Genomic DNA, 144,179 nt, shown 5'->3' on the forward strand with positions numbered 1-144,179 from the left:
TATGTCAAGACATATATTCCAAAAGAGAATATACCAAGACATATTTTACTACATAAAAAATGTCAAGACATATTTTACTACATAAAAAATGTCAAGACATATTTTAGTAAAGAAAATATGTCAAAACATATTCTAGTAAAGGAAATATGTCTTGACATATTTTAGTAAAGAAAATATGTCAAGACATATTTTAGTAAAGAAAATATTTCAAGACATTTTTTACTAAAGAAAATATGTCAAGACATTTTTTACTAAAGAAAATATGTCAAGACATATTTAACTAACTAAAATATGTCAAGATATATTTTACTAAAAAAAACATGTCAAGACATATTTTATTAAAAAATATATGTCAAGACATATTTTACTAAAGAAAATATGTCAAAACATATTAATATGTCAAGACATATTTTTCTAAAGAAAATATGTCAAGACATATTTTACTTATGAAAATATGTCAAGACATAGTTTACTATAGAAAAAATGTCAAGAGATATTTTAGTAAAGAAAATATGTCAAGACATATTTTACTAAAGAAAATATGTCAAGACATATTTTAGTAAAGAGAACATGTCAAGACATAGTTTACTATAGTAAAGAAAATATGTCAAGACATATTTTACTAAAGAAAATATGTCAAGACATATTTTATTAAAGAAAATATGTCAAAACATATTCTAGTAAAGGAAATATGTCTTGACATATTTTAGTAAAGAAAATATGTCTTGACATATTTTAGTAAAGAAAATATGTCTTGACATATTTTAGTAAAGAAAATATGTCTTGACATATTTTAGTAAAGAAAATATGTCTTGACATATTTTATTAAAGAAAATATGTCAAGACATATTTTACTAAAGAAAATATGTCTTGACATATTTTAGTAAAGAAAATATGTCTTGACATATTTTAGTAAAGAAAATATGTCTTGACATATTTTAGTAAAGAAAATATGTCAAGACATATTTTACTAAAGAAAATATGTCAAGACATATTTTACTAAAGAAAATATGTCAAGACATATTTTACTAAAGAAAATATGTCAAGACATATTTTACTAAAGAAAATATGTCAAGACATATTTTACTAAAGAAAATATGTCAAGACATATTTTACTAAAGAAAATATGTCAAGACATATTTTACTAAAGAAAATATGTCAAGACATATTTTACTAAAGAAAATATGTCAAGACATATTTTACTAAAGAAAATATGTCAAGACATATTTTACTAAAGAAAATATGTCAAGACATATTTTACTAAAGAAAATATGTCAAGACATATTTTACTAAAGAAAATATGTCAAGACATATTTTACTAAAGAAAATATGTCAAGACATATTTTACTAAAGAAAATATGTCAAGACATATTTTACTAAAGAAAATATGTCAAGACATATTTTACTAAAGAAAATATATCAAGACATATTTTACTAAAGAAAATATGTCTAGACACATTTAACTAAACAAAACTATATCAAGACACATTTTACTAAACAAAACTATATCATGACACACTTTACTAAACAAAAATATGTCAAGACATTTTTTACTAAACAAAAATATGTCAAGACATATTTTACTAAAGAAAATATGTCAAGACATATTTTACTAAAGAAAATATGTCAAGACAGATTTTACTAAAGAAAATATGTCAAGACATATTTCACTAAAGAAAATATATCAAGACATATGTCAGGACATATTTTATCCAAAGAGATTTTCACCAAAAAGTATTTCCTGACATTTTTTCCCACAAAAATTAATCTTAACATTTTTTAATTAGAATGTATGGCAATATAGCAGCTTAAAATATTTAATGCTAAAAATATTTGTTAAGACAAATTCTACTAATGAAATAAATCTTGACATAATTATACACTTTACCTTCGTGAGAAGGGTATATATAAGTTTGTCATTTCCACATTATAATTTGCCGACCCTATAAAGTATATATATTCTGGATCCTTATCGATAGCGGAGTCGATTAAGCCATGTCCGTCTGTCTGTTGAAATCAATTTTCTGAAGACCCCAGATATCTTCGGGATCCAAATCTTCAATAATTCTGTCAGACATGCTTTCGAGAAATTTCCTATTTAAAATCAGCAAAATCGGTCCACAAATGGCTGAGAATGAGGAAAAAACCAGGACAAGCTCGATTTTTGACCAATTTTTTACCTATATCTGGATTACTAAGTCATTAGTATAGACAATATGGATATTTAATGATAGATATTTCAAATACCTTTGCAACGACGTATATAAGACCATAGTAAGTTGGACCTACAATGAGTCAAAATCGAAAAAAATATTTTTTAACCCGAATTTTTTTTCACCAAAAATTAAAAAAATAATTTTAAATTTAAAAAAAAAATTAAAATTTTAAAAAATAATTGAAAAAAAATTTTCTTTTCCAACAAAATTAAAAAAAAAATGTTTCCATGAAAATATTTTTATAGAAATTTTTTTTTACTCATTCCATTGCTTTTTAAAATTCTAACTAATTTCCCCTTTTTTTCAATAATTTCAGCCTCCCTCTTTTCACAATCAATTCCGCAGACAATTAAATACCCAGCAACAAATCTACAGTGATGTCCATCAACAGCAGCAACAACAACAACCACATCATCAGCAACAACGACCACAACAGGGACTCTTCCTGCAGCAGTCGCCTAGCGGAGAAGTGCCCCATGCGCAGACACAGCAACAAAGGCAACAACAGCATCGTTTCAACTCTCCACAAACTCTGCAACATCAACAGCAACATTTCCAAAATAACAACAACAATCAACAATTCCAAAGGAATCCAAACACAAATCAAGTACCACATTATCAACCCCAGCAGCCACAACATTTCCAACATCCACAACAACAACAGCAGCAACAACAACATGCACCTCAACAGCAACAACAACATGCACCTCAACAGCAACAACAGCATGCACCTCAACAGCAGCAACATCCTTCAGCTGCAGCACCTTTGGACTTGCATCAACAAAATTTCCTGGCTTTGCGTAATTTTGCCAGCCAGCAAGTGGGACCCCAGCAGTCTTTGCCCCAAAGATCCTACAACAACAAACCCTTCCAAAATGCACCACCACCCTATTCCACTTTACCTAATGAAGCATATCAACCGCAAACTCAGCCTCAGACCTTCCCCTCGGCACCACAAATTCTGCCTCAAACCCAACAGAAATTGCCCCTACAAGCTCCTGTACCCACCTTCCAAACACATGCAGCACCACAAAAACCTTTCTCCACACAACCACAATTCTTTGGACAACCACAACAGCAGCAGCAACAACCCCAACATGCTCAACAACAACAAATCCATCATCAACAGCCGCAGACAACCCAGCAAACCTTTTTGCCACAAACCCAACAGAAATTGCCGCAACAACAGCAGCAGCAACAATATTTGTTGACCCCCAATTTGGGTTTACCCGTGCCTCAACTGCCATTTGCTAATGTAGCCTCCACAGCATTTCCTGCTGTGCAACAGCAGCATCAGCAACAACAGCAACAGAACTTTGGGGCTCCACAATTCCAAAACTTAGGCCAGGCTCAATCCCCTGATCAGGAGTACAAACAGAAACTCATACAGAAACATGAGCAATTTGTACAAAAACAATATGAAAAGTCCTCGAATAAAGTCAAGCAACAACATGCTGAATTTTTAGCCAAACAACAAACCATCAAGCAGCAGGTAATACCCACTATTGTGCAAAATCCCCAGCCCCAACAAGTCTATCAACAAACTCCACAACAGCAGCAACAATTCAATTATATACCCAATCGCAGCCGACCTGTGGGACCTTCTGAATTGCCCTCATTTGCCTCTGCTGTGCAGCAATACTATCAGGAACATCCAACCACAACGACAACCACTACAACAACTACCACCACCACACCCTCAACCACCACCCACAAAATTCACTCCAAACCAGTTTACAATCAGATCAAAGCAGATCCCGGTAAATTTGGCCAGAAAACAGTGGCCAAGAAACCTGTGAAAACTTTCGGACGTGATGAACTTTTGAAACAACTTAAGGCCGCCTTGGCTGAACAGCCACAAAAGGATTTGGGCAATAAGACCTATGAGGAAATGGATTTGGTATTGCCCAATGGAGAGCGTGTGCAAGTGATTAGAACCACAGATCCCAATTTGGTTAAAGGTCAACAATCCTATACTCAGGATCAATTGCAAAGTTTGTTTGGTGACCAGGGTCTGCAAGCAGTCACAGGGGGACAAGGAAAACTCAGTATAGCTGATGTGGCTCCGGAAAAGAAGAAGGATTTGGTATTGCCCGGAGGCGGCAAAGTGCAAATATTACGTTCTCCCAATCCCGAAGAAATCGTAGATCCTCAAAATTTGCCAGGCGGTGTTGATCTATCCAATTTGGCTTCTTTGTATGGTGGCAGTGTGGAAGGTGTATCCAATGGTGCCAATAGTATAGCCAGTACTGCGGTGATACAATCTGATTCCGATGAGCCTCCTACTTTGGAAGAATTGGCTAAACAGGGCTTGATACCCGATGGCTATGAAATTGAGGGTTTGAGTTCAAAACCCAAGGCCCAACCTAAGCCCGCTCCTACTTTGCCACCCAAAAAGAAGGCCACTTATGTTTATCTAGAAGAGCAAGCAGATGGTAGTTTCAAAATCCAGGGTGTTAAGGCCAATGGTGAGAAGGAAACCAAGCAGACGGGATCCGAGGTAGAAAGTATTTTGGATCGCATACGTAATGGTGATATAAAATTGCCTCCCTCTGTGACACGTCTTACTTTGCCCAACGATGAAATTGTAGAAATACAATCGGGCAATATTGTTAAGACCACGCAAAGACCCAGCACCACTACCTCGACCACTACAACGACTACCACCACAACCACACCAGCTCCTCCACCACCACCACCATCTACTAGAGCTTCAACCCATAGATATTACACCTCTAGAAACACCACACCCTATCATCATACGACTACCCCAGCTCCTTACATACATCGGTCTTCCACCAGACACTATGATCACTCCGCCTATCGCTCTACCGCTTCACCACGCTACACCACAGTACCCACTTCGTCACCTGTCTACATACCTTCAACCTATCAGGCCATTACCGAACGTCTTACCGAAACCACAGTTGAACAGTCTGCTCCACCACCACAATATACTGATGCTGTGGTAGAAGAATCCGAACATCAAGACAAGGCCTCCGTGGTGAATGTACAGTCCTCAATTTCCACTTCGGACTCTTCATCAGCCACAATTTCTGCAGCTGGTACGATCTCCTCGGATGCTTCTGCTTCCGCTAATCCCAGTGATGATTTAATACAGATACTTAAATCCAATGGACTCTTTGCCATGTCCAAGTATCTTAGACAATCGGGTTTGGATAGTATTTTGAATGAAACTGGTCCCTATACCATATTCGTGCCTACCGATAAGGCTTTTAAGAATTTGCTGGTACAATTGGGCGGACCCGAGAGAGCTGAGGAGAAATTTAAGGCCAATCCTAGATTGTTAAGTGGGGTAAGTTTCTGATTCAATTTTTTTGTATAGCCTTCATGATTACTAGATCTTTATACATATGAAGGTTGATATAAGGATGTCCGTCTGTTAGTTGAAATTAACTTTCCGAAGTCTCCAGATGGCTTTGGGACCTACAGTCTCCATAAGTTCAATCATTTTGGTATTGAAAATCAACATAGTTGATTCATAATTGGCTTCGATATGTTCAAGAAACAAATGTTTTTGTCAAATAAGAGGTATTCCAAAGTCCTCTTTAAAGAGATTGCCTCCTTTATTTAAACTTATTTGAAGGATATAAGATTCGGATCATCCGAATATACTTGTGTTTTTATTAAAAAATATAATTATTGTTTTTCTTAAAGCTTTTATTGCATCATGTTATTCCCGGAGCTTTTGAGATTGCCACTTTACAGGATGAGATGACTGGCGTTTCCTTGGCTGGTACCCAATTGAGAGTAAATCAGTATAATATGCACGATCAGGAATGGAATGATGTAACAGTAAGTTGGAGTGAATAGAAATAACACTGTTATACTGTTAATTTGCATAGAAAAAGTGTTATACAGATATTTTAACATAGAAAAATTTAACTGTTATACAGACATTTTTCTATAGAAAAAAACTTTTATGCAGACATTTCCCAACAGAAATAACTGTTATATTTTTTCTATAGAAAAAAATATTTACAGACATTTTTCGATAGAAAGAACTGTTATACAGTAATTTGTACAGAGATAAAACTGTTATACAGACATTTTTATACAGAAAAAACTATTATATATAAATATTTTCTATAAAAATACTTTGATACAGACATTTTTCTGTAGAAAAAACTGTTATACAAACATTTTTATGTAGAAAAAACTGTTATACTGGCATTTTTCTATAAAAAAACTGTTTCTGTAGAAAAAACTGTTATACTGAATTTTTTCTGTAGAAAAAACTGTTATACTGAATTTTTTCTGTAGAAAAAACTGTTATACTGAATTTTTTCTATAGAAAAAACTGTTATACTGAATTTTTTCTATAGAAAAAACTGTTATACTGAATTTTTTCTATAGAAAAAACTGTTATACTGAATTTTTTCTATAGAAAAAACTGTTATACTGAATTTTTTCTATAGAAAAAACTGTTATACTGAATTTTTTCTATAGAAAAAACTGTTATACTGAATTTTTTCTATAGAAAAAACTGTTATACTGAATTTTTTCTATAGAAAAAACTGTTATACTGAATTTTTTCTATAGAAAAAACTGTTATACTGAATTTTTTCTATAGAAAAAACTGTTATACTGAATTTTTTCTATAGAAAAAACTGTTATACAGAATTTTTTCTTCAGAAAAAACTGTTATACAGTATTTTTTCTTCAGAAAAAACTGTTATACAGTATTTTTTCTATAGAAAAAACTGTTATACAGAATTTTTTCTATAGAAAAAACTGTTATACAGAATTTTTTCTATAGAAAAAACTGTTATACAGAATTTTTTCTATAGAAAAAACTGTTATACAGAATTTTTTCTATAGAAAAAACTGTTATACAGAATTTTTTCTATAGAAAAAACTGTTATACAGAATTTTTTCTATAGAAAAAACTGTTATACAGAATTTTTTCTATAGAAAAAACTGTTATACAGAATTTTTTCTATAGAAAAAACTGTTATACAGAATTTTTTCTATAGAAAAAACTGTTATACAGAATTTTTTCTATAGAAAAAACTGTTATACAGAATTTTTTCTATAGAAAAAACTGTTATACAGAATTTTTTCTATAGAAAAAACTGTTATACAGAATTTTTTCTATAGAAAAAACTGTTATACAGAATTTTTTCTATAGAAAAAACTGTTATACAGAATGTTTTCTATAGAAAAAACTGTTATACAGAATGTTTTCTATAGAAAAAACTGTTATACAGAATGTTTTCTATAGAAAAAACTGTTATACAGAATGTTTTCTATAGAAAAAACTGTTATAAAGAATTTTTTCTATAGAAAAAACTGTTATAAAGAATTTTTTCTATAGAAAAAACTGGTATACAGAATTTTTTCTATAGAAAAAACTTTTATACAGAATGTTTTCTATAGAAAAAACTGTTATACAGAATGTTTTCTATAGAAAAAACTGTTATACTGAATTTTTTCTATTGAAAAAACTGTTATACTGAATTTTTTCTATTGAAAAAACTGTTATACAGAATTTTTTCTATAGAAAAAACTGTTATACAGAATTTTTTCTATAGAAAAAACTGTTATACAGAATTTTTTCTATAGAAAAAACTGTTATACAGAATGTTTTCTATAGAAAAAACTGTTATACAGAATGTTTTCTATAGAAAAAACTGTTATACAGAATGTTTTCTATAGAAAAAACTGTTATACAGAATGTTTTCTATAGAAAAAACTGTTATAAAGAATTTTTTCTATAGAAAAAACTGGTATACAGAATTTTTTCTATAGAAAAAACTGTTATACAGAATGTTTTCTATAGAAAAAACTGTTATACAGAATGTTTTCTATAGAAAAAACTGTTATACTGAATTTTTTCTATTGAAAAAACTGTTATACTGAATTTTTTCTATTGAAAAAACTGTTATACTGAATTTTTTCTATAGAAAAAACTGTTATACTGAATTTTTTCTATAGAAACTGTTATACAGAATTTTTTCTATAGAAAAAACTGTTATACAGAATTTTTTCTATAGAAAAAACTGTTATACAGAATTTTTTCTGTAGAAAAAACTGTTATACAGAATTTTTTCTGTAGAAAAAACTGTTATACAGAATTTTTTCTATAGAAAAAACTGTTATACAGAATTTTTTCTATAGAAAAAACTGTTATACAGAATTTTTTCTATAGAAAAAACTGTTATACAGAATTTTTTCTATAGAAAAAACTGTTATACAGAATTTTTTCTATAGAAAAAACTGTTATACAGAATTTTTTCTATAGAAAAAACTGTTATACAGAATTTTTTCTATAGAAAAAACTGTTATACAGAATTTTTTCTATAGAAAAAACTGTTATACAGAATTTTTTCTATAGAAAAAACTGTTATACAGAATTTTTTCTATAGAAAAAACTGTTATACAGAATTTTTTCTATAGAAAAAACTGTTATACAGAATTTTTTCTATAGAAAAAACTGTTATACAGAATTTTTTCTATAGAAAAAACTGTTATACAGAATGTTTTCTATAGAAAAAACTGTTATACAGAATGTTTTCTATAGAAAAAACTGTTATACAGAATGTTTTCTATAGAAAAAACTGTTATACAGAATGTTTTCTATAGAAAAAACTGTTATAAAGAATTTTTTCTATAGAAAAAACTGTTATAAAGAATTTTTTCTATAGAAAAAACTGGTATACAGAATTTTTTCTATAGAAAAAACTTTTATACAGAATGTTTTCTATAGAAAAAACTGTTATACAGAATGTTTTCTATAGAAAAAACTGTTATACTGAATTTTTTCTATTGAAAAAACTGTTATACTGAATTTTTTCTATTGAAAAAACTGTTATACAGAATTTTTTCTATAGAAAAAACTGTTATACAGAATTTTTTCTATAGAAAAAACTGTTATACAGAATTTTTTCTATAGAAAAAACTGTTATACAGAATGTTTTCTATAGAAAAAACTGTTATACAGAATGTTTTCTATAGAAAAAACTGTTATACAGAATGTTTTCTATAGAAAAAACTGTTATACAGAATGTTTTCTATAGAAAAAACTGTTATACAGAATGTTTTCTATAGAAAAAACTGTTATACTGAATTTTTTCTATTGAAAAAACTGTTATACTGAATTTTTTCTATTGAAAAAACTGTTATACTGAATTTTTTCTATAGAAAAAACTGTTATACTGAATTTTTTCTATAGAAACTGTTATACAGAATTTTTTCTATAGAAAAAACTGTTATACAGAATTTTTTCTATAGAAAAAACTGTTATACAGAATTTTTTCTGTAGAAAAAACTGTTATACAGAATTTTTTCTGTATAACACTGTTATTCACACATTTTTCTAAAAAAAAACTGTTATACACACATTTTTCTATAGAAAAAACAGTTATACAGAATGTTTTCTATAGAAAAATCTGCTATACAGAAATTTTTCTATAGAAAAAAACTGTTATACAGAAATTTTTCTGTAGAAAAAGCTCTTATGCAGACATTTTCTACAGAGTTATAAAGAAAAACTGTTATACTGATATTTATGGAATTCATTTCCTTTCTAGCTCACCACCATTAACGGCGCCATGGTTGTTTTGAACAAGAAGGACATAAAGATCCCTCAAGGCATAGCTCATGCTGTCGATCGTGTCATGTTCCCTCTGCCCGTGGGAGATCTTCTGCAAACCTTGCAATCGGATAGAGAAAATCGTTTCTCCACCTTCTTAAAGATTTTATACACCTCAGGACTCTCGGAGAAATTACAAAGTAAAGGTAACTCACAAAGAAAATTGTTAATAAATAACTTACAATAAACATTATTTTCCTTTTCATAACAGGCATCAAAACCTACACCGTCTTTGCACCCGTTGACAAAAGTTTCACCGAAATTGAATCCGATACTTTGGAAAAACTCACCAACAACAAAGAAGCAGCCGAAGAATTTGCCATGAAACATATTGTATCGGGTACCCTGTTCTCCGCCGGCATGAGATTCTATCAAGTTAAGGACTCTTTGCTGACCGGTAAAACTGTTATATTGCAAAAGACCTCAGCGGGCAAGATCAAGGTGAACGACACGCAAATGGTAGCCTCCAATATACCGGCCACAAATGGTGTTATACATGCCCTGGATGGTGTGCTGGCGTGAGCTTAAAAGCTTTTCCATTTACATCCACTAGATAAGTTGTGTTATTATTAAGCCGTGTTATATTTTTTGTTTGTTTAAATAGAAAAAAAATGGGTTATTAACTTAAATAACTAATCGTTATTGTAAACATAAATGATGCAACATGAAAATCTTGCCAGTTTTCTTTGTAATGGGTCAAGGTGCTCTTGAAAGCTTTTTTTGTAAGTTTTTTTTTTATAAAAGAAAAGCTTTTGGGAAACATTATTAAAACAAAACAACAAAATCCTTAGGTGCTTCCTTTAAGTAAAATGAAAATGAATTGAATTGTTTTTTAATAAAAAAAAGCTTAGAAGTCATGTAAATTAGTAAGCTGCAGAAAGTAAAGCTTTTATTTTTGCAAACATTACAAATGGAATTTAAATTTATTGAGTGTTTTTTTATATATAAATAATAACATTTACTTTTAATTAATTTATTGGCCTTCAAAATTATATGTTTTTTTTATATATTGTAATTACCTACTAAGGAATTTTTTACAAAAATTCTTTAAACTAAATTTATTTGTAAAATTAATCTTATGAAACTTTTCTATAAACGAGAAATTTTTAAAAAAAAAATTGTTTTAGTTCTAAGTTAACAATTTTATTAATTAAAATCGATTATTGTATATTTTATAAAAATAAAATTAAATAAAAACAAAGTTCTGAATATAGGGAATTTCAAATAATGACAAGATATTGTTATGAAATTGCACTATTAATTTGAATTCAACAGTCTGTAAAGTAGAGTTGGACATAATCGTTCTTTTTACTGATTGGTAATTTTTTGTACAGAACAAATAAATGAACAAGTTTGTTCTTTTCGTTCATTTCTATTCAGTGGTGTTTGACTGAACTAAGTGATCAACAATTGCATTGCTAATGTTTTTGCAGTGCACTAAACGAACAGGTCACATATTGTCATGATTTTAACAATAAAGAAAAGAAGATGGTAATTATATAAAATTTTAGCAACATAAATCCCATTTAAAAACGTTTTCTAAAGATAAGTTTCAAACATCTACAGTAATACCAAAGGACCAAAATGAATAAAGTGAATAAAAAGAACAATAAAGATCAATATGATTGAACAAGTTCACGCTGTTCATATGACTGAATTATTCATACCCAACTTTTCTCGACATAGACATTTAAAATTCGAATGATGTTAAAATTATCAAAATTAAATTCCGACTCAGAAAGTGATCCTGAGCAGATTGGTCTACTTTAAGGTCGGTGTTGGGACAATATTTCAGCACTAACCCAATATATCCTACCCACCATTGTGGTGTAGGGTATACAAATTGTTTTGTTCATCTGAACAGTATGATGAACCAAATTGTAAAAGAAAATATAATAGTTACGAAAGCTGTGTTCATTATAATAATATTAACTTGCATTAAGGTTAATGGCTTAGCTAAGTTATGTTTATAACTAACATCTAGATGGTACTGTAAACATTAATGGATTAAAGGTGAAACAGCTTGAGGAGTAGTTTGTATAATATGAGTTTAACTGGCCGTAAGGTTGCTGACTTAGCCAAGTTACCAACCTTTATTTTTGACATGTAGATGGTAGTACATACACAAACCAAAGGCACAAAAGAAACCAGGCAGAGCTATTAAAAAAGACAGGCCGGAAATCAATGGGCCTTAATTTAATAATATTTAGCAGAATAATTTCATTCTGCGTATGCTTTCCATAACAAAGAATAGTTTTCATAATAAAACTGTTATAAACAATATTTACGATACAGATATGAGTGATGCTACATGTTTTCTGTAGACCAATGTGTTATGAACATAGTTTTCTATGGAAAAAAAACTGTTATACATCAAGTTTTCGTTAACAAAATTTTATACACAAACTTTACCATAGAAAAACTGTTATACATTAATGTTTTTATAGAAAAAAAACTGTTATACAAGATGGTTTCTGTAGAAACAACTGTTATACACAATAATTTCTAAAGAAAAAACTGTTATACACCAACATTTTTAAAGGAAAACTGTTGCACACAAAATGTTCTATATAAAAAACTGTTATAAACATTTTTTTCTGTAGAAAATACTATAATACACACATTTTTCTATAGAAAAAAAGTTATAGAAAAATCTTTCTTTATAAAAAACTGTTATACACAGTACTTTCTTTAAAAAATACTCTCCATAATAAAACAATATTTTCGATAAAGATAACAGTTCTCTGTAGGCCAAAGTGTTATAAACATAGTATTCTTTAGAAAAAATAATGTTATACACCAGGTTTTCTTTAAAACAATTTGATATACCAAGTTTTCTTTAGATAAAATACCAAATTTGTTATAAAATAAACTTTTTTCTATAAATAAAACTGTTATATACGAAGTTTTCTCTAGAAAAATCTGTTATATTCAAATTTGTCTATAGAGAAACTGTTATACACAAATTTTCCTATTCAACTATTATATATTAATGTTTTGACAGAATAAACTTTTAATCACAAAGTTTTCTATAGAAAAAAAACTGTTATGCGGAACTTTTTACATAGAATCAAGTAAGAGTGCTATATTCGGCTATGCCGAATCTTATATACCCTTCACCAAATTATACTTAAAAGTTTTAAATATATTTAGCTAAACAAAATTTAATTTTTTTTCATTTTTTGGAAAAACAGTTTTTTCGATTGTTATTTTAATTTTTTTTTTTTAAATTTAAAATTTTTTTTTTTAAATTAAAAATTTTTTTTTTGTTTTTTCAATTTTTTTTTTTTTTTAAAAATCGGGTTAAAATTAGTTTTTTCCGATTTTGACCCATTGTAGGCCCAACTTACTATGGTCTTATATACGTCGTTGCAAATGTCTTTGAAATATCTATCATTAGATATCCATATTGTCTTAGAAATCCAGATATACGTCAAAAATAGGTCAAAAATCGAGGTTGTCTTGGTTTTTTCCTCATATCTCAGCCATTTGCGGACCGATTTTGCAGATTTTAAATAGCAAAATTCTCGAAAGCATATCTGACAGAATTATTGAAGATTTGGATCCCGAAGATATCTGGGGTCTTCAGAAAATTGATTTCAACAGACAGACAGACGGACAGACAGACAGACAGACAGACGGACATGGCTTAATCGACTCCGCTATCTATAAGGATCCAGAATATATATACTTTATAGGGCCGGAAATGAAAAATGTAGAAATTACAAACGGAATGACAAACTTATATATACCCTTCTCACGAAGGTGAAGGGTATAAAAACAGTTTTAAGGAAATTTATTTAAAGAAACATTGTTATACAAACATTTTTCTTTACAAAATACAGCTTTCTGTAGAAAAAAATGTTATACGAACATTTTGCTATATAATAAAGGATTACGCTGAATGGAAAGGAAACATTTATAAAGAAAAAACTGTTATACAAAAATTTTTCTACAAAAAATGTTGTTATACGGAAATTTATCTTTATACAAAATTGTTATACGGAAATATTTCTATAAAAAACTGTTATATACAAATTTTTCTACAGAAATATTTCTATGGAAATAATACAGAAATATTTCTATAGAAATAACTGTTATACGGAAATGTTTCTATAGAAAAACCGTACTTTATTAAAAAGTATTTTTTCCAAAAGGTACTTTTTTTAAAAGGTACTTCATTAAAAGGTACTTTTTTTAAAAGGTACTGCATTAAAAAGTACTTTTTCCAAAAGGTAATTTATTAAAAAACATTTTTATCAAAAGGTACTTTATTGAAAAGTACTTTTTTAAAAGGTACATCATTAAAAACTACTTTTTCCAAAAGGTACTTTATTAAAAAGTACTTTTTCCAAAAGGTACTTTATTAAAAAGTACTTTTTCCAAAAGGTACTTTTTTTAAAAGGTACTTCATTAAAAGGTACTTTTTTTAAAAGGTACTGCATTAAAAAGTACTTTTTCCAAAAGGTAATTTATTAAAAAACATTTTTATCAAAAGGTACTTTATTGAAAAGTACTTTTTTAAAAGGTACATCATTAAAAACTACTTTTTCCAAAAGGTACTTTATTAAAAAGTACTTTTTCCAAAAGGTACTTTATTAAAAAGTACTTTTTCCAAAAGGTACTTTATTAAAAAGTACTTTTTCCAAAAGGTACTTTATTAAAAAGTACTTTTTCCAAAAGGTACTTTATTAAAAAGTACTTTTTCCCAAAAGGTACTTTATTAAAAAGTACTTTTTCCAAAAGGTACTTTATTAAAAAGGACTTTTTGAAAAGGTACTTCATTAAAAAGTACTTTTTCCAAAAGGTAATTTATTAAAAAACATTTTTTTCAAAAGGTACTTTACTGAAAAGTACTTTTTTAAAAGGTACATCATTAAAAAGTAGTTTTTTAAAAGGTACATCATTAAAAAGTACTTTTTTAAAAGGTACATCATTAAAAAGTACTTTTTCTAAAAGGTATTTTCTTAAAAAGTACTTTTTTCAAAAGGTACTTTATTAAAAAAGGTACTTTATTAAAAAGTACTTTCTCCAAAAGGTAATTTATTAAAAAGCATTTTTTCAGAAGTTTCTTTATTAAAAAGTACTTTTTTTAAAAGGTACATCATTAAAAAGAACTTCTTTTAAAAGGTACTTTATTAAAAAATTCTTTTTCCAAAAGGTACTTTATTGAAAAGTACTTTTTTCAAAAGGAACTTTATTGAAAAGTACTTTTTTCAAAAGGTACTTTATTGAAAAATTCTTTTTCCAAAAGGGACTTTATTGAAAAGTACTTTTTCCAAAAGGTACTTTATTGAAAAGTACTTTTTTCAAAATGTACTTTTTCCAAAAGTACTTTTTTCAAAATGTACTTTTTCCAAAAGTACTTTATACGGAAATTTTTTTATAGGAAAAAACTACATATTACACTAAAAGTTTTCTTCAGAAAATACTGTTATATGTAAATTTTTCTGTCGAAAAAACTGTTATAAACAAATATTTCGAGAAAAAAACTGTTATACACAGATTTTCCTATAGCGGAAAACAGTTTCTATAAAAAAATACTCAAATTTTTCTACAGAAAAAATATTGTAATACGGAAACTTTTCATTATTTTTCTATAAAAAAAAACTGTTATACTTCAAGTTTTCTATAGAAAAATTAGAAACCCCTTTTTAACAAATAACATTTTTTATCTTTTTAAAATTTTTTAAAATTGTTGACCTTTTTGACTTCTCCCCCCCCCCCCTTAATTAAAATAAAACTCCGTTCATTTTATACATTTAATTCATAAATTCATTATTTTTTTTTTATTAAATCGACTTTCATTTTTTTTTTTTCATTAATTATTCTTCTTTTTGTTTAATACTAATTAATATTTGACAAATATCGAGTTTGTGTTTATGTGTTAGTGTGTCTTATAATTTTTTTTTTCAATTTTAATGCTGTTTAAACAGCACTTTTTGTTCAGTTTTCATTTTTGTTTTAAAGATTTTACAATTAAAAATTTTGTGTAATTAGAGTTTTTTTTTTGTTTGTTTTAGACAAATTTTTAAGTTTTTTTTTTTTTTTAATTTACGAATTTAAAAATACAATAACTTGTGTTGTGTGTATGTGGCATATTTTCAATATTATTTTGATTATTTCATAAATATTTATGGTTTTTTTTACTGGTTTTTGTTTAATTTATTTAGTTAATTTATTTTAGGACTATTTTAAAAATTAAGTAAATTCTAAAAAGTTGTTTAGTTTTTTTTTTGGTTTTTTTTTATATTAATTAGAGAACATTTTTTTTATTATTATTGTTAGTAATGCTAATAATTTTTGGTTTTTAAAAGGAAATTAAAAAAGAAATGGAAGATTAAAAATGTTTATTTGAAATGATATATTTGTAATATTTATAAAATTATATATAAATAAGCAACATAATTTTGTATAAAATTTTATCTTGCTCAAAATTCTGAAATTTTTAATAAATTTGTGTAAAATTTAACCCATTTTGGAAAAAGTGTATAACGAGTTTTGAAATATAAACATTTCACTGAAAAAAAAAAAAATTTTGGAAACCGTGCCTTTAGTTTCTTTTTGGAATATTTACAGTAATTTGAAAAAATGTTTGTGGAAAAATATTACCTCATGAAAATTTTTAATATTTAGGGGACTTTTTATTGTACTTAACGAAGTATAATTTAAAAAAAAAACTTTTATTAGAAAAAGTTATTTTTGGGTACTTTTTGAAAATGTTTAATATTGACAATATTTTTTACTTTAAGAATATTTAAAGGAGTTTTTGAATAATAAAAGTACTTCTCTCAAATAGTACTTTATATAACTTTTAGAATTTTATATACTTTTCTCAGAAATAGTACGTTTTTATATAGCACTTTATGAAAAGTACTAGGGAAAGGTACTTTTCAAATGTATCGGACATACATTTGTCCGATACAGTAGGCTTTTCTAAAATACTTTTTTGAGCATTTGGTACTTTTAAAAAAGTACTTTTTTAATAATAAGTAGCAGTGCATATTATATTGAATTAAAATTAACAAAATGTTGGTACTTTTTATACTTTTTTTGAAAGTTTTATTATGAAAATTGAAAAAGTACTAATTTGGTACCTTTTTTACATTTCTGATTTTCAGAGATATTTCATAAAAACAAGAATTTTTAATAAATTTCTTTTGAAAATTAAAAAAATAGTATTTCATAAAATTTTGAAAGTTTTATTAAGAAAATAGAAATAGTACTAATTTGGTACCTTTTTTATATTTCTGATATTAACATATATTTTATAAAAACAACTGTTTTTGGACAATTTCTATTGAAAAAAAAAATTGTATTTCATATTATTTTTAAAACTTTGGTACTTAATAAAAAAAGTACTTTTCCAGAAAATTTATTATATTAAGAACAATTATATGAAAATGTTCAATTATATATTTGATACATTTTTGATACAAATTTGTTTTTTTTTTCAAAATTTTGTAATAAGTTTTATTAAGAAAATTGAAATGGTACTCTTGGGGTACTTTTTAACATTTTTGATTTTATAAAAAAGCATTATTGGACAATTTGTCTAGAAATTAAAAAAAATAAAATTTCATAAATTTTTGAAAATTTTGGTACTTTTTAAAAAAGTACTTTTTCAGAAAAGTACTATATAAAAACAAATTTCTCAATCATTAGCAATTTAATTTCAAAAATTACATTAATATATATATTTCGTAATTTTTTTAATTTTTAGTACTTTTTAATAAAAAGTACTTTTTTCCAAAAAAATTAATTTTCCATAAAAATAGTTTTTCTTGACAGCTATATTATATTTATAAGTCTGGAAAGTTTATTGAAAAACTGGGGTTTTCAATAAACTTTGTTTACAAAAGTTTTTTTTCAAACTTTTGTAATAAGTCTTATAAGAAAATTTAAGTAGTACTATTTGGGTACTTTTTAACATTTTTGATTTTATAAAAAAAAGCATTATTGGACAATTTGTCTTGAAATTAAAAATAAATTTCATAAATTTTTGAAAATTTTGGTACTTTTTAAAAAAGTACTTTTTCAGAAAAGTACTATATAAAAACAAATTTCTCAATTATTAGTAATTTCATTTCAAAAATTACATTAATATATGTATATCATAATTTTTTTAATATTTAGTACTTTTTAATAAAAAGTACTTTTTTCCAAAAAAATAAATTTTCCATAAAATTAGTTTTTCTTGACAGCTATATTATAATTATAAGAAGTCTGGAAAGTTTATTGAAAAACTGGGGTTCAGTGAAATAGTACTATTTTGGTACATTTTTAATTTTTTTAATTTTCTGATTTTAATTGATAAAATGTTGGTACTTTTTAAAAAAATACTTTTTCAGCAAAAGTACCACTGTATATTAAAGAAATTTTATAAAAATTTCTCAAATATTTTAATCATATTATTTAAAAAATTACATTTTTTAATATTTAGTACTTTTTACTAAATATGTAGTATTTTTTCAAAAAAAATAAATTTTTTGCAGAATTGGTTTTTCTGGACAGTTTTGTTATATTTATAAGAATTCTTATATAAAAACAAGAAGAATTTTTCTTGAAAATAAAAAAATTGGTACTAAAAAAGTACTTTTTTTTCTGATTTTAAGAGATATTTTATAAAAACAAGTATGTATTTTTGGACCATTTCTCTTGAAAATTAAAAAATAGTACTTCTTAAGTATTTTAAAATTTTGGTACTTTATAAAAAAGTATATTTTCAGAAAAAGAACTACAAATATATATATTTCATAAATTTTTCAATTTTAGTACTTTTTAAAAAAAGTACTTTTTTAAAAAATTTCAATTTTCTCTAAAATTTGTTTTTCTTCACATTTTTGTAATATTTATAAGAATTTTCAAAGTTTTATTAAGAAATTTTAAAAAAGTACTATTTTGCTACTTTTTTTACTTTTCTGATTTTAGGGAGTAATTCATAAAAACAAATATTTTTAGACAATTTCTCTTGAAAATGGAATAAAAATAAATAGTATTTTATAAATTTTTTAAAACTTTGGTACTTTATGAAAAAGTACTTTTTCAGAAAAAGTACTAAATTAAGAAAAATTTTATTTCTTTTCAAAAATTATAAATATATATAGATATTTCATATACTTTTTAATATTTAGTACTTTTTATTAAAAAGTACTTTTTCAAAAATAATAAATTTTCATTAAAATTAGTTTTTTTTCACACTTTTGTAATATTTATACGAATTTTAAAAGATTTATTAAGAAATTTTAAAAAAGTACTATTTTGGTACTTTTTTTATTTTTCTGATTTTAGGGGGTATTTCATAAAAACAAGTATTTTTGGACTATTTCTTTTGAAAATGTAGTAAAAATAAATAGTATTTTATAAAATTTTTAAGACATTTGGTACTTTATGAAAAAGTACTTTTTCCAAAAAAGTACTATATTAAGAAAAATTTTATTTCTTTTCAAAAATTATAAATATATATAGATATTTCATATATTTTTTAATATTTAGTACTTTTTGAAAAATAATAAATTTTCACTAAAACTAGTTTTTCTTGACAGCTTGGTTTATATTTATAATAATTTTGGAAGGTTTGTTGAAAAACTGGGGTTTACTGAAATATTTTATAAAAACAAGTGTTTTTGAAAAATTTGTGTTGAAAATAAAAAATTTGGTACTTTTTAAAAAAAGTACTTTTTTAGAAAAATTATTAGCAATTTCTTTTTAAAAATTACAAAAATATCTATATTTCATAAAATTTTTTAATATTTAGTACTTTTAATTAAAAAGTACTTTTTTAAAAAACAATTAATTTTCCCAAAAATTTGTTTTTTTGTCAGCTTTGTTATATTCATAACAATTTTGGAAAGTTTATTGAAAAACACGGGGTTTTAGTGAAATAGTACTTTTTGGGTACTTTTTTTCTTTTCAGTTATTAAGGAAAATTTTTGAAAAATTAGTTATTTTTTATCAAATATGCTTCATAATTTGTTAGTTTTTAAGATATATTTTATTTTTGGTTTAAATTTTACACAAATTATATTAAAAAATTATAAATTCAAACTAAAATATTGAAATTTTTTTATGTAAAATCATATTTCTGCCTCAAAAAACCATAAATTTTGTTCATAACTATATTTTTGTCTCATAATTTATTTTTTTATAAATTTTTGTTTATATCACCCTGTGTTGTAGTATTTTTTTATTTTAAATTTATTTTAAATTATTTTTTGTCTTTTTTTTTTGTAATTTTTTAATAAAAATTATAAATTTTTTTGTTTCACGCTTAAACATTTACAACAGTACATTTGCTTTTTTTGTATTCTTTTTAATAATAATAATAAAAAGGACTTAACACTTAATTTATAGAAACACAAAACAAATAAAATTTAAAAAAAAACTTAAAATTTTGTTTTAAAATTAGAAACAAAATTTATTATAAATTAGTTTTAATTATTGGTTTTTCTAATTGTGTGGATTATGCTTGATTATTAACACTATTGTTTTTGTAATTGGGTTTTGTTTTGTTGTTGTTGTGGTTGCTGTTTTTTTTTTTGTTGGTATTATTGTTGTTATATTTTTTCTGATTGATAAATATGTAAGAATAAAATTGTAGTGGATTATTTTAAATATTTTTTCTTTTGGTTTTTTTCTTTACTTTCTTTTTGCTTAAATATTTGGTAGTTTTTACTATTTCTTATGGGTTTTGTAGTTGTTGTTGTTGTTATTGTGGTTGTACGAGTAAATAAATTAATAGTTGATCAAATAATTATAAAAAGGATTTAAAACGATTTTTTTGGAAATCGAAAAAATCCCTTAAAAAAATGTTTATTTTTTAATAATTTTAAATATTGACTATTATTTTGTTGTATTTAAGTTAGTTCTTTATTTGCTTAAATAAAGTTGATTTTTATTATTTAAAAATTAAAGTTTATTTCAACTCGTATTTGACTATTTCATTTGTAATTCGTTAAGTTTTCTCAGCTTGTTTGTTTATTTTGTTATAGTTTAATAGGAACCACCCTAATGTTTAATAAACAAAAGGGTTCTTTTTGTTTTTGTTTTTTTTAAATTAAAATGTTTTCTAAAACAACTATTTCAACATATAAAATATAAAAAGAATAAATATAAACATTAAAAAAATGAAATAAATTTTAAAAATCATTTTGTCTATTCATGAGCCAGACCTCCTCCATCCACTTGGATAAAACCCACACTTACTGTTGCTGCACCAGCAGTTGCTCTACTTGGTCTGCAGTGCGCAGCAGGAAAGCAGCACTTTCTCGATAGGCCGAGATCACTTGGCGCGCAGCCGTTATTTCATTGGGACTCAATTTGTGGGGCAACAAGGGTGGTGCTCGCACAGCATTCATGTCCATGTTGTTGTTACTTAAATTGGCTAAAATGGGCTGTTGCAGTTGCTGTTGTTGTTGCTGCTGCTGTTGTTGCTGTTGCTGCTGTTGTTGTTGTTGCTGCTGTTGCTGTTGTTGCTGCTGTTGTTGTTGTTGCTGCTGCTGCTGCTGTTGGGCCTGCTGCTGCAATTGTTGTAGCTGTTGGGTGGCTGTGGCCAGTACATTATTATTGTTCACATTGCCATTGTTTAGATTTGTATTGACTTGCAGTTGATTTAGGGCTGCCAGGGTGTTAATATTGTTGCCATTGTTGTTGTTGGTATTCAAATTGCTGACGGTGGTTGAGGTGATGGGTGTGTTGATGGTGGAGGAGGAAGGCTTCATGGAAAGGTCGGTAGGTGTAACTGTAAAGAAAAAAGAAAAAACAAAAAATTTGTTGTTTTATTTAATATTCAATAAAAAAGTACCTTTTTTTTGGTACTTTTAAGGAAAAATTTTATATTTGTTTAATAATATTTGTTTTAAAAGCATTTTTAGGAATATTCATAGAATCTACAAAATTTTGATTGAAAAATAGATTTTTTCAAAAAGTACTTTTTTACTACTTTTTTTAAAAGTTGAAAATATATTTGAAAAAGTCAAGAATTTCTTAAATCTTTGTATGTACAGTTTTTAAGTACAAAATATATATAAAAAAATTGATTTTTAAAAAAGTACTTTTTTGCTACTTTTTTTAATAAGTGGAAAATGTGTTAAAAAAGGAAAGACTTTGTTAAATTTTTGTATAATCAATTTTTAAATACAAAATATATATAAAAAAATTGATTTTTAAAAAAGTACTTTTTTGCTACTTTTTTTTTAAAAAATTTTAAAATGTATTTAAAAATTTGAAGAGTTTTTAAAATGTTTGTATATACAGGTTTTAATTACAAAATATATATAAAACAGTGATTTTTAAAAAAAGTACTTTTTTACTACTTTTTTTTATTGAGTTAAAAAAAGTATTTGAAAAAGTAAAGAATTTCTTAAAACTTTTTAAATGCGAAATTTATAAAAAATGGATTTTTTAAAAAAGTACTTTTTTGCTACTTTTTTAATAAGTAGAAAATATATTTAAAAATGTTAAGAATTTTTATATGTATATAAAGTTTTTAAATAAAAATAAATTTTTTAAAAAAGTACTTTTTTGATACTTTTTTAATAAGTTGAAAATGTATTTGAAAAAATAAAAAATTTCTTTAAATTTTGTACATAAAGTTTTAAATGCAAAATATATAGAAAAAAATTGATTTTTAAAAAAGTACTTTTTTGGTACTTTTTTAATAAATTGAAAATATATATAAAAATTTAAAGAATTTCTTAAATTTGTTTATATAAAGTTTTTAATACAAAATATATATAAAAAATTGATTTTTAAAAAAGTACTTTTTTTGCTGCTTTTTATAATAAATTTAAAATATATTTATAAAACTAAAGAATTTCTTAAATTTTTGTATATAATGTTTTTAAATACAAAATATATAAAAAAAAATGATTTTTAAAAAAGTACTTTTTTGCTACTTTTTATAATAAATTTAAAATATATTTATAAAACTAAAGAATTTCTTAAATTTTTGAATGTACAGTTTTTAATTAAAAAAAAATTTTATAAAAAAATTTATTTTTAAAAAAGTACTTTTTTGGTACTTTTTTAATAAATTGAAAATATATTTAAAAATTTAAAGAAATTCTTAAATTTGTTTATATAACGTTTTTAAATACAAAATATATATAAAAAAATGATTTTTAAAAAAGTACTTTTTTGCTACTTTTTATAATAAATTTAAAATATATTTATAAAACTAAAGAATTTCTTAAATTTTTGAATGTACAGTTTTTAAATAAAAAAAATGTATATAAAAAAATTTATTTTTAAAAAAGTACTATTTTGGTACTTTTTTAATAAATTGAAAATTTATTTAAAAATTTAAAGAATTTCTTAAATTTATTTATATAATGTTTTTAAATACAAAATATATATAAAAAATTGATTTTTAAAAAAGTACTTTTTAATAAGTTGACAATGTATTTGAAAAAGTAAAGAATTTCTTTAATTTTTGTATGTACAGTTCTTAAATACAAAATATATATATAAAAAATTGATTTTTTAAAAAGTGCTTTTATGGTACTTTTTCAACTCTATGATTATGAGATATTTAAGGGAAATTTTAAGCATTTTCATAACAGATAAAAAAAATTACATAAAATTGGCTTAGAAGCTGATTTTTTTAAAAAAGTACTTTTTTGGTACTTTTTTCAACATTAAAATTATTGATTCATGGAAAATGAAATCTACAAAAATTGACTTAATTTCACTCAAAATATTGTTGAATGAGTAAAAATAGTACCTTTTTGGTACTTTTTAAAAAAACGAACAAAATATTGAAAAGGTACTTTTTTTGGTACATTTTTAAAAAACTTAGAAATTAATAAAAACTTTTAATTTACTTTTAAGAAAATTATGAAATTTAATATTTAAATTTAACAAAAAAAAATAATCATTGTACTCACCATTTCCTAAAGTGCCAACACCCGGAAAATAGGTTGGATATGTTGGCGTACGACCCGCCACAGCAGCCGCCGCCGCTGCCACAAATGGTGAGGCGGCACTGGGCGATGTAAAATCGGTTGGTCTATAGAGAGGACTTGTGGCCGGCATACCAGTTAAACCCGCAGCCGTGCCATTGGCGCCACTATTGCCATTGGCCAACACCGTGGCCAACGGTTTAATTTCCATACCCGAAGCACTGGCATTCGAACTTAAAGCTAAGGGAGAACTGCGATTCGAATTGATGCCACCACTGCCGGCACTAGAGGAGGCGGCCACCGCAGCGGCGGCAGCAGCAGCAACTGCAGCGGCCGGTGTCAAAGACAACGGTTCGGCAGTCTCTGAATTGGGTGTGGAACGGGCAAAAGCCGTGCCGGTGGCAAAAGGTAAAGCAGCAGAAGTGGCGGCGTTAGAGCCATCATTGGCAGAGGCTGAAGTAACGGTGGACGAAGTGCTGGCGCCTCCAATAGAGGCGGCCGAACTAGTTGTGGCCGCTACGGCGGCGGCTGCTGCAGCAGCAGCGGCGGCAGCAGCTGCTACCGCTGAACCAGGAGCGGGTATGGCATGGGTGATGGGTTCTAAGCCAATGCGCATGCGTTTGGCATTAAGGGATTCGTTCTCGCAAGCAATGGCCAGGATTTGTTCGGCTTGTACAGATGTCAGATGGGCTGGTGTGGGGCGGGTCTGCAGATAAACACAAACATAAAGTTATTTTTATAATTAAGAAATAAATATTTTTCAAACTTACCGTATTTTCCCAGCCATCTCTGGTTTTCTTATTGCGTCGGCAAGACTTTAAATATGTGCGTATACGTTTGCGAGAGCGATCACTAAATTCGGGAAATTGACGGGCACACGAGTCTATAATGGCTTGGATTTTCTCCTTGGGCTGTTTGGAAATGGGTACTATGCGATCTAAATTTTCGTCCACAAATAAACGCACAAACATCTAGGAAATTAAAATAAATGTAATTAGTACAATAATATCAATATTAAGTTTGTTGGAAATTTACATTAAAAGCCTTTAATCTTTCCGGGTCATGGGTATTCGATAATTTCTCATCGATTTTATCATCCGAATCATCCTCTGAACCCTCATCCTCTTCTTTCTGGCCCGATGAATTTGTCTCGTCCTGAGTTTCCATGGGCGAGGGATTTGTGTCTCTGGGCACGGGTGACAGCGACGCATCTAATTTATTACTGGAGGCTGCTGCACTTTGTGCCAAAGCATTTTGATATTGGGCCCATAGGCCACCTACAACTCCCAAATCGGGTCCCTCGGTTCCATTGCGTACCGCATTGGAATTTTGATAGTTCCAGGCCAACAGCATGAGTTTCAGTTTGTCGGCATCTTTCATGAGACCAGCATAGGCATCCGGTTCCGTATTGGTATCGGATGAGTTGGTGGTTTCGCTGGGCGTGGGTATGGTTGGCGGTATGATTTCCTAAAATGGGACAAGAAGCGGGTGATTAGTTAAGAGTTTGAAAAGTTGACTTAAAATAACAGTTAATTCCAAAAAATAACCATGAAATATTGAAGAATATAAGGTTTTATAAAAGTACCTTTTGTGGTACTTTATTTATCTAAAACTGGGTAAATAATTATTTGTTTAAAATGTAATTTATCTATATTTTACTAAAAGGTACTATTACAAAAAGGTACTTTTGTTAAAAATACTTTTACCAAAAGGTACTTTTCCTAAAATGCACTTTTCCTAAAATGAACTTTTCCTAAAAGGCACTTTTCGTAAAAGGCACTTTTCGTAAAAGGTACTTTTACTAAAAGGTACTTTTACTAAAAGGTACTTTTACTAAAAGGTACTTTTACTAAAAGGTACTTTTACTAAAAGGTACTTTTGTTAAAAATACTATTACCAAAAGGTACTTTTACTGAAAGGTACTTTTACTGAAAGGTACTTTTACCAAAAGGTACTTTTACTAAAGGGTACTTTTGTTAAAAATACTTTTACTAAAAGGTACTTTTGTTAAAAATACTTTTACCAAAAGGTACTTTTATTAAAAGGTACTTTTCCTAAAAGGCACTTTTCGTAAAAGGCACTTTTCGTAAAAGGTACTTTTACTAAAAGGTACTCATACTAAAAGGAACTTTTACAAAAAGGTACTTTTTCTAAAAGGTACTTCACTAAAAGGTACTTTTGCTAAAATGTACTTCACTAAAAGGTACTTTTACTAAAAGGTACTTTTCCTAAAAGGTACTTTTACTAAAAGGTATTTTTACTAAAAGGTAATTTTACTAAAAGGTACTTCACTAAATGGTACTTCACTAAAAGGTACTTTTACTAAAAGGTACTTTTCCTAAAAGGTACTTTTACTAAAAGGTACTTTTACTAAAAGGTACTTTTACTAAAAGGTACTTTTACTAAAAGGTACTTTTACTAAAAGGTACTTTTACTAAAAGGTACTTTTACTAAAAGGTACTTTTACTAGAAGTTACATTTACTAAAAGATAGTTTTACTAAAAGGTACTTTTCTAAAAGGTACTTTTCTAAAAGGTACTTTTCTAAAAGGTACTTTTCTAAAAGGTACTTTTCTAAAGGGTACTTTTACTAAAAGGTACTTTATCTAAAAGGTACTTTAAATAAAAGGTACTTTTACTAAAAGATACTTTTACTAAAACTTACTTTTACTAAAAGGTACTTTTACTAAAAGGAACTTTTACTAAAAGGTACTTTTACTAAAAGGTACTTTTACTGAAAGGAACTTTTACTAAAAGGTACTTTTAGTAAAAGGTACTTTTACTGAAAGGTACTTTTTGGTTTTACCAAAAGTACTTTTATTCCTTTTTGTGAAATTTGTAAAATATTCATTAAAATAGTGCAAATTTTATTCGAGACCTTAATTTGCCTTCATTCATTAGACTTATAGAAACCCAAAAGTATAACATGTTATATATCGTTGGATAAGAAATTATGTCTTCTTTCCGAAACTTTATAAACAACCAAAGAATTTGAAGATTGATTTAAGACTTTTTGATGAAATAAAAAAAAATATTAAAATTAATAAAATAGTGCAATTTTATATCGAGATGTTACTTTTACCGAAATTAATTTGACATATGGAAACCCAGAATTATGACATATTATATATCGTTAGATAGGAATTTATGTCTTCTTTCCGAAACTTTATAAACAACCAAAGAATTATAAGATTGATTTAAGACTTTTTGATGAAATAAAAAAAATATTAAAATTAATAAAATAGTGCAATTTTATATCGAGATGTTACTTTAGCCGCCATTAATTTGACATATGGAAACCCAAAAGTATAACATATTATATATCGTTGGATAGAAAATTATGCATTCTTTTCTCAACTTTATAATCTATATAAGAATTTGAAGATTGATTATAGACATTTTGTTGAAATATAAAAATATGAAAATTAATTAAAAAAAAAACAATTTTACATCGAGATGTTGCCGCCATAAAATTGACATATGGAAAACCTAAAGTATAACAATTTATACATGTTTTATTTGCTAAATTATATAAACAAACTAAGAATTTTAAAATTTATTAAAGACTTTTCGATGAAATAAAAAAAATATGAAATTTAATAAAAAAGTGTAATTTTACATTTGACGCCATTAATTTAACATTTTGAAAACCAAAAGTTTAACATGTTATACATGGTTGGATGGGAAATTGTGTCTTATTTCTAAAACTGTATAAATATTATTAAAATTTAAAAATTTATTTAAGACTTCTTTAAAAGATTCGAAAATTATGAAAATTCTTTGTGCTAAACATTTTGCTTAAACTTCACTGCGTATATCATTGCATTAAAAACTGTTATGAAAATGGTTTTAATATATAATACAGTTCATGTTATACCGATTCCAGAAATATGAACTTAAATAAAATTTTCCTAAATTTTTTTAAATTTTATTTAAATTTTTCCTTCATTTTACTTAGATTTTTTCTAATTTTCTTGTATTTCTTTAGCCACCAATCTAACCACTTGTCTTAAGTAAAAATATGTCCTCTAACTTTGATTTATAATTGAAAGTATTTGCCAATGAAACGTTACAAAACCAATGACCACCAGCTTTGTAGAAGTTTTATACAAATGACGGGGGTTTTCAAACACTATTTTTGGAGTTTGTCAAAGCAACATTAAGAAATCCCTTTTTTTGGTTTTTAAACTAAAAGCTTAGCATATGCGTTTTTTGTTTTCTTTTGAAAGACACCAAAACCTCAAAACAAAACTTTTGCTAGAATATTGTTGCCAAACACATTGATTTTCTAACTCAAAAAAAAGAAAAAAATTGATTAGAGTGTTTTAGCCGGCAAAAAGTATGCTTTGATTTTTTCAAGCCACCAAGTCCTTTTTGTTATAGATTTTTGTAAGCAGACTTTTGCTTCTTGTTTTACTATTTGCCAAAAACTTTCTTTTGATGTTAGATTTAAGACAATTTTCTTTTAGTGCAAAAAAAAATGTTTACTGGAATTGGTAATAGATTTTATGGTAATAAACCCTTTACATTGGTTAAACCCTCCCTTTAGAGAGAAAAACCAAAAACATTATCCCCAAAAATATGCAACAAATTTTGTTAGAAAACTACTGCTAAAAGTATACTACTTGATTTTATTAAATAAATTTACACATTTATATTTTATTTAGATTTTTTTTGCATGCATACTCCTTATGTAGTTTATAAATTGTAATATTCTTCTACTCTTTCCCAAACTGCTAAGCCTACCTTCAACTCACCACATAACTGTTGACTGCCTGCCTTCTTAGAACCCCTAAGATATGCTTTCTTAAAATTTGTTTTAAACATGCATATGTGAGAATTTCTTATAGTTTTTGGCGTTGACATTTTATACTCTCTACCTCCCCTTAGCCCTTTTGAAGAGGAAAGCAGCTAGAATGAAAAATTCTTTTAAATCCAAAGTTTTTGGGCCTTTTACCCACCACAAAGTACTAGAGCATGAGCGAACTAGTGTAGAGAAGAAAATTTTCTTTTTATTATTGTTATTTTCACAAGTCTAAGGAGTATGTAGTCAATTCATAATGTATAAAGACAATTTAGATCTTATACATACTCATAGTTTTACATAAACAGACACACACAACTGTTGCATACAAGGAAATCTACAAAATTTTAAATTCTTCTATTTCCACACGCACACAAGGCCTCCTCAACTACTGATACTATTACATGTTATTAAACGCATGAGTTTTGAGGTTGTTTGTCTAACTTCTGTATGTATAGATATATATGTAAATGAGTGTGTCTAAGTATGTTGCATGTATATAAATTAAAATGCCTAAACAAGATCCTTTACGCAAATATAACTTTAATTTTGCCTTACAAGGAGTCTGCTTCCTCATTTTTCCTTGAGACTACTGCTACTGCCATTTTGGGTATGAAATTGAAATCTTATTTTTAAGCAAATGTTTAGGTCTGGGTTCCCCCCCTGTTACTTCCTTTTTTTGTTGTCTTGCAATTGTAAGAAAATATTTGGTAATAGTTTTAAGACTTTTTACTTTGATGATTTAGACAATTTGTGTAACAGACTGTGGCAGGGTAATGTCGTGCAGTTTGAACGGCAAATATATAAATATGTTTGAAATAAGGGGTTTCTTTACATAAATTTAACGCCTAAAAGTATACGCATTTTATATGATTTTGCTATTTTAGAGACAAGAAGTAATTCATCTAAACTCCAAATGTTTTTTGAAGGTAATTTAATAAAGAGCAAATAAATATAACTGTTTTGCAAAAACAACATTAATTACTTATGATGTCAAAAGTGTGCCTTAAAAAGAAAGTTTTCAAAAAGGTCAATTAAATCAAGTACTTACTTATATATTATGCCTGGAAATAAGCTATACTTTTGAACGTTTTAGTTGCAAATAGTCTCAGAAAAAGCAGAGTGAGAAAAACAACAAGATGAGCATATCTTTAAGGCAATCATTTTAAGAAAATTGTCCAAGCAGTATTTGCTACACTAAAATAAATGTATTTTCAAGTACTTAGACATAAAATGCCTGTAAATATGCTGTACATTTTAACGTTTTAGTAAAGAAAAGTCTCAGAAAAGAGAGAGTGAGTAAAACGGCAATGATTTCTTAAAGGAAATAATTTAAAACAAATTTTACATGTAGTATTTTTTAAAAGTTAAAGAAAAAAAAATGTCCAAAAAATTTTCTCTAGAACTTGAACTAGAACCTGAACTAAAACCTGAACGAGAACTTGAACTAGAACCTGAACTAGAACTGAACTAGAACCTGAACTAGAACTGAACTAGAACTGAACTAGAACTGAACTAGAACTGAACTAGAACTGAACTAGAACTGAACTAGAACTGAACTAGAACTGAACTAGAACTGAACTAGAACTGAACTAGAACTGAACTAGAACTGAACTAGAACTGAACTAGAACTGAACTAGAACTGAACTAGAACTGAACTAGAACTGAACTAGAACTGAACTAGAACTGAACTAGAACTGAACTAGAACTGAACTAGAACTGAACTAGAACTGAACTAGAACTGAACTAGAACTGAACTAGAACTGAACTAGAACTGAACTAGAACTGAACTAGAACTGAACTAGAACTGAACTAGAACTGAACTAGAACTGAACTAGAACTGAACTAGAACTGAACTAGAACTGAACTAGAACTGAACTAGAACTGAACTAGAACTGAACTAGAACTGAACTAGAACTGAACTAGAACTGAACTAGAACTGAACTAGAACTAGAACTGAACTAGAACTGAACTAGAACTGAACTAGAACTGAACTAGAACTGAACTAGAACTGAACTAGAACTGAACTAGAACTGAACTAGAACTGAACTAGAACTGAACTAGAACTGAACTAGAACTGAACTAGAACTGAACTAGAACTGAACTAGAACTGAACTAGAACTGAACTAGAACTGAACTAGAACTGAACTAGAACTGAACTAGAACTGAACTAGAACTGAACTAGAACTGAACTAGAACTGAACTAGAACTGAACTAGAACTGAACTAGAACTGAACTAGAACTGAACTAGAACTGAACTAGAACTGAACTAGAACTGAACTAGAACTGAACTAGAACTGAACTAGAACTGAACTAGAACTGAACTAGAACTGAACTAGAACTGAACTAGAACTGAACTAGAACTGAACTAGAACTGAACTAGAACTGAACTAGAACTGAACTAGAACTGAACTAGAACTGAACTAGAACTGAACTAGAACTGAACTAGAACTGAACTAGAACTGAACTAGAACTGAACTAGAACTGAACTAGAACTGAACTAGAACTGAACTAGAACTGAACTAGAACTGAACTAGAACTGAACTAGAACTGAACTAGAACTGAACTAGAACTGAACTAGAACTGAACTAGAACTGAACTAGAACTGAACTAGAACTGAACTAGAACTGAACTAGAACTGAACTAGAACTGAACTAGAACTGAACTAGAACTGAACTAGAACTGAACTAGAACTGAACTAGAACTGAACTAGAACTGAACTAGAACTGAACTAGAACTGAACTAGAACTGAACTAGAACTGAACTAGAACTGAACTAGAACTGAACTAGAACTGAACTAGAACTGAACTAGAACTGAACTAGAACTGAACTAGAACTGAACTAGAACTGAACTAGAACTGAACTAGAACTGAACTAGAACTGAACTAGAACTGAACTAGAACTGAACTAGAACTGAACTAGAACTGAACTAGAACTGAACTAGAACTGAACTAGAACTGAACTAGAACTGAACTAGAACTGAACTAGAACTGAACTAGAACTGAACTAGAACTGAACTAGAACTGAACTAGAACTGAACTAGAACTAGAACTGAACTAGAACTGAACTAGAACTGAACTAGAACTGAACTAGAACTGAACTAGAACTGAACTAGAACTGAACTAGAACTGAACTAGAACTGAACTAGAACTGAACTAGAACTGAACTAGAACTGAACTAGAACTGAACTAGAACTGAACTAGAACTGAACTAGAACTGAACTAGAACTGAACTAGAACTGAACTAGAACTGAACTAGAACTGAACTAGAACTGAACTAGAACTGAACTAGAACTGAACTAGAACTGAACTAGAACTGAACTAGAACTGAACTAGAACTGAACTAGAACTGAACTAGAACTGAACTAGAACTGAACTAGAACTGAACTAGAACTGAACTAGAACTGAACTAGAACTGAACTAGAACTGAACTAGAACTGAACTAGAACTGAACTAGAACTGAACTAGAACTGAACTAGAACTGAACTAGAACTAGAACTGAACTAGAACTGAACTAGAACTGAACTAGAACTGAACTAGAACTGAACTAGAACTGAACTAGAACTGAACTAGAACTGAACTAGAACTGAACTAGAACTGAACTAGAACTGAACTAGAACTGAACTAGAACCTGAACTACAATCTGAACTAAATTCTTAGTGCTAAAAAGTTATTATGAAAAAAATTGTGGTGAACATTTTTTTTAAATTGTCTTGTTGATTTGATTAGATTTTTTGTGAATGAAACTGTTCGCTGTATACCTTTTGGTCTTTTCTAACCTGCCAAATTAACCCTACATTCGACTAATACTACTTTTTGAAATGCTGGTCATTTATTGGTAATTTTTGTTGACTTTATTTCTTATTTGCCTTGCATATTATTAAAATCACAACAAAATTCATAGTATACTTTAAGGCCCAACAGCTATGTTGGCTCATAAAAGAGTATGAGTTTAAATAACAAACAGCAACTAGAAAAAATAAAAATAAAATAAAATCACGTTATGGCAAAAACAAAAAAAAATAAAATATATAAAACGTAACGCCTTTTTAGAGGAAAGAGTAATTTTTATGAAACAAAATAAAGTTGTTTTCGCAATATTTTCTATACATTTCTGTACTTTTTTTTGCTGCAAACATTTTTACCAACAGCTTCCGTTATGGGTCTCATACTAGTCCAAACAAAACAGGGTTTTAGTGTAAAATTTACTATAAAAAATAGTTTAAGCGCACTCTGTGTGGGTATGTGGAGAAGAGTTTGATGTTTGCTGGTTTGATATTTTTATATAAAATAAAATTTTATTTTATTTAAAAACTGGCAAACTGATGGTAAACACACGAGCACCAAAAAAAAATAAAAAAAAAACCAAATTGGAATTTTAGCGTGAATAAAAACAAAAAACCCAGTTGCACAGCCAAGCACATATTGATAAAAATTTAAATACTATGTGCAAGTTTTGTATTACAAAAACTAACTGACAGTGCCCATCACCATTATAGTGACCATCAATGCTTTGATGAGGCAGCTGCTTTTATTGTTGTTGTTGTAGATTTTGAACTATCTAACGCCTAAACTCCTGCTGTTGTATGTTCCTTTATGCCTTACATACAGACACCCACTTGTATTATCTATGTAGAAATGCTTGCCTAGACCTCTACGCAATTTTTATATTGTAATATCTTTCCAGTTTGTGTTTAAAACTAAAACAAAAAAAATTGTTTTCAAAACCAACTAGAAAAAAAGAAGAAGGGTCACTTTGTTATTGTATATTGTTTAAAATTTTGTGGTACATCATTTATATAAAGTCTCCAGGCTAACACCAACCAAAAACACTCCACCATACATTTATACCTTTAAAACTAATACCACTAGCAGCTAGAGGAACACAAAAAATTGTTGGAGTATATTTATGTACAGCTAAAACAGTATATGGCAAAATATTGCATACTTTTAGGCAGCCCTCAATCATTGAATGCAACGCGAAAAAACTGCATAAAAATAATATGCATTTTGGGTGTAGTAGTGAGTGAGTGTGTGTGTGTAAGTGTGTGTTTCAAATGAAAAATGAAACAACAACAAAATAGAAAAAAGCAAAACAAAATAGAAAAAATTGTAAAGCATACCAACAGGCAGCCAAACTTTAACACGTTAACTAATGTGGTATGAAATGCACATTTTTTGTTTTTAGACTTTCTCTACCAACCCCCACAACCCCTTACAAAAACACTAATTTACTGGTTAACTTTCAAAAATGGGTGCACACTATATGCAAGCAAATATGGTTTCCACCTTTTAGCCCCTAAAAGCAGACATTATATTATACTGGGGTTTTCACTGTCCACAAAGTTAGAAAATTTTATGCTGCATATATTTTTCTATCTATCATTTCGTTTTTTTTATGATTATTTGTCATGTCAACGCTTTATTGTTGGGCTTTTGTTGTTTGGCTGTGTGTGTGTGTTTGCGTGTGTGTGGGTTTTTTTTTGTTTTAAATTAATACCAAATACTAACTACAGCATACTTTGTGGCGCTCAATTTATTTAAAAATTGGGGTTTGTGTGTGTATACAATATACATATAAATTGGGTGAATAGGAACAATAAAAAAAATCATGTTTGCGTGCCCCATAATGTTCACACACACAAACTCTCCCTAAAAAAATACATTTTTATTTAAACACTCAAATAGTTGTAGTTAAATACATATGTATGTATATATCCATTGTTATATGTAGGTACAAATGTCTGTAAGTTTGGTATAGTTAGCATTTTATTTCTGTAGAGTGTCTATATATATTATTTTATTTCAAATAAAACCTCCAACTTTTTGTGAGATTTTATTTAGTTTCTATGTTTTATTGGTTTGTGTTGGGTTTCAGTTTTTTTGTTTTAAAACAATGTTCAGTTCTATGCCTATATTAGGGTTTGAGCATTTCATTCCACTTTATTGGAGTTTTTTAATACTGCATACTTCTAGGGGCAGCTACTGAGGTGTGCGTATCATAAATAAATACAATAGTACATACATATACGAATTATTTTATATAAGTATCAATGTGTATATAATTTAAATACATATGTGTGTTTGTAATTGTAACTATGTGTCAATCAAATAGTAGTTTTTAATTTAAAAAGGATATTACCAATTAAAAAATAGCCAAATTGTTTTTTCTGCGCTGGTAAAAAATTTCATAGTTTTTATATTAGCTTTTTACACAACAATTTTACAAATTTAAACACCTAAATATATTAAAAATCTATTGTAAAAAATTATATGCAAATGAATTGGTAAAATATTTGTTTTATATTTTTTAAAGTTCTCTAGTTTCAAAAGAAATTAATTTTAAAGAATATTTTATTTAACACAAATTTATACTTGTTTAGTTCTAGTTCAGGTTCTAGTTCAGGTTCTAGGTCAGGTTCTAGTTCAGTTTCTAAATCAGGTTCTAGTTTAAGGTCTAGTACAGTTCTAGTTTAGGTTCTAGTACAGGTTCTAATTCAGATTCTAGTTCTGGTTATAGTTCAGGTTCTAGTTCAGGTTCTAGTTCAGGTTCTGGTTCCATTTCAGGCTATAATTAAGATTCTAGTTCAGGTTCTAGATCAGGTTCTAGTTTAGGTTCTATTTCAGGTCCTAGTTCAGGTTCTAGTTCGGGTTCAGGTTCTAGTTCAGGTTCTAGTTCAGGATCTAGTTCAGGTTCTATTTCAGTTCTAGTTCAGGTTCTAGTTCTAGTTCAGGATCTAGTTCAGGTTCTATTTCAGTTATAGTTCAGGTTCTAGTTCGGGTTCAGGTTCTATTTCATGTTCTAGTTCAGGTTCTAGTTCAGGATCTAGTTCAGGTTCTATTTCAGTTCTAGTTCAGGCTCTAATTCAGGTTCTAGTTCAGGTTCTTGATCAGGTTCTAGTTCAGGTTCTAGTTCGGGTTCAGGTTCAGGTTCTAGTTCGGGTTCAGGTTCAGGTTCTAGTTCATGTTCTAGTTCAGGTTCTAGTTCAGGATCTAGTTCAGGTTCTATTTCAGTTCCAGTTCAGGTTCTAGTTCAGGTTCTAGTTCAGTTTCTAATTCAGGTTCTAGTTTAAGGTCTAATTCAGGTTCTAGTTTAGGTTCTAGTGCAGGTTCTAATTCAGATTCTAGTTCTGGTTATAGTTCAGGTTCTAGTTCAGTTCTAGTTCAGTTTCAAGAGTAGGTTCTAGTTCAACGTCTAGTTCAGCTTCTAGTTCTGTTTTAGTGCAGGTTCTGGTTCCATTTCAGGTTCAAATTAAGATTCTAGTTCAGGTTCTAATTCAGGTTCTAGTTCAGGTTCTAGTTCGGGTTCAGGTTCAGGTTCTAGTTCATGATCTAGTTCAGGTTCTAGTTTAGGTTCTAGTTCTAGTTCAGGATCTAGTTCAGGTTCTATTTCAGTTCTAGTTCAGATTCTAGTCCAGGTTCTGGTTCCATTTCAGGTTATAATTAAGATACTAGTTCAGGTTTTATTTCAGGTTCTAGTTCAGGTTCTAGTTTAAGGTCTAGTACAGTTCTAGTTTAGGTTCTAGTGCAGGTTCTAATTCAGATTCTAGTTCTGGTTATAATTCAGTTTCTAGTTCAGTTTCTAGTTCATGTTCTAGTTCAGGTTCTAGTTCAGTTTCTAGCTCAGGTTCAGTTTAAGGTCTAGTACAGTTCTAGTTTAGGTTCTAGTGCAGGTTCTAATTCAGATTCTAGTTCAGGTTCTAGTTCAGGTTCTAGTTCAGTACTAGTTCAGTTTCAAGAGTAGGTTCTAGTTCAATTTCTAGAGTAGGTTGTTGTTCAGCTTCTAGTTCAGTTCTGGTTCAAATTCTAGTTCAGGTTCTGGTTCCATTTCAGGCTCTAATTAAGATTCTAGTTCAGGTTCTAATTCAGGTTCTAGTTTAGGTTCTATTTCAGGTCCTAGTTCAGGTTTTAATTCAGTTTCTAGTTCAGGTTGTAGTTCAGGTTCTAACTCAGGTTCTAGTTCTAGTTTAGGATCTAGTTCAGGTTCTATTTCAGTTCTAGTTCAGATTCTAGTTCAGGTTCAGGTTCCATTTCAGGTTCTAATTAAGATTCTAGTTCAGGTTCAAGTTCAGGTTCTAGTTCTAGTTCAGGTTCTAGTTCAGGTTCAGGTTCAGGTTCTAGTTCAGGTTCTATTTCAGGTTCTAATTCAGTTCTAGTTCAGGTTCTAGTTCAGGTTCTAGTTCTAGTTCAGGTTCTATTTCAGGTTTTAGTTCAGTTCAAGTTCAGGTTCTAGTTCAGGTTCTAGTTCAGGTTCTAGTTCAGGTTGTAGTTCAGTTTACAGTTGAGGTTCTAGTTGAGGTTTTAGTTCAGGTTCTAGTTAAGGTTCTAGTTCAGATTCTAGTTCAGGTTCTAGTTCTAGTTCAGGTTCTAATTCATGTCCTAGTTCTGTTCTAGTTCAGGTTCTAGTTCAGGTTCTCGTTCAGATTCTACTTCAGTTCAGTTGTATTTAGTTAAATATGGAAGTTTATTATTTTTAAACATAAAAATTTTCACTTAAGTGAAGGTTTTTTTAAAATTTTTAATTTATTATTATTATCGAGGAGCATATGGCTTTAAAATAAAACTTTTTGGACATTTTTAAAATTTCCTTACTTCTAAGAAAATGTTGAAAATAATTTTTTATACATCTGAATTACTTGAAAAATGTTTCCTATATTTAGAAAATGTCGCTTTCATTATTTTTTATAGTTTTCAGAAAATTTTGACGTCCTAGAAGTTTTCCAACATTTTCCCGAAGTTAGACTTAGCACACTCATATTTATGAAATGCAATAAAGCAAGGATTTAAAGTTATAAAAATGGCTTGTTTCAGCTTGTTTTGCAAACTAATATGCCCTATTTGAGAACATTATTTTATTTTTGTGCTGCCTAAAAGCATGCAATATATATTTGTGAAATATTATAAAGCATAACTTTAAGATTAGGTTGCAAAAAGTTAAAGAATTTTGTTGTTTTCTTTTTTAAGAGAAGAATTTTAGATATAGATCATTATCTATTTTTAAAAAAATTTTGCCTACTTTTAGGTTATATTTAAATTTTATTAACTTTGTGATAATTTTATAAATTTTTTATTAATGTATATTATATTTTTGTTGTAATTTATTAAAATACAAATTGTGAAGCATACATTTGGTCATCAAGTTACGCACACGCATTTTTTACAGCTGTTGTGAGAATGCCTCCACATAAATCATACTTCCAAACATAAAAGAGTCAGGAGTTAGGCTGGGGTGGGGAGTGAAGGAGATGGAAAGGATTGCATGACTATTGCAGTTTATGTTTTGAGGCTGTTTAACAGTTTTAATATAAATATGTGGATAGAATGTATGAAGGTTTATACAAAAGCCTTTTTTCACTAAATATCCAGCAGAGGCTTTAAACAACAACAAAAAACAAATTTACAAATAAAACATACGCATTTTTTAAAATTGAAAAAATAAAAACACAGGGAAATACAAAAAGTGGGAGAACGGAAGTGTGGTGGTAATGGAGAGAGAGAGGCTAGAGGTGTTATTAAAGAGAAGAGGGTGATGCTCATTATGGTTAAATGCAGGGACAAAGGAACTTATACAAATATACACTTACATTTACAATATACAGATATATAGGTAGGATATTCTGTTTTGTTTTTTTTATATTTAAGCTCATTTATCTATGTATGTATTTCGTTTGTGTATGAATGTACTGAGGAACTGTAGATTATATTGTGATAACTTCTTTTTTTTTGTATAGAGAGTTATGCCTGCAACATATGCTACATAAAAGTAAGTGCATTTAAATGTTTGGTAAATTTCGTTGAAGGAAATAAATAAATAAAATAAAAAATTGTTACTCGAACTCTAGGTCTTTGGTCTGTTTAATCACATACAAAATTTCTACCCATCACGGTAATGATGATGTTAATGATAATAATGATGATAACCCATTTTTATATAGGCAACTGAAAATGCTGCCTCATATTTATTTTTTTCTTGTACACATGCATAAAATTACTCATTTCATGTTTATATGGCGCCAATTGTTAATATTGTATTTGTTGCTGCAATTCAGGATGGGGTTTTTTTTTTTGTTGCATATACAACAACAAAAAATGGGAAAAAAATAAATGAGTTCGCATGTTACGCACACACCGAAAAAAAGATCAAAAAAAGCTCCGCCTTTTAATATATATTAAAAATAAGGCAACTGCAACAACAACAACAACTTTATGCTGCATGTTGTATGTTGTAGGGGGGTTTTTTTGCATTTTTTTAATATTATTTTTGTCTTTTTTCTTCAATTCATCTGGCCGTGCTTGTTTTTCTCGTAACAAACAAAATAGTGCGTAAACGGCTGATATAAAAATATGCACCTACAAATACATGCACATATACTCTTACACACACACACACACTTGTAAACAAATGACTGACTGCCTGCTACAGGAATGTTGCAAGTAAAAAACGACAGCATTAAAAAAAGAAAAAAAAAACCTTTTATGAATGTCGTTTGGTTGTTGTTTTTTCGCATATAAAACTCCGTAGAGATGCATGTTGTTGTCATTGTTCCTTTGGTGTTGTTGTTGCCACAAAAAGGGTGTCATTTCGTTGTTTTTTGTTGTATATAATTTTTTGTACTTTTTTCTATATACCCGACTCACACAGATGATCAAAAGGAGAAAAAAACTTTATATACTTTTTATTTTATTGTATATTTTTGCAATACTTATTGAAAATAAGTACAACAAAAAGACCAAGCCTTTTTTTCCCGAGCACACACTCACACGTGCGGGCAAAGAGTGTTTCCTCATTACCGCTGAAACGAATGTATGAGTGCGTGCATGTAAGCCAACAAACAAAGTGACAGTCAGACAAACAAACAGTTGTACTTAAGTTGGTAAGGTTTTATACTTTGTAGGCGTCATTGTTCTCTTAAGGGAAATGGTAACAACAACTTTATGTCTGTCCGTCCGTCCATCCATCCGTCCTTCCCTACTTCCTTTCTTCGTTGGTTTTTTTTTTTGTTAGCTACTCCCTAAAGTTTAAATGTAAAAGGGTATTAAGGGGTTTTCTTAATTTAAAATAAATTAAAAAGGATATAAAACAAATATTTAAAACTGCTAATTCAAAAACATCACTTCCACAACCAAGAAATTTTAACACTTATTAAATTAACTAAATAGAAAAAAATATACCATAAAGTCTTAATATGATAGGTTTTATTTTATGGAAATTTCCTGAAACAGGCTAAATTTTTTTAAATTGAACAGAAATAAATATTTAAGAACTTACTTAAAACTAAAGACAATTTATAATTATTGAACGCAAGGAAATTTTGAAAATATAGCAAAATTTACTATTTCAAAATGTTAAAAACCAGAAATATCCCTTAAAGGGAAATTTTAAAAAATAGGGAAATTTTGAAATTATTGCAAAATTTAGATTATTTATTGCAATACGTATAAAAGGCGATAAAAACTATTACAAAATTTTAAAAACCAGAAATTTCCCTTAAAGGGAAATTTTAAAAAAGTACGGACATTTTAAATATTTTACAAAATTTAGTTTATTTATTGCAGTACGAATAAAAATCAATAAAAATTATTTCAAAATTTTAAAAATAAAAAATTTCCCTTAAAGGGAAATTTTCTAAACGCTGGAAAATTTTAAAAATATAGCAAAATTAAGCTTATTTATTGCAATATGAATAAAAAGCACTAAAAACAATTTCAAAATTTTAAAAACCGGAAATTTCCCTTAAAGGGAAATTTTAAAAAAGTAGAGAAATTTTAAAATTATATCGAAATTTTGCTCAGTTATAGCAATACGAATAAAAGGCACTAATAACAATTTCAAAATGTTAAAAACCAAAAATTTCCCTTGAAGGGAAATTTTAAAATTACATAAAAATTTAGATTGCTGTTTTCAGTATGAATAAAAAGCGCTAAAAACAATTTCAAAATGTTAAACACCAGAAATTTCCTTTAAATGGAAATTTTAAAAAAGTAGGGAAATTTTAAAATTATAGCAAAATTTAGCTTAGTTATTGCAATACGAATAAAAAGCACTAAAAACAATTTCAAAATTTTAAAAACCGGAAATTTCCCTTAAAAGGAAATTATAAAAAAGTACGGAAATTTTAAATATATAACAAAATTAGTTCATTTATTGCAGTACGAATAAAAAGCTCTAAAAATTATTTCAAATTTTTAAAAATAAAAAATTTCCCTTAAAGGGAAATTTTCTAAACCTTAGAAAATTTTAAAAATATAGAAAAATTTAGCTTATTTATTGCAATACGAATAAAAAGCACTAAAAACAATTTCAAAATTTTAATAACCGGAAATTTCCCTTAAAGGGAAATTTTAAAAAAGTAGGGAAATTTTAAAATTATATCGAAATTTTGCTCACTTATAGCAATACGAATAAAAGGCACTAATAACAATTTCAAAATGTTAAAAACCAGAAATTTCCCTTGAAGGGAAATTTAAAAAAATTAGGGAAATTTTAAAAATATAACAAAATTTATATTACGTATTGCAGTACGAATAAAAAGCGCTAAAAACAATTTCAAAATATTAAAAAACCAGAAATTTCCCTTAAAGGGAAATTTTAAAAAAGTAGGGAAATTTTAAAAATACAGCAAAATTTAGCTTATTATTTGCAGTACGAATAAAAAGCGCTAAAAACAATTTCAAAATGTTAAAAACCAGAAATTTCCCTTAAAGGGAAATTTTAAAAAAGTAAGGAAATAATAAAAAAATAAGAAAATAATTTTTGCACTGAATCATTACTTGCGATGAAAAATGAATAAAAAATATAAAAATTTTTTTTTTTTTTAATTTCATTATTTTTAAATTTTTTGATAGCCCAAAGACAAGCAAAATTAATTATACATTTTAGAGTTTTAAATAAACTTGTCTATAAATTAGAAATGTTTAAATTGTCATCCAGTAGCCGCCTAAACAACTATTTCTAATGGCCTGTTGTCACCCATCTAAATCATCAATAATTTTTATTCTTTTTTTGTTATTATTTTAGGTGCTTTTGACCATTTACATTTCATGTAAAAACAGAAAAATAATGCTTTTAAATTACAAAACCCAAATAAAAGACAAAGTACAGTGTATATTAAATAAATATTTGTTAAATTTTTTGTGCCCAGTGTTTCATAGCAGCCTAAAAATTGGCCAAAAATGAGAAATAAAAGTGACAGGGACAAACGAAAATAAAAATGGAAATATTTTTATTTAAAAAAAAATAAAAAAAAAAATTTAGTATTGAAGTGTGCATACAACTGCATATCAAAATTGCCGTCATTGGCGCATAATACATAAGCCAAAGGCAATGCAGTCACAAACGGGCACAACTAAAACACAAACGGACAAGCACAACCGTTAGTTGTTAGTTACAATTGTATGTAGCATACATTTAGGTGTTTGCTATAGCAAAAACTAATAGAGCAATTTAGGAGTAGAGGTGTAGGGGGTTGGTTTGATGTATTAAATAAAATACTAAAACTTGTTAAATTTACATATATATATGAAAAAGTTTTATTAGCATACATATTTTTAATGGTGTAAGGGTAAGCAAAAGTGTGAGTGCTTTTTTTTTGTATTAAAATAATGGCCTGAACAAAATTGTGTTGGAAAAAACAAATGATATATAAACAATTTATTTATATTTATTAACAAATTTTTAGCTACTATTTCTAGAGCTAAAACATAATGGAATAAAAGTTAATAATAAAACAAAAGTAACTAAATATACGAGGGTGAACAAATTAAGAAATATTTATTAATACAGTCGTATGATTAATATTAATTCAATGATGTTCAGATAAAATTGTGCATAACTTTTTTTCTAAGAAAGTTATAAAATTTATAAAAACTTGATTTGAAGCGTAAGACCCCAGTAATTTTGATTTTATAGAGATTTTCAGAAAAAATTTTAAATATTTTAAAATTATAAATTTTTCTATACAATTTTATATGATTTTGAAACAAAAATAACTTAAAATAAATCTTAAACGATAGCAAATTTAAATTAAAAATATTTTCTTATGGTTTCGCAGAGAGTTTTATAATTATTTAGCATATAAAGTAAAAAGTCCCTTTGGCGTATGATTAATATTAATTCAATGATGGTAGGACAAAATTGTTCATAACTTTTTTCCTATGAAAATTAGGAAAATTTTAAAAATATAGATTTAGAGGTAAGGCCACAGTTATTTTGAACTTATATAGATTTTCGGAGGTTATATAAGAAAAAAAATTTTTCAAGACGACCAAATAATTAAAAATAAAATTTTTTCTATAAAATCTTGTACGATGTTGAGTCAAAAATAAATTAAAATAAATCTGTTTATATAAAGCTTAAAGAATAGCATATTTAAATTAAAAGCGTTATCCTAAGGTTTCGCAGAGAATTTTAAAATAATTGAGCTTATAGAGTAAAAAGTCAATTTAGCGTATGATTAATATTAATTCAATGATGGTAGGACAAATTTTGTCCATAACTTTTTTCTAAGAAAGTTATGAAAATTATAAAAACACAGTTTTAAAGGTAAGACCTCAGTAATACAGAATTTGTATAGATTTTTAAAGGTTTTCTAAGAAAAATTACAAAAATGTTCAAGTGGACAAGAAAATTATTAATTTTTTTATAAAATTTTGTACAATTTTGAGACAAAAATATCTTTAAATAAAGCTTGAATAATAGCAAATTTAAATTAAAATCGTAATCTTAAGAATTCGAATATAATTTTATAATTGTTGTGCATATAATGTAAAAAGTCCCTTTTGCGTATGAGTAATATTAATTCAATGATAGTAGGACAAATTTGTCCCTAACTTTTTTTGGAGAAAGTTATGAAATTTATAGAAATGCAGTTTTAAAGGTAAGACCATAGTAATTCAGAATTTGTATAAATTTGTAAAGGTTTTCTAAGAAAATATTAAAAAATTTTCAAAATGTCCAAAAAAATAAAAATAAAAATTATTAATTTTTCCATTAAATTTTGTATGACTTCCAGATATTAATATCATGAAATAAAATAGTTTCTTAAAAGCTCAAATGAAAGCAAATGTTAACTAAAACAATATCATGAGATTTCTAAGAGAATTTCATAATTATTGTACAAATAAAATGAAAATATTAGAGCGTATGATTAATATTAATTCAAAGGTTGTTGAACAAATCTAGTCATAACTTTTTTTCTAAAAAACTTATCAATTTTCTAGGGACAGATTTTGAAAGACAACTTATTTGAAGGTATATTACTTATACTTTAAATTAATCGAAAGACTATTTTAATGATTGTGAGTACAAATTTGTAAGAGCCAAAATTTTGAAAATTTTATTTTGTATTAATTGTAATTAATTTCTGCTCCTCGTAGAAAATATATTATTAATGCAGTACATGTATAATAAATGGTTACCAACAAATGTATACACTTTGCTTTTTTATGTAGAATTTTTATGAATTTTTTATAAAAATATGCTCTAAATAACAAAAGGCCCAGCTCTATATTTTATTTATTGAACCTAAAAAATAAAGCATGATTTTTGTTTAAAAAAATATAATTTTAATACACTTTAATAAATATAAACTTTAGAGTGCTTAATGATCCCCATAAACAGAAATCTTTATTCAAAATTAAAACAACAGATGAGATTTAAACAAACAATGATTTGTAAATTTACAAAAAGTATTTCCTTTCCATAAATAATTCAAGTATTCAAATATAAAATTTAGCTTTAAAATCTTTAAAAATGATTTCTTAACGTATGATTAATATTTATTCCAATATATGCCTTGACCACCTTAACGTATGATTATTATTTAATTCATTTCATTTAGCATTTTCACTTATTTTGAACAAATTTGGTTAAAGTAAAATGTTTTAATAACTTTTTAATTTAAAATCCAGGGTATTATTATCTTTTAATAATCTCTCTAATATAATTCATTGACCACTTGTTACTTACTTCCCAACAAAAAAAGCTTCTAACAGCCTCTAAATAAAACCAAACGAATGCTGTTAAAATTACTGTACATAGCTGGTTACTTAGTCAACCAAATTATCTCTAGCAATTGAAAGTATAGTGATGGGTATCATGATGATGATGATGATAAAAACGATGATGACACTTTAGCTGTGTTAGGACATATAAAACTACACAAATTCTAATTTCTCGCCACACATTTTTTTGTTCAATTTTTATCAATACCCTTTCGAATATATACCAGGCCTTCTGTCATAGAAGCAAGACTTCATGCTTAATGGTTTGCTAAAGTTTTGCGTTTGAATTTCACACATTCTCACACATCATTTGTTGTTGCTGTCGAAGATGACGATGACTGCTTTGTGTTTGTTGTGTTGATGCCCTGCCACATATCAAAAACAATTCAATACTCTTGCGCTGAGTTCTTGTTGAGTTTTTTTTTTGCCTGACAAATGTGAGAAACAATTTTAGTTACGAATGTCTGTCTGTCTAACTATCTCAGCATTGTTAGCGTGTTAATGTGGATGTTGTTTGTTAGTGTTTTGGAAAACAACAAAAAATAATAATCAAAAGGGAACAAAATCATAGACCCATCAACACAATTTTTTTTTTTTTTAACTTATATGCAATGCTTTTTAAAATGCCAGATAGATATCATAGTGCTGGTGGGTAGCGATTTCAATACTAAATAACAATAATAAACAATGGGTCAAGAAAATAGAAACTTTTTTTAAAAGTAAGTTTACAGTGATACTAAATTTGCTTAGACCCCTTTCACACTAGGCAATTTAGTTGCGCAAGTCTCTTGTGTTTGTTGATGCCAGATGTAATGTCGGGTTAAGGAGAGAAAATTTTACATGCTATTTTGTTGTTGGGCAAGAGACTTGCGCAACTAAATTGCCTAGTGTGAAAGGGGTCTTAGAATTTTAAACGATTCTAAAATATATAAGAAAATTTTGTAAAAAATAAATTGAATTTTTATTTTTTTAACAAAATTTTGTATGACTTACAACTTTAATATCTTTAAAAAAACTCGTTTATAAAAAAGCTTAAATAATAGGAAATGGAAACTAAAACGTTATGCCTAGGTTTCTATAAGAATTTTAACATTATTGAGGAAATTAATTAAAAAGTCCATAAAGCGTATGATTAATATTAATTCAATGATGGTAAGACAAAATTGTCCATGACTATGTTTCTAAGAAATTTATACAATTTATAGAGATGTTGTTTTAAAGGTAAGTCTACAATAATACTAGATTTGTTTCGAATTGTATAGATTTTCTTAGAAAATAAAAGACAATTTTCAAAAGAAAAAAAAATTTAATTTTTATTTATTTTTGAAATTTTTTTATGACTTTACAACATTAATATCTTTCAATAAAGTTATTAATAAAAAAGCTTAAATAGTAGCAAATTGAAATTAAACACGTTAGGCAAAGTTTTATAAAAGAATTTTATAATTATTGAGCAAATAAGGAAAAAGTCCCTACAGCGTATGATTAATATTAATTCAATGATGGTAGCACAAAATTCTACATAACTTTGTTTCTAAGAAATTTATGAAATTTATAGAAACTTTTTTTAAAAGTAAGTTTACAGTGATACTAAATATGTTTAGAATTTTAAAGGTTTTCTAAGAAAATAAAATAAAATTTTCAAATTAGAAAAAAAAAATTTAATTTTTATTTATTTTTTTTAATTTTTTATGACCTTGCAACATTAATATCTTTCAATAATGTTAGTAATACAAATCTTAAATAGTAGCAAATTGAAATTAAACACATTAGGCACAGGTTTATAAAAGAATTTTATAATTATTGAGCAAATAAGGAAAAAGTCCCTACAGCGTATGATTAATATTAATTCAATGATGGTAGCATAAAATTGTCCATATGTTTGTTTCTGAGAAAATTATGCAATTTATAGAAACGTTGTTTTAAGGCTAAGTCTACAATAATAACAAGTTTGTTTAGAATTTTATAGGTTTTCTAAGAAAATAAAATAAAATTTTCAATTAAAAAACAAAATTAATTTTTTTTAATTTTTTATGACTTTGCAACATTAATATCTTTAAATAAAATCGTTTATAAAAAAGCTTCAAAAGCAGAGAACATAAATTAAAATCATTATGCTAAGATTTCTAAAAAAAATTATAATTATTAAGCAAATTAAAAAAAAAATCGTTTAGCGTATGATTAATATTATTTCAATGATGGTAGCACATAATTGTTCATAACTATGTTCCTAAGAGAGCTATGGAACTTAATAAAATCTTTGTTTTAAAGCTAAGTCTACAGTAATACTAAATTAGCCAAGACTTTTAAAGGTTTTTTAAGAAAATAAAAGACAATTTTCAAATGAAAAAAAAATTTAAATTTTTATTTATTTTTTAAAATTTTTTAATTAATATCTTTCAATAAAGTTATTAATAAAAAAGCTTAAATAGTAGCAAATCGAAATTAAACACGTTAGATAAAGGTTTATAAAAGAATTTTATAATTATTGAGCAAATAGGGAAAAAGGCCCTACAGCGTATGATTAATATTAATTCAATGATGGTAGCATAAAATCGTCCATATGTTTGTTTCTGAGAAAGTTATGAAATTTATAGAAACTTTGTTTTAAAGCTAAGTCTACAATAATAACAAATTTGTTTAGAATTTTAAAGGTTTTCTAAGAAAATAAAATAATAATTTTCAAATAAAAAAAAAAAAATAATTTTTATTTATTTTTTTAAATTTTTTATGACTTTAAAACATTAATATCTTGCAATAAAGTAATTAATAAAAAGCTTAAATAATAGCTAATCGAAATTTAACACGTTAGGCAAAGGTTTCTAAAAGAATTTTATAATTATTGAGCAAATAGGGAAAAAGGCCCTTCAGCGTATGATTAATATTAATTCAATGATGGTAGCATAAAATTGTCAATATATTTGTTTCTGAGAAAGTTATGAAATTTATAGAAACTTTGTTTTAAAGCTAAGTCTACAATAATAACAAATTTCTTTAGAATTTTATAGGTTTTCTAAGAAAATAAAAGACAATTTTCAAATTAAAAAAAAATTAAATTTTTATTTATTTTTAAAAATTTTGTATGACTTTTCAACATTAATATCTTGCAATAAAGTTATTAATATAAAAGCTTAAATAGTAGCAAATCGAAATTTAACACGTTAGGCAAAGGTTTCTAAAAGAATTTTATAATAATTGAGCAAATAGGGAAAAAGGCCCTACCGCGTATGATTAATATTAATTCAATAATGGTAGCATAAAATTGTCCATATTTTTGTTTCTGAGAAAGTTATGAAATTTATAGAAACTTTGTTTTAAAGCTAGGTCTACAATAATAATACATTTGTTTAGAACTTTAAAGGTTTTCTAAGAAAATAAAAGAAAATTTTCAAATGAAAAAAAAAACAAATTTTTATTTATTTTTTAAAATTTTTTATGAGTTTACAACATTAATATCTTGCAATAAAGTTATTAATATAAAAGCTTAAATAGTACCAAATCGAAATTTAACACGTTAGGCAAAGGTTTCTAAAAGAATTTTATAATTATTGAGCAAATAGGGAAAAAGGCCCTACAGCGTATGATTAATATTAATTCAATAATGGTAGCATAAAATTGTCCATATTTTTGTTTCTGAGAAAGTTATGAAATTTATAGGAACTATGTATTAAAGGTAAGTCTACCATAATACTCAAATTATTTAGAATTTTAAAGGTTTTCTAAGAAAATAAAATTTTCAAATTGACAAAAAAAAAAAAAAAAAAAAAATTTTTTAAAGAAATTTTGTATCTCTTTGCAACACTAATAAATCCTAAATAGTAGCAAATCATAATTAAGAACGCTATGCCAAGGTTTCTACAAGAATTTTATACTTATTGAGCAAATTAAAAAAAAGTTCGATTAGCGTATGATTAATATTAATTCAATGGTGGTAGCATAAAATCGTCCATATGTTTGTTTCTGAGAAGGTTATGAAATTTATAGAAACTTTGTTTTAAAGGCAAGTCTACAGTAATACTATATTTGTTTAGAATTTTATAGGCTTTCTGAGAAAATAAAATAAAATTTTCAAATAAAAAAAAATTCAAATTTTTATTTATTTTTTTAAATTTTTTATGACCTTGCAACATCAATATCTTTTAATATAATCGTTTATAAAAAAGCTTCAAAAGCAGCAAACATAAATTAAAAACATTATGCTAAGGTTTCTAAAAGAATTTTATAATTATTAATCAAATTAAAAAAACGTTTAGCGTGTGATTAATATTAATTCAATAATGGTAGCACATAATTGTTCACAACTTTAATCCTGAGAAAGCTATGAACTTTATAGAAACTTTGTTTAAAACCTAAGTCTACAGTAATACCAAATTTGTTTAAATTTTTATAGGTTTTCTGAGCAAAAAGAGGAAAATTTTGCAAGAGGACCAAAAAGAAAAGGTGGTTAGTAAAGAGACCACTAAACCGCAATGACTTAAAACATATGTTCGTATAAAAAACCGTAAAATCTTTTAATAGTTTTACATAATTATTTTCATGAGCTTTAAAAGCCATGCCAGTTTAAGCATCTATTTTAATATATATTTTGTTAAATTGCCTTCAAACTATACTACTTTTTTTTGAAAAAAAAAAAATGATTTTTGAAAATCCATAAAAATATATAACTGACAACAAATCTTAAAATATTATTATTGTTTTCAATAAACTTTGATATATGCTATTCAAATTTGGAAATTAAGATCTGAAGTTTCAATATATATATTTTTTATATGCCTTCAAACTTTGCTATATTCCAAAGAAAAAAAATAAGTGAAATTTTGCAATTGACCAAAACATATGTATAAGTAATAAATCGCAAAAGTTTCTTTTATATTTTTATAGACCATCTAATGACCTTTTAAAAACTATAATTTAAAGTTTAAAATTTTAATAAGTATAATATATTTTTAAATGCCTTTAAACTTGGCAATTTTTAGATATATAAAATGCTAAAATACAGGACGTATGATTAATATTAAATTAAATTTTAATAATAATACGCTATGGTTTGAAAGATATGATTCGTTTGTATTTTTGTAAGTTGACTTAAATTTCTTTTGATTGTTATTCAGTTCAAATAAATTTTTCTTAAATTATCTAAGAATATTTGATGGAAACTATTTAAAAAATGTGTATATTAAACAAAATCGTAAAATATTTTAATAGTTTTACATAACTATTACCATAAACTTTTAAAGCCATGTCAGTTTAAGCATCTATTTTAATATATATTTTGTTAAATTGCCTTCAAACTTTACTACTTTTTTTAAAAAAAAAAAATTATTTTTGAAAATCCGCAAAAATATATAACTGATAACAAATGTTAAACTATTATTCTTGGATTCCATAAACCTAAACATAAGCTATTCAAATTTGGAAATTAAGATCTGAAGTTTCAATATATATATTTTTTATATGCCTTCAAAATTTGCTATATTCCAAAAAAAGTGAATTTTTTTAATTGACCAAAAAATATGTATAAGTAATAAATCGCAAAAGATTCTTTTGTAGTTTCTTAGGCCATATAATGACCTATTAAAATTTGTAATTTAAAGTTTAAAATTTTAATATAATATATTTTTAATATGCCTTTAAACATGGCCATTTTTCTGATATATAAAAATATAAAATACATGACGTATGAGTAATATTTAATTAAATTTTAATAATCATACGCCATCAACTCTAAGAATTTGCTAGCTTTTTATTTGTTTGCAAAAATGAATTTTGATTTGGAAAATCAGCCCCATTGTGCTCTTGTATTATGATTTCTGTCTAGGCTAGATTTCTGTGTGCTTTTCCTCCTCATTTTTTTTCTATTTCAAAACAATTTTTCTATATTTTTTTTTTGTTAGTTTCATTTGTATGTTTTTGTGGATGCTTTTGTTTTGGCGTGTGCCCCATTTTACACTTATTAACATAATGCGTGGCCATAATGTGGATGAGACTTAAATTGTATGTACATGTAACCTAAAACAAACAAACGCACACACACACACACACATTCCCAACAACTCTATGGAACATCTATAATTATGCGTAGATGTACGTGCAACTAAATGTAGATGTATGAAGGTATGTTTTTGTTGAATGTGTGCGTTTAGTTGCATTAGTATGTTTTAGTGTTAGCAGTAGTAGTTGTAGTAGTGGCAGTGTAGTGTAACTCAATGTGTTTAGTTGTGCTGTTGCAGTTTTTGCTGATTTGCCTGTCTAAACCATGGCCACATAAGTAAGTGCATTCGGTTTTGTTGTTATTGCTGCTGCTTGCTGCTGTTGTTGTTGTTGTTATTTTCCATACAAGTATGTAAGCAATGCATTATGCCACTTCACTTGTACTCTCACACACACATTCATTTACCAACATTCCCAGCGAGAGCAAATTGTCTGTCCCTCCATCCGTCCGTCCATACATCTGGCTGTCTGTCTGCATGCGTGTGAATATTTAGCAAAGCTGCATGTCTGTCTGTATATTATGTGTTGCAGAGTGTGTTGCAGTAAGTAAGTGTAACTGTCTGTGTGTTATATCCTGACATTGTTACTGCTGCTGCTGTATAGCTGCGTGTTATTGTGGTTTGATTAATATTCAAACAATACATTTGAAAAAATCTAAATAAAAACACAAACACAAATGCAAACAAAACAACTGTAAATATTGAAAACAAAAAAAAAACTGGAGAGATAAAATCTAAATTATTAAAAAAGGACGTTTTTCCATCAAAGTTTATGAAGATCATATTTTGAAAAGAAAATAAAACAGCCACAGCTCAGCACATTTAGCATGATTGATGAGTGTTTAGTAATGAAAAGCAACCATTTATAGATTAAAGACAAATACAAATTTTATAGGCAAACAGTATGGAACGAATACCCAAGATTTAGATAACAATTTTATACAAATGTACTTTTGTTAAAAAAAGCTCCTTTCAATAGAAACTTTCGAGCTTTGACATTTGATATTGACCTTAATGTTGAAGCTATATCTGTCGAATTGGTTATCATTTATTCAGTTTGAGTTTTTCTCCAATCAATTATTTTTAGAATAGAAGAATGTAATATTGATAAAATACTTTTAATTTGTTTGATATGTGCCACGCCCACTAATCATATCCCGCCCATTTTCTGCCAAGCTCCATACAGTGATAAGAAATTTTTTGATAGCAATTTTAAATACTTTTAAGATTATAGTTCTTTAGATATTCCAAATTAACTGTTTGCATTGTACGGGAGGTGCCACGCCCACAAATAAAATACCGCCATTTTCATCCAAACTATGTACAAAATTAAGGATGATATTTGGGAAAATTTTTAAGACTTCCTCAATTATAATTCTCCAGTTATTTCATAATAACTGTTTGCATTGAATGGGAGGTGCCACACCCATTTGACATATAAAACCACAAAGTACACAATTTCAAGAGGATCTGACCCAGCTTTTGGGACAATAATTTATAAAAGAAAGTGGAAGTCCCAGATTTTGGAACAACAATTTTTTAAAGAGAATGGAAGTCTTTTGGGACAACAACTTTCTATAGAAAATGGAAGTCCCAGATTTTGAGAAACCAACTTTCCAAAGAAAATGGAAATACCAACTTTTGGGACAACAATTTTCTATAGAAAAATTAAGTCCCTGCGTTTGGCACAAAGAATTTCTATAAAAAATAGAAGTACCAGATTTCTACAGAAAATTGAATTGAAGATTTTGGGACAAAAATTTTCTATAGAAAATATTTTGGGACAACAATCTTTTATAGAAAATATTTTGGGACAACAATTTTCTATAGAAAATATTTTGGGTCAACAATTTTCTATAAAAAATATTTTGGGACAACAATTTTCTTTATAGAAAATATTTTGGGACAACAATTTTCTTTATAGAAAATATTTTGGGACAACAATTTTCTTTATAGAGAATATTTTGTGACAACAATTTTCTTTATAGAAAATATTTTGTGACACAATTTTCTTTATAGAAAATATTTTGGGACAACAATTTTCTTTATAGAAAATAATTTGGGACAACAATTTTCTTTATAGAAAATATTTTGGGACAACAATTTTCTTTATAGAAAATATTTTGGGACAACAATTTTCTATATAGAAAATATTTTGGGACAACAATTTTCTACATAGAAAATATTTTGGGACAACAATTTTCTATATAGAAAATATTTTGGGACAACAATTTTCTACATAGAAAATATTTTGGGACAACAATTTTCTACATAGAAAATATTTTGGGACAACAATTTTCTATATAGAAAATATTTTGTGACAACAATTTTCTTTATAGAAAATATTTTGGGACAATAATTTTCTTTATAGAAAATATTTTGGGACAACAATTTTCTATATAGAAAATATTTTGGGACAACAATTTTCTACATAGAAAATATTTTGGGACAACAATTTTCTATATAGAAAATATTTTGGGACAACATATTTTCTATATAGAAAATATTTTGGGACAACATATTTTCTATATAGAAAATATTTTGGGACAACATATTTTCTATATAGAAAATATTTTGGGACAACATATTTTCTATATAGAAAATATTTTGGGACAACATATTTTCTATATAGAAAATATTTTGGGACAACATATTTTCTATATAGAAAATATTTTGGGACAACATATTTTCTATATAGAAAATATTTTGGGACAACATATTTTCTATATAGAAAATATTTTGGGACAACATATTTTCTATATAGAAAATATTTGGGACAACATCTATATAGAAAATATTTTGGGACAACATATTTTCTATATAGAAAATATTTTGGGACAACATATTTTCTATATAGAAAATATTTTGGGACAACATATTTTCTATATAGAAAATATTTTGGGACAACATATTTTCTATATAGAAAATATTTTGGGACAACATATTTTCTATATAGAAAATATTTTGGGACAACATATTTTCTATATAGAAAATATTTGGGACAACATCTATATAGAAAATATTTTGGGACAACATATTTTCTATATAGAAAATATTTTGGGACAACATATTTTCTATATAGAAAATATTTTGGGACAACATATTTTCTATATAGAAAATATTTTGGGACAACATATTTTCTATATAGAAAATATTTTGGGACAACATATTTTCTATATAGAAAATATTTTGGGACAACATATTTTCTATATAGAAAATATTTTGGGACAACATATTTTCTATATAGAAAATATTTTGGGACAACATATTTTCTATATAGAAAATATTTTGGGACAACATATTTTCTATAGAAAATATTAAGTCCCAGCTGTTGGGTCCCAGTCCCAGATTTTGGAACAACAATTTTCCAAAAAAAATTGAAATCCCAACTCTTGTGACCACTATTTTCTATAGCAAATTGAAGTCCCAGATTTAGGACAACAATTTTGCGAAGAAAATGGAAATCCCAACATTCGGGACAACAATTCTCCAAATAGAATGAAATTCAGTCCATTAAAAATTTGTTTTTTATATTTTTTTATCTAATTTTTAACTGCCGGTTATATAGAGAAAAGTGTTACCTTTCCGATGGTATAACTCCTTTTTCCAAAATTTTCGCAATCTTCTGCATATAACTGTCTCCACTCTAGCTTTATAGCGCCATCTTTACTTGAATTTATACTATATTTTTCATCATAAGCTTCTCTTTTAATGATTTAAAAATAGTTCTTCTAGCTATATATTCTTTTAATAGCTTATCATTAGTGTTTTTTGTAACTATTTAGCAATTTTAAGAGCTATGATCTAGTTTGGGCTTTTTGTCTTAGAATTTTATTTTAAATTTTTTAAATCTTTATAAATATTTTGGGACAACATATTTTCTATATAGAAAATATTTTGGGACAACATATTTTCTATATAGAAAATATTTGGGACAACATCTATATAGAAAATATTTTGGGACAACATATTTTCTATATAGAAAATATTTTGGGACAACATATTTTCTATATAGAAAATATTTTGGGACAACATATTTTCTATATAGAAAATATTTTGGGACAACATATTTTCTATATAGAAAATATTTTGGGACAACATATTTTCTATATAGAAAATATTTTGGGACAACATATTTTCTATATAGAAAATATTTTGGGACAACATATTTTCTATATAGAAAATATTTTGGGACAACATATTTTCTATATAGAAAATATTTTGGGACAACATATTTTCTATATAGAAAATATTTTGGGACAACATATTTTCTATATAGAAAATATTTTGGGACAACATATTTTCTATATAGAAAATATTTTGGGACAACATATTTTCTATAGAAAATATTAAGTCCCAGCTGTTGGGTCCCAGTCCCAGATTTTGGAACAACAATTTTCCAAAAAAAATTGAAATCCCAACTCTTGTGACCACTATTTTCTATAGCAAATTGAAGTCCCAGATTTAGGACAACAATTTTGCGAAGAAAATGGAAATCCCAACATTCGGGACAACAATTCTCCAAATAGAATGAAATTCAGTCCATTAAAAATTTGTTTTTTATATTTTTTTATCTAATTTTTAACTGCCGGTTATATAGAGAAAAGTGTTACCTTTCCGATGGTATAACTCCTTTTTCCAAAATTTTCGCAATCTTCTGCATATAACTGTCTCCACTCTAGCTTTATAGCGCCATCTTTACTTGAATTTATACTATATTTTTCATCATAAGCTTCTCTTTTAATGATTTAAAAATAGTTCTTCTAGCTATATATTCTTTTAATAGCTTATCATTAGTGTTTTTTGTAACTATTTAGCAATTTTAAGAGCTATGATCTAGTTTGGGCTTTTTGTCTTAGAATTTTATTTTAAATTTTTTAAATCTTTATAAATTTTCTTATATTTTTTTTACCTAAATAATTAAAAATTAAAATCTGCTTACAAACTATAATGAATCAACAGCCATTTAATGTTTTGCTACCAGCATCAGCAGCAGTAGTAGCAAACAACATAAACAAAACTTCAGGACTCTCTACAGCTACTCGAAAGTTTACATTGCTCTACATAATTTTTTAAGGAGTTTTTAAGGAAACTTTTAGCCGAAGTCTGGGGCGCAACAGAAAACAAAAATTACGTCGCTTATTTAAGATTAAGGGATGTGGAAATTAAGTGTTTTGGAGAAGTAAGGAAAAAAAAGGAAAAAGAGGGGAACAATTTTTTATTTCCACCAGACAAATAAAAAAAGTAAGAAATAAGGGAATTTCAGTAGAAAAATTAAATTAATTTTTATTTAATTTTTGTGCAAAATTATAATTAAATTATATACATATTTTTCATTTGGTAAAACATTTAAAAAATTTCCGGTTTAAGCATAATTTCTTAGTATGTGTTATTGTAGGTGTTTGTACACTGTTTCCCAGTTTTAGAAATTGTCTTAAAAATATTAATTTTTTCTGTATTAATCCTTGTTTCCCAGTGTATGATGTCCTGTTTAGTTTTTCCCTTTACATTTGTTATTATTGTTATTTTTCTCTTCTCGTTTTTTTTTATTGTTTCTTCGTAACCTGCAAAACAGGTGCAATTTCCTAGTGGCGGATGTTTGCAATTAGTGGCAGTAGCAGCTAAATGTAAGTTTTTTTATACAGCTTTCTTTTTCTCTGTATATGTAAATATCTGTGTGTATTTTCAAATGTATTTGAGTGGCATGAACAACTACATTAACAATATTATTATAATATACACATTCTACTAGATCTGTGTAATATTTTTGTAGTTTTTTTTTTCATTTCTGCCAACTTCTGCTGCCATCATAGAAAGTGTTTGGCTTTCTATGTTTATAGAGCTCTTAGTGGCATATATTAATTACCATAAAGTAGATGGTAATTTTAAGTATAGTATGTGGGTATATCGTCACCTGAAATGCATAAGGTCGTAACAACCAAAGTATTTTTAATGGATATAGATACATGGCATTTTATTATGTTTTTTGTCTCTCCTGTAAAATTTAAAAAAGTGTTGATAGGCCCTTTTGCATTTTAGGTGACCATATATATTTGTGTGCGTGGAGGTTTACTAGTATTTGTTTGTTTGTTTTATTGTAGTGGTAATACTCAGCCATATCTATCCATCTCTGGCAAAAGTGTATGTGTTATTAGCTTATGAAAATATAGAAAATAAACAAACAAACACTAATACAGAAAAAAATAGAAGAAAATTATGCATAATTACAAACATTGAAAAAAGTATGCAGCAAAAAAAAAGAAAAGAGAGCGAAAAGAATGGGATGTAAAACTAAGAATGAGGAAAGGGAAGCAAAAGCAATTGATGTTTGAAGTTTTAGTAAAACAAGGACAATGAGATTTGTAAATCTTGTTTAGGGAATGAAAGTGAAATTTAAAACAAAAGCATTAACTATCTAACATCTCCATTTTGTGGGTATAAGGATATTTGAAATTACAATATCTTTTCTGCTAGTTGTCTCTAAAACTAGGAGCTAAGATATCGTAACTTTAGTTCTTATTTCTCTAACATTTCTTCAATGTGGTGTTATCTGAATGTTTTCTTTAGGCTGCCGTTGGCTTAGCGCACGTTATATATAAATAGGGATTAACTGAAATTCTAATATTAAAAACCAGATTTTGGAAAAAAAGAATTATATCACGAGAAAGCTAACACTTTTCTCTATAAAACTCCATTAATCGTTTTTTCTGCATTACATTCTTGTATCCGCTAACTGCAGTCAAAAATGAGGGAAATAACCAAAAAAATAAAAAAATTATAGGCGAAAAGTGAAAAATTAGAAACAGATTTTGGCAACAAAAAAATATACCATCGGAAAGGTAGCTCTTTTTTCTATATAACCTAGTCATACGTTTTTCTCTACACTATATTCTTGTACCAACTAAAAGCACACAAATGTGAGGAAAATAAAAAAAAATATAATAAAATTTGGAAAAGATTGGATGAAATGCTGAAATGAAAATTCGATTTTGGAAAAAATAATTATATCATCGGAAAGGTAACACTTTTATCTATATAACCTAATCATACGTTTTTCTCTACACTTTATTCTTGTACCAAATAAAAGCACACAAAAGTGAGGAAAATAATAAAAAAAAAAATTTGGAAAAGATTGGAGGAAATGCTAAAATTAAAATTCGATTTTGGAAAAAATAATTCTATCATCGGAAAGGTAACTTATTTCTCTATATAACCTTATTATTTTTTTTTCTAGACAACATTATTGCACTCACTATTAGCAGTCAAAAGTGAGAAAAATAATAAAAAAATAATTTATTGACAAAGATTGGACAGATGCTAAAATGAAAATTTGATTTTGGAAAAAAGAATTATATCATCGGAAAGGTAACACTTTTATCTACATAACTCCATCATTCGATTTTTTATACTTTTTTCTTGTATCCGCTAATGAATGTCAAAATTTAGGGAAATAAAAATTATAAAAAATTGATAGGCGGAAATTTAAAAATTAGAAACAGATTTTGGGAAAAAGAATTATACCATCGGAAAGGTAGCTCTTTTCTATATATAAGCTAGTCAAACGCTTTTCTCTACACTATATTCTTGCACCCACTAAAAGCATTCAAAAGTGAAGAAGAAAATAAAAAAAAATAATTTATTGACAAAGATTGGAAGAAACGCAAAAATTAAAACTCGATTTTGGAAAAAATAATTATATCATCGAAAAGGTAACACTTTTCTCTATATAACCTTGTCATACGTTTTTTCTAGACAACATTATTGTTCTAGCTATTAGCAGTCAAAAGTGAGTGAAATAATCAAAAAAAAAATAATTTATTGACAAAGATTGGAGGAAATTCAAAAATTAAAATTTGATTTTGGAAAAAAGAATTATATCGTCGGAAAGGTAACACTTTTCTCTATATAATTCCATCATTCGCTTTGTTATAATTTATTCTTGTATCCGCTAATGACTGTTCAATCATACGTTTTTCTCTACACTTTATTCTTGTACCAAATAAAAGCACACAAAAGTGAGGAAAATAATAAAAAAAAAATTTGGAAAAGATTGGAGGAAGTGCTAAAATTAAAACTCGATTTTGGAAAAAATAATTATATCATCGAAAAGGTAACACTTTTCTCTATATAACCTTGTCATACGTTTTTTCTAGACAACATTATTGTTCTAGCTATTAGCAGTCAAAAGTGAGTGAAATAATCAAAAAAAAAAATAATTTATTGACAAAGATTGGAGGAAATTCAAAAATTAAAATTTGATTTTGGAAAAAAGAATTATATCGTCGGAAAGGTAATACTTTTCTCTATATAATTCCATCATTCGCTTTGTTATACTTTATTCTTGTATCCGCTAATGATTGAACAGTCATTAGCGGATGAGCGAAATAATCAAAAAAAATAAAAATAATAAAAAACTGATAGGCGGAAATTCAAAAATTAAAAACTGATTTTGGGAAAAAGAATTATACCATCGGAAAGGTAATACAATTCTCTATATAACCTAGTCATACGTTTTTCTCTACACTATATTCTTGTAACAACTAAAAGCACACAAATGTGAGGAAAATAAAAAAAAATAATAAAATTTGGAAAAGATTGGAGGAAATAATAAAATGAAAATTCGATTTTGGAAAAAATAATTATATCATCGGAAAGGTAACACTTTTCCATATATAATCTTATCATTCGTTTTTTCTAGACAACATTATTGTTCTAGCTATTAGCAGTCAAATGTATGTGAAATAATATAAAAAAAAAAATTTATTAACAAAGATTGAAGGAAATTCAAAAATTAAAATTTGATTTTAGAATAAAAAATTATACCATCGGAAAGGTAACAGTTTTCTCTATACAATTCCATCATTCGCTTTGTTATACTTTATTCTTGTATCCGCTAATGACTGTTCAAAAGTGAGGGAAATAAAAAAATATAAATTATAAAATAATTGATATGCCGAAATTCAATAATTGAAAACAGATTTTTGGAAAAATAAATATATCATCGGAAAGGCTACAATTTTCTCTGTTTAACCTCATTATACGTTTTTTTCTACACAACATTCCTGCACCCGCTAAAAGCTGTCAAAAGTGCGGGAAATAATCTAACAAATAATATATTGGCAATAATTGGAGGAAATTAAAAAATTAAAAACAGATTTTGGCAAAATGAATTATACCATCGGAAAGGTAACACTTTTCTCTATATAAATCCGTCATTCGCTTTTTTAAACTTTATTCTTGTATCCGCTAATGACAGTCAAAAGTTAGGGAAATAACAAAAAAAAAATAAAATTAATAAAATAATTCATGGGAAGAAATTCATTAATTAGTAACAGATTTTGGGAAAAATTAAAATTTTCTTCACGTTCTAAGTTGATTGTGAAACAGTAGAATATTATTTTCTTATTTTATTAAAAAACTTACTAAGGTAGCTTTCAAAAAATAGCAGTCGGACGATGCACGGTCTGGACTATAAAGCGAGTGAGGCAAAACTTTCAAACCACTTGATTCTTTCGCCGATCCTTGTCATGATGGAATATTGTCTAAAATCTACACCAAACAGTTACTTTTTCGGGATGCATTGGACGCTCTTGGATCTCATGTAGATTGGTATACTCCCAAATTTGACAGTTGACGTACCCATTGAGCTAAAAATGGGCCTCATTGCTCATTTGATGTCCTATTGGAAGACCTAATAGGAGTAATTCCTGTTCAAATTAAAATCGAATTAAATAGAGATCAACAAAAATAAATACCCCAATTTTTAAATCTTCCTAAAAGTATGCTTTGTTATTGTGTTTAAATAAATACAGCCTGATTTTAGGCGCTAGAAATTAACAAAAGAAAATATACCAATATTCAGATCTTCCTAAAAGTATGCAATGTAATTGTATTGTAAATAAATACCTCCTGCTTTTAGGCGGTTATAATACATCTAAAACAATTAGTAATTAATACCCGGAACAGTTGTCATTTAACTACAACCTATTCAATAAACACTCATTAAGCTACATTTTGTCAACAACTCTTGCCATCAAACTAACCAGCTCTTTACAATTATAACTCATTTTCTAAATCAAATATTTAAAAAAATTAACGATTTTTTGTATTTGAATTGAAGACAAGAAGAGAAAAAAAATAAAAACAGAACTCATGCTTTGAAGCATAAAACGAAAACCTTTAAATGTTAAATGAAATTGAAGCAAAAAAAGAAGCAAATTTATGCCAACTAGACAAACACAATTCGAATGTTGATACTAGAAAATAAACACATGCATCAAACCGAAAGTAAGAACACCGCCAAGCTTGTGCAACAACAAGATAAAAAAGAAAATTATATAAAAAAAGCAACAACAACAACAAAGAAGACTACTCCAAGCCCTAACAACAAGAACAACATCTTTCAATACAACTATTCTATACACGGCTGGTTGTAAAAGAGATGACAGACAGGAGTAAAATACTGCAGAAAGTATGTTGATGGAACGGCGAAAGGACATCACAAGGAGGGCTGCAAAAAAGAAAATAACAAAAAACAAAAAGGTACTCAAGCAGACAAATAGATGAGTCCGAGTTGATGGCTTAAAAATGCAATAGTTGCCGATGATAACTGGAGAAATGCTGCTGACAACCTTTTCCTCCAAACAGGGATGGGAACAGACGGTCACTTCAAAGCAGCTAAATAATGGAGAATGAGCTCGAAATGAGTAGCTAAATGAAGGAATATTTATTCGTCCTTAAAAAAAACAAAAAGGTTAGATTAAGCTTGCTTTCTGTGCCATAGCAGAAAAAGATGATAATGTTTAACTACAAAAAATTATATGTAGTATATAAACACAGCAAAAGTTTTTCTGAAATTTTTCATTTATTTATTTTTGCTTAAAACGAGAAAATGCTTGATTTTAAAAGGGGGTAGGTGAGCTCTAGTAGGGGTTACAGTTAAATGTGTTAAGCTTTAATATTTGGTTTGAGGAAGGTAGATTTTTATAACTACAAAAAAGAAGAGTTTTCTTGTTTCATGTGAAATCATTTTGATTTTTTAGTTTAAAAAAAAATCCTTACAGCCAAAAATGAGAAATAAAAAAAAACGTAAAGAAGATGAACTAAATGCAAGGGCAATAAAGGGTGTTGGGAAAAGAGGTGACTATATAAAAGAAATTAGAAAAATAATTAAATTTCTTAAATTTTTTTTCACAGATTTGACAGAGTTGTACTATTTGACATATACTAAAACTAGAAACGTACAAATTTCAGATATAAATTGCATGTCTTAATGGAAAATAACTTAGAGATAAGTTATGAAAAATTTTATTAAAAATAAATTTTTTTTAATTCATGTTCCTCTAGGAAATTTTTGATTTTCTTTAGAAAACTTGTGATAATCAATACAAATTGTACCTTTAAAACAATTATTGATATGTTGCCTTTAAAACTCAGTTCCCAGAAAGTTTATTAGTTTCTAAGAACTAAATTTATGACCAGATTTGTTCAACAACCCTTGAATTAATATTAATCATACGCTTTATAACATTTTCACTTTATTTGCACAATAATTATTAAATTCTCTTAGAAACCTAATGATAAAATTTTTAGTTTACATTTGCTTTCATTTAAGCTTTTTATAAACCATTTTATTTAAGAATTTCATTATCTCTAAGTCTTACAAAATTTAATGGAAAAATTAAAAATTTTTATTTTTTTGCCTCCATGAAAATTTTCGTAATTTTTTCTTAGACAACCTTCAAAATCTATATAGATTCTATATAACTGATATCTTAGCTTTAAAACTGTGTTCTTAGAAATTTCATAACTTTCTTAGAAAAAAAGTTATGACCAATTTTGTTCTACCATCATTGAATTAATATTACTCATACGCTAAAAGGACTTTTTTCTTTATATGCACAATAATTATAAAATTCTTTTAGAAATCCTAAAAAAAGTTTTTAATTTAGTTTTACTATTATTTAAGCTTTTTACAAAAGATTTTATTTGAAGGTTTTAGTATATCCAAGTCATACAAAATTTAAAAAAAAAATTATATATTTTTTTAGGAATTTTTTTTTTGGAAAACCTATGAAAATCTATACAAATTCTTTATTACTGCGATCTTGCTTTTAAAACTAATCATACTATGTTGCTTTTTTATTTATTACTAGAAAGTTTATAACTTTTTAGGTCTAGATTTGATCAACAATCCTGGAATTAATATTAATCATAAGCTGAAGGAACTTTTTAATTTATTTGCATAATAACTATACAAATTTTCTTAGAAAGCATAGGATGACATAATCAATTTAATTCAATACTATTTAAGCTTTTTATAAAAGATATTGTTTCAAGTTTTTAATATACATATCTAAGTCGTACAAAATGTAATGCAAAATTAATATATTTTATTTTAGACTCCTCTAGAAAATTTTATTTTTTTAAGTAACCTGTTAAAATCTATACAACTTCTATAACAATGAGGTCTTAACGTTCAACTCAAGTTTTTATAAATTTCAAAACTTTCTTAGAAACCAAGTTATGGACAATATTGCTCTACCATTATTGAATTAATATCAATCATACGCCGAATGAACTTTTTACTTAATTTGTTCAATAATTATAAAATTATTTTAGAAACCTTAAGATAATATTCAATATATTGATTTGGTACTATTTAAGCTTTCCATAGAATATAGTTTTCTGTTGAAATCTTAATTTAAAAAAAATTATAATTTTTTTTTTTTGATTTTCTTGCTAATATTTCATATTTTTTCTTAGAAAACCTATGGAAATCTGAACAAATTTGGTATAATTGTAGACTTGCCTTTAAAACACAGTTTTTAGAAATTTCATAAATTTATTAGAAACAAACATATGGACAATTTTATGCTACCATCATTGAATTAATATTAATCATACGCTAAACGAACATTTTACTTAATTTGCTCAATAATTATAAAAATCTTTTAGAAACTTTGGTATAACGTTTTTAATTTCGATCTGCTATATATTTAAATTTCTTTATAAATGACTTTATTTAAAAATATCAGTGTTGAAAACTCATACAAATTTTTTTAAAAAAATAATTATTTTTAATTTTTTTCCTTTTGAATTTTTTTTTAGAAAACCTATAAAATTCTTAAAAAATTTGGTATTATTGTAGACTTAGTTTTAAAACAACGTTTCTAGAAATTCCATAGGTTTCTTAGAAATAAAGTTATGTAGAATTTTATGCTACCATTATTGAATTAATATTAATCATACGCCGAACGAACTTTTTTTTTAATTTGCTCAATAATTATAAAATTCTTTTAGAAACCTTGGCATAAAGTTTTCAATTTCGATTTATTGCTATTTAGGCTTTTTTATAAACGACTTTATTTAAAGATTTTAATGTTGCAAAGTCATACAAAATTTTATAAAAAATTAATAATTTTTAATTTTTTCCTTTTAATTTTTTTTTTTAGAAAACCTATAAAATTCTATACAAATTTGGTATTATTGTAGACTTGCCTTTAAAACAGAGTTTCTATAAATATCATAACTTGCTCAGGAACAAAGTTATGTAGAATTTTGTGCTACCATTATTGAATTAATATTAATCATACGCTAAACGAACTTTTTATTTAATTTGCTCAATAATTATAAAATTCTATTGGAAACCTTGGCATAACGTTTTTAATTTTGATTTGCTACTATTTAACCTTTTTATAAACGACTTTAGTTTAAGATTTTAATATTTCAAGTCATACAAAATTTGAAAAAAGTAATAATTTTTTTTAATTTGAAAATTTTTATTTAGTTTTTTTGAAAACCTTAAAAATTCTAAACAAATTTGGTATTATTGTAGACTTGCTTTTAAAACAAAGTTTCTATAAATTTCATAACTTTCTTAGAACCAAAAATATGTCGAATATTGTGCTATCATTATTGAATTAATATTAATCATACGCTGAACGAAATTTTTACTTAATTATAAAATTCTTTTAGAAACCTTGGCATAATGTTTTTAATTTCGATTTATTACTATTTAAGCTTTTTTATAAACAACTTTATTTAAAGATATTAATGTTGCAAATTCATAAAAAATTTGATAAAAATTAATAATTTATATTTTTTTTTCATTTGAAAATTTTCTTATATTTTTTTAGAAAACCTTTATAATTCTAAACAAATTTGGTATTACTGTGGTCTCACTTTTAAAACAATGTCTCTATAAATTTCATAAATTTCTTAGAAAAAAAGTTATGTCGAATATTGTGCCACCATCATTGAATTAATATTACTCATACGCCGGTGTTAATATATTTGTTCATACGATTTTTTTTTTGATTTTTGTAAGAAACTAATTTCTGATCATTGTTTCTCGATTTTAATGGGATTTAATTAAAAAGTTTAATTTAAAATTTTTTTTATTTTTTTTTAAATTAATTTATCTGAAATTTTCTTCTGAATTTTTAGAAAAATTTCTTTGCTTTCCACTAACTATATGATAAGGTTTTAATTTATTTATGTTGGCACAAATCCCAATAGCGATAAAATTATCTTTGAAACCCCAGCGTATGATTAATAAAATTTAATTAAATATTAATCATACGCCTCGTTTTTATCATTCATTTAGAAATTGGCAAAGTTTGAGGGCTTATAAAAAATATATTATATTAAAATTTCAAACTTTAATTTCCAGTTTTTAATAGCTTATAATGTGGTTTATGAAAACCAAGAAAAAACTTATACGATTAATTACAAAAACATATATTTAGGTCAATTACAAAAATCCATTATTTTTCTTTTTTCTTAGAAAATAGATAAATTTAAAGGCATTTTAAAAATATATATATTAAAATTTCACATTTGAATTTCTAGTTTTTAATAGCTTGTATTGTGGTTTATCAAATGCAAGAGTTATATTTTAGGATTTATTATATTGCCATATTTTTTATGAATTTAAAACAATAGATTTTTTTCCCAAAATTAAAAATATATAATTTCAGTTTATAATTTCTTTTTCTCAATAGATTATGATATTGTTTAAGAAAAATCTGGCAGAATATTTAAAATTTCTGTTTAGTGTAACACCCTTTAAGACAAAAACCACTAAAATGGATAGTTTGAAATAGCAGTTATTATCACAATGTTGATGATGCTAGATGTTGGCATTATACAAGTATTTTTTTTGTTTTTTTCTAGCTGTTCCTCTAAAATTTTCTGTTGTTTCAACCGCATACTGTTTTTTCTTCTTGCTGCTGCTGCTTTTCCACCATGACTACATGTTAACCCTGGAAAAACATTACCCAAATACTGAAACTTTTTTTCAAATGAAGGAACGTAGGAGAAAAAAAAACGAACTAAAGTTGGCACCCATCACATGAAACAAAGAGATACCCCAACGTCGCCATACCAAATAAATGTAAACTTTAGATGTTTGCTTTAGATGGTGGCTACATGGAAACATATATAAAATAATAAAACTATAAACCACCACAAGAACTCTATATATATGTATATATAAACATGAATATGGTAACACAGAGATAGTTCGTTCTCATTTAGGATACTAAAAGTCTTGTAGCATTTATTTTTTATTTTTTTTCATATAGAAAAACAAACGCCAGCGCCATTACCAGCAACGACATCATAGTCATCAGCAAATGTTTGCAACAGAAAAACTCATATGAGCTGTAGTGGGTGTAGTATTTTTCCCCCAGACTTATTTCCAGCATTTGTAGCTATGGCGTTTTAGTTGCGACTACAAGAAAGATTCGTTGAATTACATGTAGGTTGCCTAGAAAAAACTCTTTACTCTTACTCTTATATGGCTCATAAAGGAATCGCAGGGATCTAAGCTTTAAAAAAAACAACTGCAGACAAACAGTTATTTTGCCAAACTCCTGGTACTGAACATATGAAACCATCTCTCCAACATCCAGGCAAAACGCAAGACAAACTTTTTCTATTTTGCAGACAAAAAAAAATTAAAAGAAAAATTTAGAAAAAAACTAAACATTATTCTAAGCATTTTATATAGAAATAATGTAAAATACACGGAGCCAAATATTTAATGTTGAATGAAAACAAAGTGTACAATAAATTTAAATGTTGCTGATATGACATGAGAAATTTAAGAAAAATTTTATTTCCATTTGTTGAAACAGGAAATGAAATATAAAAAAAAATTCTTGGAAATTTAATTTTCTATATTTCTCTAGCATTTGATTTTTAGAAGACCTAGAATTTTATATCTTGGGAGCATCGAAAATATTAGAAGTGCAAAATAAGGGCACCTATTGGACTATAATCAGAATGACAATTTAGCTTTAATGGGGCAGAATTACGATGAGTTGCCCAATGGTATCGAATCACACGATCTAGAAGCCCAATTGTGTAATAAGGGTGTATGGTTGGGTACACGATTTTTTGAATTTCCCGGTTCTTAACTGTAAGGACAACTGTCAACGAGTATCTGTCAGTTGATTTTAATTTTAAAAAGCTGCATCATTTCGTTTGTGCTTGACAGCCATTGATAGCAGACTACCTCGTGACTAGAGCAGAAATTTCGACTTTTCGACTTTTTGAATTTCCCAGCTCTTACCTAAAAGAGCAACACTGTTCCTATCAATAGGTATCTGCCAGTTGAATCCTGTAAAAATTTCACCAAGCTGCTTCATTTAGTTTTGGCAGCCATTGATAGCAGACTACCTCGTGACTTGAGAAGAATTTTCGACATTCTGAATTTCATGGCTCTTAATTGCAACACTAATCTTGTCAATCATGTAAAAATTTTAACAAGCTACGTCATACCCATTGATAGAAGACTGCCTCGTGACATGAGGAGAAATTTCATCGGTTCTGTCAAAATTTGAAAAAGCTGCGTCATTTAGTTTATGTTTGACAGCCACTGATAACAGACTACCTCGTGAATTGAAAAGAAATTTCGACTTTCTGAATTTCATGGCTCTTAATTGCAACACTGATCCTGCAAACAGGCATCTGTCAGTTTACACCTGTCAAAATTTGAACAAGCGACGTCATTTGGTTTGTGTTTGACACCCATTGATAGATGACTACCTCGTGAGTTGACGAGAAATTAAAAATATTTTTTTGCGAAAAAAAAACATCCCTAAAATTAAGTTTGAACTCTGCACCATCAATTTCAATGGTAAAATCGTGATTTAATGAATTTCATTGTAGCCGTTCAAGCACGGATGGTGTCGAATATTTTAAACGATCAGTTGAGGGCTCTACACCCGAAATAATTGTGAAAAAAAACACGATATAGTGTTGGCCGATCGGAGATTGAAAGTGCGAGAGATTGTGGAAGCCTCACATGGCTAAGCGCTTTCAGTTTTGGATGATCATTTGGGTATGAGAAACCCTATCTACCTCGTGACTTGAGGAGAAATTGAAAAAATAAGAATTTCATAATTTTTTGCGGAAAAAACCATTCCTCAAATTAGGTCTAAGTTTGAACTCTGCACCATAAATTTCAATGGTAAAATCGTGATTTAATGAATTCCATTGTAGCCGTTCAAGCACGGCCGAATATTTTAAACGATCAGTTGAGGGCTCTACACCCGAAATAATTGTGAAAAAATCACGATATAGTGTTGGCCGATCGGAGATTGAAAGTGCGAGATATTGTGGAAACCTCACATGGCTAAGTGGTTTCAGTTTTGGATGATCACTTGGCCATGAGAAACCTTATCGCAAGATTGCTGTCGCTTTTGCTCGCAATCGGGTGCCTAAAAGCGTACACACATGTATAGTTTCCATGGCAAAAATCCATGAATCCCTCTTGCACCCTATTCTCCGGATTTAGCTCCGAGTGAATTTTTCTTGTTTTTAAACCCGAAGAAATGTCTCGGCGGAAAGAGATTTGACTCAAACGATGAAATCATCTTACAAAAAAACCAAAAAATTTCGTTGTTGTCGTACAAGCACGGAAGATGCTGCACATTCTGGACGCCTAGTTGAGCTCTCTACAACCGAAATAATTGAAAAAATTTCAAATATGATTTTGGCCGATTGTAGATTCAACGTGTGAGAGATTGTGGAAGCCATTGGCATCTCACATGGCTCAGTGGTTTCTATTTTTAATGATCATTTGGGTATGAGCAAGGTTTCCGAAAGATGGCTGCCGTATTTTCTCACAATCGGTGGCACAAAAGGTACAGTTCCGATGGAAAAATTCCATAAGTTAGGCTACGAAATGCCGCCTCTTCAACCCTATTCTACAGATTCAGCCCAGAGTGACTAATTTTTGTTTTCAAACCCGGAGAAATGTCTGGTCGGAAGAGAATTGACTCCCACGATGAAATCATCTCACAAAAATACAAAAAAATTTCGTTGTGGTCATACAAGCACGGAAGATGTCGAACATTCTGGACGCCCAGTTGAGCTCTCTACAATCGAAATAATTGAAAAAATTCCCAATATGATTTTGGCCGATCGGAGATTCAATGTGCGAGAGATTACGGAAGCCATAAACATCTCACATTGCTCAGTTGTTTCCACTTTGAATGATCATTTGGGTACGAGAAAGCTATCCAAAAGATGCTGCCTTATTTGCTCTCAATCGGTTGCACAAAATGTGCAGTTTCCATGACAAAAATCCATGAATTAAGCTTCGAAATGCTCCCTCTTGCACCCTATTCTTCGTATTTTGCACCGAGTGTCTTTTTCTTGTTTCCAAACCCAAAGAAATGTCCGCGCGGAAAGAGAATTGACTCCCACGATGAAATCATCTCTCAAAAATACCAAAAGATGATGGATGCCGCACGTTCTGGACGTCCAGTTGAGGTCTCTACACACGAACCAATTGAAAAAAATCCCAATATGATTTTGGCCGATCGGAGATTCAAAGTGCGAGAGATTATGGAAGCCATATGCATCTCATGTGGTTCAGTGGTTTCCATTTTGAGTGATCATTTGCTAACAATCTGGAGCACATGCGAAGTTTCCATGGGAAAAAATCCATGAATTAGGTTGGGAAATGCTTCCTATTCCGCCCAGAGTGACTATTTCTTGTTCTCAAACCTGAAGAAATATCTCGGCGATAAGTGATTTGACTCAAACGATGAAATCATCCCATAAAACAAACTATTTTAATGACCTCGACAGATCTTACTTTTTGAAGGGATCAAAATATTGGAGAAACGTTGAACAAAGTGCATAGAGCTCAAAGGAAACTATGTTGAAAAATAAAATGATTTTTTTTTATCCAAAAACCTGTGTTTTATTAGAACTTTTCCATGCAGAGTAGCACAATGTCATTCAATTTTGGCTGCATGATCACTGTTATCATGTTGCCTAAAAGAAAAACACTGTGAACCCAAGTATCCTTGCCAAGCTTTGGCAAAGAAAACAAATTCTATGTTTTTTTTTCTTTTAAAAAAAAGCTAAAAATCTTTAAATGTGTGAGTAAATTGATCGGAAGTCATTGAGAATTACAGCTGAAACATCCTCAGCTTCATAAGTTCCAATGATGTCTCCAATCCAAAATCCGCAACAATCTGGGATTGCATTTGTTATTCGACATCACATGTGAAAATCTTTGAACCCAAAATCTGGCGATTTTGACGATTAGCAAAAAGCTATCAAGAGCTTCATGTGCTTCATTGCTTAAGATGATTTTGCTCGAAAATCATCAGCCTTTTGTTCAATAAATGCTCAATAATCTATGCAGCAAACTCTTTAAAGCTTCAGTTTTTGTAAGTCCTTTCAACACCATTAGTCTCTAGCTTTTAGTCTCACCATAAGGAAGAGAGTTAAGAGCCAATTCTTTCTCCTTAAAATTCATGGGCTTCCGGAACAATGCTCCATTGAATGCCACCTTACCAATACTACATAAATAAAAGAAGCCTTTTACAACTGTGTTAAAGATCTAATTGATACCCATCATACAAATACTGCAAGCAGTACCCAGAGTCCTTGCGCTTTGTAAATTTTATGTATTGCTGGTGAAGAGTTCATTGGAAGAGTTAATTTTCCCGATGATTCTGACTTTGCTGGCACATACGCAATTGTGTCTCGTTACTTTTCCATGATCATTTTGCATAAATTTGGGAGAATTTTATTGATTAAGAATTGATTGGTTATGGAGTTCAAACCATAAAAAGAAAGATGAAAATGTGCTTCATTGCTTCAGATAATTCTGCTTCAAAACCATTAGCCTTTTGTTGATGTTTAACAATCTATTTGGCGAACTCTTTAAGACTTCAGATTTTGAATTTGTTTGAGTTCATTTTTGAATTTGAAATTCTTGTCCACGACTCCGAATTGATGTTGCTTGACTTGTACAAATAAATTTTGATATTAAAACGGCTTCTTTCTGGACTACCATTGTGCCTAGCACCACCAAATCATCATCTTATCTCCCTAAATTTTGTGTCTTTAAATAAATTTTCTAACATAAACAAATTCTGTGAATTTCGGGCCTTTATTCAAATCTAATATAAAAGATTCTCTCAGTGTTTAAACTACACATCTCTTCCTTACAATAATAATCACCAAAATAAGGGAAAAGAGAAATTATTTCTCTTGTCTTCCGACAGCAACCAAAAAAAGCGAAATTTAGAATGAAAACCCTCTTCTAAAACAACATAACAGCACATATTTACACATATACACAGTTGGAGCTGCAGCTACACCTACTACGTTCTAAACTCAGACCGCTTCTACTCACATATATACATCCTCACACAAACAGACAAAATCATTTTTAATACAAAAATCATACCCTGTAACATATTTGGCAAACAGCTAAGACATCTCAGCCTTAAATATTAAACAAAAGACAAAAACCAAAAAAAAGAAAAAGAAATACAAGGAATATTTTGAGCAAAACACTGTGAACCCAAGTATCCTTGCCAAGCTTTGGCAAAGAAAACAAATTCTGGTTATTTTTCTTTCAAAAAAAAGCTAAAACTCTATAAATGTATGAGTGAGTTGGTAGAGTGCAAGAGTTTAGTATATGTGCTTAATGTAAGATAAACTCTTGCAAGGTTTTATAAAACTTTTTTTTCCACTGCATCTTCTTCATATTCCTGCTTAACTAGAAGGTGGTAATGGTTACCATTGCTATATACTTACATATGTATATTAAAGACCAACTGTGTTTGGGGAAAGGGTTTAGAGAGCAAGATGTGTTATTATTTAAAAAAAAATCCAGCCAAAATTTAAAAAAAATAAATAAAAAAATTCGTAAGGGGACCTTAAAACAACACACCACAAAAAACTGCTGGATTTAGCAAAAAATAAAATACAAAAAATTCTCAACAAATACCAGCTGTAAAGTGGTAGTAGTAGTTTGAAATGTAAAAATGCTTGTGACAGTTGATGTAATGTCTACTTTGTAGCTGCTGGATGGCTGGCAAAACTCTAAGGAATTAAACTATAAAAAAAATATGAACTAAAAAACTATGACTTTGTTTTAGTTGGGACTAAAACCAAACAGCAAACTACAAAAATTAGTTAATGAAAGGGGGGGAATTTGAAATAGAAATCGCAGAAATTTTTAATTGTTTGGCATAAATATCTAAGATTTTAAGAAAATTTACTAAACTTTTACATATTTTATGAAGTACCTAAGAAATAAATGCATGAAAAAAATTTTACACGGGAAGTGTAAAAATTATTTCTTGTATAAGGAAGAGGGTTAGCAGTAGGTTCCAACTCACTTGGGTCCATTTGAAAATGAACCCATTCAGATACCCAATTGGTAATCAATACATCCCTCAATCGACACACTTTGTTTCCTTAACGAACCAACCAGAATATCTTAATAAAGAGCATTCTAGGCAATTTACTTGGGTTCATTTAAAACTGAACCCATTCTGAAAAACAACAGATCCCTCAATCGACGCACGTTGTATCCTTAAAGAACCAACCAGAGTCAGAGATACATTCTAGACAGCTCTACTAACCTTGAGAGAAAGGGATCGCCAAATATTTATTGATTCGCAGTGACCAAATCCGGACATTCTGTTCGTCACTTACGAAGAAAAATATTCAAAAATAAAGTTAGATGGGAAGAATTGCTAATTCTTAACACACAAGTCGTTCAAAAATAAGGCGTTGAAATGTAAATATCGTAGCAGAGCCTTTAAAAGTTGAAAAATTTTCAAAGGAATCAATCTCACATAGTGACCTATAATTTCTGGAAACTCTCCTGAAAGAAAGGTGGACATCGTACTTTTCTCTTTACGATACTTTCAACATTAGTCATAGAAGCATAGACCCATAAGTTTCTTTGATACAGTGGCTTGATACAGAGTTAAAACCATTAACCTTATCTGCTTGCAAAGGAATTTGGTAAGTAAATTCGCTGCCATCCTGTATAACAAAAAGGCTAGATCGATCTAGCAATAAAACAAGTCATCGAAACATCAATTCGTGAAATCCAAAAAGTATCAACTTAAGTATTTTATAGTTTGAAAGAGGAATTGCAGGAAAGGCGGCAATCACTTCATGGCACTCCTGGACGTCTGACCAATTCATCCGCTAGACAGTTACGCGGAATGTTATCGTGGACCTTAAATATCACACTCTCTACTTCTTCGGTTAACCATGCTCAGGTTTCGGTGTACAGTAGTCAACATTCATAAGTTTCATCTAATTCCAGATTCTGGAGTGTTCAGACTCCTTACCCAACCATGAGTTTCCAGTGTTAGTCGCACTAAGAGAAATGCATAGCCTTCCGGAAGAATGTTCCATAGAACGCCAGTCTTAAAGATCCAATTGAAGTCATCATACAAATGCTTTGTCTTCATTATCATCGGCAAATGACCGGCACGGCTTTGATCCTATTTCGTTACTTTTCCATGACCTGAATGGTTGCGGACTTCTTGGCATAATGATTTGCTTTGAATCTTATTCATCAAAAGAAATCCAATGGTGTTAAATCACACAATCTAGGAGCCAGTTCTTGTTACCAAAACGTAGAGTCCACTATGATGAAATTTCTAATGCAGTATTTGAATTGTTTCAGAGGCTCTATGAATTGTTGAATCCATATGATTTCCTCATTAATATCATGCAACTTAGGTTGACAGATATGAGTTAGCAAGACGCAATATCGAGCACCAGTTACAACTGACACTGGTTGACCAGCCTAATTTTCCAAGAAGTATAGTTCAATAATGCCTGCAGCCAAAAAATTCGAACCAAGGTTGGATATTTTTTTCGAGAATCAAATGTGACAATTTATGAATCCCAAATGAGGCACTGACCGAATTTAACAAAAGTTGATTTTGTTCGAAAAGTCAGCAACCAAATCTCTTCACTGTCAATTTAACTTTTTAATAATTGAGTCGCAGATCTGAAAAGTACATATGATGCTATAGAGAGCTTCCTGAAATTATTGTTCACTACGCCGAGTCCTGGACATTTTCCAACCCTCCCAGGCTCTGCTTCGATATTTACATTTCAACGGCTTATTTTTGAACAACTAAAGTGTTAAGCGTCAGCAATTTTTCCCATCTTCCTTTGTTTCTGAATTACTTTCTTCTCAAGTGACGTAGTCAAATCAATATTCCTGTTGCCGCGAAACTATCATACTTTCTGAATGGAATCACTTTCTTTCTTAAGTGACGAAGTCTAATGATGATTTGTGAAATATTATTCAACAATGAAAACACGTTGTACTCCTAGATAGAGTTTTATTTTAGCTAACCCTAAACTGCCAGGGTCATTGATATTAATTTAAGAAAGTCTTTACCAACAGAGTTTACTTCTTAACACCAATACATTCGTTTTTTGGCTCTAAAGGAAGGTCGCCATTGAAAGGGGTATTATTTTTTTGTCATCCTGGATATAGAAAGTGTTTTCAATAATGTCGAACAACGAAGCATCCTATCAGCAATGAAGTGGCTGGGAATTGATCTCTGTTTACTCCAATTTGTCGACAATATAATTGGTATTAAGTTTCATAACTGGATGCATATCTCAGCCAGGAGTATTTCCTTCAATTATGTGGAACTGTCACATATGAGGACGATGATACTGAATGTAGTGTGTACTGAGTGAGTGAAAGATTTTGTGTAAACTCTAGCGAGTAAGCGGTGTTTTCAATAATGTCTCTGGTGTGTCCCATGGTTTGGCAGTTTTTAAACATTGAACCCTCTACAACATTATATAGACGATACTGGAGTAAGTAACGATCAGCTACCAGCAGCTCATTTGCAGACAGGCCTGATGAAAATCCTAAAATCTATACATTGAAATTTAAAAATTTCGGTTTGTTGGAAATTGGGCTGAGTAATAGACCCGGTTCTGAAAAAAAAGATTTAAGTCGGACTTTAATGATTTTCAAGATCTTAAAATCATCAAAAAATTCACTGGTGTTTGCTCACTTTTGAAGCTAAGTGTCAGCCCAATTTCCAACAAACCGAAACTTTTAAATTTCAATGGATAGAATTAAGGATTTTCATCAGGCCTGTCTGCAAATGAGCTGCTGTTGGCTGATCGTTGCTTACTCCAGTATCGTCTATATAATATTGTAGAGGGTTCAATGTTTAAAAACTGCCAAACTATGGGATACTACAGGGAGCTATCAATTCTTCCACTTTGTGTAACTTAGTTATGTTGGATGAGATGGAGAGTAGTAGGATTAAATCAGTAGTATATATGGGTTTCATATGAAATTATTTCTTCTTATTCCTCATGCAGCTAAAAGATTGATAACTGTATTCTCTTGTAACAGAATGAAATCAGTCTGAAGTTCAGGGATAGCATTAAGTATCTTGGTATCATCCTAGACAGAATACTATCCAGAAATCTCAATATTCAGAATGAAATTATTTGGGTATTCTTGCAAATTAGTATTGCCATGTTGATGTTAAGAGATAAGCTTTGGTTGCAAAGTATTTCTCAACATATTTAAGGTTTCGGGTTAGTAAAACTGAAGTCTTACACTGAGAAGAATGCTCCATTACTCTATAAAACAAGATGATATTTACAACAGCCTTTAATATCCAATTAATGTCGGATCTTAAAGGGTTCAGTGAAGATCATCTTGTTTTATGGAGCAATGGATCATTGCTCTTTGCGAAAGGCTTCAATTTTACTAACCCGAGATAGGTTGCGAAAGTCTATAATACCAGAGCTTGTCTCTTAATATCAACATGTCAATACTAATTGCATTCGTGGTTTGGTGGTTTTGGAATACACGCATGCGGATAAGGAGTAGTCTTTTGTCTTCTTCCTGGGTATAGAAAGTGCTTTCAATAATATAGGGTTCAGTATCATCCTGTTAGCAATGAGATGGTTGGGGGATGATCTTTGCTTACTTAAATTTGTTGACTATTTACTTGGATCATATGTGTTACGTTGGGAGTCAAAACCTTACAGTTTGTGGAATTTGGATATGATGGTTGAGATGGAAATCAGAAGGCTTAAAACTGTCGCATATGCGGACAATGTTCCTGTATGGAGTCAGCATACAGTGATCTCTTCTCACTCTGTACTGACTCATGTGTACTTAGTGAGAACTCTATGAAGACGGAACAACACAATTTTTCATTGAAATTGAGAACATTATACATGATATTGAGAAAATTCCAAATGAAATTGAGAAATTCCATTTCAAATTGAGAAAATTCCAATTGAAATTGAGAATTTCCATTTGAAATTGAGAAAATTCTAAATGAAATTAAGAAAATTTTATTTTACTCTACATAAATAATATACATACATTAAACAAAAAAAATATATACACAGTCTTATTGAGCAACAGGCATATCTTGAAATATAAATCGCTTTGGTGGAATGATTTTGTATGTTGTATAGCTCTATCGTTAATTAATTCTTGAAGATATGAAATCCTCTGCTCTCCTACATTAGGAGGATTTACGGTTAGTAGATTCATCTATGTCTTCACAATACTTTTGATTTTGGACCAAATTATTTCAATAGGGTTAAGCATTGGTGAATAGGCACTCAATGGTAAAAGTGTTGCTGGAGAGTTGGCGAAAATTTCACGTAAACGACTGAGGCAAGGGGCATTGTCACATACCAGAACAAGTTCAGATAACTGAATACCCAGCTCTTGCTATCAACACTTTTGACCCATTCGTTTGCACTTTCGGCAGTGAACGAACCTCTGCGACTATCCATTTGAATAATGCCTGCGGACCACGGATAGTAAGTATCGAAAGAACTTTTCAGGATCCAACACGAGACCTGCTTTCTACGACAAAATGAATTGAAATTGATATCTCTATCCAGACCACCACATCTTTCACATCTGATATAATCGTTAATTTATTTTTTTTTAGTTTAAAATAATTTATATGTATAATGTTTCCCAATTTCATTTGGAATTTTCTAAATTTCAATTTGAATTTCTCCATTTCATTTGGAATTGTGTCAATTTAAAATTGAATTTCACAATTTCATTTGGAATTTTCTCAATTTCAAATGGAAAAAAGACTATCCTGGAATCTCAATATTCGCTATATGATCAATAACGTCTATTTTTGCAAAATGCCAATTTATTCTTTAAGTCAGTTTAGAAGCTCCTTTAGTTTGATCGATTAATGGAGCATGCTTCTCAGCGAAAGGCCGTTGAACATATCCTGCAGACTGTTGTGATTGTGATAACAGGAGCGGTTAGGTCTCTAGGCCATCAAAAGTGTTAAACGAATTTTTTGGTGAATTTATGGAGATATACACAATTAACTCTAAATTCTGGTGAAGCTAAAGGCTGGCTTAAAGTGATTTGGTATCATTCGGGACACAAGAATATCCTGGAATCTCAATATCCCGAATAGAATCAGTAACGACTATTCTTCGTGAAGGACAATTTAATATTTAAGGATATTTTAGTTTGAAGGATTAATGGATCATGCTTATCAGCGGAATGCCGTTGAACATGTCCTAAGGCCCGCTGTGTTTCTGATAAGAACTATTGCGATTGTTATAAAAGGATAGGTATGGTCACGACCATTGAAAGTGGTATTTACCACGTTAAAAGAGTTCCCGGAGAAATTTATAGTGAAATAATTGGCTCTCAATTCTAAATTGAAGCTAAGGTGACTGGTAAGGACTCTGGGTTACTCCAGGATCTAAAAGAATTATGGGACTACATATGGGAAACCGAACATTTTCCTTAGCTATTCTTAAGGGGAATTGGTGTATTAAAGTGGGATAAATGAATGCCTTTATCAATAATTTAATATCCTTTTTTTTCCTCCAAATTTATCTGTTTTAATCTGGAATTTTTTGCCTGGAAAGCTTAATACCTTGAAATCTAAATATTTATTGTTTTGTATTAATAATATTCACTTCACTGCAGTTGTTAAATAACCTTTAAAAGCGGTTAGTCCTTTACTTTCTTCCAAGTAGTTAAATTATTGCTCCTTCTTTTAATACAAACAATGATTTCTAAAACTTTTCTAAGCAGGGCATTTCTAATTTTCCTCAACCCTTTTCATGGTGTAGTTAAAACATAAAACAGAATCTTTAAACGTTTTAATTTTTACTCACAATTCTTTCTTGTTTTAGTAGGAGTTTAAGAAACAACTAAAGTCCTGTTTGCCATACAAGAAAAGGGGTTTAGAAACCTTCAGCCATTCCTTAACTTTCTAAAAAAAAACTTCAATGTAAAAAGTCATACACAACATTATGGGCAAATGTTGTTATAAGGATTAGTTTTTGTTTATGAAGGTGGTGTTTTTCTAGTTTGTCTTAGAAGAAATGTTGTGGCGAAAGGTGTTGCTGTTTTGAATTTGAAAATAGCAGGCAGTTTTGCTATGTAGTTATAGAAAACTTTTGTTACCCATTGTTTTAGCAAAGAGTTTTTGACTTTTGTAACAGAAAAAGTTTCCAAATTGAAAATCCTAGTACATATAAGGAAAAAAAGTGGGTCCTTTTTTTGACTCAAACATGCTTTTAGCTGGTTTTAACATTTTGTCTTAAAATGTCTTGATTTGGGATAGACAGCTAAAAACAAAAACCAATTTTTGTTAAAATCCCCCCAACTATGCTATGGTTTACACCCACTTCCCAAAAAAAATCCCATTTCTTGGCAACTTCCTTCCTCTTGAACCAAAGTTTTTCTTACAGCAGCAGAAGAAACTAATTTTTCCATGAATAAAATGTTTTTTTTCGTATTTGTTGTTTGTATATCCTGTGCCTGTAAATACAGCTATAGCAAGCCGTCGGTTTCTTATGCTTCTTTGGTTTTCTATACTCAAACTCATTTTCATCTCTCTGACCATTTGTTAGATAAATGTGTATGAGTATTACTACTAACTCTGATGGTGTTCATCAATTCCAAGTGATTCTCATCTATGGTTCTTCATTTTATTTCATTCATTTATTTATTTTCTTTTTTTTATACGTTTCATTATTATTTTTTTTTTATATATAAAAGTATTTCTTACATTTGAGCCATCCTGGCTGGCTGGCTGTATTGAGGCAAAAAAACACAAGAGAAAAAAATAAAGCCAAGTATAAGAAAAAGAAAAAAGAGAAGAATAAAAAAAGGATATTTTTTTAGCAATAATGGTAAGAGTTTAGCAAAAGTATTTATGTTTGTATGTAAGTAAGTTGGCGAGTTAGGCTGGGGGTAGGGGGGGTTTTGTTTGTATTGTTTGAAATTGTTATAGAACGGGGGATTATTACAACTGCCATGACGATGGTCTTCATTTTCATTTTAAACGTCAAAGCGTTTTCTTATATAAGGAGTGAGATCGAAAAATTCTTAACATACATATATGTTTATAAAAAAGAAACCACTAAACTTACAGCTTTAATTTTTTTTTTTATTTGATTGAAATTATTATTACAATTTACAAAAAAAATTATTTTTATAGTTTTAATCACTAGTGATGAAATTTTGAACCTTTTTCGGAAACCCTTCCATTAACGTTTTTATAGTGCTTTCTGTCACTTTGCTCGAACATGTAGTCCATCTCCGTTTAAAATCTACCACACTTTTGGACACCTTTTTTGTACTCTTCAATTCTCTTTTAACAAGAGCCCAATATCTCTCCACTGGCCTTAGCTCCGGGCAGTTTGGAGGATTTGCCTCTCTTGGTACAAATACCACATTATTGTTCTTGTACCACTCAAGGGCTTGTTTGCCATAGTGACAGGATGCCAAGTCAGGCCAAAAATAAGTGGACACATTATGAAGTCTTATGAATGGAAGCAGCCTTTTTTGTAAACATTCCTTGATGTAAATTTCGGTATTTATAGAGCCCGTTGTAACAAATGAGTGGCTTCTTTTGCCGCAACTGCATATTGCTTGCCATACCAAGAACTTTCTGGGAAATTTTGTCTGCTTTTGGGTCCTAAACTTTTCTTCAACATTCCCTCGAGCATCAGCAACATAAAATTTTTGACCTGGAAGTTGCGAAAAATCTGCCAGAACATACGTTTCGTCATCCATTATGCAGCAAGAATATTTTTTTATAAAACTTGACTTCAATTTCCGTGCTCTGTTTTTGGCCTCTAAATTTTTAGTAGCGTTCCTGTCAGGAACTTTTTGAGCCTTGTATGTTTTTAAACCTGCATTAGCTTTAACTTTTCGTACCAAATAGTCCGAGCACTGAGCTAACCGGGCTGCTTTCCTACCGGATGTGTTGGGAGCTCTTTTGAAAATGCGTTCTATTTTTTTGGCTTTAGAAACATCATGTGGACCATTCCTTCTACCTGAACCAGGTTTTCTATCAACTGACAAGTTCTCCCGGTACTGTTTAATAACATTGGAAACAGTTTGACGGCAGACCTTTGTATGCTTGGCCAACTTTTTGTAAGACCAAGTTGGGTTTTGTTGAAAATATTTAATAATTTCAGTACGCACTTTTTTCTGGTCACTCATTTTAATCAGATTAACAAAAAAATTAATATAATTGACATTACACATAATAACTGACATGTTTTTCAAAGGTAACTTGATCAAAAAAAAATTCAAATAATACTTGGGTTAAAAAATGTAATGAAAAACGTGTGTTAAGAATTTTTCGATCTCACTCCTTATATATTTGTTTGCAAATGTTTGTATACCTTCTGACAACACTAAGCAGTTACCCACCATGCTTTGGAACAGTTTTTTTTATATGTTCTAGTGCTAAGAAACTAATAGATTTCAATGACTGCGAAATACCCTTTCTTAATCAACAAAACTTTTAGAATTTTATTAAATAGATTTCAAAACTAATTTCTAGTTATTTGTATCAAAAATTGTTTAAAAATTTTTATAATAAAATTAATTTTTTTTAAACTTTTTTTTTAAAAAAATTTTAAAAATTAAAAAAATGTTAATGGAATTAATTAAAGCTATTTATAAATAATTTTAAACTAATAATAAATTACTATTAGCTATTAAAAAATTAAAATATTGAATATTTTTTTTTTAATTTTTTTTTTTCAAAATTTGAAAAACTACCAAATTTTAATGGTGTTTTAAATATATATTTATTAAAGGATTTTAATGTTTTTACCCAATTTTAGTAGGTCATGTTGATGACTTTTGAAATCCATCAAACTAGTTTGCTTTAAGTCCTTCCTACTTAATTATTTTTAAATCTAAACTTTGTTAAAAAATACCCTCAAAAACTTGAAAAATTATTAAAATTTAATGTAGTTTTAAAAATATATATATTCAGAGATTTTAATGTTTTTGCCCAATTTTAGTAGGTGATGTTGTTGACTTTTTAAAGCCCTAAAATTTGTTTGCTTTAAGTCTTTCCTACTTAATTATTTTTATATCAAAAACTTGAAAAAAATACCCTCAAAAACTTGAAAAATCACCAAATATTAATGGAGATTTAAAAAAATATATATTAAAGGATTTTAATTTTTTTTCCCAATTTTAGTAGGTCATGTTATTGACTTTTTAAAGCCTTCAAATTTGTTTGCTTTAAGTCTTTCTTACTAGGTTTTCTTTCTTTCTTACAGGAATTTTAATGTTTTTATCCAATTTTAGTAGGTCATGTTGTTGACTTTTTAAATCCTTAAAATTTGTTTGCTTAAGTCTGTCCTACTTAATTATTTTTAAATCTAAAATTTGTAAATAAAATAACCCCAAAAACTTGAAAAACTACAAAATTTTAAGGGAGTTTTAAAAATATATATATTCAGGAATTTTAATGTTTATAACCAACTTTAGTAGCTCATATTAATGACTATTGAAATCCATCAATTTAGTTTGCTTTAAGTCTTTCCTACTTAATTATGTTTAAATCTAAAATTTGTCAAAAAAATACCCTTAAAAATTTGAAAAATTACCAAATTTTAATAAAGTTTTAAAAATATGTATATATATTCAGGGATTTTAATGTTTTTACCCAATTTTAGTAGGTCATGTTGTTGACTTTTTAAAGCCTTCAAATTTGTTTGCTTTAAGTCTTTCTTACTTAATTATTTTTAAATCAAAAATTTGTAAAAAATTACCCTCAAAAACTTGAAAAATTAACAAATTTTAATGGAGTTTTAAAAAAATATATATTAAAGGATTTTAATTTTTTTTCCCAATTTTAGTAGGTCATGTTGTTGACTTTTTAAAGCTTTAAAATTTGTTTGCTTTAAGTCTTTCCTACTTAATTATTTTTAAATCTAAAATTTGTAAAAAAATACCCTCAAAAACTTGAAAAATTACCAAATTTTAAAGAAATTTTAAAAATATATATATTCAGGAATTTTAATGTTTTTACACAATTTTAGTAGGTCATGTTGTTGACTTTTTAAAGCCTTAAAATTTGTTTGCTTTATATCTTTCCTACTTAATTATTTTTAAATCTAAAATTTGTAAAAAATGCCCTTAAAAACTTGAAAAATTACTAAATTTTAATGAAGTTTTAAAAATATATATATTCAGGGATTTTAATGTTTTTACACAATTTTAGTAAGTTAATGACTTTTTAAAGCCTTAAAATTTGTGTGCTTTAAATCTTAACTACTTAATTATTTTTAAATCTAAATTTTTTACAAAATACCCCCAAAAACTTGAAAAACTACCAAATTTTAATGGAATTTTAAAAATATAGATATTAAAGGATTTTAATAGTTTTTTTTAATTTCAGTAGGTCATGTTATTGACTTTTTAAAGCCTTAAAATTTTATTTTCATTTTAAAATTTGTAAAAAATACCCACAAAAACTTGAAAAATTACCAAATTTTAATGATGTTTTAAAAATGTATATATTCAGGAATTTTAATGTTTTTACACAATTTTAATAGGTCACATATTGATAACTTTTTATAGCTATAAATAAGTTTGCTTTAAGTCTTTCCTACTTAATTATTTTTAAATCTTAATTTTTTAGAAAAATACTCCAAAATTAAAATACTCAATTTTAAACAAATTTGGATTTTACAACAGATTTATTGCAATTCCTAAATAAATATAAATATATATATTTATAAGTTTTCTTATCCTAATAAAATTATTTGAAATTTTCAAAATTACAAAAAAACAAGTAAGAGATCTATATTCGGCTGTGCCGAATCTTATATACCCTTCACCAAATTATACTTTAAAATAAATTTTTTTAAATATTTTTAGGTAAACATAATTTAATTTTTTTTAATTGCTTTTCAAAAAATTTTTTTTTTAAATTGTTTTTTAATTTTTTTTTAAAAAAGTTTTTTCCAAATTTTTTTAAAAAAATTTTTTGATGAAAAAAAAATTCGGGTTAAAAAATATTTTTCCCGATTTTGACCCATTGTAGGTCCAACTTACTTACATCGTTGCAATGGACTTTAAAATATCTATCATTAGATATTCATATTGTCTATATTATTGACTTAGTAATCCAGATATAGATCAAAAATAGGTCAAAAATCGAAATTGTCCCGGTTTTTTGCTCATATATCCGTTATTTATGGACCGATTTTTCTGATTTTAAATAGCAAACTTCTCGAAAGCATGTCTGACAGAATTATTGAAGATTTGGATCCCGAAGATATCTGGGGTCTTCAGAAAATTGATTTCAACAGACAGACAGACGGATATGGCTTAGTCGACTCCGATATCTATAAGGATCCAGAATATATATACTTTATAGGGTCGGAAATGAAAAATGTAGAAATTATAAACGGAATGACAAACTTATATATACCCTTCTCACGAAGGTGAAGGGTATAATAAATTCTATCAAAATTTTAAAATTTCACGAAAAAAAACTGTTTCATAAATTATTATTACAAATGGCCCATCTTGAAACTGTGGCACGGAGAAAAAAGATCGTTGAATAGTTTTTTGAAAATCTGCAAGTGGAAGATGCGATGATGCTCCAAATATTTAATCGTAAAAATTGCCTCATTGTCGAAAAATAAATGCATCCTCAACGTGTCACTGTTTGGTGCCTATTTTGATACTTCCTCGAAAATGAAGCTGCTCAAGCAGTGACTTTGCTCGCTAACGCGACATGATATTTAGAATAAGACAGTGAAACAATTCAATTACAGCATGAGACATTTCTAGGAGCAGTACTTTCTGATTTCGGTGATTAGAATAGGCCCTCTGGATCGTGTGATTTAACTAACATTTACTTTTTTTAAAGTTATTTGAAGTCAAAGGTGCCGACAATAATCCAAGGCAAGTTATGAAAATTCAAAAATAGAGGCACCATTATGAAAAAATTAATTATATCATCGGAAAGCCAATAGTTTTCTCTAAATATCCCCATCATTATGTCCTTCCCTCTAGGACCTATTGTAGCCTCAACAGACAGATTTTATAAGGATCCAGGATTATGTATGTCACGTTCGTGACAATGAAAATGTGCATATATTAAAGGATTGGATTGTTTTCTTCGATTTTTTTTCACCAACAACATTTTTTTTTGTAATAAATTTTTTTTTAGTAAATTCTTTTCAGAAAAAAAAATTTTAAAAATAAATTTTCTCTAAATTTAAAAAAAAATTTGGAAAAAAAAATTTTAAAAATAATTTTTCTCTAAATTTAAAAAAAAATTTGGAAAAAAAATATTAAAAATAATTTTTCTCTAAATTAAAAAAAAAATTTTGGAAAAAAAAATTTTTAATAATTATTTTAAAGTATAGTTATATTTTTTGTCGCGTTATTGATCACATGTCCAATATGTTGGAAATATCCAATCTACAAACTTTACCTTTGGCACTAATTATAGAGCTACAAAAACTTTAACGAAAAGGTTCGAATGTCGCGTTCTTATTAAGAGATTGAGTTAGTTTTTTTTTAATTTTTAAAACTCTTATTTTCCTAAGCTCAACCTTTACAAAATACCCCAAAAATCGAAATGTTACAAACAAATTTTAGCAAAACTTGTCCACGTGACAACTATCAATATAAAGCCACATTCTATTTTATGTTAAAATTTTTTAAACTATATTCTAATTTATAGGTCTTTGCATTTATATCTTATCAAAAACGTGTTAAATTTCGATGTCGCGTTTTTGAATCCACAATTATTGCTAATGTATTAGAAACAAAAAGAAGACAACATCAAACATTTGGAACTAAACATATCGCTTTTAAAATGATATTGAAAACTGAAAACAAGAAATTAATATTGTAAAGATTTCTATACTATTCACTTTTAAGGCATACTAATGTCGCGTTCTTGACAGAGATAATTACTATAAAATACAAATAATAAAGAATATTTCCAATAAGAAGCTTTTATTGAAATTACATGAACTAAATCTTATTTTAAACATTAGGGGAAAATATGTCGCATTATAAATGTGGAGTACTAAATCAGGTTGTTTAAATAAACGAATAGTTCAATATGTGATACATGAAAAGGCAACAGAAATACCCATAATTCAACATTTGTTTAAAGAAATAGCTTTAAAAATTATGTTCCATTTCGTAGATTTTCCAGTTTCTGTCGCATTCTTGATATCAAGTTTATTGCTAATTTATTTTAAACATTAAAACGATGAAATCTATATTTTGCTTTTAAAATGATATTGAAAACTGATAACAATAAATTAATATTATTACGATTTCTTTATATTTCGCTTCTAAGTTATACTAATGTCGCGTTCTTGACCGTGATAATGCCTATAAAATACAAATGAAATACTACATATACGAAGCATTTGTTAAAATTACTTGAACTAAATCTTATTTGAAACAATAGTTGAAAATGTGTAGCGTTATAAATGTGGAGTGCTAAATCAGGTTGTTAAAAAAACGAATATTTCAACATGTGATGCATAAAAATGCCTCAATGAATACTATCGACAGAAAGACACATTATTTTATATTTGTTTAAAGAAATAGCCTTAAAAATAATGTTCCATTTCACTGACTTTGGCATTTTTTGTAGATATCATCAAAAACAAGTTTCAGTTTCTGTAGCATTCTTGATCCCTTGCTTATTGCTGATTTATTTGAAGCATTAAAACGATGAAATCTACTTTTTGCACCAGACATATGAAACACGAATAATTGTAAAGATTTCTTTATTTTTTCTATTTAAAAGGGTACGAATGTCGCGTTCTTGACCTTGGTAAAGCCATTATATTATGTAAATTAATTTATTTTTCCAGATCATTTGCTAGACTGTTAAAAGCTATCAAATAAGTTTACTTTTGCTCTCCTTACCTAATTTTGTTTTACGAATGTCGCGTTCGTGACTTGGCTAATGCTAGTATATTAAGAGATTTAATTTAATTCTTGCAATTTTTTCAGACCATTTGCTAGACTGTTAAAAACAATCAAATAAAATTGTTTTTTCTATCAATTAGTTTTAAGGCAAAACATTTTACAAAATACCTAAAAAAAAAAAATTTAAATTTTTGAAAAAACTTGTCATTATGATAACTATTAACAAAAAAATTCGAAAATGAGTTAAATTTTTTGTCGCGTTCTAGATGTAATATTTATTGCTGATACATTGCAATCAAAGCAAGCTATTTTCCATAAATTTACTGTTATGTTCTTAACGCTTTAACCAATTTAATTTCAATATTGTTAAGAAATACATCATTATTACAATACCAACAAAATTTACTTATATTTCTTATACTCCTGCTACAATTTTTGGGCATATTTCTAAAATAAAGGGCAGAATTAAAGGAAAGGGGGAGAGAAAAGAAATAAGAAAAACGCCATAGAAAGCAAAGAAATAGAAAAGTAAAGAAAAAAGAAATTAACAACAACAGAAAAAAAACTGTAACAAGTTGTTGATGTTGATGAGTATGAACAGCAGTTTGCTAGCAAGGATATAGACACACACACAGCCAAGGACTAGCAACTTAAAATGAGTAAAAGGAAAGAGTGAGTGGCACCCGTTTGTATGTTTGAAGGTGGGTTGTTTGGTTGGTTGGCTTAGCAAAATTGTAACGTAGTGTTTCAGTTTCAGTTTATTTTATTATTTTTTTTTTGTTACTACGTATTCTATTCCTTCATCTTAAACAATTCAGCAGACAGAAAAATTTGCCAAGAACTTAAGGATGACAATAACATAGAGGGGTACAAGGGTAGCTAGCTAGTAGTAGTAACTGTATTTGTATTTGTAGCAAGTAGAAGATAGGGCATTTGAGATGCTACATATCAAGCTGCCAATTCAAATGGTTTAAGAATGGAAAAAAAACGAAATTTAGTTGTTGTTTTTATTGTTGCTGTTGATGTCTTCTATTCCATGGAAGCTGAACATTTATAAAAATGTATAGGTATGTGTTAGAACATGTTTAGGATTTGTGTAGATGAGAAATGGAGTAAAAAAAAAATACTTTTTCATTACCCTAAGATGTTTCGGAGCAAAATAGATACAAACATATACAGATATTAGGGTGGCACTTATTGTGAAATTTTTAATTTTCATGTAAAATTACTCTGCGCCATCTAGAAACCACCTAAGAGGTTTTCACATTTGATTTAAAGTTTCGAATAAAGTTTGTGTCAAAATATCAATATTTTCAAAAAAAAATTCGAAAAAAATTTAATTTTAAATAAAAGTTTTCTTATAGCATTAATCCATCATTTATTATGAATAAATGATATATAAAAATTTTTTTCTACATTTTTCTTTTGCGACCCCATAACAAATATATATTCTGGATAGTTACAGAAAGCGGAGTCGATACAGCCATGTCCGTCTATCTTTCTGTATGTTGAAATCCACTTTCCATAGCCCCCAACTAACTTACATATATGTTTCATACATCAATATATCCGCTATAAGACTTTATAACAATATTCGGTTACTATTTAAAATCGAGAAAATCGAGCCCACAAATGGTTGAGATATAAGGAAAAAACCAGGACAACTTCATGTGCTATTTTTGATCTATGTATATCTCGATTATTTAGTCATTAATATAGACAATGTGGATATCTAATGATAGATATTTCAAAGACCTTTGCAACGACGTACACAATCAAGTCAAACAATTTTGAAAAAATAAATGATTCCGCTGGAAATTTTGATTCACTAAATGATTCGTAGTTTTAAAGTTATAAAGTTATAAAGTTATAAAGTTATAAAGTTATAAAGTTATAAAGTTATAAAGTTATAAAGTTATAAAGTTATAAAGTTATAAAGTTATAAAGTTATAAAGTTATAAAGTTATAAAGTTATAAAGTTATAAAGTTATAAAGTTATAAAGTTATAAAGTTATAAAGTTATAAAGTTATAAAGTTATAAAGTTATAAAGTTATAAAGTTATAAAGTTATAAAGTTATAAAGTTATAAAGTTATAAAGTTATAAAGTTATAAAGTTATAAAGTTATAAAGTTATAAAGTTATAAAGTTATAAAGTTATAAAGTTATAAAGTTATAAAGTTATAAAGTTATAAAGTTATAAAGTTATAAAGTTATAAAGTTATAAAGTTATAAAGTTATAAAGTTATAAAGTTATAAAGTTATAAAGTTATAAAGTTATAAAGTTATAAAGTTATAAAGTTATAAAGTTATAAAGTTATAAAGTTATAAAGTTATAAAGTTATAAAGTTATAAAGTTATAAAGTTATAAAGTTATAAAGTTATAAAGTTATAAAGTTATAAAGTTATAAAGTTATAAAGTTATAAAGTTATAAAGTTATAAAGTTATAAAGTTATAAAGTTATAAAGTTATAAAGTTATAAAGTTATAAAGTTATAAAGTTATAAAGTTATAAAGTTATAAAGTTATAAAGTTATAAAGTTATAAAGTTATAAAGTTATAAAGTTATAAAGTTATAAAGTTATAAAGTTATCGATATAGCCATGTCCGTCTGTATGTTGAAATCAACTTTCCGTAGCCCCCAAATAACCTACATGCATGTTTCATACATCAATGTATCGGTAATTCTTCCGGCTCGGCCCACAAATGACTCAGATATAAGGAAAAAGCTGGACAACCTCGAATTTTGTCGTATTTTTGAACTATATCAGGATTACTAAGTCATTAATATAGACAATATGGATATCTAATGATAGATATTTCAAAGTCCATTGCAACGATGTGTATAAGGTTATAGTAGGTTGGACCTACAATGGGTCAAAAAAAATTTTTTTCATCAACAAATTTTTTTGTAATGAATTTTTTTTTTTTTAAATTAAAAAAAAAAATTAAAAAAACTATTTTAAAAACAATTTCGAAAAAATTTAATATTGAAAAACAATTCAAAAAAATTTAAATTTTGTTTACCTAAAAATATTTCAAAATTTTTTTAAAGTATAATTTGGTGAAGGGTATATAAGATTCGGCACTGCCTAAAAATTTAAAACATTTTGAAATTAAAATTAAATAAAAAATAATTTGTTTCACTAATAAATTAAAACAAATTTTTTCTTCAAATTTTGATATGATTTTAAAATGGTTAAAAAAAGATTCTCCACAGCCGAATATAGGTTTCTTACTTGTTTCTTAATTATTATGACCCAAAACTCAAAACTTCAAATAGAATGTTTGACCTCTAAATCTTTTCATTATTTGATGTTTAGATGACATAGAACAATTTGGGATCTTAGGATTATCGAAAATTCAAAATGAGCAAAACTAAGAGCCATCCTAATATTCATTTATACATTTTGCCATATTGGTTTCTTTGGTAAAAAAGGAAAAAGAAATTTCACTTTTTTTTGTTGGATTTTTTAAAGGAAGAAGGGAACAGCTTTAAATATAAAACATTGAATATGTTGGGGGAGGGAAGTGGATATAAATATTACCAATGTTAGTGGCTTTTGCTAGTCTGCTACTCCTGCCCTGTTTCCTTCTAAATTTCTTCTCTCTATGAATTAGAAACATAGAGGCAACCTTTAAGGATCGTCGTTACAATTGCCATTTACGACTAGTGACTTAACTGTAACAAACGTCTTCTAACCACATTGCCACCCACCACTGCGGGAGTTTAGAAACATAAAAATAATCTCAAATGTAATGCTTAGGCACTCCTTGTTTTGTAGAAAAATGGAAACAAAAAATCCACCCAGCTCTTGCATGATAGTTTTCCCCATTCTGTCAAAAATTAGTTTCGACGTCTATTGTACGTTTGTTTTGCCAACGTCAAGACATTAGTTAACATTGGCACATGTTAGACGCAAACATATACACCTCTCTACTTGCAACACACACAATCTTATAGCAAAAAGAGCTGTGGCATCGAGATCCTTTCAAATGTAACCAAGAATTATAAGGAGGTTGGTTGGTGTAGTAGTGAAGCAATAACAACAAACTATAGAAAAAGTCTTATAAAACTAAAGAAAATTAACTGAAAATGTTAAAGGAACACACACATAAATCCCTTTCCATACAAACAAACACTTATTTCAACTCATTCCTTTCCATTTACACAAATATTCAAATTCAAAGAAGCTCTAACTTAAGCTCTAACAGACGTTGTTATGTGTTGTGTAAAATATACAAATTTTACTTTCTCTGTGATGTTTTTTTTACATATTTGGGGGTCCTTAAACTTGTACACACTTACATAAATACACCTACTCCTGCTACCTCGGTTCTTACTCTAAAATAATTGTGCTGAAGCATTTTGCTTAGTCAAGCCTAAGCTCATTCGTTTGTTCATTCATTCATTGCCTTAGACGTTTTCTTGCCAAACACATACAATCCTGTTGCAGCTATGTGTAAATGTGTGCAACGTCTACGTTTTCTTTTTTTTCTTTTATATTTTGAATGTGTGTAGCAAATATATATTCAAAATTTTAGAGAGAGGGTGATTGATATTAAAAAAGGGTAACAAACGTTATGCCATGCTTAACATATTCATATGTATGCTGCCATTTGTGTTAGAAAACTTACCCTTTTCAATAAATTTTAAACCGACAACTACACACACACACACATAGCCTTGGAAATTTTCTAATTCATCTAAGTTTTCTGTTGCTGTTTTGTCTTCAAGTATTTGCAATTTCTTATGAAACTAAAAGGGAAGTATGATAAGCTAAATAGTTAAGTGAAATGAAGACGTAAAACAGTTAAATATAAAAATTAAACATAATAGAGCAGTTTACTTGATTTAAACATTACTAGGATGAAAATTAATAAACTAACAAAATTTTTATTTTTTTAGATTCTCCCAGTTTTATCAATTATTGTTTATTAATAGCATATATTTTATTTCTATTTTTATTTTGTAAAGAAGCCTAAGGTCTCAGCTTTCATTTAAGCCCATAAGCTCTCAAATCCATGCACTCGTTAAATAGATTTTGCTTTATGAAAAATAAATTAAGAAATTAATATTAATCATACGTCTAGTTTAATAAAAAATTTAAAATTGAAAAATCAAAGATTTAATGAAATTAACTAAATATTTTTTTGTTTTAAATCAAATCAAAAAATAGCTCCTAATTTATATTATAACAAAAACAGAAATGCTTTTTATTGAAAATTCAATAAGAAATTTTTCAAAATATTTGATTTCAAGGTTTCCCTTTAGAAACTTTAGTCTTCCTAGCTTTAAGAATTTTGCAAACAATCAGTACACATATATTTTGTTAAACCTTACTATTTGGCTGATTATTAAACGTTTAAAAAACTTGAAATTTTGTAAAAAAAAATTATCAAAATATTAAAATTATTTAGAAATTAGCCAATTTCTTCTATTGTTTTAAGTTGACTAGCTGTAATATTATTTATATAATTAGCCTAAAAAGCAGCCCAAGACTTCAGCTGTTATTACCCTGCAAACCTTTTCTAATCTATCCATTTGATTGGCAGATTTCTTTAAAATTTAAAATATTGTAAGAAATTAATATTAATCATACGTCGAGGATGACAGAAAATAAAAAATTCAAAAATTAAAGTGTTAGTGAAAACTACTAAATAATTTTTTGTTTAAAAATAAATCTACAGCCACTAAATAAGATTGCAACAAAATAAAGATCTGCCTTTAATTCAAAATTCATTAAAAAATCTTGTAAAAATTTCTTCGATTTGTCAGTCTTGAAGGATTTTCTTTAACAAAACGAACTCCAGTCTTCTAACCTTTAAGGAATATCCAAAAAATCATTTTCTTTAACATAGCTTACTGTACTCATACAGTGGAATGAATAAAAAACTTGCAGTTTTGTAAAAAATCTCAAATGGCAAATAAATATTTTTATTTTGGAATTTTTTCTATTATTACAGCTAAACTAGCTTAAATTTTATTTATATTTTTGGCATTTAATATAACCTTAGGCCTTGGCTCTCATCAAAGTCCAAAATTTCTCTAATCTACCCATTTTATCAGAAGATTTCGTTAGAATTGCAAGTTTAAAGAGCAATTAATATTAATCATACGTGCTGGTTGTCAAATTATGAAAAAATTAAAAAATAAAGTTTTAACGAAAGCAACTTTATTAATGCTTGATGATAAACAAATCTTTAGCCCCTAATTTAAATTAAAACAAAACAAAGGTCAGTTTTTTCAACCTAGCTTTATCTAAACTCAAACATTTTAATTTTTTAACATATTTCCATTTTCAAAATATTTTAATAATTTGTATTTCTAGTTAAAAATTAGTTTAATTTTATCATTTTCTTTATGAACTGTTGTTATAGCGCTAACTTCCCCCTCAAATTCATTACATCTCCTTGTTTAACGCTATAGTTTTCTTCTACAGCAATCGTTTGCTCTATCAACTCCTTTACTTTCCCAGTTTTTATGTTTTTTTTTTATTTGTCGTTGCTTAAACAAAGCATACATTCGATACCTTGTTCAGCTAACAGTGGTAGTTTTTAATAGAAAAACTATTTTCTAAAATATAGTTGTTTGCAAGTCTTTCATTTTTAACCGAAAAATTTCTAACATCATACATGTGCTTTTACTCATACCCCCAGACTATCACAGAAAAACCTTTTATGTCTTAAGAGTTTTCCATAAGGGAAAAAGGTAAGGAACACATCTACATATTTATGCATATAAGCACCAACTATACTTCAATACAAGATGGTTGTGTTATCATTTTGAGGATGGGCCAGGCCAGGACAATCTTAACTAGTCGTGCTTTTGTTTTAATCTTAGTTATGGTTTAATGGTTTTAATTTTTAAATAAGAAAAGAAAAGGGTATTTACAAGATAAGACATTTTTTATATAAAGGATTAAATAAGTTTAAAATGTGGACAAAATTAAAGAAAACTAATTTCTTGGAAGAAAAATTAACTTTGGGGAAATATTTCACAAACAAAAATGGGTTTAACTTCAAAGGAAATATTGTAAACTATTTAAAAATGAAGAAAAAACAATTATTTTTAAAAAAAAAATATATTTCCTATGGCGAACGCGACACCTAATTCGATGTATATTACAGTTATGGCATCAAACGAACGGGAACGTGACATAAAAACATGAGCAAAATGAAATGAAAAATTTAGCTATCTAAATGTGCAGGTTAAAATAATAAAAACATGTTTTTTTAAATATAGCGAACACGACACACTTTGGAAATGCTGATCACAAACCATGATTTAGATACAGCCTATAGAACGAACGACACCTAATTAAATCTATAGTACAGTTATGGCAACAAACGATGTTTTGGTTACAAGAACGTGACACAAAACCATGAACAAAATGAAATGAAAAATTTACCTATCTAAATGTGCAGGTTAAAATAATAAAAACGCATTTTTTAAATATAGCGAACAGGACACACTTTGGAAATGCTGCTAACAAACCATGATTTAGGTACAAGAACGTGGCATATCTATACTTATCGTGCTTTGCTTAGCTTCCCTTGGCATCTTTTCAACATACCAACATGTTAGATGCAGTCATAATCGAGTTATATTTTTTGTCGCGTTACTGAACCCTTGTTCATTGCTCTTATATTGAAAATAACAAAACAAAAGTGCCTTTAAATGTTATTGAAAAATGGAAACATAAACTTTTATAATGATTTCTTTAGTTTTTCACTTCAAAGTCATTTCAATGTCGCGTTCTTGACATTATAAATGTTCAAGTATTATTAAAGTTTGATTGATTTTCCAACTTTTAAGAGCTGATGTCAAATGCTATCGAAAAGTGGGAACGAGGAAAAAAAATAAGATTTCTTTATTTGTTTAATTCAAAGTCATTTGAGTGTCGCGTTCTTGACCCTGAAAAATCTCATGTATTATTTAAAATTGATTTTTATGCAATTTTTGTTAGCTCGTGTTCAGTGCTAGCGAAAAATGGAAACCAGAACAAAATGTTTAAGATTTCTTTATTTTTCACTTAAATGGCGAACAAGTGTCGCGTTATTTATTCTGCAAAGGCTTATTATTTGAATTTGATTATTTTACAAATTATTAATAGCTTTTGTTAAATGCTATCGAAAAATGGGAACAAGGTAAACAATTTTTAAGATTTCTTTATTAGTTTACTCCAAAGTCATTTAAATGTCGCGTTCTTGACCCTTAAAATTCTAAAATATTATTTTAAATGCTTTATTTATCAAATTTTTGCTAGCTCGTGTTAAATGATAGCAAAAAATGGAAACCAGACCAAAATTTTTAAGATATAATTATTTGTTTCACTTCAAAGTGTGAACAAATGTCGCGTTCTTGCCTCTGAAAATGGCCATATATATCACGAATTCGATTATATTCTAAATTTTTGGTAAATCATGTTAAATGCTATCCGAAAATGGAAACAAGAAAAAGGTTTTTTGATTTCAATATTTTTAAACTTCAAAGGAATCGAATGTCGCGTTCTTTATTCTTCAAATGACAAAATATTACTTTAATTTGATTATTTTACTAATGTTTGATAGCTTGTGTAAAATGCTAGTGAAAAATGGAAACAAGGAAAACAATTTTTAAGATTTTGTTACAAATGTCGCGTTCTTAACTGTGGGAATGCTTTATATTATTTAAAAAAGGTAATGAACTGTTACTTTAGTCTATTATTTAGAAGTAGAAAGCTTTTTTTGGTATTAAAACTATGCTGTCGTTCATATCTCATTTAATTGAGCATCTCTTTTGTTTAAGATAACACAAACTGAGAAACATTTTAGGGATATAAAGCAGCTGGAGTAAGTAGTAAAACAATTTCTTAGAATTTCTTTTTTTTTTGGGGGGGCTTTCCAAATGTCTGTTATACATCTTGTTGTCTAAGTTTTTCTTTATCAAAAAGAAACTAATTTTGGGTTTGCTTTCATTTAGCATGTCTTCAAAAAATTTATTTTCCATAACAAACTATTTTTGCCGTTATAAACTTCAGCACTCCAACCATAGCAAAAAAAAACATTTCTCAAGTTCTTTTTCTCCTTAGAGTCTTAAGATATTTTAACGAAATTTTATATATGTTGAATATGTATAGGAAAACTATAGACAACATGTTGTTTAACTATTTTAGTGTAGAAAATAGAAAATGTAAAATAGTAAGTTAAATTAGAAATTGTGTGTGAGATGGCACACACACACTTACAGTTACTTGGTGGTGGGGGCACAGACAGCTACACTTACGCTTTATTGAAGAAAAACTAAGGCTATACATATGTTGGGTTATAGATTTCTAATACAAGGAACAACTGCAGCCACACACCATCACAGGCCAGGCTACATTTACCCATTGCTATACTAGCAATTACTTGGAGTCTTATACATTTACTAGCACACACTCCTACTACAAAGTAAGGATTTTCTTAGTCTATAGTTTTTATTTTTATATTTTTTGTGATGATGATGTTGATGATAAATAAAGTAAAGGAATACAACTTTCGTAAGCTACCAAAAGAAACATAAAATTATATACATAAACACGCATACATTTATAGAAAACAGCATACTAAAACAGTGTACCCTTACATACATATACATTAGGTTGGGTCATATTTTTAAAAGTTTTAAATTCTCTATTGAACTAAACGATTTTAAACGAATAAAAATTCTTCGAATAATTTGGTGAAAACGAATAATTGAAAAAAGATTCATTAAACTGATTAAATTTTAGAAAATTATTTTTGTGGAAAAACAATGAAAAAATTCTAGAAAAATAAAATTTTTTTAAGAAAACTGAAAAGTGAATAAAATTGATCGTATAATTTTCAACGATTATTCGTCCGAAAATATGATTAAAGTTTGCCTATTTTGTTAGAGTTTCAAATTCCTTATGGAATTCCAAATTTGAAACGAATAAAAATTATTCGTATAATTTGGGGAAAACGAATAATACAAAAACAATTCGGGTTAAAATTAAATTTTAGAAAATTATTTTTGTGGAAAAACAATGAAAAAATTCTAGAAAAATAAAATTTTTTAAGAAAACTGAAAAGTGAATAAAATTAATCGAATAAATTTTAACGATTATTCGTCCGAAAATATGATTAAAGTTTGCCTATTTTTTTAAAAGTTTAAAATTCCTTATTGAATTAGAAATGTTAATCGAATACAAATTATTCGATTAATTTGGTGAAAACGAATAATAAAAAAACGACTCGGATTAAAATGACCTTTTAGAAAATCATTTTTGTGATAAAAAATTTAGAAAAATACAATTTTTTGGAGAAAAGTTAAAAGCGAATAAAATTATTCGAATAATTTTTAACGATTATTCGCTTAAAAATATGATTAAACTTTGACACATGTATTATAAGTTTCAAATTCCCTATGGAGTTACAAATTTTAAGCGAATAAAAATTATTCGAATAATTGGTTAAAACGAATAATATAAAAAATTACTCGCATTAAGATGAAATTTTAGAAAATTACTTTTATGATATAAAACTGAAAATTTTTTAGAAAAATAAAATTATTTTGAGAAAACTGCAAAGCGAATAATATTATTCGAATAATTTTTAACGATTATTCGTCAAAAAATATGAGTAAACTTTGACACATTTTTCAAAAATTTCAAATTACCTATTGAAAATTATAAACGAATAAAATTTATTCGAATAATTTGGCACGTTATAATAAAATTTTAGAAAATTAATTTTGCGATAATAAAATGAAAATTTTTTAGAAAAATAAAATTATTTTGAAAAACTTGCTAGCGAATAAAATTATTCGAATAATTTTCATCGAAAATTAAAATTATTTTGAGAAAACTAAAAATCGAATAAAATTATTCGAATCATTTTTAACGGTTGTTGGTGTGAAAATATGATTAAAGATTGCCTAATTTTTTTAAAGTTCCAAATTCCCTATTGAATTACAAATTTTAAACGAATAAAATTTATTCGAATAATTTGAAGAAAACGAATAATAGAAAAATGACTCGTATTAGGATTAAATTTGAAAATATTATTTTTGTGATGAAAAGAGAAACAAATTTTAGTAAAATAAAATTATTTTGAGAAAACTGAAAAGCGAATAATATTATTCGAATAATTTTTAACGATTATTCGTGTGAAAATATGAGTAAACTTTGATATATTTTTTTAAAGTTTCAAACTCCCTATTGAATTAATAATTTTAAACGAATAAAATTTATTCGAATAATTTGATGAAAACAAATAATAGAAAAATTTTATAAAATTATTTTTGTGATAAAAAACTGAACAAGTTTTAGCAAAATAGAAAACATTTTATAAAATAGAACAAATTTTAGAAAAATAAAATTATTTTGAGAAAACTGCAAAGCGAATAAAATTATTCGAATAATTTTCAACGATTTTTCGCTTTATATATAAACTTTGACACATGTATTTAAAGTTTAAATTTAAAATTAAATCCAAAATTTTAAACGAATAAAAATTATTCGAATAACTAGGTGAAAACGGATAATTGAAAAATTATTCGCATAAGGATTTAATTTTTGAAAATAACTGTTCTGATAAAAAAAATGAAAATATTAAGAAAAATAAAATTATTTTGAGCGAATAAAATTATTCGAATAACTATTGACGATTATTAGTCTGAAAATATGAGTAAAATTAAGATTTAATTTTAGAAAATTAAATCATTTATTAAAAAATGAAAATATTTAAGAAAAATAAAATTATTTTGAGAAAAATTAAAAGCGAATAAATTATGCGAATAATATTTCACGATTATTCGTCAAAAAATATGACCAAAGTTTGGTTATTGTTTTTTAAATTAAAAATTCCCAATTAAATGAAAAATTTTAAACGAAAACAAATTATTTGAGAAAAATAAAACTATTTTAAGAGACCTGCAAGTATCTCCAAACATTATTCGATTTAGTTCAACTTTTCAGCATTTGGTTTTTAGATGAAAATAAATGCCAGCCTAATATACACTCATACTTAAACAATTCTTAAAATGTAGTAAAAATTGTTAAGAAAAAAGACTTGTGCAAGAAAAAAAAGGGAAATTTTCATTTTACTAAAAGATAAAACTAGTATATTTGTTTGTTTCCAGATTCTTTATTTCTACAAGTAAGGGGTGAAAGCTTTTAGTTTCTTTAAACCTAGCAAGGGTTTTAAGGTGGGTAGAGTAACTCTCTGTAGCTACACATATAAATAAAAATATAAAGGATATGAGCTATCCTTGTGTGTTTTTGTATACTTTTTCTGATGTTAGAATGTACGTTATATATTGTATTCATATGTGTTTAAAGCCATGTCTGAAGGAAGAACAAAACAATGAAGAAAAAAAAAGTTCATAATACCCCCTTAGGGTTCTATGTTTAACTTTACTGCTTGACCATGGAACTTGGAAAAATTGTTGTTTGGCAAAGAAAGCTAAACAACAACAATAGCAACTTGAGCCAGAATAATACAAAAACGAAAGAAAAAAAATATATAGAAAAATACTGAAAAAGGAACCTTAAAGGAAGTTGTTTAGCATTACAAACAAAAACACTGCAATGAAATGAATTAGGAAAATGGAACCAACTAACTTCAAGTGATGGAGCAAAGTAGCTGCACAGAGACAACAGTTTTGTTGTGACAACCAATCAAATGACCGAGTCTTCGTTAGAAATGTTTCTAGTTGTAGCTGTAGAATTGTTGATGTTGTCACAAATATCTGGTTGAATCTGAAATAGTCTATGTATGCAATGAAAAATTTGCCAAAACTATTTTGTAGAACATGACTTTCTAATAAATGCTGTAAATCGTCTTTAAATTGTTTAAAATAGTGTTAAAAACGAAGTACCTTTCAAATTTTGTTTCAGTCTTGAGATTAAAAGTTAATTTTTTCAATAATTTTCTTAAGCTCTTGTCAGAAGGAAAAGCCAATGTGAAGATAATTCTTTTGTTAATCATTTCTCTGAATTTCAGCTTAAAATGTTAACAAATTTAGCATATATTGCCTATTAAAGGCATTTATATGTGAATTAATATTAATCATACGCTTAGTAGCACAAATTGTAGAATTTCTTAAATAACTTGAAAACTAAGCAAATGTCTAACGATTTTTTGTTATATATCAAATAAATATATGTTAAAGAATACGCCAAATATTTATGATTTAGAATATTCAAAGTATGTGATAAAATATTTGCCAAAATCTGACTATTATTCCAAAAATATTTTTCAGTACTTGACTTTCTAGTAAATGTTGTCAAGTAACTTAAAGCAATTCACGTTTAAATTTTCCTTAATAGTGTTCTTTAAAAGGAATTTTGTAAAATTTGTTTAGTTTTTTAAATTATTATTTTTCTTACTTGAGATTAAAAGTAAATTTTTTTAATAAATTTTTTAAGCTTTTGCTGAAAAATAAAGTCAATGTAAAGATAATTCTTTAGTTAATAATTGCTCTGAATTTCAGCTTAAAATTTTAACAAATTTAGCAAATATTGCTTATTGAAGACAATTATATGCGAATTAATATTAATCATAGGTCTAGTAGCACTAATTGTAGAATTTCTTCAATAACTTGAAAACTAAGCAAAATTTTTAAAGAGCAAAATTTTCTATATATCAAATAAATGGAGGCTAAAGAATACGCCAAATATTTATGATTTAGAATATTCAAAGGATATGATAAAATATTTGCCAAAATCTGACAATTATTCCAAAAATATTTGTCAGTATTTGACTTTCTAGTAAATGTTGTCAAGTAACTTAAAGCAAATCACGTTTAAATTGTCTATAATAAAATTTTTTTTTTGAATTATTAGTTTTAAAGTGAATTTTTTCAATAAATATTTCAAGCTGCCATAGAAGAATAAAGGCTAAAGTAATGATAATCCTTTAAATTATCAATCATCTGAATTTCAAGTTAAAATCTTAACAAATGTAGCCGCTATTACACTTCAAAGTTATTTATAAGGGAATTAATATTAATCATACGTCTAGTAGCACTAATTGAAGAATTTCTTAAATAACTTGAAAACTAAGCCAATGTTTAACAATGTTTTGCTGTAAATCAAATAAATAGAGGCTAAAGAATACTCAAGTGAAAAATCCGTTAAAAAAAATTGCTAAAATAAGACAATAAATAGTTCCAAGTTATGCTAGGAACTGATTGAAAAATGGCTTTTACAAAATTATAATTTTTTTTTTTATTAGTTTCTCGTTTAACTTTTATTAGCGGATACAGGAACGTAATGTAGTAAATAACTAATGCTGGGACTATTAAGATAAAAGTGTTAGCTTTCCTTAGATATAAAACTTTTGTCCAAAATCGCAATTTTCATTTTTGAAATTCGACTATAGCTGCCCCAATGTACCCTTGCTAATGTTTAGTGATCTTCATAGTTGGAAGACTTGTTTGTCAAATCTACTATAGGTCCTTTAAAAAGATTTTAGTGGCCTCGTTTTGAATGGATCCCAGTAACTATTCATAAGTCCCTTTCTAGTTGGTGTCATTTTTCCCTTTTTTCCTAAGACTTATTAAAATTCTTTATATGTATCTACAACCACACATATAGACGTTAGAATCATCAAGAAAAACTAACAGCAACAGCAAAAAAAAAACACACACACATCAACACACCAACAAACTCAAGCCAAAGAAATAGAACTTGTTGGAAGAATATTGCCAGAAGAAGCAACAAAACTAATGTACATTAAAACTTCTGCAATGACCCACCCACTTTTAATAAAGACGAAGGGATAGTTAAAGAAATAAAATGAATTGAAAAAAAAATATAGAAAATAAAACTAAAAATAAGAATAAAAATATTGAAGGATAGAAAACCCACACCCTTTAGAAATAAGGGAACACAAATCCTCCTGCCCCTCATGCTCAAAGACACCATGTCAGTACTCCGTCATAACAACAAAGTTTAATAACAAGTAAAAGTTGTTGCTGTTGAACCCACCTACAGATAAAACCCACAACTCTTGCCTTAAACTCGCATACCCCACCATGGTTTAGATTTTGTAAATGACTTTTGTGTAGAGTCTTAAGTAAGTATGTGTGTGTTTTGGTGTGAGAGAGAGTCACATATGTGTGTGTATATGTGAGTATTTGTTAGTGTTTAGATGTGTGTTTTTGTGCATGTGTTTAGTTGATTGTATGTATGTCAAAAATAATGTTGTGTGCGGTTGTTATAGACGCCCAAGAAGCTTTTTCGTCTTTTGTTGCGTTTGATGAATTACCGTGAGCCCTTTTATTAGAAGACATGTGCACTCGCTATAAACGAGGTTAATCTGGAAAGTTTGTTTAACAAACTAAAGTTTAACTTAAGACTGTCAAGGTTAAAGGCTTGTGTTTAATGTGAGCTGATCATGAAATGAATGTAATTGATTTCTAAGTAAAAGCTAATTGGCGCCGAACAATGCCGATCACTATAATACATTATTTTATACTGTCTTAACCAAAATTTAAATTACAATTCCATCGCTTTCAAAATAAGGAAATGATTTCCTTTAATAAATGATCACTGACTTATTAAAGGTAATTATTTCTTTAAGATTGAACACAGTTGTGTGTGAATTTTAAAGGATTTCAGATGTTATGAATTGTGTGTATCATTATGAGGAAGTTTAGATAACTTTGAAAATGGAAAATAATCTAAGATAAATCAAACACCAAAAGGGGTGTATGACTTAAAAAAGCGGGATTTGCAATACATGACGTATCTTTTGAACGCGTTTTTTGTTTTTAATAACTTATATGTCATTTTGAAGGGTACATATGTCATTTATTCTCACCTACTTCTTGAAAATTATGGTGTAAACAAAAAAAATTATTTAATTCGAAAATGTCGAATTTTGTACCAACAAAGCGTCATAAGCTGGAAGTTTTGCTTTACTTCTTTAATTTGAAAAAAAGTGCCGCTGAAGCAAACCTTATGGTGAATGTGTTCCACCGTTATCTGCCTGAGAGAGATGGTTTGTTTGATTCAGAAGTGGAGATTTTAACACGCAAGACAAAGATCGTCCAGGCCAGCCAAAAAAGTTTGAAGACCAACAACTGGAGACATTACTCCCAATCAAGTTAAAATTTTCTATAATTGTGTTAATAACAAAGTATTTTTCCAATTTTGTTTAAATTCTAAAATTATTATTTTTCATTCCTTGATAATATGTAAATTTTTTCAATAAATTTCTCAGGCTCTTGCTGGAAAATAAATTTAATATATAGATAATTCCTAAGTTAATCAGTCCTCCAAATTTCAGCTGGAAATTTTAATAAATTAAGATGATATTGCACATTAGAGTCATTTATATGAGAATTAATATTAATCATACGCTTAGAAGCACTACATGTAGAATTTCTTAAATAATTTGAAAACTAAGCAAAATGTTTAACTATTTTTTCTTATATATCAAACAAATAGGGGCTAAAGTATACGACAAATATTTAATATGAAGAATAATCAAAGTATGGGTTAAAACATTTGCCAAAATCTGATTATTATCCCAAAAATATTTCAGAGTCTTTAAGATTCTAACTTAGATGTTGTAATGTGTGTGCACAGTCAACTGTTTTCAGTAAGCAAATTGTTGAAATTGAAGACTTAAACTTTTTTCAGTTCAGTCGTTACATGAGACTATTTATTTTGGTGCTGAATATTAAACCCTGATTCTAAGTAGTAAATATTGGAAAATAACATAAATAAAATTATCTATAAATTGTATTTATGAATGTTGTTGTTAAATTCAGCAAGAGCTTGCTTAGGAGCTACTCAAGCGAAAAACTTTTGCGAGTAGCAGGGAAATTTGGTACCATAGGAATTGAATCCGATTTTGAAAGGCGATTTTGCATGATGCTTGAACGCTATAAAGGAAAATCATTTTTGCACTGAACCTTTACTTGCGATGAAAAATGAATCCATTACTATAACCCGAAGCCCGGCCAACCAGCCGAATCGATACTAAAGCCAACTATCCATGGCGCTAAGGTAATGCTCCGTATTTATTGGGATTAAAAAAAAATCCTATCTATTAAGCGCTGCTGAAATCTGGCTAGACCATCACAGGGAATCTATACCGAATGCAACTGATTCGTTTGAAGAGAGCATTGCCAGAAAAACGCCGAGACATGACACCGTATTATTCCATTATGTCAAATATAGGCTACATGTTGCAATACCTGTTAAAAAAGTATTTAGAATGAAATGGTATGAAAGATTTGCCTCAGCCGCCTTATAATCCAGACCGAGCCCCCTCTGAATTCTATTTATTTTCATCGATATTGGTTTGTTTCGTTCTTGGCCTCAAAAAAATCATAGATTTGACCAAGAATTGGAGGCATTAATCCATGAAGATTGTTCTCATACTCAACAAGAGCTTGCAAAATCATTGGGAGCTACTCAAGCAGCTACTCAATGTTTGCAAGCAGCAAGATTCATCCAAAAGCAAGGAAATTGGGTATCATACGAATTAACGACGAGAGACCTTGAAATACGATTTTGTATATCCTAAATGATGCCTGAACGCTATAAAAGAACATCTTTGCACGGAATCTTTACTTGCGATGAAAAACGGATCCATTACGATAACCCGAAGCGTGAGATATCGTATCTGATTCCCGGTCAAACAGCCGAATCGATAAAAGTCAAATACCCATGGTTCTAAGGAAATGCTCCGTATTTTGTGGGAGCAAAATTATCCTACCTATTATAAGCTATTGAAATCTGGCTAAACCAACACAGGGAACCTGTACCAAATACAACTGATTCGCTTGAGGAGAACACTTGCCGAAAAACGTCCATGACAACGCTCGGCCACATGTTGCAATAGTTACCTATTAAAAACTACTAAGAATGAAGTGGTTGGGAAGTTTTGCCTTACCCTACTTATAGTCGTGACTTTGGTAACTTTTATTAAAAAGTACTATTTGTAGTACCTTTTGTAAATTTCCAAACATTTCATTGCTTTTCAGCAAACTAAAAATGTAGTAAACCTTGTAGATTTTTAACAAACAATTTTAGATTTAACCATTTTTGGCACTTTTTAGAAAATAAAAAATGAAAATAAAAATTTTGAGATTTTTTTTAAAAAAGTACTTTTATTGGTACTTTTTAAAAATGTTTATTTTGAACTTTTTTACAATGTTCTAAAAATACAAAACTTGATGAAAATGAAAGAAAAAAATTTAATTTTTATTAAAAAGTACCTTTTTTGGTACTTTTTAACTGTGATTAAACCTAATAAAAGAAAAATTCTTGGATTTTTATTAAAAGTTAACATTTTCGTTAAAAATAAATTTAAGGACTTTTAATTAAACTAAAAATGAAACTAAGACTTTAATGTTGTTTCGGAAATCCTTAAAATCAAATTATCCTAAAATTTTTATTAAAAAGTACTTTTTGAAAATTTAGTTTTATTACTTTTTAATGAACTAAAATCGTACTATATTTTCAATGTTGATTCCCAAATACTTAAGATTTGTTTAATCTATATATATATAAAAATGAAATGGTTCATTTATATAATGTCATCATTCGATTCGAAATTTTCAGGAGATGGTTTGTAAAGAAAAAAATTCAAAAATTCCGGGTAAAACTCGGAAATTCTTTTTTTTGTGAGTCCAGTCAACTGTAATAAAAGTATGCAGTACAAATTTAGATATTTTATTTGCAAATAAATAAGAACAGGCTGGTGTGCGTGGGTAGGAGAAATTTGAAGAACTAACATTAGTAAATGCTATCGGGCGATCAACTAGTATTGAATAAAAAGTACTTTTTTTGTAGTTTGTATAATCTCCGTAAGTATCATTATACTTACAAAATGTGACTTTCTTTTATTTTAAAAATATTTTTTAAGCTTTTCATACAAGATTAAAATTCTTATAACTTTTGGAACAACCTGAAGATTTTATCTGGGAAAATTTTATCCAAAATTTCTTTTTTTTTGGTACTTTTTTCAAAATGACATAATTTTCTTTTAATTTTTAAAAATTACTTTCAAGTTAGCTATCGTTTTATTCTTACTCTTACCTACTCCCAGCCTCTTGATGAGCAAAATTTAGAAGTTTTTGGGTTTTGTCTACTTGCCCTACCCCCCACTGACCCCACTTACTCCCGACCCTAAGAATTCCTTTTACATTAATGGTCCTTTTGCCAATACTCCCCACCGAAATTTGCACTTACGTTATTTTTTTTTTTTGCTAAGACATACATGCCGCTGCCAACCGCTGTTTTCTTCATATTTTAAGGACCACACATACAAGATGTTCATACATTTATATAAAGAGTTATACACACAAACATACACTGGTGTTTGTGGTATTAGGCGGTGTTACTCTTTGAGACATTATCCTCCACCAACTCTAACCATCTTCAGCTGTAAACTCAAGGCAAATAAATGATGATGGCTTGTTGCTATACACATATGAAAGTATGAAAGTATATAAATATAGAAAGATACATGTGTGTGAGTAAAAGTGTAGTTTAGACTCCCCCCTAGTAACCTATCTCCTCCCTAGTTCCAATAAGACCCCTTAATGTTAATGTTTTTGTTGCAAATGTATGTGGCATATATATGTATGTAGGTATATGAGTGTGTCTAAGTTCGCTAATACATATGTGTTTACATACATACAGACAAAGACACTCATACTTATATTGTTGCTTAAATATAAGAAGAAAATATAAATGAACGTGCCTGTGGCTTAAGTGTGAGGTTTTGATTTTATATGCTGGCTGGATGGCTGGCTTGAATGGTTAGATGGATGGTTGGATGGATGGTTGAATGACTGTTTGTATGTTTGTTTGAATATGTTGGGTTAGATGTCTGTAGATTTTTTGGCTTAGCTGGTTTGGCCGGGAGTTTCCTTTAACCCCCCCTCCCCCTCTTTTCTTACCTTCTTAGAAAATTCTGTGTTTAGAAACAACCCAAAAATAAGAAAGAAATTTATATCTTGGCATGATTGTTTTTTTGTATTATTTTGGCTACAAATGTCTATTTGTTTGAGGTAGACTTTTAAAAGAAATACATTTTCGGTCTTATTTTTATATTAGTTAAAAGAAAGAAAAAGTGCAAAGTAAAGTGTTCCCTTCAAAATGTCCAAAAGATTTCTATATTCACTTCAAAATAACCCTAATGATATTGGGAATCTTCTATACTAAACTAAACTTTTTAAGAATGTTGGCTTGAATTCATCAATATTTTAATTAGGATGGTTTCGGAAAACATTTCCAATAATTCATGTATCTTAAGCAGTGTTCGATACAAACTAAACTTGGCACATAAGTAAATTCATGGTACTTCTGAATGTATTTTTGATGCATAATCTTCAATTTGTTTACCTTTTAATAATTTTAAGAAGATTTTTTTTTTTAAATTCATTAGGATGCCATTTAATTGAACTTTTTCGATTTTTGCTGCTCCCAAATTCAAACACAATTTCGAAACATTTTAGCGAAATCGGACAACGTTTACAGATTAAATTATGGAAAAAATATACATAGAGCGGAAATTAGAAAAAACAAGTATGAGAGCTATATTCGGTTGGGCCGAATCTTATATACCCTTCACCAAATTATACTTTAAAATAAATTTTTTTAAATATTTTTAGGTAAACAAAATTTAATTTTTGTTTTTAATTGTTTTCAATTTTTTTTTCTCCAAATTTTTTTAAAAAAAAATTTAAAATTTTTTTTTTTTTAGTTTTTAATTTTTTTTTTTTTGGAAAAAAAATGTATGACATAAAAATTTTTTGATGAAAAAAAAAATTCGGGTTAAAAAATATTTTTCCCGATTTTGACCCATTGTAGGTCCAACTTACTATAGCCTTATCTACATCGTTGCAATGGACTTTGAAATATCTATCATTAGATATCCATATTGTCTATATTAATGACTTAGTAATCCAGATATAGATCAAAAATAGGTCAAAAATCGATGCTGTCCGGGTTTTTTGCTCATATATCCGTTATTTATGGACCGATTTTGCTGATTTTAAATAGCAAACTTCTCGAAAGCATATCTGAGAGAATTATTGAAGATTTGGATCCCGAAGATATCTGGGGTCTTCAGAAAATTGATTTCAACAGACAGACAGACGGACAGACGGACAGACGGACATGGCTTAATCGACTCCGCTATCTATAAGGATCCAGAATATATATACTTTATAGGGTCGGAAATGAAAAATGTAGAAATTACAAACGGAATGACAAACTTATATATACCCTTCTCACGAAGGTGAAGGGTATAAAAACTCAAATAGATAAATTACTCAAAAAAGATACACATACGAGTGTTGTTTTTGTTTTCACATGGTTTTTTACAACTGAGTTAGGTCTACGGCAGGAGTGTTTCCAATCTATGTGTATTAATCTATGGGTTAAAAACTAAAAAAAAAAATTACTTACTACTAATACATTCTCACCACTTAGGTTTTTGACAACTGAGTTAGGTCTACGGCAGAAAAATTAAAAGGATTAACCTATGGGTTAAATATTCTATTTGAAGTTTTGTGTGTTACTTTGACCCCAACAAGCAATATTTTCCAAAACAAATTAAATATTGAAAAAAAATTCCAATTAATAAGAGTTATAATGGTTTTTGATAACTGAGTTAGGTCTATGGCAAAAGTGTTTCCGTTCTATGTGTATTAGTCTATGGGTTAGTTATTCTATTTGAAGTTTTGAGTATTACTTTGACCCAACAAGCTTCAAGAAACTTGAAGCAAGTCTCTTTGATTCTCTTTTAAACTTGCTCGACTGTTTACACACAGCAAGTCTGTGTTCAATTTTGTATGTCAAAACCTATTAGACGCCATAGTGAAAATGAGAAAACAAAAGATAATTGAAGAGACTTGCCAGTGCAAGCAAGTGTGTACCCCTCTTCTTTCTTCTTACCACTCTCTCCTATAAGCTCAGACTTGCGGCAAGAAAACTTGTCCTGTGTAAAAGCAAACTAATTCAAATGAGGAGTTTTTTTTTTAATTTTTAGCTTTTATTTTGAATCTCATTTACACTAATAGGTTTTGATATACAAAAATTTGAGGCCAAGCACTAATCAAGCCAATATCGGATATTCTGTTCGAAAGTGAAGCGTATCCCAGAGAGTGCGTTCTGCATCGATCGAAACAAATAGTGGGCGGACGAGGCACGGTCTGGACTATAAAGCGGGTGAGGCAAAACTTCCCAACCACTTCATTCTAAATACTTTTTAACAGATATGAATTCCGAGCCAAAATAACTGCTCATCTTTTGAGGCCAAGAACGAATCAAGCCAATTACAGATCCTCAGTTCTGAAGAGAAGCGTATCCCAGAGAGAGCGTTCTGCATAGATCGAAACAAATAGTAGTCGCATGGGGCACGGTATCGAATATAAAGCGGTGAATCAAAACTTCCCAACTACTTTATTCGAAATAATTTTTAACAAGTATGAAGTCTGAGTCAAAAAAATTGGTCATCTTTTGAGGCCAAGAACGAATCAAGCCAATATCGGATACTCTGTCCCATAGAGAGCGTTCTGCAGCTATCGAAACAAATAGTAGTCGAACGGGGCAAGGTCTGGTCTATAAGGCCAGGGAGGCAAAACTTCCCTACCACTTCATTCTAAATAGTTTTTAACAGGTATTGCAACATGTGGCCTAGCTTTGACATGATGGAATATTACGGTTTCATATCTGACAGTATATTCAGGCCGTGTTTTGGCCAATGCTCGCTTCTAACGAATCATTTGTGTTCAGTACAGGTTCATTGTAATAGTCTGGCCAGACTCCAACAGCCCATAATAGATAAAACCCTTTTGCTCCCACCAAATACATAGCATTACCTTAAAACCATGTAAATTTCGCTTTGGTATCGATTCGGCTTGTTGGCCGGGCTTCACGTAAGATCTCTTATGCAGCGGGTTATCGTAATGGATCCATTTATTATCGCTAGTAATGATTCATTGCAAAAATTATTCTCCCCTATCGCATATAAATATTTCATATGAAATATGTTGCCATTTCTCATTCATCAACTTTGTTCACGTGAACAAATTCCACATCTTATTGGCGATAGTGGTGATTATCTTGTATAGACTTCAAGCAGCATTTCAGACATAAAAAATCGTTATTCAGTGACTCTCAACTTCAGTTCGTATGGTAGCCAATTTCCTTGATTTCTAGTGAATCATGCTGCTTGAAAATGCTTTTAAATTGCTGCTTGAGTCTCTTGTTGAGTTTGACAACAATCTTCATGGAGTACTGCTTAAAATTATTGTTCTTCAAACTTTGTTTGGCTGGCTTGGCCCATCTTTGACTTCCGTGTCATCACTTCTAATTTGACAAACTCAGCGGCCATTACGTGCATTTATGGAGCTCATAATCGTCCAAAGCGATTAATTCGATAAACTATGTATCGTTTTTACAATACGTTTACACTTAATGATAATACGTATCCTGAAAGATGACCTACAGTGTGCACAAAACAATCAATGGTTTGCATCGTAGTGTTGATGATGATTCAAGTGTATCTATTCGTGATCATGCTCAACAATTAAACTTTTATCAATCCAATTTATGGAAAATTTTGCGTAAAGATCTCTCCTCAATTTTAAGCCACACAGTGTACGATACAATCATTTGACTGAATGAAACATTTGGTGAACGAATAATATCTAGTCCTCTTAAGTGGCCACCTCGTTCATGTGATTTGACGCCAACGATAGGGCACTTGGATGAGAATATTCGATGCTTGGCTGCTGAAATACAGCCTGATTTATTGAGAAGAGTGCGTGAAAATTGGACCGTCAGGTTACGCCGTGTACTCGCTCGCGAAGTCCGAAATGCCCGAAACCATAAAATTGTCTAATTAATAAAGCCAATGAATATCAAAACGGTCATCTCTGTTTTATTGCAATTTAAAATTATTCGCCTCTTTAGTTGACTAACTTGGATAAGCGTGGTTTTGCTTGGAAATTCTTTCAGGCATCTTTCAAAAGTCATCTTTCAAGGCATCTTTCAAAAGTCTTTCCTGTGATATACGAATCGAAAAATTAAAATGGACTCTTCGTGTTCCCTATGCCAGCTTGTGCATGGCTAGAACCATAGACAAATATACTTACTTAGAGCGGAGACTATAAAAAAAACTCAAAGAAAAAATTAATAAAAAATAAGATCGAGGTCATCAAAATAGGTATTTTTTGTGAGATGATTTCATCGTTGGAGTGAAATCTGTTACCGCCGAGACAATTCTTCAGTTTTAGAAACAAGAAGTAGTCATTTGGGTCTAAATCCGGAGAATTGGGTGGAAGAGGCAGGATTTTGTAGCCTAATTCATGGACTTTTGCCATGGAAACCCGATTGTGAGTAAACGCGGCAGTCATCTTGCGGAAAGCTTTCTCATATCCATGTGATCATTCAAAATGGAACCACCGATCGGCCAGCATGATATAGTGATTTTTTCAATTGTTTCTGGTATAGAGACCTCAACTGGGCGTCCTGAACGTTTGGCTTCTGCCGTACGGCCCCAACGAAATTCAGTAAACCACTTTTTTACCATTGAAATTGTATTTATCAAGCTTAATCTTTATTTAATAAGGCTTATTGAGCAGACGAAATGGAGTCTTATCCAATTTCTTCTCAAGAGGTGCTCTGTCAAACACAAACTAAATGACGCAGATTGCTCAGATTTTGACAGGAGTCAACTGTGGTAATGGAAGTTTTGCCCTTTCAGTTAAGAGCCATGTAATTCCAAAAGTCGCTGACATATTGACCCGCCCTAGTAAGTTCTTTCCACTGAGATTTTTGACAACTGAGTTAGGTCTTTGACAGTAGAGTTTCCGCTCTATGTATATTTCTCTATGGCTGGAACAATAGAGAAACATAGAGCGGAAACTAGAAAAAAAACTCAAACAAAAAAATTACTAAAAAAAAATAATCACACATACGCGTGTTGTATATGTTTTCACATGGTTTTTGACAACTGAGTTAGGTCTACGACAGGAGTGTTTCCGATCTATGTGTATTAATCAAACAAAAAAATTATGTACTCAAAATAATCACAGATACGAGTGTTGTTTTTGTTTTCATATAGTTTTTTCTACTAATACATTCTCCCCACTTAGGTTTCTGACAACTGAGTTAGGCCTTTAATAGGAGAGTAGAACTATGATAAAGATTTTGAGACTTCAACTTTTTAACTTACTCAAATATGATCACCAGAATCTATATATCTTTATGGCAGATAATTTATTAATTTAAAATGACTAGGATTCGAGCTCTAGAACAATTTGACCTTTATCAACAAATATGTTTATTCCTGGATTTAAAAATCCAACACCATATTTACCACTTGACTAATAATTCTGATGAAACATGTTTAAGCATGTCTTTATTAACCCTTAATTTTATTTTATAGAACATTTATTTTAATTACTCGTAAAAGCAAAGCTCATTTTCTTGAATAGGTCAGATTATTTGTAAATATTTGTTTATATTTTCTTAAAATTTCTTATCATTTAGCTCAACACCTCTGAAACTTATTTATTTTCTTATATTTTACAAAAAACTTCATCATTCATGTTTGTCTTTAAACACTCTTAATACACCAGGATTCAACATTTTTGTCCCAAGTTACTTAGCTTTTCTGTGCAAAGTGTTGTTTGCCTTCTTTCCTAAAACTTTTTCTCTTATTTCGATTTTTTTTTTCTTGCTTGCAGGGGTGTTTGTTACAGCAGATGACCTCTCATTCCCCTGGTTATAGCCTTTTCTATCCTGCTATCATTTCTTTATATTTTTTTCAAGGCATGATTAATTTTAGTTTTTTTGTCGTTCGTTCGTTCCTTGGATTCTATCTTCAAATTTGATTTTGTGTATGGCATAAGTAATTTGTGCCCCAAAAAAAAAAATAAAAGAAGAAAAAAATGAGAAATCGTTTTCTTGCTTTGGGTTTAGGTGGCAGGGGTAGATTGTAATAATATACATTGACATGTGTAGACATGTAGTTACGTGTGTAGACGTGGTTTTTTTAATTCTTTACTTTGTGCATTGGGGTAACTAGGGGTGCTGCTGGTTATTGGTAAAATGTAGTTTTTTGTAATAAGATTTGCAATTGATTGATAGAAATAATATTAATGATATAAGTGGTTAGTAACTTAAAGGGACAGCAAAGATTTCAGCGGTAAGTATATACTGATAAATCAAAATATCAAATCATAGACCAAAACAACTAGGAAATTCTGAACAACCACTGGTCAATCCAAGTTTAGCTTAAAGTTTTCCAAATTTCGATAAAAACAACTAATAAAGTTTAACTTGTAAGGATAGTGGTTTCCTGGACTGAAAATAATGTCATTTTGAAAGGAATAATATGGACCAAATGAGAGCAATAAACCGGTTCATATTATAACTCTTTAAAAAGCGAATAATTCTTTTTGCTCCCGAGTTAAAAAATCGATTAGGCTCCTGAATTATCCTGTTACTAAGAAGCGAAAGATACCCAATTTCAATTCTTTCTTGAGGGAATTTAAATTTCAAATTTCATAGAAAATAATTACTTGATTATAGCTTGTTTAAATCTCCTCAAATAATACAAAATAAAAAGTTGAAAATAAGACTCTTTTTATGCTTTTACCAACATGCGAGCGGAAACTAAAAAAAACTCAAACAAGAAATTTACTCCCCAAATCGAGTGCTGTTTTTGTTTTAATATAGTTTTTTAATAATACATTGTCAGCACTTTGATTTTTGACAACTGAGTTAGGTCTTAGATATCAGAGTTTCCGATCCATGTGAATTAATCTATGATTCAAACATTTAGATTTTGAAAGGAAAAAAATTATTAAAAAATCACTCATAAGAGTGTTTCTCATAGATTTTATTATACCCTACACCACCATAGTGGGGAGGGTGTTATGCATTTGAGCAGCTGTTTGTAACGCCAAAAAATATTAGTCCAACACCCACCTTCAAGTATACCGATCGACTTAGAATCACTTTCTGAGTCGATTAAACGATGTCCGTCCGTCCGTCCGTCTGGTTGGCTGGCTGTCCATGTAAACCTTGTGCGCAGAGTACAGGTCGCAGTTTTGAAGATATTTCGATAAAATTTGGTACATATTATTTTTTCTGTCCAAGGACCAAGCCTATTGAAACTGGCTGAAATGGGTCCACTATTTCACCTAGCCTCCATACAAATGTCCCCTCTAAATTGGACTTTATTGGTCATAAATGTTTAATTTATAAATGTATCTCCACAAATTTCACATCAAATAAGTTTTATATATACAAAATTCATGTCACCAAATTTTGTTACGATCGGTTCATAATTAGTTATAGCTCCCATATAGACCCGCTTCCGAAAATCACTTTAACATGCATAAATTGCTTAAAAATGTTGGTATACTCACAAAACTCAACATACTAAACTTTCTTATAGACATAAATCACACGACCTAATTTCATGGTGATCGGTCCATAATTGGTCATAGCTCCCATATAAGGCCCACTTCCGAAATTCACTCAAAGATATAAATTATTGAAATTTTAAAAGAAAAATGTTTTGCCTCTTTTACTTAGTGTAGGGTATTATATGGTCGGGCTTGACCGACCATACTTTCTTACTTGTTACTAATGCAATCTCACCACTTAGGTTTTTAATAACTGAGTTAGGTCTTGGACAGAAGAGTTTCGGATCTATATACTATATTAATCAATGGTTAAAACGAGTAAGAGTTTCTAGTTCATCTTAGGAATTATGTGATTTTTTCTCGTCTTAAATTAGTTCACTAGCGATCAGTAATAGTTTATTTTCAGTTTGCGAGTTTAAAAAATAAATAGGGACCAGTAATACAAATAAAAGGAGATATTAAATACGATTTGTGCAACGAGATTTTAAATTTGAATATTTTTTTTGTATTAACGACTTAAAAAGTTTATCGTCTCATGAACAATGTCTTTACAAAGAAGCGAAAAATGCTAAGTCTGCTTTTACACAGGGCAAGTCTAAGTTTATAGGGGAGAGAGGCAATAAGAAAGAAGAGGGGTACACACTTGCTTGTACCGGCAAGTCTCTTCAATTCTCTTTTATTTTCTCATTTTCACAATGGCGTCTATTAGGTGTTAACATACAAAATTGAACACAGACTTGCTGTGTGTAAAAAGATGAGCAAGTTTAAAAGAGAATCGAAGATACTTGCTTCAAGTAAACTTGCAGACAAATTAAATTCTTGAGATTGAAGAGAAGTGCTTCTAGATTATTTTAAATTAAAACCCGAAAAAAATATGGAAATCAAACTCAAATAAGAGCTACAACTAAAAACTGCGAAAATCGATAATTTAAACACCTGTAGATCAAATCCTTAAAATTTGCCACAAAAGTATATTGATGTGAATATGGGAAAAGTTTAAAAATTTGTCATTCTGTTTTTAACACATTAAAACATTTGTCGCAGGCCCACATTAGTTTTAATATTCTGTGTCCTCATACGATTCCAAGATGATCTAGCTATGTCCGTCAGTCTATCTGTCTTTTGAAACACGATAGGTCGGTCTCAAACGAAAGGAGCTAACTGGTTGAGATTTTTCACAAATACTCTCTGTTGATAAGATTTGTTTGATGTTGAAAACGGGCAATAACATGATTTCACCTAGCCCCCTTACAATTCTCACGGAATACGGTTTGAGAAGTCATAAATATATTGATTATGCTGCATTCTTGATAAAACTTTGCAAGGTCCCCCTCAGAAAATCACTAGAGCTTTGATAATTGTGTTATAATATAACAGAATATAACACTCTTACTTGTTTTATATAATACTAGTTGACCGCCCCCCCGGTTTCGCCCGGTAGCATTTACTAATGTTAGTTCTTCAAGTTTCTCCAACCCACATACAGCAGCCTTTTCTTATTTATTTGCAAATAAAATATCTAAATATTTACTGCATACTTTAGGGAGCTTTTTTATTACAGTTGACTGGACTCCAAAAAAAATCCGAGTTTTACCCGGAATTTTTGATTTTTTTCTTTACAAACCATCTACCGACAATTTCGAATCGAATAAAAAAATATCAGCCAAATCGCTCCAGCCGTTCTCACTTGATGCCATTACATACATGGACCATTTCATTTTTATATATGTAAATAGATTTGGTTTATCTTCATAAAAAAAATTACATTTTCTTTAAATTTTTGTCAGCATACGTTATTCCATAATGAAAATATTGTATATTATGAGGATTTTATTGCGTTTTATTTTCTGACACAAAATGGTGCCATGTATATTTTCGGGGTTTTCGAGCAACATTATTTGAAAAGAATACGTTATAAATTTGCAAAACTAAATTTTTTTTTAGAAAGGAACACATTGTATTATAGAATTTACTTAATATTGTAAAAATAGATTGTAAATAAAATATATAATAAAAAAAAAAAAAAGAAAGGAACACAAAGATTGATAAAGTGCAGTAAAAAAGCATCATTTATGTCAAGAAAGAAAACGCCACTAAATAATTACTCATACGTCACAGTGTATCTTAAAGAGCAAGCATTTTGTAAATAATAAAAAAATGTTGCCTACTTATTTAGGCTGCTAATAATAATCATACGCCATGGCGTATTGCAACTTAAAGAGCAAGCTTTTTGTGAATAATAAAACTGTTGCCTACTTCTTTAGGCAGATAGTATTGATCATACGCCATGGCGTATACTCAACAATAGAAGCTATCAATGTTGTAACTTTAACTTTTCAAATATTTTAAAAAAATATTACAGTTTTGTAAATGTAATGAAAAACAAATTAGCTGTAATAAAAACTATTGTGATTAAACAGATTATTTATTAATTCCCATATGCTTACTGAATTTCCAAAACTTTCTTAAAAGTAGACTTAACTTCCGCATACATAAAAACCTTAAAACCATAAGATTAATTCCATGATATTTCATTTGTATTCAATATGATAAATTAAGTGAAAAATCTATATGAAATTGTTTACTTCTAAATTGCATTTACACATAATTTTATTATTAGCTAGAAATTTAAAATTTTATGAAATACAACTACAAGCTGTACTCGATCACATAAACCATGATGCTAACCACAATCATTCAAAGGAAACGAGTTTTTGATAATGGGGATGCGAAATATGTTTTATGTTGAAATATTTCGGACACACATCTGTTTATGTCATTTGTACCAGAACTGCTTGTGAGTAGTGATCAAATTCAAGCTCGGAAATTTAGTGTTTATTCCAAGGAAACTACCAGAATATACATATACAATCAAATACCAATGCAGAAATATATCAGCAACAGTTCACAAAATCCCTTATCATGGAGAAGGTGTCATTAAGTATCATATAGTATAACTTGGAGATGAATCCCAAGAACTCTTGGAAAAAAAGACAATTTAAAATTTTATGAAAATTTTTATATTAAAACTGACCCTACCAATAAGTTCTGTTGAATATATTTGTAGGAAATTTTTAAAATTTTCATAAAAAATATTTTTCTTTTAAACAATTTAATATTTATTGTTGATGTTCTATTTGTCGAAAAGTACGCAATTTTTATTCGAAATTTAAAATTTTGCAATGCTGGAAGCCAATACAGCGATGACCACTATTGAAACTTATTGTTGCCTAATTTTTCGGGCAATCATTATAAATGATAAGTAGTTGGAAATTCTCGACCTATAGCGCTCGCCGCTGATGGTGATAGCTTGACCGATGTCATTCTCAAAGAAATAGACCTTATCGCAGAAGAAGATTTTTTGATCAAAACGTTGATAGAACAATTTTATCCTTTGCACATGATCGCTATATTCATCCACATTGATTTGTCAAAAGAAACTGAATAAATAACAGCCAATTCAACTAATGTAGTCTCATCTATGTGCCTGCTATCAACTGTCAAATTTCGGAAATCCCTTTTACATTCACATGGATTAATAATGATGCTTTGCAATGCAGAACTTGTTCTAAAATTACTTGGTCTAAATACGGAAATTTACAATCTCTTCACAATTTTTTATAAAATCCAAAAGGAACTGGAATTGAAGCAGAACTAGTTCAAATTTGTATACTTTATATGAAAGAAACTTGACACTTTCACAGGGCGTTTTACTACGAGCATAAAAGTGGATACTTTTCCATTTATTGTGACAGGTCACTCAATATTAATTATAAATCAAATGTAACTTAAAACAAGTTTCAGATTATGTACTTAGAACGAATTTGTGCCAAACTTTTTCAGGATTGCCGCATAATCAACATATCTATGGCTGCTCAAATCGGTCCCCAAGTATTCTTTGGGGACTATGTGAAATCATGGACCGATATTGCTCATTTTCAATATCAAACAACTGAGAGTATTTGTGGAAAAGTTCCCACTACTAGCTCCTTTCGTTTGAGCCCTATCGTGTTTTCAACAGACAGACAGACTGACGGACATAGCTAGATCGTCTTAGAATCTTAAGAGACCCATAATATACACACAGCCTCAGAAGTGAGTATACACACAATGAATTTTTTGATTTTTTTAAGATCATAAAAATCATTATATTCCGACTTAAATCTTATTTTTTCAAAACCGAATCTATTATTCAAGTCGATCTCCAACAAACCGAAACTTTTAAATTTCAATCGATGGATACATTTTAGTATTTTCATTATCTTAATAAAAATCAAATAATTTTTGGTGTTTACTCACTTTTGAGGCTGACTGTATGTATGGGTCTGCGACAAATAGTTTGATGTGTTGCAAACGGAATGACAAAACATTTTTTTTATGTTGGATATAATGAATACAGTTTTTGAAACATTTTTAGAATTAATTAATAAATTGTCAACGATTATAAAATTTAGACTAGTTAAGTTTTCAATCCTCTTTCTAAATGTTTCTAGTCAACATTTTCCCAAATTTTTTTTTAACAATTTTATAGTTACAATAATTTTTTATTTATTTATTTATTTATTTATTTCAATGTCAGTCGTAAGCCTATAAGGCCAATTAACTGCAGATAAATCTTATTATATGACATTATAATTAATTTTAATTTTATATATAAATTTATGTTTTAATACGCCTTTACATTTTACAAAATTAACCCCCCAAAAATAATTTTTTATATGATTGTGGTAACCAAAATATGGTAAATATAAGATTCAAATGATTATCGCACTTATATATATGATTGTAGTTAACAAATATATGTTTAGGGCAATCATTAACGTGATGAAGCATTACGTGTAATATGGTGAATACTTAATCATAAAAATTGTTGTCACAAACATAAACTTATTTACTGCAATCATATATATGATTGCTACAATCATGTGAATCATATATTTACCATAGTATGGTTACTGCAATCATATAAATAATTACTGTGACTATAAAATTGTTAGAAAACTTTTAAAAATATTGAAATGGTTACAGTAAATATGTACAACTATATTTTTCTCTTAGTATACATTCAATATAAGTGTTAATTTCCGGCAGTTCAAGCTTGAAACTGATGATATTGCGACAATTTCCAAAAACCTAGGCTGTAGTATAAAATTGTTATTCTAAGGTTTTCCAGAGCTTTGAAAGAACAAGGAATTATAATATGGAGTACTAATCGTATTAATCTCGAAACCATTTCAGATATCGGTTTTAATAATTTCCTGACAAATTTGGGAATTTTTTCTGGATTCAAATCGATGAGAAAGAAAACAACAGCAAGAGTACCACAAAAGATTCTGAAATGCTTCCGAGAACTAGTACAAAGTCTGACAATTTCAAACAAAAATCACTAATGAAAGAACTATTTCTAGAAACTCTTCCTAGCTCTAGTTTCGGGACTGAAAATTTTCCATAAATCTCAATGCCTAAAAATCAAAATTGTTTGTTTGTGTAGTTCCAAAGGAGAGAATTTTAAACAATAATTTCAAAATCAAAATAGAACGAGCAGCTATATTCATGAGTTCTAGAACTAGTTCTGGAAGGAACTAATTAATTGTATCCTTTGAAATCGAAGTTTGGGAATAAGTAGGGTTTTCTGCTAAAATTTACATAGAAACAGGTTAGGTTAGTGGTTGTTCAATGTTTATTTTTTATTAGCAATAAGGAATATTGTATCTATATATATAAAAATGAGAACGGCTGGAGCGATTTGGCTGATTTTTTTTTTTATTCGATTCGAAATTTTCAGTAGATGGTTTGTAAAGAAAAAAAATTAAAAAATTACGGCTAAAACCGGCTTTTTTGAGTCCAGTCAACTGTAATAAAAAAGCTCCCTAAAGTATGCAGTACAAATTTAAATATTTTATTTGAAAATAAATAAGAACAGGCTGGTCTGCGTGGGTTGGAGAAACTTGAAGAACTAACATTAGTAAATGCGATCAACTTGTTTGATATACAAAAAAACATGTAAGAAATTATGTCCGGTCAAGCCCGACCATATAGTACCCTACACTAAGTAAATGGTCAAAAACATATTTCTTTTAAAATTTCAATAATTTATTTTCGTGAGTGATTTTTGGAAGTTGTCTTATATGGGAGCTTTGAGCAATTATGGACCGATCATCAAGAGATTAGGTAGTGTGATTTATGTTTTATTTGGAGAGACAATTGTGTAGAAACCTATAAAAATTAAACATTTATGACCGATAAAGTCGTGAGGACAATTGTAAGGGGGCTAGGTGAAATAATGGACCGATTTCAGCCAGTTTAAACAGGCTTTGTTCCTAGACGGAGAAAAGAGCATGATAGAAATATCATTAAAATTGCGATCTGTCCTTTGCGCAAAAGGTTTACATGGACAGCCAGACGGACGGACGAACAGACATCGTTTAATAGACTCAGAAAGTAATTCTAAGTTTTAGGGTGTTACAAACATCACCACAAATGCATGATACCCTGCCACTATGTTGCTGTAGGGTATAATTAAAAAAATTGCAACAACTTTGGAGTAAAATACTTTGATATTTTTGAACTTTTTAAGATAGCCTGAATTGTCATTCATGATTTTATTGGGGGGTAAATTTTGAAATCTTTTATTTTACAAAATGTGAATTATAATTAATTTCATTCACATAACTAAAGCTGTTGACAGCTCTGGCTAGTTTCATATGCCTTAAATGTTTGCCAGCTGCTTTCAAATTCAGCTACATTCATGTAAGCTCAACTCTTTATTAGTTTAATCCATTATTTTGTTTTATTGTTTTATATATTTAAGTATATAATTTTGATTTAAATCCTACCTTATGCAAAAGCACAGAGGCTTTTCTTTTTGAAGCCATTTTACTGCTGCCACCACCGCCTCCAGCTATTGACGACGCTGTACGTGTCGATGTTTTGGGGGTTTTTCTCGGATTTTTCGGAATTTTGAATAATTTTTTTAATAACGTTTCAGAGGATAAAAGATTTCTTTTTTTTTTTTGTTGGAATTAAACTTAAATTAAATTAAATATGTTTTGTGATAACTAAACTTTAGCACTTTTGCACAAATTTCTGGTTTAGAAATTGTTTGAATTTAAATATTGTAACGGTTTTTTATATATAAATTGTTGGTTTTTCTTTTCTATTTTTTTTTTATTTTGTGGTATTTTCTTTAATTGCAGTTTGCTTTTAGGGGGTTTCTTTATTTCCTTTTTTTTATTATTTTATATTCCTTTTTAGATATTCTAATTTTTATAAGAATTTCTTAATGTGTTACTCTTTTTTTTTTGGGGAAAATTTTCTAAAAAAAATTTTATGTTTTATTTATATCCTTGTTTTAAATGGGTTTCAAGTGAAGGACAACTTATCACCACGACAATTCTTAGCGAACTGATCAAAACAGAAACATGCGAATAGATTTTGAATTGTAGTGTTTCAGTTTAACCAAAAACAACACAAACAACAACAACAGCTATTGTAAATGAAGTAAAAGCAATAACAAAAAAATAAAGGTTGTTTAAAACACAAAAAAACAAAAATTGTATATTGAAAGCAGAGAGAGATGACACTTGCTGTTTTTATTTTCATTTCTAGTTTTCTTTTTCATTATGGTTAGAGCATGCGCTTTGGGTGGGCGCCAAATTGAGGTGATGATGATAATTGAAAATGTGGGACGCTGAAAAAAAGAATATATCAACAACACAAAACACAACATGTGATAAAACAGCATGATGAAGAAGTCGAAGAAATGGACATGAATTGAAATTTAAGCAAAAACCGAAAAATCAAAAAAAAAAATTGTGTGAGTGTGTGCTGGAGAGTTTGAGAAGAGCATGATGAGTAGGCCGTGAGAGTAGCTGTAGTATGTAAGGATAAAAACAGAGAAATGATGATAAGCGGCAAAATGTCAAAGTGACATACTGTTTTGCCAGTGTTATTAAAGATGAAGAAGAATGGCAAAAAACAACAGCAACAGCAACAACCATTTCAAAAGAGAGGCGGCTAGAGGTTTTTAAAGCAAAAGGGAGTTGAGAAAAACAGCTGTAGTGACGTAGTATGATGTAGTAGCGGCTTATGCTAAAGGAAAGAGCTGATGGCTGGGGGGGAGGTTTTGGGGTAAAACACACAATTTACTCTACATTCTGATACTCGTAGTAGTAACGGTTTTCGGTAGTTTTGTTGTGTTGTTGTTTTAAAATGAATTTTACAAAAATAAAATTTTCATTTAGAGTATGAGAGCGCGCGTAAACTGGCATGCAACAACAAATAACGGTTTATTTTGAAGAAGAACAAAAAACAGGAAAATAAAAACTGCTAAAGCAAGTATGAGTAACAACAACAGGCAAGAGTAATTTGTTGTAGTAAGAGCCACAGTGTTAAGGGGGGGGGGAGTTAAAGGGAGTAATGAAACTTTTTCATTTTTTAAAACACACAGCCCAGTGTTGCCACCAAGAAAATTATAAACTACACATTCCCCATACCTAAATTACACATTCGACAAAAAATTACACATGTAAATAAATTTTCATGATCTATGAATTTGTAAATACAAGATTTTGTGAATACAAGATTTTTAAAATAGTACATTCATGAATTCAAAATGTTAGTCACAGTGGACCACAAGCGTAGCTAGACTATTATTCTGGGGTGGGCAAGTGCCCTTCCCAAGTAGTCAAAATAAAAAAAAATTTTATAAAAAAAAATAATTTTTTATTAAAACAAAAGGAACAAATCAAGATCCGCGTAACAGTTTTTATTTTCATAATTTTTTTTCTGTTAATATTCACATTTTCTGTATTGCCGGCCTTCGGCCGGGTGAAGGGACTTTTAGTTCTGGGGTGTATCGAACACCGGCTTCGCTAAAATCACTTTTTCTGTATATCAAAATTTTCTGAAGTACTGTCATATAAAATCAAAAAGGAATTTTTGGTTCACAATATTAATAAACTGTACCATATTATATATCATATTAAAGGTATTGTGAAGCACTATTCAATGATACCCATAACGATCAGTTTGTTTTCCAAATATATGAGAAATATACTATTATATGTATTGACTTTAAATTCATATAACTCTTAAACTAAAAGAGAGCAGGGAAAAATATTAACGTTTTTGTGCTTCTAATTATGAGAGCTATCAACACCAAAGAAATTATAAAAATGCAAGCTGTTTCGCTGATCTTGATTTATACCATATAAAGAAGATAAATATACCTTTAGAGGTACATGTTTTTAAATATTTTAGTGTAAATGGAAGACATTTTTGATCCAGTGTTTTAACTCTTCAGCAACAGAGTGCTGGAGGACTGAAAGATACTTTAAAGTGTCACGACTAAATAGTGATGATGTTTTATACTTTATCCGAATGTGGTGAGGTAAATTTAAGAAACATTGAAGAATCCATGAATCATCTATTCAATAAAAATCCAAAATAAAGATAAAAGATATACATTGACCATATATTTTTGGATATAAATGGAATTTAAAATTACACATGGATTACACATGCAATCAATTACACATGGGCTACACCTAAAAGTTAAAATTACACACAATATGTGTAATTACACATGAAGTGGCAACACTGACACAGCCACACAAACTCTTACAAAACACCGGTGTCGGCGTTTCGGACTTGAAAAGCAAATAACAAAAAAACCATGACAAAAAAAAATTAATTTAAAAAGAAAAAATTAAAAATGAAAAGGGGGTTAAAACATTCATCATACCAACAACCAGACTACAACAACAACAGCATTATGAAACAGGCAGGCAGACAATAAAAATTGAAAAATGTTTGGAAAAAAAAGAAGCAAACAAAAATTTACATTAACACGCGGGAGTATGAATTATTTTTTGAAATAAATTGTATAGAAACCTAAAAAAGGGACTTCCACACTCTCTATTTGTCAGAGATGTTAAGCGATGAGTAGCAATAACAACAACAACAAGAGTAACATAAAATTATTATGATGATGATGATGAGATGAACAAAAAAACTCAAACCTAACGGTTTAACTAAAAACAAAACAACACACACACTAACACTAGCATAGCAAAATAACTGGAAAAATCAAAACAAATATAAAAAAAGAGAGGGAGTAAAGTGGGAGCACAAGCAAGAGCAAGGGTTTTAAAACAATAATAGAAAAATCATATGGACAACTAAAGAGTAAACTAGGGAGTAGAAATGTAAGAGTTTGTGTTGTTTGTTGTGGAAAAGTGTGTGGCTGGCTAAAATTTACTCGTTATTGTTGCTGTTGTTGTTGTTAACTAAAAACCAAAACAAAACTTGAAAAAAATCAGGATTTTTTTTCGCCTAAAAAAGAAAAACAAAAAAGCGACAACAACAATGCGTAGTGCTGGCAATCATATTTAGTTAAGCATCATCATCATGATGATGATGATGCCTTATAAACATAATGATGTTGTTTATTTAAATTTTTTTTTGGTTTTTTTGTGAGTAAATTTATCATTGTTTAGTGAGTACAAACATACAGTGGTGGCCAGGAATTTAAGACAAAAATTGTTTGCTAAATTCCATGTAATTGTCAATTATTTTTTCAAACATTTCCACAAATATGTATGCATGAGGACTGTTTTAACACACAAGTGTGTTTTATTCGACTGTGTCAATTCATACATATTCACCATGAACACATCAAATTTTTCTACAACTTGACCAAAAAATTTTTTTTTTAAATAAACACATTTTCTCACATTTATATCATTATAATTTTATTATTATAAAATATTCGGACCAAATTTCGTATTTTTAGTTCCATTAGTTTCGGTCATATCATGTTATTAACAGCGGATGTTCGCTGAGGTGGGTCAACGTATTTCCACATATCTTTGTCCATATATGTTTTACCGATTTTTCCAAACATTTTTCAGAAACTAGAAACATAAATAATAAATTTCATACCCTTAGAGGTCCTTTTATTTTGGCTCTATCGCACTTAAAATTCAGTTGATGAAAAAAATTTAAGTATTTGTCTTAAATTGGTGGCCACCACTGTATATAAGTAAGAGTATGGTCAAGTTTATCTTTTTTACATATTATAGTTTACACTATGTGAGGGATTGTTGTGTGTGTGTATGTTTTTTAATGTGGCTAAAGTTTTTTTTTATTTAAATTTAAATCATCATTTGTTAACGTGAGGAGTAGTAGTCAGTCTATCATTGTTTGTATGGGAGTGTGTGGAAAAAAAGGATTTTTGTGTTATTTTTTCAAGTATTAGTGCGTTTTTAGTTTTTGTTGTTTTGCCTTTTTTATTATTTTATGCAGGCTGCTTGTAAGTGTGAGTGTTTAGTTTTTTAAGCGTTAGTTTTTCATACAATGCACTTGTTTTATTTAACTGACTGTTGTTTTCTAACCATCTAGCTATCTGTATTGAAACACACATATGTATGAATATCTAGAGAAATCTGTATGTAAGGTTTGATTTAAACTAGTTGTATGACAAATTTGCTGATAGAGTTTATTGAAGTTTTCTTTTTGAAAGATGTTGACAAATGTTACTTGATAAGAATGTTAGATAAATGTATTCTAGATGGTTGTGTTATAAGAATTTGCGGTTCAGTATATGGTCATCTTTGAATTGTATGAAATATATTTTGGAAATTTGTATAAATAAAGCGACGGAAAATTTAGGTTGATGAATATTTGATATTAAGCTTAAATATTGAAATACAAATATGTATGTATATTGAATATGATTATTATCGGAAAAAGGAACAATGGGACCAAAAATTAAAATTTTAATAAACAACTGATTTTTTCTAGGATTATATTAAAACAAGGACAATTTTGTATAATATAAGGAATGTATTATGAGTTTTTGTCATGAGAAAATTGGCCTAAAAAATGAAAATATATTTTTTCTTGCTCTAAGCTAATTTTAATGACATATTCTCTTTAGCTGTTATTGTTTACATACAGTGGTTTTCCGATTTAACGAACCTATAAGTTCGTTATATGCAATACAAAGTTAAAGCTGTCTTTTTTTTTTGTTAAGCAAATAAATAAAAATACATAAAATATTATTATAAAAATGTACTTTATAAACCTTTATTCTTATTTTATAAAAATATGACAAAATGAAGGAACAATTCATATCAGCTGCTGGCAAAATGACCCAAAGATATATCGGCTAAAAACTCAAAGCTGTGCCGAATCTTATTCACCAAATTATACTTAAGAATATTTTTTATACCCTTCACCTTCGTGAGAAAGGTATATATAAGTTTGTCATTCCCTTTGTAATTTCTAAATTTTTCATTTCCGACCCTATAAAGTATATATATTCTGGATCCTTATAGATAGCGGAGTCGATTAAGTCATGTCTGTCTGTTGAAATCAATTTTCTGAAGACCCCAGATATCTTCGGGATCGAAATCTTCAATAATTCAGACATGCTTTCGAGAAGTTTGCTATTTAAAATCATCAAAATCGGTCCATAAATAACGGAGATATGAGCAAAAAACCGGGACAACCTAGATTTTTGATCTATATCTGGATTACTAAGTCATTAATATAGACAATATGGATATCTTATGATAGATATTTCAAAGTCCATTGCAACGGTGTAGATAAGGCTATAGTAAGTTGGACCTACAATGGGTCAAAATATTTTTTAACCCGAATTTTTTTTTCATCATAAAATTTTTTTTGTCATAAATTTTTTTTTCAAAAAAAAAAATTTGGAAAAAACCTTTTTTTTTAAAAAAAATTAAAAAAAAATTAAATTTTGTTTACCTAAAAATATTTAAACAAATTTATTTTAAAGTATAATTTGGTGAAGGGTATATAAGATTCGGCACAGCCGAATTTATATACATATTGTTTTCAATTTTTTTTAAACTGTTTAAAATTTTTTTAAATTGTTTTAAAATTTTTTTAAAAAAGTTTTTTCCATTTTTTTTTTAAATATCGGCTAAAAACTCAAAGCTGTTCCGAATCTTATTCACCAAATTATACTTCAATATTTTTTTTTTTTAATATTTTTATTTAAACAAAAAATATTTTTTTTTAAATTGTTTAAATTTTTTTTAAACTGTTTTAAAATTTTTGATTTTTTTTTTTTTGTTAATTTTTTTGATGAACAAAATTCGGCTTAAATAATACCCAAGGTCCAACTTACCAACTTAGCCTTATATAAATCGTTACAATGGACTTTGAAATATCTATCATTAGATATCCATATTGTAGATCAAAAATAGGACAAAAATCGAGGTTGTCCCGGTTTTTTCCTTATATCTCAGCCATTTGTGGGCCGATTTTATCGATTTTTAATAACAACCGAGACGGAAGAATTCCCGATGTATTGATGTATGAACCATGTATGCAAGTTATTTGGGGGCTACGGAAAATAGATTTCAACATACAGATGGACTTGCATATATCGACTTCGCTATCTATAACGATCTAGAATATATATACTTTGTGGTGTCGCAAATGAAAAATGTAGAAATGACAAACGGAATGACAAACTTATATATAACATTGCCACTCCTTGCGAAGGGTATAAAAAAATTTATCATAAAATTGTTTATACTAAAAAATTAAAAAAAATATATTTTTTGAAAAAAATCACCAAAAATCCATTAACAATTTCTTTTAGCTCATATCTCTTGGTTTATTTATCTTTTTTTTAAATTTTCTCGATTTTTTTAAGTTTTTTAGATAGGCAGGCCTACCGAAGGTCGAACAATTAGTTAGAAATGTCAGCTATATTTACGATAAAATTCTGAATAAAACAAAGACAACTTGCTAACAAATATCTCGTCCCTATAAAAAGTTACATGCATGCAAATTTGAAGCATGTAAAAAAGGCCATATTTTTGGAGAAAAAACGAAATATGTAATTGAAAATGTTTATTGATTTTGGTTTGAAAATTATTTAATTTTTCAAATATTCTTCAAGTTTAAAACATAATTAAATTTGCTTGTGATTGATTTTAAGGGGCTTTGGTGTTTATTGCGTTGTTAGGTATATTTTATTTTTATACCCTACACCACCATAGTGGGGAGGGTATAATGCGTTTGTGCAGATGTTTGTAACGCCCAAAAATATTAGTCTAACACCCACCTTAAAATATACCGATCGACTTAGAATCACTTTCTGAGTCGATTAAACGATGTCCGTCTGGTCGGCTGGCTGGCTGTCCATGTAAACCTTGTGCGCAGAGTACAGGTCGGAATTTTGAAGATATTTCGATGAAATTTGGTACATATTATATTTTCGGCTCAAGGACCAAGCCTATTGAAACTGGCTGAAATCGGTCCATTATTTCACCTAGCCCCCATACAAATGTCCTCTCGAAATTGGACTTTATCGGTCATAAACGTTTAATTTATATATGTATCTCCACAAATTCCACTCCAAATAAGTTTTATATACACACAATTCATGTCACCAAGTTTTGTTACGATCGGTCTATAATTAGTCATAGCTCCCATATAGACCCGCTTCCGAAAATCACTTTAACGTGCATAAATCGCTTATAAATGTTGGTATACACACAAAATTCAACATAATTAACTTTCATATTGACATAAATTACACGGCCTAATTTCATGGTGATCGATCCATAATTGGTCATAGCTCCCATATAAGGCCCACTTCCGAAAATCACTCAAAAATATAAATTATTGAAATTTTAAAAGAAAAATGTTTTTGCTCTTTTCTTTGTGTAGGGTATTAGAAGGTCGGGCTTGACCGACCATACTTTCTTACTTGTTTTCAATATATAATAAAGTATTCCATGAATTTTTAATTGTCAAAAGTTATAAATATTTTTGAAAAATAAGCAAATAGCTTGAACGAAATTATATTATATCGCATCATAACATTTTTAATTCTATGTATAAATTTCAAAATAATCAAAAAAACCTTCTCCTGTAAAATTTGTGTTTTGTCGCTAAGGGCTCGATATGTAGTATATCTGAATTACTAAGTCGTTAATACCAACAATATGGATATCTAATGATATACATATATTTCAAAGTAAGTCGGACCTAAAATGAGCCAAAATCGAGACAAATATTTTTTAAGACTAATTTTTTTTCACCAAAAAAAATTTGTTGTCTTAAAAAATTTTTTCCACTAATAAATTTAAAAAAAATTAAATGTAAAATTTTGAAAAAAAAAGTTTGGCTTAAAATTTTTTTCACAAAAAAAAAATTAACAAAATTTTTCGTTTTTAAAAAATTTTAAATGAATTTTGAAAAAAAAAAAATTTAAATTATAATTTGATGAAGATTTTATCTTATAATATATATTTTACTTTATATAAATTATCTGGTTTCAAATAAAAATCGCAAATTATCAAAATGTTCACATTTTCAAAAATACCTAAAATTGCTAATCTAAGAAAAATCTAAAATTTAAAATAAAATTTCTTAAAATTTTCATATTGTTTCTTGTTTTAAATTTGGTGATTTTTTACGATACATACTGATTTTATAAAATTAGCGACTTTATCAAAAAAGTTTAATCATTTTGACGGTAAACAGTGAACGGTAGCGGTAACGGTAACGGTATTTTTGGTTTATTTCGGTAAAGTTAGTTCAGCTGCAAAGGTATTTGCTGTTATTTCAGTAACGGTATTTTATTGATAATTCCAGAATTAAATTGCTAAACAAATTTGCAAAAATCAAAACAAAGTTGCAAGTTTTTAACAATATTATGGTCACTGTAATTATTAACATGATTGCGGTAACCATAGCATGTATAAGTTACTATTCACATCATTGAGCAATCATATAAAAGATTGTAGTAAATAAATATTTGTGACAATTTAATAATTTGTTTTAGGCGGGACTTCCGGGGAAATCGGGATTAATTTTTGAAATTTCCCGGAAATTGCGGGAAAAGAAAAACTCTAATTAAGAGAGTTGTTTTGCCGTTTTTGGTTTATATTATTTAAACTATTTTGTTACAATTGATAAATTTACACATTTTTCAGATAATTATTTCCATAATTTATGTTCAAATTTTAAGTATATATAGAGATTGTTTTTTAGCAAATGGCTTTTGATTTTGAATATGTATTTTTTATTGACTATTTTTGCATTAAAACTTAAGGTTTGAACTTGTTACGATAACTAGCTAATCATAAGCTACATAATATTGCATTGATTTAGGTGGATTATATTCCCTGTAATCCCTATAATAATTCTAAATTATTAATAAATTCCCAAAATGTTTAGAACATTCTAGTATATGGCCAAAATAAATTTTATCTTTACATTAAACTACAAAACAGACATCAAGGATGATTGAACGCAAATGAATTTTATATTAATAAAAATCTGCAGATTTTTTTGTTTGTGCCTCTACTAGTTTCCCCCCCAATTGTATGCTGCATATGTACAAACAAATATACTGAAAAATCTAGTTGACTACTTGTATTTAAATGTTAATTTAAAAAATATATATATTCTGGCTGGCTAACAACAATGCAACAAAATAAATGCAGCTGAAATAGAAACAGAATATATAAAAAAAAGTTTGCACAGCAAAGAAGAAAAAAAACACGAAATTAAAAATTAAACTAAAAATTCCACTCGTTGTTTTTGTGCCATACAGCAAATCATTTTGAATGCATCAAATGGCAACACATACAGACAGACACCTAGAAAATCTATGCAACACTCACACTTACACATATCCACACTCATACACACACACACATACTAACTAATACACAAAGGATTCACAGGACCCATAGTTTGATACATAGAAAATGCAATTTTTCGATCAACCAGAAAATAAGCGCAAAAATCAAGCGAAAAAAAAACAACATAGAAACAGAGAGTGTAAAAAACACAACAAAACACAACAACTGATGAGGACACTGGCTATTTGTTGTTGTTGTTTTTGCTGTTGTATTGGGTTTTTTATGCCTCTAAAAACCAGGCTCTATAAACTCCAACACAAACACACTATCTATACTAAGTATGTATGTACGTATGTGTGTTTGTATTTGCATGTACTCGTATAGAAAGTAAACGCCTATTTGTATTTTATTATTTATTATAAACAAAAGCGTGTGTTGTTGTGGGTGAGGGTTTAGTCCAGGGGTGCTGCTGAGCCCGTTTGTGTGCCTCTAGAACAACTAACATTTATGTTTTTTACACAGGCTCCTCTACTAAATATCAAAAACCCTGCTACTATTTTTATTTCTCTAATAAAACAGGGGTACGAGTTTTGTGCTGCAATGACCAGTTAGTCGCCGTTTTCTTTTTTTTTTTTGTCGTTGTTGTGTTTATGTGTTTTGCTGCACGTATAAATTTTTATATTATTTCGTTTAAATTTTTATTTTAACGAGTAATGGTTTGGAGTGGGGGGTTTTGATACAAATTTTTTCTGCATTTCAATGTTAAATGCAATTTTTCTATATGCAGACAAAAATTGCATTTTACACATGTGCATCCAACCCACTCCAAAATAGAATGCATAATAGCATAAACACAATGACAGGGAGGAACATAGAGATGATGTTATTTAAATAATAAAATAAATGAATATTTTACAGACTCGGCGAGACTATTCTATAAACCCGTCGAGACTATTCTATAGACTAGTCGAGACTATTCTATAGACTAGTCGAGACTATTCTATAGACTAGTCGAGACTATTCTATAGACTCGTCGAGACTATTCTATAGACTCGTCGAGACTATTCTATAGACTCGTCGAGACTATTCTATAGACTCGTCGAGACTATTCTATAGACTCGTCGAGACTATTCTATAGACTCGTCGAGACTATTCTATAGACTCGTCGAGACTATTCTATAGACTCGTCGAGACTATTCTATAGACTCGTCGAGACTATTCTATAGACTCGTCGAGACTATTCTATAGACTCGTCGAGACTATTCTATAGACTCGTCGAGACTATTCTATAGACTCGTCGAGACTATTCTATAGACTCGTCGAGACTATTCTATAGACTCGTCGAGACTATTCTATAGACTCGTCGAGACTATTCTATAGACTCGTCGAGACTATTCTATAGACTCGTCGAGACTATTCTATAGACTCGTCGAGACTATTCTATAGACTCGTCGAGACTATTCTATAGACTCGTCGAGACTATTCTATAGACTCGTCGAGACTATTCTATAGACTCGTCGAGACTATTCTATAGACTCGTCGAGACTATTCTATAGACTCGTCGAGACTATTCTATAGACTCGTCGAGACTATTCCATAGACTCGTCGAGACTATTCTATAGACTCGTCGAGACTATTCTATAGACTCGTCGAGACTATTCTATAGACTCGTCGAGACTATTCTATAGACTCGTCGAGACTATTCTATAGACTCGTCGAGACTATTCTATAGACTCGTCGAGACTATTCTATAGACTCGTCGAGACTATTCTATAGACTCGTCGAGACTATTCTATAGACTCGTCGAGACTATTCTATAGACTCGTCGAGACTATTCTATAGACTCGTCGAGACTATTCTATAGACTCGTCGAGACTATTCTATAGACTCGTCGAGACTATTCTATAGACTCGTCGAGACTATTCTATAGACTCGTCGAGACTATTCTATAGACTCGTCGAGACTATTCTATAGACTCGTCGAGACTATTCTATAGACTCGTCGAGACTATTCTATAGACTCGTCGAGACTATTCTATAGACTCGTCGAGACTATTCTATAGACTCGTCGAGACTATTCTATAGACTCGTCGAGACTATTCTATAGACTCGTCGAGACTATTCTATAGACTCGTCGAGACTTTTCTCTATATAGTCTCATCTCTAGTAGTAACGTATCTAGTCTCGTCTCTAGTCTCATCTCTAGTCTAGTTCTAGTCTAGTTCTAGTCTAGTTCTAGTCTAGTTCTAGTCTAGTTCTAGTCTAGTTCTAGTCTAGTTCTAGTCTAGTTCTAGTCTAGTTCTAGTCTAGTTCTAGTCTAGTTCTAGTCTAGTTCTAGTCTAGTTCTAGTCTAGTTCTAGTCTAGTTCTAGTCTAGTTCTAGTCTAGTTCTAGTCTAGTTCTAGTCTAGTTCTAGTCTAGTTCTAGTCTAGTTCTAGTTCTAGTCTAGTTCTAGTCTAGTTCTAGTCTAGTTCTAGTCTAGTTCTAGTCTAGTTCTAGTCTAGTTCTAGTCTAGTTCTAGTCTAGTTCTAGTCTAGTTCTAGTCTAGTTCTAGTCTAGTTCTAGTCTAGTTCTAGTCTAGTTCTAGTCTAGTTCTAGTCTAGTTCTAGTCTAGTTCTAGTCTAGTTCTAGTCTAGTTCTAGTCTAGTTCTAGTCTAGTTCTAGTCTAGTTCTAGTCTAGTTCTAGTCTAGTTCTAGTCTAGTTCTAGTCTAGTTCTAGTCTAGTTCTAGTCTAGTTCTAGTCTAGTTCTAGTCTAGTTCTAGTCTAGTCTAGTTCTAGTCTAGTTCTAGTCTAGTTCTAGTCTAGTTCTAGTTCTAGTCTAGTTCTAGTCTAGTTCTAGTCTAGTTCTAGTCTAGTTCTAGTCTAGTTCTAGTCTAGTTCTAGTCTAGTTCTAGTCTAGTTCTAGTCTAGTTCTAGTCTAGTTCTAGTCTAGTTCTAGTCTAGTTCTAGTCTAGTTCTAGTCTAGTTCTAGTCTAGTTCTAGTCTAGTTCTAGTCTAGTTCTAGTCTAGTTCTAGTCTAGTTCTAGTCTAGTTCTAGTTCTAGTCTAGTTCTAGTCTAGTTCTAGTCTAGTTCTAGTCTAGTCTAGTTCTAGTCTAGTTCTAGTCTAGTTCTAGTCTAGTTCTAGTCTAGTTCTAATCTAGTTCTAGTCTAGTTCTAGTCTAGTTCTAGTCTAGTTCTAGTTCTAGTCTAGTTCTAGTCTAGTTCTAGTCTAGTTCTAGTCTAGTTCTAGTCTAGTTCTAGTCTAGTTCTAGTCTAGTTCTAGTCTAGTTCTAGTCTAGTTCTAGTCTAGTTCTAGTCTAGTTCTAGTCTAGTTCTAGTCTAGTTCTAGTCTAGTTCTAGTCTAGTTCTAGTCTAGTTCTAGTCTAGTTCTAGTCTAGTTCTAGTCTAGTTCTAGTCTAGTTCTAGTCTAGTTCTAGTCTAGTTCTAGTCTAGTTCTAGTCTAGTTCTAGTCTAGTTCTAGTCTAGTTCTAGTCTAGTTCTAGTCTAGTTCTAGTCTAGTTCTAGTCTAGTTCTAGTCTAGTCTAGTTCTAGTCTAGTTCTAGTCTAGTTCTAGTCTAGTTCTAGTTCTAGTCTAGTTCTAGTCTAGTTCTAGTCTAGTTCTAGTCTAGTTCTAGTCTAGTTCTAGTCTAGTTCTAGTCTAGTTCTAGTGCAGTTCTAATTCTAGCTTAGTTCTAGTCTAGTTCTCTAGTCTCGTCTCTAGTTTTGTCTCCAGTCACGTCGCTACTCTCATCTCTAGTCGCCTCTCTATTCACATCTGTAATTTCGTCTTTTGTCTCGTCTCTTGTCTCGTCTCTTGTCTCATCTCTCTTTTCTATGTTTCCTAATTCCAATTTCCTGCCTTCTTTTGTAAAACCCTGTTTTAATAGCAAAACATGGGTAATGGTAACACAGGCTGCATCCATTTTTGATTTAGTTTTGATGGTTAAATTGCTACTGGAAAAAAATATTTGTTATTTGTTAGTATGCACTCACTCACATCCACATAAATACATACCATACATGAGAATGTTTATGTGCACCAAAAAACAAAAAAAAAAAATCAGGCTGATGCACACAAAATATATACATAAATACGCTGACATACATATAAACGAAACAACAAAACACGAAAAAAGCAGAAAAAAATATATAAAATAAAATAAAATTAAAATATAAAAACCTGCGAACATTAAATACACAATTCTAACCAAAACCATTGAACTGACCCTTCGTGTGCCATGATGATGTTGCTGTTTTCATTTGTTTTTTTTGTTACGCTTTCAGTAGCACGTCATCTATTTGGTGGCCACCTTTGATAACCTAACTAACATCTATGTAATAGTGTAGAAACCATACATACAGACGTTCCTCTTTTTTACATATGTATGTACACATGTTCGGAATGTGTATGTATTTAGAGTAGAGTTTGTACATATGTTTTGTTTTGTTATGTTTTATATACATAAGTATTAAATGTTATGTATGTAAAATATTGGTATATAGCTGTAGTTACACACATATCCATATGTATATAAATGTATGTGAATATTTATTTTATATGTAAATTATGGTGTGTGTGAGTGTAAGTTTTAATTTTTTTTTTTTGGTGCACTAAATTTTTTTAGCCGAGTGTGTTCCATAAGCCTTTGAGTTAGTTATTCACCTATTTTTTTCATATGTTAGTAGCTTGTTTTTTAACAATGTTTAGTTGTAGGAGGGCCTGTGTTAATTAAAGCAGACCATCATGTTAGAAATATTTAGAATACTAACACGAAATACTTTTAGTATTAGATGTTCTGGTGCTAAAAATAATGAATATTCTTTGTGAAAAGGAAAAATTTCTCTAAAGAACAATGTTCAATTTTAAATTTTATGTACAATCAAACAAAAATCTAAAATTTTGTGAAAATGAGCGAATTCACTTAATTGTGAATAAATTCGACAAAAATCCTTCGATTTTTATGGTCGATATCTTATTTTATTGCTATTATATGTGGCTTTGCGACAAAGTAATAAATCTGAACAATTTCTGCCATTTTCGATTTTTCATGATTTTTTCAAAACAAAAAAATTAGCTTTTTTGACATAAAAAATATTTTTTTTTGCTTCAATTTGTTATTATAACTCCGAAACTATTGAACCGCTGGAAATGCAATATATATGTGAAAATTTATACATATCATGAGGAAAATGTTTTCAAAAATTAATCAATCGAAAGAAGCACATTTACTGCTGAATTTCATGTATATCAACGAAAAAACTTAAATTTTGTGAAAATGAGCGAATTGACTTAATTGAGAATTAATTCGTAAAGAATCAATCGATATTCTGGGTCGATATCTAGTTTTGTTACTAGTACATGGGGCTTTGTGATAAAGCAATAAATCTGAACAATGTATGCCGTTTTCGATTTTTCATGATTTTTTTAAAACAAAAAAATGGCTATTTTCACGTAAAAAATATATTTTTGGCTTCAATTTGTTATTATAACTCTGAAACTTCTAAGCCGATTAAAATCCAGTATATAAACGGATTAAAGTTTATGTAATTTCCAATTTTTTTTAGTTTACTTTAATAATATCGGGCTAACCGTTTTTGTGTAATAATTAATTATGTGGAGAAATGTCAAAAAAAATTCCCAATTTTTCTTAACAATTTTTTTTTATAAAAAACCTCTCAATGGAATTTAAAATTTGGACAATATGTGGAACCACAAAACATCAAAATTGTGTAGTGGTTTAAAAAGCCTCTAAAATTTTTTCGATTTTGTTGCCCTGTGTTATCTGATTAAAACTTATTATGATATATTGGTTCATCATGAACAAGATTGTCCTAAACATATATTTATTTACTACAATCATATACATATATATTAGTGATAATCAAGTAAATTTATCATAATAATATGTTATCGCAATCATATAAAAAATTACAGTGAAAAATTTTAAAAATATTTTTTATTAAGTTTTTGCGAAGACAAACATTTTTCAAATTGATATTAAATTTTTATAAATGAATATTTTTTAATGAAATTTTAAAGCTATATAGATTTTTCCATTGAACATGTAAAACTAAAAAAAAAAGTTGAAATTTATAATCAGGAATCCCGCAATTCCCAAAAAAAGTGTTTAAAAATCCCACTAATGAGATTTTTTTAGTATTTTGGTTATAATATTCTTACCAGGGGTGGAGTTATCGGAATACTTTACAAAATAATTAAGAACATAATTGGACATCTAAAATGGTTGAATTTTTTATAAAAAATATGCGTTCTTTGGATGGACCTGTTACCTTCGATATCAACAATTTTAAAATTTGTTTTCATTTAAAATATTTAATGTGAAGTTAGCTTTTCATTAGGTATAAATTACTAATAAAACTTTTTAGAAATTTTTTAGATAACTTTAAAAGAAACAAGTAAGAGAGCTATATTCGGCAGTGCCGAATCCTATATACCCTTCACCAAATTATACTTCAAAATAAAAATTTTAAATATTTGTAGGTAAACAAAATTTTTTTTTCAGATGGTGTTTTTTCATTTTTTGAAAAAAAAAATTTCGAATTGTTTTTTTAAAATTTTAAAATTTTTTTCTTTTTTTAAATAACATTTTTTTAAAATTTTAATTTTTTTTTTTAATATTTAGCGAAAAAAACTTTTGTTAAAAAAAAATTTGTGTTAAAAAATATTTTTTTCCGATTTTGACCAATTGTAGGTCCAACTTACTATGCACTTCGATGGAAAGGTCTTTGAAATATCCATCATTAGATATCCATATTGTCTATATTAATGATTTAGTAATCCAGATATGGGTCAAAAATCTAGGTTGTCCTGTTTTTTCCTTATATCTCAGCCATTTGTGGACCGATTATCTCGATTTTAAATAGCAACCATACCAGAAGAAGAGATATTGATGTATGAATCGTGTATTTAACTTATATGGGAGCTTCGGAAAGTTGATTTCAACAGACAGACAGACGGACATGGCTTAATCAACTCGGTTATCTATAAGGATCTGCAGTATATATATATTTTATAGGGCAGGAAAAACTTATATACAACCTTCTCACGAAGATTTATACCCTTCAACTTCGTGAGAAGTACTTTTTTCCAAAAACTAGAGCAAATCAAATTTTTAAAATTTTTTTAATTAAAATGTATATAACTTTGGAGTCAGTCACAGTTTTTAAACAATTCTCTGTGACAAATTAACATATACATTTATTGGTAGCCCAATAAAGGAAAAATTGAGAAAATCATGAAATGTATAGACCTGCTGTTATCAAAAAACTGGAGTAGGGTGGGTAAAAATTTTGAAAATTTAAATTTCAAATGCGAATATCCCCTAAGTTATAAGAGATAATTGTTAATTTTTGTAGTTCTCGATGAGGAGATTCTATATACATATGTAAATTTTAATGAAATCGGAACACAGACGAAGAGGATCGTTTTAAAAATTGAATATACCCGAGGTGTCCTACTTTGGGGACCCCTGAACGCACTCCTGATGGACTCATGTGGTCAAAATTCAAAACTTAAACTGGACAGCACTTCTTCTTTGCACATGTTAAATTTAATTAAAATCGGACTAAATATTTAGAAGTTACAGATTTATTTCCCTCTTTTTTTTTATACCACTGTGCGTCGTTCTCAAAAAGAAATATGGACCGATAACGTCGGCATCCCAAAAATTCAAACAAATTCAAAGTGACATTTTCGGGATCCATTAGACGCTCTTGAATCTCATTTGAATTGGTATCGTCACAAATTCGATAATTTTGTTTGTTGACGTTTCATTCATCCATAAATTGGCCTCACCATAAAATGGGGGAACCTCACAGAACATTTACCGCACAGAACACACATTTTGACGAAACTATTTTACCATTTGCACATGTTATTGAACGTTGTTCCCGCCCGTGGTGATTTGATAAAACAAACTGAATAAATGTCAGTCAATTCGACAGACATGGCTTCAACTGCCAGAGTTCGGAAGTCCCTATTAAATGACCTTTAACGTATTTAGTCTAATTATGAAAATAACGATGTAAAATTATTATTATAAACATTTTTACAGCATTTTTGAATTAAAAAAAAATCTCTAGAGCCTCCAGTTTCTATTAAAATTTAAATAGTTTTAATTAGTTTCAAAGCCTTAAATACCTTCTTTAATTTGAGACATTACATTTAGAAATAACATGAAAACTCATTTTGTTATAGTTAGATTTATAAAAAATTTCATAATTAATATTAATCATACGCATTGTAGTTTATAAAAGGATACATTTGGATACTTAATCAATCTACTACATTTGATTAAGTATCCAAATGTAATATAAAAATTTTAGTTCTATATTTTGTAACGAAACATAAATATGAACTTAGTTTAAGTACAACTATTAAATCTGTAAGATGAGAAGAAAAATCTTCTTTTTTAAGAAAAAAAAAAATCTGAATTAGAAACAATCATACGCAATCTAAAGCCTATAATTTGTATGTAAATGTAAATTGTTACAGCTACTTTTTAACCCCTAACTGTCTACTTTCATTTGAGATATTCCATTAAAAAATTACATAAAAATTCATCTAGTTATAATTAGAATTATAAAAAATTGCATAATTAATATTAATCATACGTATTGTAGTTTAAAAAGTGTAAATTCAGATATCAGCTTAATTTAAATAAGTAATGAATTGTGCCATAACATTTTAGTACTAAATTTTAATACAAGATTAAAGAAAGTACTTCCTTTACCTTCTAAATACAAAATTTGTTTAAATATGCGAACAAACATTTTTTTTTTTTGAATAAAAACAATCATTGGTACTCTTGTGCCAATTGAATATTATAATGAACATTATTGTATCTAGCTTTTAAGCCTTGAATGTCTACTTTCATTTGAGATATTCCATTGAATAATATCATGAAAAATAGTCTTGTTATAATTAAATGTATAAAAAATTTCATAATTAATATTAATCATACGTACTGTAGTTTTTAAAAATATTAATTTAGTTAATTGCTAAATTTTGTTAATTATTCAATTAAATTTTTAGTTCTGATACTAAATTATAAAACAAAACTTAAATAGGTACTTAATTTTGGTACTAGTTTTTAGTATTCAGATCTAAATGTTTGAAAATTTATGAATTTTGAAAAAAAAATTTTTTTCTTCAAATGATTAATTTTTGTTTTAAGATGGTCAGTTCATATGTACCCCCAATAGTTAGTAGTTGTCTTTTTGTTTGTTTGCTGAAATATCCCGATCCTACCAAATGTCCTGTATTTTTTAAAACACTATTAAATAGGTTTATTTTTATTTTTGTTGCGTTGTTAAATATTTTATTCAAAAAATATACATTTTTGTTATTTTATGCATTAGTTGGTCATTTGTCTATATTGGCTCCAGCACACATACATATTTTCCAACCTACAATTTCGACCAAACAAACAACATGCATCGACATGTTTTCCATATACAATTTAGGGATTTTTGCCAAAGGTTTTTTTCTATATAGAGGAATAACCAAATAGATGACAAAAAAAAAAACAACAAATAAATGTTTTGTTTTACTATATATTAAAATTTATATCATATTTTTTTATGCAACAACATAGATATGAATATATAGAAATCTATGTACAATATAAATGTGTATATGTTTAAATATGTATGTATGTATGTATGTATTTTCTCATTTGTAATATGTATGTGTCATTTTGTGTTGGTGTTTATGTCATTTCATTTAATCATTTGGCCTTTTTTTAAAGTACCTCCCTTTAATTTTTCTCTTTCCTAGGGTATGAGTTCATTTGGTGGGGCTTTTGGGTGACGATTTTAGATTTTATTTAAATTTTTTTCTGGTTTAATTTTAGTTTTATTCACCTAGTATCATATTAATATTGCCCTAACCTAGGGCAAATATAATATTGACCTAGGTTCTTGTATTGCTAACTGCTGCTTTTTTAAAGTAATTAAAATATAATTGTTTAAATTTGTATTATTGTCTTTTTTATGGAAATTAAAAACAAATATAATACAGCTTAATTGTTAAAAGCCGTCGGCTGTTGTATTGAACTAAGGAAATTATGTTCAATTTGTTGAAAAATTTAATTTTTTTTAATACTTTATTGAAATTTTAATTCAAAACTGGCACTTGATTAGCTAAAGTTTAAGAAGATCTAAGAAAATTTACAGAATTCATAAAACAATTTTGTGAGGGCTTTGGAAATGCTTTGCCAAGAGTTAAATAAAGCGTCATATGCGGGAAGTTTCGCTTCACTTCTTTAATATGGAAAAAGTGCCACTGCAGAACACCGGTTGCTTACCAAAGCTTATGGTGAATGTTTTCCTACGGTTTCATCTCTCGAAAGATGGTCTGTGCGCTACAGAAGTGATGAAGATCAGATCGCCGGAAGTCAAACATCACCCAGTCCAACCAAACAAGTTTGAAGGCCAACAATTCTCGGCATTACTCCATGAAGGTTGATATAAAACTCAACAAGATCTTGCAAAATTATTGGGAATTACAGAAGCAGCAATCTTACAACGTTTGCGGGCAGAAGGATTCATCCACAAGCAGGGAAATTGGACACCATAAAAATTGAATCCTAGAGAATTTGAAATACGATTTTGCATGTCAGAAACGATGTTTGAATGCTTGAAAAGAAAACCATTTTTGCAGAGAATCATTACTTATGATGACAAATAGATCAATTGCGATAACCCAAAGTGTAAGAGATGCTATGTGAAGCCCGGCCAACCAGCCGAATACACAGCAAAGCCAAATATTCATGGCGCTAATGTAATTCAATGTAGTTGGTGGTAGCAAAAGAGACCTATCTATTATAAGCTCCTGAAACCCAATCAAACCATCACAGGGAAACTGTAACGAAAGCAACTGATTCGTTTGAAGTGAGCATAGGCCAAAAAAATTACCAGAATATGCGGCCACACATGAAATCGTAATACTCCATCATGACAACGCTCGGCTACATGTTGCAATACCAGTTCAAAAGTATTTAGAATGGAGTGGAGTCAGTTTATACTCCAGACCATGTCCCGTCCGACTACTATTTGTATCGATCGATGCAGAACGCTCTCTTGGGATACGTTTCACTTTGGAATAGAGTATCCGATATTGACTTGATTGGTTCTTGTGCCCGAAACATGTTCAGTTCTTTTGGCTCTTCTTTAGGTCGCTTTGTATTTCAACTTTAGCTTCAATCGTGGGTCCTTTTATAAATCAATTTCAGCTTCAATCGTTGGTTTCTTTATACTTCAATTTCTGCTTCAATCGTAGGTTTCTGTATACTTCAATTTTAGATTCAATCGTGGGTCTTTTTATACTTCAAATTCAGCTTCAATCTTAGGTCCTTTTATAAATCAATTTCAGCTTCAATCCTTGGTTTCTTTATACTTCAATTTTAACTTCAATCGTAGATCCTTTAATACTTCAATTTCAGCTTCAATCAGAAGTCCTTTTATACCTCAACTCCAGCTTCAATCGTAGGTCTTCTTATACTTAAATTTCAGCTTCAATCATAGGTCTTTTTATACTTCAATTTCAGCTTCAATCATAGGTCTTTTTGTACTTCAATTTCAGCTTCAATCGTAGGTCATTTTATTTTTTAATATCAGCTTCAATCGTAAAGCCTTTAATAAGCCAATTTCAGCTGCAATCCTAAAGCCTTTTATAAGCCAATTTCAGCAGCAATCCTAAAGATTTTTATACTTAAGTTTCAGCTTCCATCGTAGGTCCTCTTATACTTTAATTTCAGTTCGAATCGTAGGTCCTTTAATACATCAAATACAGCTTCAATCGTAGATCCTTTTATAATACAATTTTAGCTTCAATCGTAGGACCTTTTATTCTTAAATTTCAACTTCAATCTTATGTCCTTTTATACTTCGTTTTCAGCTTCAATTGTAGGAACTTTTATTTTTCAATTTCGGCTTCAATCATAGGTCCTTTAATACTTAAATTTCAGCTTCAATCGTAGATCCTTTTATACTTCAATTTAAGCTTTAATCGTAGATCTTTTAAATTTTTCAATTTCAGCTTCAATCTAAGGTCATTTTATACTTCAATATCAGCTACAATCGTAAAGCCTTTTATAAGCCAATTACTGCTGCAATCCTAAAGCTTTTTATGAGCCATTTTCAGCTGCAATCATAAAGCCTTTTATACATAAGTTTCAGCTTTCATCCTAGGTCCTCTTATACTTTAATTTCAGCTTCAATCGAAGGTCCTTTTATTATTCAATTTCAGCTCCAATCATAAGTCCTTTTATACTTAAAATTCAGCTTCACTCGTAGATCCTTTTATTTTTCAATTTCAGCTTCAATCGTGGGTCTTCTTATACTTTAATTGCAGCCTCAATAGCAGATCCTTTTATTCTTCAATTTCAGTTTCAATCGAAAAGCCTTTTATAAGACAATTTCAGCTGCTATACTAAAGCTTTTATACTTCAGTTTCAGCTTCAATCGTAGGTTCTGTTATGCATTAATTTCAGCTTGGGTCAATCGTTGGTCCGTTTATACTTCAATTTCAGCTTCAAGCGCAGGTCCTTTTATACTACAATTTTATCTTCAATCGTAGGTCGTTTTACACTTAGATTTCAGCTTCAATCATGGTTCCTTTTATACTTCAATTTCAGCTTCAATCGTAGGTCCTTTGAAACTTCAATTTCAGCTTCAATCGCTGGTCGTTTGATAATCCAGTTCAAGCTTTAATCGAAGAAACTAAATTTTCTGTTTGTTACAATTAAACATCCCAAATATTACACCTTTTACTTTATTCTTTTGTTTCTTGATTTGCTGTTAACTAGGAAACACACTTCTTCTTAATAATTACCTGAATAAAAAAACAATCTAACTGTTTTCTCGTTAAAATTAATAGAATATATTTTATATTTTTTCTACATTTACCTACATTTACTATCAATAAATCAAGAAAATTGAGAACTACAACAGCTACTACACTTTACAACATCATCAAAAGCTTCTTCAGGAAAACTATAGCACTCAACACACTGTTACCAACCAGCCAGCCAGCCCCATCTACGATTACTTAACAACGCCAATACCCTTAAAGGATTCTCATTCTGCCAGCGAAACACACAAGACTCTAGCAAAACAACCTTCTGATTAATATTGTGGATATTTCATTAATGAAAATAAGAAAAATTCACTAAAACAAAAAGGAACGGAGCAAAATTCAACGAAAATAGTAGAATAAGTAAAGGGAGAACGAATGAATGAATAAAAAAAAAACTCATCAACAAATGAAAATCCAATTTTTATCTTACGAAAACGATATCTTAAATGACATTTACTCGTTGTACATAGAAGTAGAAGCTAGAGGAGAATGTCTACACAATAATGACAGCAGTAATAGAAAAATGATTCTAACAACAAACAATCGTACAGATGGAGGTACGATTGTTTGTTGCTAGAATCAGCATTAGATACTTTATGAAACAAACAATTTGTAATAGACAAAGCAAAAAAAAAGAAGTAGAAGGAATGAAGAAAAAAACTAAAAGAAAAAATTTGTAATATAAACATAAAGAAATGAAGAAATCAGACAGCATCATTGAAATAAAAATTGAAACCTTCATAACTGCTAAACTTAAAGCATATAGACAAATGATGGTCACTAGAGTAAAAACAAGAACATCATCATTACATTCGTTGTAGTCATTAACATCATCATCAACAGAAAACGGGAAAACGGCAGTAAGTTGTAGAAATTGCTTTAAACGAAATTTGTATAGAGGAAAAGGGTGTTAGCAAAGATGCTTTATTAAAATTTGAAAACAAAAAAACTTTTTGAATTAAAAAATTGCAGCCTTGTTAAATTATTACTGAAGTACTGCTTTCTTGTTTAGTATTTTTTTTTGTACTTTCGTAAGTTTGTTAAAATTCTAAGGACTTTCAAATTAGTAATTCCAATTTTCATTTAGTTCTGATGCAACTAAACACCTCCTCTAAGGAACATGTTCTGCTTTCTATAGACGGGATACTGGATGACTTCTCAAGCAATTATTGTAAATCACTTCCATCACACAAAACAGTACCTGCAACCGATCATCA

The 144,179-nt window shown here is 28.6% G+C and overlaps 2 protein-coding genes across 3 annotated transcripts; one reads left to right on the forward strand and one right to left on the reverse strand.

Annotated features, from left to right (window-relative positions):
• Nucleotides 1–2,700: 2,700 nt before the first annotated feature.
• LOC135950891 (uncharacterized) lies at nucleotides 2,701–11,032 on the forward strand (the record flags this gene model as incomplete). Its single annotated transcript, XM_065500416.1, has 5 exons — nucleotides 2,701–3,266; nucleotides 3,393–5,532; nucleotides 5,895–6,032; nucleotides 9,770–9,977; nucleotides 10,043–11,032. Coding segments are annotated over 5 exons (3,363 nt in total), but the record flags the coding sequence as incomplete, so codon positions are not given.
• A 9,954-nt stretch (nucleotides 11,033–20,986) lies between these two features.
• On the reverse strand, nucleotides 20,987–120,456 carry LOC135951201 (AF4/FMR2 family member lilli). Of its 2 annotated transcripts, XM_065500800.1 has the most exons (6): nucleotides 120,297–120,456; nucleotides 78,897–78,920; nucleotides 24,768–25,199; nucleotides 24,503–24,703; nucleotides 23,718–24,438; nucleotides 20,987–21,571 (listed from the first exon to the last, which is right to left on the reverse strand). In XM_065500800.1, exons 1-6 carry the CDS (start codon nucleotides 120,333–120,335, stop codon nucleotides 21,033–21,035), a joined length of 1,956 nt encoding a protein of 651 aa, XP_065356872.1. In that variant the 5' UTR covers nucleotides 120,336–120,456; the 3' UTR covers nucleotides 20,987–21,032. The 2 variants fall into 2 exon arrangements, with proteins under 2 accessions (XP_065356872.1, XP_065356873.1); XM_065500801.1 differs by lacking the exon at nucleotides 78,897–78,920.
• Between the last annotated feature and the right edge of the window lie 23,723 nt (nucleotides 120,457–144,179).

Source organism: Calliphora vicina, chromosome 2 (genome assembly GCF_958450345.1).
Source record: "Calliphora vicina chromosome 2, idCalVici1.1, whole genome shotgun sequence".
Lineage (NCBI taxonomy): Eukaryota > Metazoa > Arthropoda > Insecta > Diptera > Calliphoridae > Calliphora > Calliphora vicina.

Coding starts and splice junctions, on each gene's coding strand:
- LOC135951201 (XM_065500800.1), bottom strand. CDS start 120,335: ATGGCTTCAAAAAGAAAAGCCTCTGTGCTTTTGCATAAG. Junction 24,704..24,767: donor AAAGATTAAAGGCTTTTAAT/GTAAATTTCCAA, acceptor TTAATTTCCTAG/ATGTTTGTGCGTTTATTTGT. Junction 24,439..24,502: donor GAGATGGCTGGGAAAATACG/GTAAGTTTGAAA, acceptor GTTTATCTGCAG/ACCCGCCCCACACCAGCCCA.